Below are 144,179 nucleotides of genomic sequence, written 5' to 3'. Positions count from 1 at the left end.
ATAAATTTCAAAGGAGTGATGGGCAAAGAGCACTATAGTTAGAGCAAGGTACTGCACATGCACACAAATTCTGCTGACCTGCGGAATGGCACAAACCTCACTACCCCCAGAAGAAACGAGGGAGTTCAGAATCATGTGTACTATGTGATGGGATAAAGATGGCATACATGGCAAAGGGCAATTTGATATGGGGAATTTCTACCTCTTGTATAATTGGGAAACCTTAGAGGTGTGATTGAATGAAGGCAAGGGTGACGGATACAAAAATGATGGCTTCTTAAACTAATGTGTAGGGAACCCTGCCAGGAATGGTTCATGTCTAGATCCAGTTAACCAATGATCAGGCAGTAGGAGCAAATTAGAGTTGAGCCCCTGGGGGTCAAGTGACCATAATCTGATTAAATTTATTATAATGCAGAAACCAAAACCAATTAAAACAAGTATAAAAAGTATGACTTCCGACTGGCCTGCTCTGATGCCTCATGGAAGAAAGGGACCTTGGTGGTGCATGTACACTGGGGAAGGCAGAATGCAGCTCTCGGGCAGCTCTGGAGTTCAGAGTGTGCAAGACAAACCTAGGACTGGTTCTGTTTAAAGCCTGACATTTCCAAAGGAGAACAGTTTTATTCCTCCTAGAAAATACCTACCCAATCACCATTTAAAGCAGTGATTTCTTCCTAATTGGAAAAAGTACAATTTAAAGACAGGATTAATATGCATATTATTAGCACTCTAAAGACAAGATGCACTTTTTTAAGAGGTTACAGTTAACATGGATATTGATATTATGATATAATTCATTTGCATCATTAGTATGTCTCCAAGCCAACCACTGCAAACAGCCATATGGCAGGGAACCATGTATCTCATCAGCCTGCACTTCTAAAGCAGACAGTGAAACACAAGCACAATTATTGCCTTGTAAGTGGGATACCCAGTTTTTATTTGGTACCTGTGCTGCATTTTCTAGGGGATGGGCACACATCTACACCATGTGGCAAATAAGCTGCAGCTGGTGAGTACTCAACTGTGGATTCCCAGCTGCCATGCTCCTCAGCTGTTTCCAGGAAGTCTAAAACTTCTTATGAGTGTGTATATGGAGCTATAAGATACCAAAAAGACCACAGGCAGGAAACTGGGCAGTATAGCTCCTCCAGGGTTTGCGTAAGCACTCAAAGTCCAAACTGGTCAACTGTCCACACAGGAGAAAATTTCAGGTTCATGCTGCCTTTTAGTTTGGGTCCAAGCACGTATAAGCCTGAAGTGCATGCAGGTGGCACATGACAGAGGGACCTCCCCTAGAATACCACCTGCTGGATTGGCAACTAGTATTTGTAGGAGGCATCAGCTCAGGTTGCATTCATACAGTGTGGATGCTGGAAACAATGTGGGTGCATAGAATCAGGTTGAGAAACAGCCTGTTCCAGCCTCAGTTAATATAGTGCCATGTGATCAAAGGAGGACTGAATGGTGCTTCGAAAGAAGGATTTTTTAAATGAAAAGTTAAAAAGCCTCTCACACTATAGAACTGCTGATGTGCACTGCTGTGTAATGCACAGCTCAAGTCTCCCTCTCTCCTCCCTACAATCTTCAGTGTTCCTCTTTAAAAGACAATGCTATCTCTCTTACTGTACCAGCTCATGCTCAAAGGCAACACACAAAGCCTACAAAGTCTCATGACTGCATATCTCAGGAGAACTCTTGCCTTCTAGCTCTGCTTTCTGTCCTGGCCTGAAGAACCAGCACTTGGCTCTCTTAATACTTCCAATGGGGAGTCTTGATTTTGATTAAGCCTGCGTAACACATCTCACATCCAAGAGTCAACAATATAGCTTATGAGTTACTGCTTTCTAAGTTTATCAAACTTGATGCTAAACCATGAAAAAACCTGAAACAAATCATGAAATGGCAAATGTAATTTTTCATCCATTAACGCAACAATGTGAGGTGCCTCAAGGCAACTGAGATGGTTTCTGGTAGCCAAATATACGTTATTTGTAAGACACCCACCATAAACAACAGAATTAGTCATCACACTTAAAATATAGATAAATACTTCTATATTTTGTCAGCAAAGACAAAACCTTTGTTAAATAACTACAGCTTCCACATGGCTGAGTCTGCCATTGATATATCTTCTGACTGGTACCATATTACATGAGTAACCCCAGTAATTTCAGTGAAATCAGTCAAGAGGTAAAGTCCTGCGTAATGTAAGTACAAAGAAGACTAGTCTTTACTAAACTGGGAGGGCAGTACTCACCTCCCAGAATGGACAATTTTGACTTTAAACTTCTTCTAAGACAACAAGAGTGAGTCTTGAATGTCTTTTTCTGCACACATAAACTGATACAGATCTTTTACCACAGGAAAAACCCTGATTTAGAAGACAACATCCTGACAACAGAAATAATCTGCCTGGAAATTAAACGAAAGATGCCACAGAAAAAAAAAAAGTAGAGAAAATACATCTTATAGGACTGGAATTTTTTTACAAAGTCTAACTTATTAGTCATAAATTTATCCCTATTTGACATAATACCTGCCCATGATGTGAGAATAAGTATGGGAAGGAACTAAGCTGGAGATAACTCAGCACATTCACTCTTCAAGAAACTATCTGGAGAAAACAGTACAAATCCAATAAAACAAATGGGAAAAAAAAAAAAGGCATCAACTCAAATTTCAAAGCAAAATTCCTGAGATTTTTTTTCACTTTACATTGTTCTAATTTATTTTCTGACTGCTCTTTTGCATTATATTTTTCATGTGTTTTTAAGCCACTGCAGCTGTACACTTAAAATTTTGTGTTTAACCTTTTAAATGCCCAGAGACATCTTTCCATCCAACAAAGGAATGGACCTATGACTCATCTGGACCTATGACTGTACCTTATACATCACCGCTGATTAGGAAGCGTGAGGATCTATCATAGCAGGCATGTCCCTGGCAGCACTGGGTGACTGTACTCAAGGGGTTAACTGATGGCATTTAATATACCTATCTGGGGGTAAAGAGGTTCAAGGCTGGAAAATACTTCCCCTCATATTACCACTTGGTCAGTTTGCAACCTTTAAGCCAGAGCTATGTGTTCATATCCTCTTGTTATCCTGTCAGGACTCCTTACTCATTCACCAGTAATAGAGTCCTGTGACTAAAACCTTTTTTGTCCAGAGTAGCTGAAAGACCAGCTTCTGATTCCTCACAGAAACTCTCCTATAGGCAATAAAACAGCAGTTATATCACAACTGCTCAAATGGCAAATGTGAAGTGACTGCTCGAGTATAAGATGCTGCCTGAAAAAAAGGAGATGGGGGTAGCTCATTTGACAGAGCTGTTCACACTTTTTCTGCACAGCTGAGAGACATTAGCTTGATTTCCCAAGATTGGTGTGTTTTCCAGCACGGCGAGTTAGAAAACCCAGCAGCCTCAGAGATAAGCTGGGTCTGATCATACATGTTTCAAGCTCAGGCACCAAAGCCACCCAAAAAAAAAAAAACCTCATAGAAAGCTGAATATTTTTGCAAGGTCAATAGTTCAAATAAAGTAAACAGAAAAAGAAAAAAGGCTTTCGTGAACTGTCTCTAGATCATCTTTCCCACAATGGTACCCTATCTAGCTCAGAATTGCATAGTTTCTTTTGTAGATACTTGGGCAAAATTCACCTCTTTATGTCAAAAAAGAACAAATTGTCTATGTTCACACAGACTGGAGACAACTGGTAACAACTAATCAGTTCAGTGGGTTTGGGAATTAAGGCAAAGCAGGACACAGTTGGTGATAAAGAAGGAAACACGAGGCCTTTTATTTTTAGTTTTGATTGATGTCTAAAGTTAAACACCTATATTTTATACTGCACTACTCAGTCTGGCAGACTCATAATCAACACTGCTGGTTACCCAGCAGCTTCCATTTACCTTGGCCACAGTAATCATTACTTCTAAAATATCAAATAATTTTTGGATGCCTAAATATGGATTGAGATTTTTATCTTGGGTAGCTATTTTTTTTAACTTGCAGAAAAAATATACTTTACCAACCTCATTCTCTCACAGTCACTGATAATCAACACTCCTGTAGAAAAAGATAATGTAAAACATTATTTTTTTTTTAGTATCAGAACTATTTTAAAATGTGTATTGTATTACAGTGCACTTATTCAGTGTATTATATGGAGTTATATATGGAGCTCAACCTCTGCAAAGAAGGTAGAACCAGCAGAGGATATTTGCCTAGAAAAGATGGAAATCTGTTGATTTTGACAGTTTGATTTTGGGATGTGAAAATTTGTGGGATGATTTTTATTTAATATTCCTGGTAAACCTCCTCTTTTAACTCCTGGTATGTACCTGGTATGTACTGAGGGTCAGTGATTTATTTAGAGTTTAAAATTTTTTCAAGCTCCTATCTCTTTGAACTGAAGCTACTCATACAGTAGCAGTTCAATATGTAGTAAAGGTAATGCGATTGAACAGGCTTTCCAGAAGTATTTTGAGTTGTTGGCTGTGTATCTGATTGTGGATGCTCACTTTTAGTTCTATGTGGGCAGACAGTCCCCTGATCCAGTCTTATGATATGCCACTGTTCGGATTTGGAGGTGGAGGAGTTGTGGGTTTTGTTTTGTTCTTTCCTTTAAAGACCTCTTTACCACTGGCTGCTGTAGAAATATGGATACGTCAGAGGCCTGAGGATATTTTGAAATTATCTGTGGGAGCCTAATTGTGTTTTATTTGTTTAAAACTCTGATTTATCAAGAGAATCTCACAAAGCGTAACAGCACCTTCACCTTCCTTCTCAGATCAACTCTATGTATGGGCTAGAAAGGTATTCTGAAATGTTCTGGATAAGGAAAGGCTCTGATGATTTCATATATACCATACTCTGAATTCAAAGTTATATGTTTCAGCGAGCTTCCCATTTTTGCAACTATTTTTCTTGTGAACAACAACAAAAAAAGATGTAACCCTTTAAACATATATGCATGATCCATTACACTACCTAATACTTGCAAGGAGATCCTTGTAGTCTTTAATTTAAATTCAGATGGACTGTGTCTCAGCACAAGAATACTTGTCATACAGATCTCCACAGACTGATTGTACAAAAAGACATGTAACTGAGAACAGAAAGCAGCTTTCCAAAAAGTTTCTAAATCTAAGCTAAACTTCTGGCCCCACTGAAATAAATGATAGTGGGACATGGATTTCATCATTATAACTTCATTAATATATGGATACAAATAGAGCAACAATATAAATAAATATAATATTTCTAACCACCCTGGGTAGCTTTGATATCAATATATTCCAATTACTGGATTTTTTTTTTTTTTTCAGAATTAATATAAATCATCACAATTTTTTTGATTACAGGGGAGCTTGTAATTTCATTTACCTCAAAGCAGAAGAAGAACAGGGAAAGCAGAAACTAAAGGAAAGAGAATGAAGCGGCAGTAGTTCCCACCTAAGCAGTACCTTCTGACTGCAGATACCCCTCTTCATCTCCATTCAGACTGCAGTTGAAAGGAGCTGCTTCCAGTTTTATGTTGCTTTAACAATAGTTAGTACCATCTCATTATCTAATCTCAAAATGTTACAATAATATAAAGCTGTATTTGTTTTAAAGTATTAGGCCTACTTCTCATTTTAGTTATAATGACAAAACAGAAATTATTAAAAAAAAAAATCAAGTTAATACAAGGCAGAGATAGATCACAGCCAAACAGATTTATGCATCAGCATACTAAATAAAATTAAAGAGATTATGCAGGTATAATCTCCCTCTTTACTATAAAATAAAAGACCATGTAACCAACAGAGAAGTTTTTTCCTAACTCCTCAAGTTGCAGATAGCAATGGAGGAAAAAAATAGACACCATATTTTTCAGAAAAGCATTTTCTCTTTTTTCTGCTGAGATACACTTGATCCCAAATCCTCTGTATATTTGTACAATGATTCACTGCCTCCATCAAAATGCCAAAGTGGGTTAATTCTAATCCAGGATGTCTCACTGTTTTACTCACATTTGTTTCAATCTACATTAAACACAATCAATAATAATTGATCCCTGATTATTTTAGTTTGGACTTTGAAAACCTCACACTTTAGTTCAATTAAAATACATTACCCATTGTGCTCTACATTAGTTTACAAGCAAGATGTATTTTTGAGGCAGACTTACCACAGAAGTCCTCACCAACAAGTCCTCCAAACTTTTTCAGAAGAAAACAGAAGCTGATTAGATGTAAAAACTGGATACCTTACTGGAATGTTCTAAAAGGCAGGTATGCAAGATATGCAACAAAAACCTACAAAGAGTCAATATGAGACCCATACTTTGATACACTTCAGGTGCTTGTTTAAAATCAGCGTTTGTCATGGTGAGAAATTCTGTAGTGAATGTGGAGACAAAAATCAGAATAACAGCAGTGATCACTGCTGGAAGTAAGTTTGAAAAAGAAACAACAATGAAAAATCCACTCTCTAAATCGATACAACTAATAACGTAGACCTAAACTTCTTTCATATTGACTGAAAGCTTGGAGTATGCTGACCTAGGTCTGAACCCACTGCCATGCCATCTATATGTATCATGTGCTCTGAAAACTAATTGGTTGATGGACTAACGCATGGAGGCGTGAAAAACTTTGTAATGCTCAGTCACAGCAGGATAAGACCAGAAGAAGACATTAACAGGGACTGAAGAGGAAGATGACATGGTAACAAGAGTGAAGTAAAGCATGTCCTTGTAGACATAAAAGACTAGGAAGATTAAGTAAGCAAGAGCTGCTTTTCCTTTTTCACTGTCAAGAAACAATCCTCACAGATCTTTTCCTAGCTTTTGTCAAAACTAGGCTCCATTTTTTTATTACATGTAACAGAGGACACAGTAATAGACGGAGATGAATGCAGTATAAATGCCTAAAGTGTAGTTACTTTTTCTTCCATATTTTATTCAAATTTTCTTTTGTTTTATATTGGCTAGAGATGGAGGAGATATTTTGCTGTTGTTTTAAAGAACCAACAGCATGTTTTACCATGATTTTCACTTTTAACAGTAATAACTTTACTAAATTCCATTTGCTGTCAGTTAATTTCAGCATGTGTCCAAATTATCTCAAAAAACATCCTTTTAAGATTTTATAGCTATTGCACAGTTTGCTGCTCTTACTACTACTTCCTCCATTACCACAGTTCCTCTCATTCAGCTGGGGCATTCAGTTAAGGATGAAGTGGAATACTTCTATAGTTAATCCATTTTTTAGAGAAACATTTTATAAACATTTCTATCATAAAGAAACCACTACCTGTACAACCACACAATTCATGACTTGCATTCTACAATTGACAAGCTTGGTATGTAGTTTAGCAAGCCTACACTAACTTTTTGCATAGTAGTTCTTTGAACAAGATCTTCAGTCGGCTAGGTGACTTCTCCATCCTGCTAAACCATGATCTGCTCTCCCAAATTGCATCTGTCATGTGGTTGTTAGACTGCTATAGCAATACTATAAAATATGTATGACCTAACCAATACAAAAATGCTGTGTCTTCTCAGCAATGATGTATCAGGTGCATCAAACCTATCCTCCACCCCTTGTTCTGGTTTGCCACTGAATATCAAAAGTTAGGGCATTCATTTGCTGACACAAAGAATATCAATATGAAAGATGGCCTAATGCACACAGGTGAAGATGATGATTGACAACAATTTTCTGCTTGGCTCAGTGGAGCTTTCAACAATCAGGAAAATCTTGTCTGTGCAGAAGATGCAGATTTTGGAGTACTTGTTCATTTCACCACTTCTTGAGGAACTACAGATCATCACAAACCTCATGTCTGCCTATTCAAGTTAGAATATATGCTTTTGAGCTTCCTAATATAACCCTTTCAAAATAAAGCCACTTTACTGAACACACTGCTGCCTCTCTGGAGTCCAAGAACAAACATGACAGACATTAGTCATCTGCACACTGCTTAACACACTGATGGAAGGCACATGGATACAATGGTAAAAACTGTGAAGAAGAGAACAGAATACTTCAGTATGGATATAACTGAATGGAAGTGCATTACCATTGTAGAACATAGGAACAGAGAAACCTCTGTAAAGGTTAGCTGAGTGTAAAGTACTATCAGTCATTGAAACTAAAAGCACTCATTGTTCCCATAAAGCATGTGGTCTCAGTACTGAATCATTATAAATACCACAGTACAATACACACTACTTTTGCAAAACAAATGTGAAGTACTTTGGAAACTGTTAAAATAATTAAAATCTCCAGCAAACACATCTTTTTTTTTTAAATCTACATCTAAAAACTAATGAGAACTATGAGCTAGAAGATGCTACAAAATCTAAAAAATGTCAATAAGGATGAGATTTATTAGGGTTTTCCTACAAATTTCAAAGCCTCCTACAGGAACAGTGAATAGGGAAGCTCTGGCAGTACTGAATATGGACAGCACAAACCAGAGAAATCCAAACAGGCGCAGCAGTGAAAACAAAACACTGTAAGGCAAGGCATGCAGATGGACACTGATGTTCTAGATGATAGCCACAGTTTGCATGTATTGTAGGAACTGCTATTCCCACCCTAAATTTTTGCTTGCTAAGATAAAGGCTGTTTCTTTTACATTTTGATAAACTGAAATGTTAAATCCATTGAGCATCATATGTACCTAACTCATTTAACCTTGAGATGGGCTGCAGGACTGCAAAATCCTTAACAACAATGTGTATCAGCACAGATGAGGAGGTTTACACAGGCTTAGGATGGATCATCTTGCATTGTGCAACAGTGAGTCCTGAGACTTTGAGGAATTCCCATCCAAATTCCCCTACACTAAAGAAGACAATGGAGATCGTAGCAACGTAAAAGAGGAGGGGAAATATTACATCCTTAAAATATCAGAGGTGCTAGAAGGAAATCTTCTTCAGATACTGTTGATAAAGTGGCTGTTTTAATACTCGTGAAGCTCACACTTCAGGAGGAGGGAGACAGGCACCCAAGTGGGTAGGGTAGGAGGAATGTTAAAAGACTTCCCACTGGCTCAACCATTTCCAGTTTGCAAGATGCTTTTTGTTTTGGTGGGGTTTTTTTTTAACACCACAGTTCTGCTGCCAGCCATTTCAACACTTGTCTTTGGCCGTGGAAAAGACAGCTTCTCTTTCCATGGGATCAAAAGATATAAAAAGAACAACCAAACATACTGTAAAAATACAGCTAATACAGTATTGTAATGACCAACATACTGTAAAATACAGCATTATTAAATTAAAACAATAACTGATCCCCAGAAGGTTGGGGATCCTTCCTTCCCCTATGTGAAGGAAGAAATTCCTTTTGAATTTTGTAGCTAAGTGCACTACTAGAGAAAGATATCCTTCCAAAGAAGGGGAAAAACAAATAAAATATTTACACACAGCATATAAATCCTCAATAAGTTTTTTCCTTATTTTGTTGAATGAGAAGGAGGTTGCTAATCTTTTTTTTGGTTTTGAAATGCATTTCAGTAGTTCTACCATCATTTTTATTAGATGCAGAATAGGTTAAGAGAAGATATTTTATTTATTGTTTCTCTTTGCAGTGATGCTGCAAGATGAGAATTCCATTTCTTTTCACCCAACTACTTCAGTATTGTTATTTTAAAAGAAATGTGGTACTGCTATCTAAAACCAGTGTGCAGAGCTTTAATTTCACAATATCAAACATAGCTTTCCAAACTAGCAAATACATCTAGGCTACCAATATCTGTGTAATTTGATATGCTGACACATTTTTATTTTCTGTCTCAGTAATGTCTCATTTCACTAACTCATTGCCATAGGCTACAAACAACTCTCACTCCCTGAAATGTCATACATAATTAATACATGGTAAATTTTAAAAGAGAAAGTTCTTCAGACCCACTGAACAGGGCATTTCTTTCACTTTATGTCCTACAGTATTGTGTAATGTTGATGCAAATAATTCTATTTTCAAAGTAGCCATATTTGGATGCCAAGATGATGATATTCTCAAACGTTTGGTTGTATAAACATAAGTATAAAAGTTTAGCTAAATATGTTGGCCTAATTTACATGGTGATTCACTGACTGCATGTGCAACTTTCACAGTATATAAATGTACATATACTTTTGGCCCTATAATGTTTGTAAACTTGTGCACTAAACAATTAAAAAAAATCTAACCTATACATTTTGTAAATATTTTTAGTATCTGTAGACAAATGCAGCACTATATACTTGGAAGATACATTTTCATTATGTAGTGCTATACCTAGAATCCATGCCTCCTGGAGTCTTCAAGCCAAATGCCATTCAGAAAAAAGTTTCTGTTCCCGTTGTTTCTGCTTCACTTACTACAAATGCTGTGTAGCTATCCATATGATACCTTTGGTCCAACAGCACGTGTATATGGAAACAGTTTGTTTCCACAAATTATGTTTACTCACACAATTATTTGCAGATTTAGCACCACAGTCAGTTGAAAGAAGTAAAGCAGTCGTAGCTCTGAATACCTCATCCCATCCAACTTTTTTCAGAAGCAGAGACTCAGCCACAATGATGACTAAAACCTTGCAGTACCGGTGGAAAAAGAGCTGCATAGCCTTCCTCTTCATTTCACTTTGCCACCCTCAGTTTTACCTTTGTTCCTTCATTTTTGCATTCCCATTATTTCCTAGTATTTATTGCAGTCCTTTAACACCAACTAAAATGTGAAACTTAGGCCTAAAAATTCTGCTTACATTAGATAAGGATGGTTATCAAACCTGCAGGTGTCTTACCAGATAGATGCTAATGACATTATATAGGCTATACAATTTAGATCATTTTAGTAAGAAAAAAATGAATGAAGCAGACTCATCTCCGAATACAATTTTATAATTGTTAACACACAATATGTTTAGATTTTCTTTATGGCTGGACACAATGAATCTGTTCCAGCGTATGATTGCAAATCTGTTGCACCACCAAGAAAAAGGTGGCTAGTAATCTCACATCTTTTTGGTGCATTTTATGGGCATGTCTGTGTCCTGTTGGTTGCCAGGTTCGAGCTCCCAAAGCCATATGGCTAAAGCCAATTGTGTCCACATTGTCATCCCACATTCATTCACAACTGATGCCTGTTGCATTCAACTCACTTTAACAGGCTTGTTGGGCTCATCTGCTTTTGTACTGGCCTTTCCAGGATTAAACATGAAGTGATTCTTGTGCATTTCACACGTCTTACGATCTCCCAGCACACTCTGTGAGAATCTCCCTGGCACGTCAGTTCTTGATGGGCTCAGTCAGGACTGAACTCCCTGCACAAGCATACTGCATGACGGAGCTGATAAAGTCTGGGATGTGAATAAGGGGCTTCAGGGTGAATTGGCTCCCCTGCCTTGAAGCCGACATCCCTGGAGTTACAGGACCCAGCGTTTCTTTGCTCTTTAATCGTGCTAGGGCTAGGTACAGTCCCAGCAAAGAGGACACTTCCACATTTGTCTAGATCTAGGTAGACTCCTGAGACTTGCATGACAGGCCTCAGAGGGCCTATGACAGATTTACTGAACTGCCTCTTCAAGTTTTAAGTGAACCACAAAGGTCTGAGCAACTACCACATACGCTCCGCATTTCCAGTTGAAGCTTTCTTCTCTGGGAGCTATAATAATATTAGATAATATTAGACCTACCACAAACTGGCATTTATTTTCTTATATGAATACTGTTTTACCCAAATGACTGCCCTATTAAAATATTGTATCTTAATGCTTTATAATAATTCATAAATCATTTAATTGTCAATACTCTAAACATCCAATGACAATGTATCATGATGCTCAATGTTTTGAGTGTCAGTGTTTCACTGTTGACTGTGTGTTACTTATTGAATGGATAAGTCAAAGTGTTTCTTTTTCACATTGTTTTTGAGAGCGGTGTTTGAGACTCTCGGAGAGCATCATCAGTTAGATGCGTGAAGCCTCCTGATAGTCCAAGCCCAGCACGTATTTTTCTCCAGGAAAAGGTTTTTAACAGAATTAACATAGTAAGGTTTTTACAACTGCACTTTAAAAACTTTTTTTTTCTTTTTCTAGGGTGAAACAGGAGATAATTGCCTGATTCTACTAATGTCTGATGATACATTTGTTTCTGGAAGTTAACTATTTTGGGAAATTATTCATTTTCTGTGACCAATTTTTTCACTGCAGACACACATCTGACAAGTTCTACTACGTTTTTAGAGGTCCATTTCCAATTACAGAGCCACTTGGCATTGTAATTAAAAGATATGTTTTTCTGCTTTGAACTAGATAAATTTGCTCTGGTTTTGACCTGGGTAAAGATGATAATTTATAGTCCAGCTTGCTTGTATGAATGGTTAATAAAATGAAAATTGTCCCTCCCCTTCTTATAATAAAATGTTTACTTGTAATAATTTATCTTCTGTCTGGATTGTCTAATCACAGAAGGCCATTTTGTGTCACATAATCAGTATACAGTAGGAAATTCCCTCTGCAGTAGGACACATCCCCTGGTGCCTCCTGAACCAGCTGCCCCATGTTTAATCTAAGCAGAGAAAGATGTCAGAGAGGTTCCAGCACTCGTGATGTGGGCAGGTGTGATAACAAGGCAGCACAGTAACTGGGCTCCTTTACAGAGCAGGAGCTTTTACAGACCTTGCTTTCCCTCTTGGTAGAAACTAGAACTGCTTATGCTAGGTACTACCATTCTACACCAACTCCAGCCGACATTTAGATATAGGGGAGAATGGAGGTCTGTATCACAAGTTTTGACATGTCTCTGTGTGACAAGCATCCAAATACACTGATTGCTGCCACCATGCTCCACATAGATATTATTATTGCATCTAGCCAAATACTTCTTTAAAGACAATTCAATGTATCTTTTCATTAGTTTTTCTGGTTTTCACCTTTTCAGTATTAAACGGTGTGAAAACAAGAATCAACAGAAAGCTTTCCAACCATTACAGAAGTGTTTGTCTTCAGCAAGCAGTAAGGTGAAGCAAAGAGTGTATTATGGCAAAATAATGGATCTCGGGCACACTAAGAAGCACAAATCTGTTTTCTAAAAGTCACGTGCAATGGTAGGATCACACTGTCACTAAGATATATTCATAATTCAACTGGAAACACAAGCAGATCTTTTCACTTACAAAAAGTTCAGAGCTGAGAATAATTCATTTAATATTTGTATGTTATTTATTGAAAGTAATTTGTCAGTGTTTCTTTTTCTCAGATATCCCCAATGCACCCTTCAGCTCACTAAAGTATGATATCCAGTGCATTCACTGTGTTCATATCTGCTATATACAGTTTCCAATTAAGTGAGGTATTTTACTGACCTGGGCCTTTATCTAAGAAAACATAGTCAAATGTGCATAAGCTTGTCAGTATTTCTGAGGAAACTGCTCCTACTAATCTTAGAGGCTTAAAGTCTGAGATGATTTGGCATTATTTTTCCTCAACTAGAGACTGAAAGATAGTTTCACCTGAGCATACAAAAAAATTGTGTAATTTGTGCAGGTGAAGAAAATTACTCAGAGTGCCAAAGATTTGAAATATAATGAAAGCAACATAGCTGAGACAGGGAAGCGTTAGCTTCCCAAAATACCAAAGTAAAAGCTTAGTGTTCCAAAATATATGCAAGGGAAGGTAAAGCCTAATATAGAATCCAGAACAGCTTCATTATTTTGCACAAAATCACACCAACAGACCCTAAATAGAGCTATTTCAAGAGGCCCAAATAAGGAAGCATTATCAAAATCACAAAGATTAATAAACAAAAGCATATGCAATGCAATCCCATCTCCTCCTACATTTTCTTCTGTACAGAGAAACAGAAATCATAATCCAAGACATCCTTTTTTTTCCTTGTTTGGGTGAAATTCCAAACAAGCACACAATGGAAACCCAAGGGAGAAGTCCTTTCAAAAAATATAGGCACTGAGTTGTAGCAATTCGAACACGGATGACACTGCTTTACTGAGGTAGGAGGGCTGCTGAGAGTACAGTCTCTTAAGGTGAACCTGGGAAGGGTTTTGCTGAGATGAGTAGAAATGACTATAGCTATATTTGGCACTTTTAAGAAAATAAATATGAATATGAGGAAGAAGCCCCACATTTCAAAATCAGAGATTAGTAATTCATTATATGGAGTTTTTCCAGCCAAAGTTTGTATAATGCCTAAGTCGAAAGAAAACTACTATTGCTACCACAAGGAGTCATTTTTGTTTATTTTTAGACAGCCAAGTGATTACGGCTAGGAAAATAAGATTAAAAAATTAACAATTTTTTTTTTCCTTTTTAACTTACATTGGAAGCCATCAGAAAGTAAGTTGAGTAGTTTTCCATATAAACTGAATAGTTTTGAATATTAAGTAGATAATACAATTCCAGTTGCTGCCTCTCCTTTAATGACGGCAGCCATCTAAGCGAAACTGCTATGTGTTTTTACCTATTTGACATGTGCTGATATCCTGATTTATACTAGGTACTAGGAATTTGTTCGCATGAAGGAAGTGAATGAAACATGGTACGAGGCAATACGTGTAAACATGTAAGACAACATACACCACAGTGGATAGATCACAATTATCAGCAGGCGCAGCTTCTGAAAAAGCCCATTTAAAGTTGACTGAGAAATGCTCAGGTAATTGACTATATATGTATTTCAGAATGTCTTTATTGCACAACTCACAGCTCCATTTCCACACTTCAGAAAATTCACATTACTAATATTCTAAAAGAAAGTCTTATTGAGGAAAAACAATAAGCACTGGCAGAAAGATAGGGATAAAATTTTTTTTATTCCATTACCTTAGAAAGAAAGGGTACAAAATAATAACTGATCTCAGTCCAACCTTCTGTAATCCCTTTAGTCAAGAAATACAACAACACAGTATTTCAACCAAAGAGGAATTTAACACAATTTGCACAAAAAACCAAATTGGGCCCACACAAATTATAAATGGAAAAGAAATGAGCAACTAAATTACTTAGTTTATTATCAACATGCCTTTTTGTCCCTTTCTTAATTCAATTACATTTAACAGAGGTACAACATTTAACAGTCTCCCCATTTAATTATTCCCCAACATCAACCAGCATCATCCACTCAATCCACATTTTTCCTTTTTGTCTCAGACAAACAGCATTCACCTAGGGCTTCTACTGTCTACAACACAACATGCATATAGATTGTTGAGGTGGGATTCAATCTCACTACATGACTTCTATAACACTGGATGAGAAAAAGCCAAGAGAGGGTTTCCCCCCTCCCCCCCATGGAAAACATAAATAATTCTTATTTCTCAGTAGCTCCATTGATTAGCTTTGGTCAAACTCATGTAGGTTACAAGGAATAAGAGAAATAGCTCTGCATATACAATTTTCATAGTTCAAAAGCATCTTATGTTTAAGACACTGAGTCTACAAAGTCTGCAGTTTCTGGGAATTGTAGTTATTTAGCTAATTGAACTCAAAGATATGTGAGAAAAATGTGCAAAATGTCAATAAGAGAGCATTTGTACATATTTCCTCTGCTACAGTCAGTAAATATTTTTTTTTAAATGTGATAAAGAAAATTCAAGTGTTCTCTGAAGAGTTACTGTGTTATTCAGAGACTGAAGTCAATCTTTAATGTGTGAAACAGAAGAATTATAATTTTGCTTTAAAAGCAAGTATTAACAGAATTTAATTATGGAATTACTTCTGATGCTTCACTGATACTGTGTGCCACATAAAGCAAAACAAAAGCCTGTCTCACAGGTAAAGAACATTATTAATCTCTCTAGCTTGAATCTAGCACAAAAATACTCTTACCATCTTTTATGCAGCTGTTGCTGGTTTATTAATCTTTATGCAGAAGGTATTATCTATCATAATATCTGTGCTCTCAAAAACTCATAAAACGTAAGTTTTATGAGTGATGGTTCAGGAAAAAACCTGATACAAGGAAAATCACTGAGACAAAGAAAACCACCCAACATCCATATTAATTCAGCTCCACTATTTAGTAAAATCAAACTGTAAGCTATAATAAATAAACCTGAATTATTGCAGGAGATCTATCAAACCATTTGGTATTATCCTGCTATATTTGTTCATCATTGACCCAGAATTTGGGAAATGCTGCAGAGAGTCACATAAAAGGGCCAATGGCTATCAGCCACACAGGTAGCCTGCTGTGAAAAGTTAGTGCCAAAAGATTACTCTCCCGTGTGTAGGACACCTGTGGGTGAATCCTCTATCACACCAAAAGCTGCTAGCTGGCAATCAAGTTCAAACACCTGATCACTAGATACATGTGTATTTTGCTGGTCCATCTGCAGCACAGAACATGTGCCAGAAGTTTCAATAAAGGTGAATAAGAAAGGAGCAGTGTAAAGTATATTATATGTTTAGGAAACACTTTGTTCATAAAGTGCACTAAGTATTTTATTACTTTTCTTATTCACAATCAGATTGCACCACAGGCAGTGAAAACATCAGATTTTCAGTTATGGCCAGAGGGATTTACAAGCTGTTATTATATTTTGGGAACTACTGTTGTTGTACTGTAATCTTTTCTCAAAGCCCTTAAAATTTCACATTAAGAGAAACTTCTGAAAAAACAAAGTTATAGTACATAATTCCCTGTCTGGTTCATAAATACCAAATCTGTCAGAACCTGTTAAAAAATCGAATCGCTGGTACTAAATGCAAACTTCCTGGTACACATGGGTGAAAGGAGATCTAATGCATGATGGGATAAAAAACTGCCAGTCTTGTTAAAAACGGGGATTAATCTAAACCTCACTGAAGCTAATGGGACTTCCCATTAACTTCTACAGTCTTTGGATCAGGTCCTATATTTTATTTTTCTCTGTCCTTTTATCTTCTCTCCCTTTCAGATTTGTTTTTCTCCTTTATGTGTTACAAGAGCAGTACTGAGAGCTGAAATGGACAATGCTTAGCTGGCAGTCATTCTCTGGTAATTAGACTGAGTCTCAAACACCTGACCTGCACATCTATGGATATCAAGCACATCTGAGTGCCCAATTACCCAGGAGTATTAAGAAATAGGTTTGGAGGATGGGCAAATGATTTGATTCTTAAACTCTTCTCTAGTTGAGGCTGTACATGCTTCTTCTTTAGCACAGCCTAGAAGACCCAAAGAGAGATTGGAGGTCAAATCCTGTCTGAACCATCATATACTGTGAACAATTTCTTCATACTGTTTAGGATCTTTGACCTTTAGAAAGTCTACAGCATTCATAATTATATCTAAAGCAGCTTTGATGGTGTCTTCCTCTATAATGGATTCACAGACATGAATAATACTCCTTAATTTTCAAGTATTTCTTTTTCAAATTAATATTTCAAAGAGAAAAACCCTTATCTTGTTAAGAAGAAGAGTTTTTAGGGTTGTAGCTCTTGCATAGGATGATACAGTTTGGTGGCCTCTCTTGTTAAAAATGTTCTAGTACCCATCTAATGCCCACTTATTTATGGATTTTAGACTAAAAGCCCTTTTTTTGCCAGTTTTCTTCACAAGCACTTATCTCAACATCCTCATTAGATGGTTTTTCTCTTTTCTTTTTTTCAAGGCCTATCCATGCCCTTGATACTTTCTTTTGTTCCATTCTGCAAAAGGAATGGCTTTAAAGGATCTCTCTCCACCAGTTTCAACTTTTTTCCTTTGTAATTAGCCTTATTTGAGGAGCAGAAAAGTAGAAGACCAGAGAGAAATAATAATAATAAAAAACCCTGGTGAACAAAGGAGATGATGTTCTTTACTTCAATCATATGCTGTATAGCCTGAGTCAAAGAACTTGCACATCTTTCTTTTTTTGTTTTTTTTTTTTTTTACAACTGACTCATACAGTACATGTAAGCCAGCTGAGAGAAAATTTCAAAGCTAAAGAAGAGGAATGTTTTATTCAGCTGGTTATTGTTATTACCAAGAACTTATTTAAAAGTTATAATTAAAGAAATATTTTGCAGACTAATTTGGAAAGGAAATATATGTTTGCCATCGTCTGCTGAGAAGGAATATATTGATAGTATTAACACACAAGTGCGTGAATAAGAAAGAATATATTTATGATGTTAATGGGTTATATGCATATTTGAAAAATAAGCAGTGAAATAAGACATCTGAACTAAAATGGAACTTGAATATGAATTACTGTAGAATAAAGTCTAGAACTACTCGTCTCATAGCTAAATCCGGTGTCATCTTTATTCAAAAAATCAGGGAAAATAATTTCTTTGGTACTCTCTTTCAAACTGAAAGAAATACCCAATACATATTGGCAGGCCTGATAAATCTTAAAACTCTAGAAGGTATTTCAGCATACACAACACCTGAAATACAGAAATTGTATTGAATTTGTAGTGGTTCTGAAACTCACTTGTGAATGGTTCAGAAGAGCTATGAACAAGGAAAAAAAAGGTTGCCTTTACTTATAAAGAAAGTGAATGGATTTGTATTCTAACTTTTTTCAAACTCTTCTTTAAAAAACAAAGAACATTTGTACCTTGAATATCAGGTCTTGACTTCCTAGGTTTTGTTTGCTCTTTTTGTCTTTTTCCCTTCTTGGTACACAGTTCTGGCAAGACTAAATATGTAAATTAAGGAACATTCACCCCCTGGAACAGAAGGGTATTTGAAACTTTAAAAGATAGAACTCTCCTCCAAAAAAATTTCCAAGCATTTCAATTAAGAAGATGTATAGAACATCTTTTACTATTGGAGGTCTACTGCTGTGAAATTCTTATTCTTTTTTTTAATATTTGTGAATTACATAAGTATTTTTATTATTAACATCACTCTGAATACATACATGAAATTTACTTTGCCACCAAAAAGTAGATTAGCTAACTTTTGTATACTTGAAGATGACTAAATTTGTGTCTTGTGTTGACTGTCTTCATTTTATGTTCACTCTAAAATAAGTTCAGCTAAAGCTAGTAGTAATTTCCACAGATGTTATAAGATTATCTAATATTTCCTATAAAAGAAGCAACATACATGTAAAGCCTTGATTATTTAATTTTTGTTTATATGGCTAACTTCTAATAATTTTAGAGTTATCCAAGTTAAACTAATTTTGATGGGTACACAGTTCAGTTAAACATTTATACAATTGGGATACTTCTGTGAATTTTACTCACACTACAAGATCTTTTTGAATCTGTAAAACTGAACAGAAAGAGACATTCCAGCAAGACGATAGGTCATTTGTTCTGCTGCTTACGTCAGAACAACCACCTTTTTTGCCACTTACTCTTTTTAGTTCTAGACAGAATTCTAGTGAAAATAAAACAGTATGTATCATTTGAGAATGACACTATATGCCTTTGAACCTTAAAAAATTATTTAAGTTTAGTCTGAATTTTGGACAAAGCGTTCAGGTATTCGTAATATAAATAGGATCACACTTCCTCATTTTGCATATCATGAACCCAATCAATCTACTGACATTCTATATATCAAGATGTGTATGTTCACACTTGCAAAATGGGGGACAATTCATCAGTTTGCATACTGCTACAAACTGCAAGTCTGAAGTGGTTAAATCTCTCATTATTTTATCTCTGTACCTAATTAGATAACTTCCTGTGGTCTCTCCTCATTTACAAAATTGTCTCAGCTAATGCTAATGCATTATGTAATCCATGCTCACGACGGAACTATCAGATTTAGAGTTTGTGGCCTGCATTGTTTAAAGAATTACGTCTGTTTCTGTTAGTAATTTACCATACTGCATGCTTAAAACATCTAGATGCGCCGCATTTTATCAAGTACACTACTTTCTTTTTTGTAAAAGGAAGCGTACTTCTACTTTTTATTTCATACTTTGTATGCTTGCTGTTATATTTCCAGTTACAAGTTGACATTTTCAATCAATCCTCTAGTTGAACCCAGCTATAGCCTAGATATGCATAGCAAAGGCAGACAAGGATCACAGACTTTCCAAAATCTATAAATGTGCAAATACCTGTGGAGCTTCACCTGCATGAAGTTTGGCACCAAAAACATCTGTGGGAAAATTAGAAACTGATTCTTGCTCAGGCTAAGGGCAAGTGAAAAGATTTATAGAAGGAATTTTTATCTCCTTCTTTCCTTAATAATCTCAACCTAATGTGCCAAGAAGAACATACCACGAATGAAGTTATTTTAACTACATCCTGACAGAATAAGCATAATTGGATGCAAATTATTCTTTCAAAATCCATTCAGTTACACTGCACAACTATATTTCATTTAGCAGTACGTTGCATAGATTAAATATGTTGAATACAAAGTATTTTTAATTTTTTCCTTTTCATTGGTAGGTAACTTACCTATCTATTAGTGGTAACTTACTCTGTCTGGCAGTAGGCGTTTTAAGGGCAAGTGATCATTTTCACACTCCTTCCTACTTTTTAAAGCAATCAGACAGAAACAAAAAGCCTGAGAGGCTGTTTTCTCAATCTTAAATTGTACCTATGAATGTATTATTTAAAATGCTAATGACAGACATTAGGAAAGACTTCTTTACTAGCAGGGCAGTGTATCTCTGGAACAGGTTACTCAGAGAAGCTATGCATCTCCATCCTTGCATGTTTTCAAGACTTAACTTGACAACACCACAGCTGACCTGCTCTAGCATTGACAATCATCCCACTTCGAGCAGGATGCTGGACTAGGTGACCTCCACAGCTTCCTTCCAAACAACATTTCTATCACCCTGTGATTAAACTGAGTGCGTCCATGCCTTCATACAGCACAATCAACTTCTGACTTCATTACTCATTCACAACGGAGAGATCAATATTAAATTGTTACTTAAAACCCATACTTGTCATTAAATCTTTCTTCAAATACCAGAAGCAAAAGCATGTCTGATGGTTCTGAATGTTGTTTAAACAGAATGACTATGTTTCTGTTGCCTGGCCAAATAGCCTTAATCAGCAGCCTACCCCCTTGATTATGGGTTTTCATATTAACCAGAAAAGGAAACCTGCTCTGTGCTGACAGAGCTGAGGACAGTAGAATTGCTCTGATCCTGCTGTGCAGAGTTTGTTCCTTTGTGAAAATGTATTTATATAGGCATCACAAATGTTGTGGGTCTACCATTTAGTTAGATGAGCTGAAATGGGATCTCCAAAACAGAAGATCTGGAAGAAAACAGATGGGGCAGAATCAGAACTATAATGACTGGTAACACACATATCTCAAAGGTGTCTTCCTATGTTACTCATGACTCATGTCAGACTCCTGCTGTTGAAGGCAGCTGGGCCCTGTAATCATGTTCATGAACTGATGAAATGTCATCTTTAAATCAACCCAATTTGCTCCCTCCATTAATATTTTAAAGAGGTTGTTCCACAGCTGACTTGTCTTAAAGTTAAAATCCTTCTAATTTCCAATGGTATGCATGCCCAGATTCAATCCCATTTCTTGTGCCAAGTCAGGTAGCTTTTGCCACACTCTTCCTCACAGAGATCTTCTATCTGCTACCAAGGATTGGACACTGGTAAGACAATTTGCTTCTTGATACAAAATGAAAGCAAGTTTACTTTTGTTTGCAAATAAACAAGAAGTGCTTTGCCACAAGTTCTGTCTGTCCTGTGAAATATCAAAAAGACAAAACCAAACTATATTCATGGCACCTCTTCAAACAAGTAGTACTACAGTAAGGCTTTGCCCAGCACCTCTTTGTTTGGATTTAGTATATAAAACAAGATTGTTGGGAACCATAGAGCAGCAGGAAAGAAAGAAACCTACCTCTGAGTTTTGGGTGGATGAGCATCTACAGGACTCTGCCTCAGCTATGCATACTAGCTCCCAAGTCATCAACACTAATGTTACAAAGGCACTCTTAATGCTCATAGTATTGCCAGTACCCTGCAACCATACACGGTAAACCTTATGCAGTAAAGTCTGAGATGAAGGCATCCACTGCCAATCTGTTCTCACCATACTTTACAAATCTTGCAGATGCCTAAAAGGGTTATCTCAAGTCCTCCTCACAGTAAATAAAATGTTCTTTAAAAGGCTTTTGGGGATCCTCAGGGCATTCCAGTATTGCTAGGAAGATGCTTTATCCTACCTAGTAGAGAAATACATAACAATGTGCTTTAAAAATTAAAAATTTAGAAGAATCTGAATAATTGCTTCCTGTCAATTTTCTAGGTTGGCATCATGTAATTCAAGAGTGAACCATCGCAACAAATTCATTTGGAAATGTCTGTCTAGCCTGTGGAAAAGCTATGTAAAACTGTGTACAGAGAACAATACATAATGAAGTTTACACTTGCTTTGGGTTTGTCCTGAGAAACATACAGCAATTCTGACATGGTATCTGTCAGTGTTACTAGTTACAAGATGCAGCCTAGTAGCAGAGGAGTCTATTTCCTGTTAAAAGGCAAAAACAAAAACTTAAATAAATATTTACAAGTCAATTGCCTCAAAATATTAGCATTTGGTTCTCCTGAAAAATAAATAAGTAACTGCATTACCAGAATAAATGAAAAACAAAGTTGTTATGTAGATATTCAAACTACAGGTCAGGACAAAAAATCCATAATGAAATCAGTATTTTTCAATCTGCTTTTTTAGGTGTGCATATGCTATAGTCTCAGACCACTCCCTTTTGACATGATCATAAGAATCAATCAAAGCTAAATTGATGAGGGTCTTGTACTCTGATTTGCTCAAATAATTGCATTGTGTTTTCTGACATGCACCAAATGGAGCTGTGTGCATAACCAGGGGTGAATATATCCCACAGGCAGAAAGATTCCAGTTTATTTCAGTACCTTTCCAGTTCTTGGAAACAGAACATACAGGAAAAGTTAAAGTAAAGTTAAAATGTTAAGACATATTTGTTTAAAGTATACATTCCCTAGACATATGCACCAACTAAAATGCCATCAATCTTGAACAGATTTGCATACAGTAAAATCTCTGAAAATTGTGGAGTGCTGTTTGAAAACATTAAGGCAACAGAATTTCTCAGCAAAGCAGCAGTTAAGCAAGCAAATACACAGTGAAAACAACATATTTTTCCCTAGTTTTCTTCCAGAAAACAGATGGATTTTATTTGTTTTGCTGCTTTTTTAAAAAAGTTGGCCTCAAAGCAGACTCCAACCAGGAAGAATTTCAAACTGTATGGCTTTCTATATCTCAAAGCTAAAGGCATATCAGGCCATCCTAACTGTAAGCAATTTACACTGTGACAAGAACAGTGCACACAGCACAATGGAACTTCTGCTATGACTGTAATATAAATAACTTTTGTATTAACCTGGATATATGTTAAAGACTAAAGAAAGAATATTTTGCCCAAATACAATGTAGAAAATTGAAAAATTACATATTTGAGATAGGAGTACAAGTAGATATTCTCCAGTTAGGCATTCTTGCAGATCCACTGCTGCTTCCAACAGTGTTGTCAAGGTCTCTTGATTTAGATGGGTAATGAGTCTATTACAGATTATACACACATTCCACCAGTTTCAAGTATTTATATATATATTTTGAAGGAATCATTCTGACTACTGTGGCTGACTTCCTGAGCAAAGAAGACTATAGTTTCTGTTTGAGCTACAGGATATACAGCAAGAGAATAAACATTTTGATTGGAAAAGTGACTGATACTGAATCTATTACTTAGCTTGTTAAAAACTGGACTATGCTGCTCATTTTCATTTGTCTTGCTTTCATTTCTAGCCTCTGAATCTTGTAATGTATTTCTCTAACGGGTGCATACAGCATGAATCATACATTTTCTCCCAATATTCTCCTGCGTGCTGGTGAGGACCAATCCTCATCTTAGTTTTCTTTTTCTGATAAACTAAATACATCAAAGCGTTTATAACTATCACTAGAAAACAGGCATTGTTAATGTAAAATATGTATATGACTTTTAAAATTCCTTTACAATTCTTAACATTAAAAAAATACTGACAACTAAAATGGACACAAACTATTTTGATTCTCCATCACACTTCCTCTTTGCTCCCTTCCTATCTTCGACCTGGCTTCCTGTTTTTTTCAGCAACGCCACGAGCAATGCCATGAACAAAAATGATGCTACCCCAGTAATAATTCAGTATTTCTCTGTGTATGTACATTATCCAGCTACTAGAATGGCCAATAGTGTTGCACGGAATAGTTATATTCAAGAATTGTGGCAGATATCCAGCTAATATATTTTAAAATTCATAATTAGGACTAGAGGGTTTAACCAAATGCACTTCAAAATACTTGGCAGATCTTGGCCTTAGCTATTAATCTTATTTTCAGTGAAACCAGGGAAATACAACTAAAGAAAATCCTTCCATCCTATATCCCTGATAATAAGTTAATATATTAAATCTATTGATTTTGATCTTTCATTTTGTTTAATTTCTGCCTGGCAATACTTTTACCAGACAACGAGCAGGAGGAGATTTCCCAGAAGTCAGCTCAAGTCTGACTAGAGGTCAAAATTTCCCCACAGATATTCATGCACAATCTGGCTGTACAATGTATGCCTCATTCAGAAACAAAACTTTTTAGAAGATATTCTACCTCTTAATATGCTTTGACCTAAAAATTCAGAAACAACACTTCTGAATCAGTATGAGTATTATGAAGAGTTTAAAAATGGGTATAAAAATTCTTAACATTGTAAGGGTAAAAGGTTTTGAATAAGCCATATTTTTAAAGCAATATTCAACTCTTAACTTTGGTATCTTGGATAACACTATTTACATGACACAGATCAGTTTCAGGTAAGGAAAAGTTCAAAGGAAAAGAAAGAAAACAAAGAGGAAGAGCAAACTACTCTTTGCTGACCAAACCACTTTCTCTTAATTTGCAGGAAGAGGGTAGTGAAAGTTTGAGTGCTGCCTTTAGGGGACCAGACAGGCAAAACATTGTTTTCATCTTTTCCCATTGCTCTCCCAGGGCACAGTGCTCCTGGCTTCAAGGCAACATCATGGGCATTCAATCGCAAGCCTAGCAAGAACACCCATTAGCTATACTCAAGGCAGTATTCTTGAGCCCTTTCTCTAAGTTCTATGTACTACCTCAGTTTAAAATTATAGTTCCGATTATTGAGCAAACGAAAATTTCCACTCGAGCAGTCCTGCCAGAAAGCCAGGAGATTTCCTGCACAGAAGCACAGTCCTTCCGTATGAGTAGCGCATACACTGAGGCTCCCTCTTCAGTTTTGTATCCTGACAGCTATGCCCCTGGGGCACCTTGAGATTTGCCTGAAGCACTTCTCTACCATCTATCTACCCTGTATTGGCTCTTCAACCCAACACTAGACAACAGCCTCACACTGATCCTCTTCAGCTTGCTACAGAGCATTCCCCAGCTGCAAGGTGCCATGAACAGGTCTTGGGATAATGGTCCATCTTTACACATTTGCAGAAAATGCTTCAGAGAAATCATGAGCCCTAAATTTATAATTTTCCCCTGATCTACCTGAACCCCAACTTTAGCCAAGTTTAACAACAAAAAGCCCCCCCCAAATTATTAAGCAAGTATTAAATTTAGAGTTTTAGTTCAAGAACGGAAACCCTGAACTCCCACTTATATCCTAAACCTGGTTGCTCAGCCAGTAAGACTGCAATCTTTATATCTGTAACCTCTTTTTTATATTTTGCTGTTAGTTTTGGGACACAAAAGCAAATATCCGAAGTGCTCCAGCACAGTATGGATAATTGTATCAGCAGGAACTACAGTCATACTCGTATAGTGAAGACCATCTCTTACAAGGGATGCTTTTTAAACTGGAGACTACATCCACCACCAGCAAGGCCAGAAACTGATGAACTGAAATAAAGTAACATGTAAATTTATACAAAATTTGCTTTTATGGAATACAATATGAAACATAGGCTTAAGTATCCTCTGAATAACTGAGACCTGTTACTTTAATTTATTAGGCATTTGGAATTGCACAGAGCAAAAAAAGAAAAAAAAGGAGGTGATACTTCTTCCTGAGCTAACATGAAGTTGTTAACGTCTAATTTTGAACTCTACCTTTGTGCTTTAGCAGATCTGAAGACAGAGCTTGACAAACTGGAGTATTTATCCAGACAAAAATAGCCACTCAGCTGTGCTTTAGTGCCATTTTCTGTCACACCAGCATGACAACACTAAGTGTTTAGTTCAAATAAGTGGTTCCACGTCCTCTGATAATACAACATGGTTCCAGCATTCTGTTCACTACAATTTCAGCTCCATCAGGGGTGGCACAAGACAGCTCAGTATTCCCAGAGATTTTCAAACTGTGGTGCATGTGTTCTATTATGCACTCAACCCGTCTGGTCCATTTGGACTGGATTCACCAGGGAATACAATTAGCTGGCCATTTTATTTACACAACCTAGCTTGCCATTTGTCTGGAGCTTCAGTTATTTTTATTTTTCTCTATCTTGCAGTTTTGAATTATTTCTGATGTGATAGCTATCTGTAGCACAGATTCTTCTTCCACTGGGCATTAGTGTGTAAGGCAACCAACTGTTGGGGACTCATCTTGGGACAGCTAGGATCTTCAGATAAGAAGTAGTTATTTCCTCAACAAACTCAAGTACATTGTTCTCATAAACGAACCCTAGATAAGACTTCTTCCTAACATGCTGCCAAACAAATCATGGAGAACATGAAGGAACAGCAACAGAAAGGCAAACACACAGCAACAAATTCTGCTCCCTACTGCATGACTAATCGGTGGTCCCAAAGCAGGACGCTATTGTTGCACTGAAGACCAGAATTTGACACAGGCTATTCAGTATTTTAGGAAAACAGGTAAATATTCAAAAAATGAGATGAGAAATTATCTTATCAAAAGGGGGCAGAGCTTATGTAATTTCAGCAAGCCTCACAGAACCACTATTGTCACTGTGTTTTGGGTATACTTTCCAAAGTTCAGATAACACATACAACACAAATATGTCATGTCAAAAAATGAGACCAGATGTAACCAGATAAATATAAAAAGTCACTCTCATTCAAATGCAAACATTTGAAATGGCAAACCTATGAAAATATTGCATGTTTATTCAAACTAGGAGGTTCATATATTACTGATTTTATGATGCCAAATATTATTTTCTGCCAATATCTTCACTATTCTTTTCTTCCTCTTTCTCTGCCTCTCTCCTCCTGTACCAAAGAAAAATCTCTCAGCCTCCTACGCAACACAAACCCAAAATGTTTCATACAATTAAAAGGAAACTTAGTAAGAATTGTGCCACCTTTCATCAGACACCGTTTTTTCCTGTGCTGCTACTCAACACAAATAGCCTGTCTTACTTACAATTTTCCTGATTACCCTGATTATATTTTTTCCAAAACCATGCTACCTCTGGACAAGCCCACAAAATATTGCCTAAGCTACCCTCTTGCCAAAAGCTTTTTCCACAAGCTTTGCTAATCAGCTTCGTGTAACTTACTCATTTTTGTAACAATTTATAATTAAACTTGGATAGGAAGTCCAGATACTTTGGCCATTTAACTATAAAGAATTCAAATTACTAAAAATTAAAGTTATAGCATACATTGCAAACACAAAATTACTGAGATTACATAACATTTCTCATAACTCTGAAGGTTTCCATCACTTTAAGTCTTTCAGTGAGCAATACTGAGTCAAACTGAAACTGTCACCAAAATAGGGTTAAACTAGAAAAAATTATCAGTGCATTTATGCTGACAGACAGCCACTGTCTGAACTTGATAGACTGCATTAAATGTTCACTCTCCTTACCAATACAGCATGTTCTTATTTACATTAAGAGGCTTGAGAGCAAAAACCAGAACCTTTATCTGAGTACTTATCTCAAGAGTCCCTTATTCCTCAGGCCAGCCCACTGTCTCCTGGAATGTTTTCCCAAAGCACTGCAAGTTACTAGCCCTCCTCTCAGGGAAGTAGAAAGTCCTAAAATTACTACTCTCCATTCTGTAACTTCACATTGCATATTTGTTTGGTGGACTGACATAGCAGTTAGAACAAATACTCCTGTTGTTCTTGATGCATGTTGAGTTTAGAGCATCTGTGAAGCTACAGGAGGAGAGGGGGACACATTGTCAGGACAAACGGAGTGCTTGCCTGGTCATTCTGGCAGAGCACACTGAGGTGCTGAACTGTGAAAGGGAGGTCTTAAAAGCACTGACAACATGCAATAGTCAAGCAACACATCACTTAATACTAGTTTTTGCAACTTCATCAATGCACTGGCCTTGGCATGTTCCAGAGTTTCAATGAATTGCTGGTAAATTTTACAAATCTAGTAGGGGATACTAGACTGTGGGTTTCAGAGGGTTTTTTTGCAAAACAAACTAAACATATCATTGCTTTCACAAAATAAGACACCTCAGTAATAAATAGGAACACTTCCAGGAGACATTTAACAGCCTATGGAAACAACTGAATGCTAATGCTTGGATCAGGACAGCAATTGTCTTTGTTCTCCCCTCCAGCTGAGCAGAAGGCCTTGCTGGAGTGGGATGGGTGGAAAAATCTGTGCTCCCATACCAAAAAACAGAGCTGTCTGGCCACTGTAATTACTGCTGGGGTATAGGTTCCACATGATTGCTTCAAAGTGATGGGTAGTAGCCCTTTTAGTTATCTCAAGAGCTGTGTGATAACCTGGTGAACTTATAAGTCATTTATTGCTCTCCTTTGTTCCTCTCTTTCTTGTCCTCTGGACTCACAACTTTAAGAAGATTACAGAACCCATCTTCATAGGGCCATTTTTATTTCCTGCTGAAGAAGGACAATCCCTTGGCAAATATGGAACAGCTGCATCAGAAAGATGACATTAAAAAAATGGGCAGCTATTGTTAAAAGACAATATAGCATAAAAGCAAACTATGTTAAAAAATGCCTGGAATGTTCCAATTCAGATTTTCAGAAAACTCTGAAATAATTGCATCTGCCCTTAAGCCACTTGCCTCAGGACAGCTGCACAGATCAAGCACAGTGAGTATTTAGGGATACTTTTCAAAGCCTGTGACTGTGAAGAATAGACCACTGGGTACTGTAGGTCACAGGCATGAGACAAATAAAGTCTCACCCTGCTTAAGAGGGAATGAAAGAATCTAAAGAAGACAGCTGCTAAAGGTAGGCAGAGTTTACCCTTCTGTTGGACTTTTTAAAGCAATGATGTTGTCAGAGCTCCTTCCCAAGCAGTCCAGAAAGGTGCCCTAAGATAACAAAATTCAACCACAATAAAGATGGCTTACAGAGTACCTGATTGGTAACTTTATCCCATTTCTACCGGAAAAAGGGAACTCTGGGCCAAAGTAAACTGATATGGCACAAGTGGAGAAAGTTTGCTCCTATAGCCCCAAAATAGTCAATTCAAAGCCAAGCTCAGTAAGTCAGTACGAATATGTCCATTTCTCTCTCCATACCTGAATGTAATTGTTGGAAGTAGTTTCTCTTCTGTCTGAACTTCAAACTGGAAATTCAACACACTGCACCTCATATGCAGACTTCAGACAAAAACCTTGTCAGCTGAATGACCAGTTCCTAGACTGCTTACAAGGATTTCTTTTTTCATTTATACATACAAGTATTAGGTTTACTTTTTCCTTTTTGCAATACACTAATTCATGCTCAGAAGAAATAGTACGTGCCTGTCCCACCAAATGGATGCGCACATTGGGAAATGTTTGGGCTTGCTTAAGGTATCCTTAGTTTTGGTTATGTTTTCAAGGACAGAAGGTTAATTTGAGAACTTATTTGGAAGGCAATTATCTGGTCACATGGTTTCTGCTGCAGTCTCCAGGCAGTGGAAGTGAAGAGGGGAAAAAAAAAAAAGTGTCATTAATAAACATACCCACTTTATGCTGTGGTTTGTATCCCTAAGTTTCATGGGAAGGTTTGAGCAGTTTTAAGGGACCTGAATCTTCTGAGATCCTCTCCTCAAAGAGACAGCTGTTGGTCTGCACTTCTGGATGTTGCAAAATATCCAGTGCTACTTGCCAGGGAGAAGATAGTTTTCCCAGCCAAAAGTTTTGCTAAAAGATAGTTTTCCCATGGCATTCAGTTTTATAACCTTTATCAAGACATTTTCCTGGTAATATTAAAATATCAACAATTTTAATGTGAAAAATATCAGATCTTTCCTTTCAAATGTGGGTCATAATTACTTTTAACATTTACGATAACATCTGGACAGAAATTAATACATTTCTAACTAAAAGTTTGGCAACATTCTTTAACGTCTTCTGTATTTCAGACATTATACAAATCTTAAATAAAACACCATTTAATTCCTACACGCCTTAATAGTTTTACATATTTCCCCATGGACATTTTTGTCATCATTCATCATCATTTTTGCAAGAAAATAACTCACCCTCTCTTAATCTCAATTTTTTTCTCTAAGATGGTAACACTAATATTAACATTCCAGGAATGAGCCTAGTTCTTATAAAACAGTAAAAGAAAAAAAGAAGTCCTTTGTTGAGTTTTTGATGGAAATGCCAAAATAAAAAAACAAACAAAATAATTATACAAATGAACTTTCTCAATATATTTGAACAACGTGGAGATTTGTTAGTTGAAAACAGGAGAGCATTTCTGGTTCTCTGGTAATTTTAATGGTAAAATGACCTAGGTGTGCCCCCATACAACCCAAATACTGGATTCTTCATCACCAATACCAATACAAGAGGAGACCTAAAACTTGACATTGACACATACAATATCTGGTAGTCCAGAAATCAATAAGAGCAGTGACCTGCTTTCAAATGAAAAGCAGGAAGAATCTCTCCCAAAGGCCCAAATGTCTATATGACCTTCTGACTAACCACCAAAATACAAGAAAAACGTAGAAGCTTCATATATGACTACGGAATGGACAGAAGTAAAAAAACCCACTTGTTTTAAGCAAGTATCATGCATGTTTATATACACTACAAGTTGTTTTTTTTTACTGCAGAAGTCACAAGTGGTCTGAAGTAAATGACAGAGAAGAGAGAAACTGAATGAAAAAGTGCTAAGAAGAGTTTATGGCAAAACCACCTTGCCAGAACAGCACAGCACTTACAGAATTACAGTAGCCTTCTGACTGATAGTGTGTGAAAGGCTAGGAGCATATTTCTGATGTACATCAAACACTGTAAAAGCTGAAGTGAGACCACAAAGCCCTTTGTCTTTTCTGAAACAGGATATGAATTTAATTCTGCAGAAATGGAACTGGTGCGTACACGTCTTCTTCTGAGGGTCTTGTAGATGCTCCCTAGAAAAACTGTTGTTTTACAGTAGCACAGCTTCTAACTCCAATGAGTTAGAAGTATGTTAGTGCTTGCTACTCTCGCTTCACTGCAGACTCCAGCTCCTCCCCAAGTCAGACTGAACACAACTCTTTAAGAAAACCAACTATTCTGACAATATGTTCATCCTTTCTCAGGGTTTATTGCCAATTTCCAGAGCCTAATTGCTGTTGTGAACTGTGAGGAACATACTATATCCAAACTGTGCCTGGAATGAAAAACTACCTTTTCCTCCCCTCTGTTCTCTCCCTATTTCAGCAGCAGATTTTCTCCCTTGTTAATGCAATGGAGATGTTATGCAATGCAATGTTAATGTTGTGGAGGATTTTTCCTTCACAATAAAACCAAAAGCATCTCTTGTTTTCCAGCATGATTGCTACAAATCAACACCGATTCTGACTTCATATTTGACATTAGCATTGCTCTTTAAAACAAATTTGATAGTTTCTCAGCAGTAGCATCACATTTCTTTAATGCTTATTGACAGGTAGGTCAGTAGCCAGTGACTTTTTTTTTTAATGACTGTATTCTTTTGTTCTCTTTGCAGTACCCACAAGGACTTGAATGACAGAAAGTTCATTTTTCTCCGAATGAACATCTGATTAGAGTAGCCCATGCTTTACCCCCCTTTGGGAGACATGCTGTCAGCCAGCAAAGCCATGGTGGTCGTGGTAACTGTCACTGCATATCCAACAGCTGCTCCATTACACATTCCCTAACCTGTCAGAACCGCGCTGCTGAGATTCTGCCGCTTTCCCCCAACCTGGCTCTGTGCTGCCATAGCCCCGTACCTCCTGGCGAGCAGCTCTTGCTGCAGCTGCTTCTCACCCTCCCCGTGTTGGTTCACCACTAGCAGGAGGTTTCCCTAAGGTGCCTTCTATGGCATCGACCCTGGAGACTGAGTGTCACCCGTGTCAAGGAACCAGAGCTCCTCAGCTAGAAGCCTGCAGAGGCCTAACCTGGTTGGTACTCAGACTTTGCAGATGGTGGTACACTGTGGGGTTTTTGCTATACCAATGGAATGAAATTATGAGGAAAAAATTATGCTGAAGTGGACATTTTTAATTCTTTGGGTTCAAAGCAGAACACAGCTTGCTGAATAGAAAGTCAATAAAATGGCCAACATATGTTCCCCCGGTATCAAGAGAATTATGTCTGTGCAGTTGTCATGTTCTAGCTGAGCTTTAGCTCAGGCAGAACTTGGGCTACGCAAGACAGAATTCAATACAAATTGTGTTCAATAGATGGATGTCCTAATCATCATCTGGACAGTCATTTTAGCTTAATGCTAAATTGTTCAAAATGACCTTTTAATTATATAAAGCTAGGTACCATAATATTTTCTTTGGAACAATCCTTTATCTTTGTTGAAGACGCAATAAGAACACGAATGGAGCTTAAGCTGCCACCACAACTGGTTACACCTTCCTAGAGGTCCTCTGCTTGCACTTATGCTGGATGGTCCTAGTTCGGATTATATTCTAAGTCTCGTACATGTGAGTAGCTCTGCCTTCCACAATAAAATCTACAACTGAAATCAATGTGAGACATTCTTAAATAGCATACTATTCTAGAAGCTTAAAGATATAGCAAACTGCTTCAATTTTTTTTAATTAACATATATTCCTGCTTGTGTAAACCATACGTGAACTTAAAAAAATTAAATTCAAAATTTCCCCTGATTTTTTCACTAACAAGACTTAATTTCAAGTCAATTCAAAGAATATGAGAGCTGAATTACAAAGGTATTTATTTACTTTCAGTTACAGTATTAATAGCTACCATCACTGTTGTAGAAGTGCAAATGCATTTCAAAACTTCAAAATTATAGCATCCATGCATATGCAGTATTTTTAATGACTTGACATTCCAGGTTAGGGATTGCTTTTTATGGTAAAAAGCAAGTTAATGTGTAAATGGCTGAGCAAGAAGCAGATGAATATGAAGGGACTGTAAAAGTGCATCTGCAGAAACTCCAGCCACACACCTGATCTGCATTAGAACATCTGTCAATACTGGTACAGATCAGGTGCCACTCACCAACCAAACCTTTACATTTAAAAAAGTAAACAAAAACTTTCATGGACAACAAAGGATGGCAAGAAAGACAATTAATAAATTTGGAGATGAACTGTGGTAAAAACTGAATGATATTAATGAACTGGAGGATACTGGATGACAGCGTAACTGGCATACCAATGGGTTCGAAATTGGAACCATAACAAGAATACCATTTGCCAGAGATGGTAGATAAAGTTTTGCTACATACTGGTTCTTCTCCCGCTAAAATTGACAAAAAGTGATCCTTATGCAAGGCCAAGCTGTCACACTTGTAATAGAGAGCAAAAGAATAACAAATATTTTTCTATGCATGACATTGCGATGGAAGAAAAGATGCAACATTAAGATACTATACTTACAGTATATATTTCTGGAATGAAAAATCAAGCAGCATAACAAGAAGGTGCAAGAAGCACTTGTTAAGAACCCAATGAAAACATACTAAAAAAACCCCCAACATTGTGATTCTTTAAAGGTGCTATGGTTTCTCCAGCTAAGGTGGCTGCCTCCATTTTGCTAAGATTTCCTAGCTGAGGAAATAAATACCAAGCTATGCAAATTTCCACATCTTAAAACCTTATTTTCTAAACAGGGAGCAAGGACCTTCAGAACAAACAGAACTTTTATTTCTATAGATGCTAGCAACAGTATATACCATAGCCAAGTGAAAAAGAGTTACTCTGAAATTCCAAATGCAATGTTTTTTCAGAACACAGGGGTTAAAATCTTGCTGTTATTCATAATCTGCTGTTCCATATCAGACAACGATGAAATTCAAACTTCAGCTTCCCCTTTCTACAGCTTATCCCAGCATGGGAATTGATTCATCACACTCTGCAATCAACTTTTTGGTACTTAACTGAATACAAATTATGATACTGAGGGAGATTTACATGTTTGTGTCGTAGAACACAATGCTCAGGAAAAAAAGTTGATTTATCCTCTGCAGTGAATTTAGTTACATTTCCAAGTTCCCATTCAAAGTAAAACACAGAAAGATTGAGAGGATGGGTGTTTTAATTGTTTTCTATGCTTTTCTACTTCTCTATGTTAATTTCTGTAATTGTTAATTTTTAAAAGAGTAATTTTCTGTTTGTTTCAAGCCTTTGACTTACCAGAAGTATCAAATTTGCTCTCCCATAATTTTGTGGTAGATGTTCTGGGAAATCTCAGAGATGTTATGAACTTTACTGAAAGTTTAGAGCACTGACTATTGTTTTCTTTAAAATGTGAATTAGTCACTGAAATTAAATAAAAGGTGTTATAAAAAGTGGCGTAAAAATCCTCCAAGAAACAATGAATTCGAAATAGCCTGACCAAAAATCCCTGCTTTTCTGAGTTGATTAACACTTAGCCCTAGTTATGTAAAAACATGACAGAAAGTTAAACCTTAGTTACACTTTCTTTTACACATCACCGTTCAATCATGTCTTCTTTGGTGCTATGCTCCTTCCTAATTCTATAGGATAGGTAGGAAAGAGAATTAAATACATGTATATGTAATACATATACTACTTTCCACATATATCACATATGTATAATGGTAACAGATATGCAGTTGTCCTGGTTTCAGCTGAGATAATTTTCTTTATAGTAGCTGGTGTGGGGCTATGTTTTGGATTTGTGCTGAAAACAGTGTTGATAATACAGAGGTGTTTTAGTTGTTGCTGCACTGGTCAAGGACTTTTCAGCTTCCCGTGCTCTGCCAGGTGCAGAAGAAGTTGGGAGGGGACACAGCCAGGATAGATAGTTTATTGAAACTGACCAAAGGGCTATTCCATACCATATGACATCATGCTCAGTATATAAAGCTGGGGAAGAAGAAGGAAGGAGGGGATGTTCGGACTGATGGTGTTTGTCTTCCCAAGTAACCGTTACGTGTGATGGAGCCCTGCTTTCCTGGAGATGGCTGAACACCTGCCTGCCGATGTGAAGGAGTGACTGAATTCCTTACTTTGCTTTGCTTGTGTGTGCGGCTTTTGCTTTCCCTATTAAACTGTTTTTATCTCAACCCATGAGTTTTCTCACTTTTACTCTTCTGATTCTCTGCCCCATCCCACCCGGGGGGAGTGAGCGAGTGGCTGTGTGGTGCTTAGTTGCCGGCTGGGGTTAAACCACAACAGCAGTAGATGTGTTCATACCAAATATGACATTTGTAATGTCTTTTTGTTCTCTTTGCCCTTACTCAATTCTGCCCATTATGGCGTTTCAATTGTTTATATTATGAGATTTTTGGAACAGCTATGCAGATAATGCCTGAAGAAACAAACCCCAATCCCTGATGCTGATGTTAATAACGCACAATGATCAGACTAATGCTGGAGATACGTAAATAATATAAATATTTATGTAAAATCTGTAATCCCAAATTGCAGCTTGTTAGGAAAAGTCTAGAAATACAGGCCACACCTTAAACACTTATTTAACTGGAGAGCAGAGATTGATTATGAAATCCTGAATCTGTATACAGATATCCTGATCCAGATACAGATCCATATCCTGAATCCTGATACAGATACCTGAATCCATGGTATCTGTATTCAACTCCCAGTTTCAGTTTGCCCTAACTTAAAATTGTTACCATTGTTACTGAAATTTCAGAACTGTCTAGCACTTCCAATATCTTATAAGATTTGTTTTACTAACTTTGCCAAGGGTTCCCATTGAATATCCATTTTTGTATCCAGCTTCATTACATTGCATATCCTCATATACTTTTCAGTTGTGAATAAAGGTTGAACATTGGTTGTAAAGCAAAGGAGATGGTTAATTAAATGCTTTACAGCGAAGAATTTGAATGAAGAAGTCGTCAGGCTTTTATGACCGTCTAAACACAACTGGAATCAATGGGATAAATCTTCTGAGTTTTCATTTGGATTCTATGTATTACAACATGTCACATTAATCAGCCCAAAAAATATCTTGGGATTCTCCAGACGGTACTATGGTTTGCCACGTTAACAGCAACTAACCCTTGCTGCACCCCCACCAACCAGCCATCAGAACTGGAGTTGCACAAGAACTGTGTTACTTAAGGATGTAAATATCCCAGTAAGGTAGATAATTAGGAACATACCAGAATCATATTGCTGGAAATACATGTCAAGAGCTGAGTTTTCAAATCAGATCTCCCTTCCCTGCATTCAGTGCTCCCTTAACACTGAAATGAATGTCAGTAGATGAAAGTACAGCACCTATAAAACCATACTCAGCAACATAAAAATGATGAGAAAGGGAGACGGGGATAGAAATCACATTTGTTTGCAGCTACAATGAGAATTTATTTCTCAGCTCAAAAATATCTGACATGATAATTTCACTGTCTTCAACAATAAGACTCCTGTACTTACCAACAGGCAAGTGTTTAACTGCACAACATAGATAAGGTGCTAGGAACTAAGAAGTTGATTTCCAAAGCAACAGATGAACACAAAGAAGTACGTAAGACTTTCTTCCCCTTACTGAACTTCAGGTTATGGAGTTTTATGACTGCCAATAAGACCTCTTGATAACATCCACATCTCAGTAAGTAAAATCACAGAATCAGTGCTGGTCAGTTGAGGCTCCTTAGAAGAGTAGTGTTAAATTTAAAGTCAGATTGAATTTTCCAGACTGGTGAATATGAAGAAGCTAAGTGTTTAGCATTATTACTGTTGCATCACTCTTATACACCTAAAAACTAAAGGGAGGGGGAAAGCTTTTATAAAAAAAACATGTTTTGATCATATCTGTCATGGTAGGAAAACAAAAAAATTATGGTAGTCACCCTGATCGGACGCTTCCAACTCCCCTGAATCATGAGTGGAAAGGCCTGGCCCATGAAAGGAAAGGTTTCGATCTTGGTGAAGTGGTAAGAGACAGGCCACAGGACTCAACGTAGGCACTGCCACCACAGAGCTTGCCACCTAGCAACATGCCAGCTGCAGTTCTAGAGCAAGACAGAGGCCAAGGCAACACAGCGCTAGTGCTTGCACTGTGAAGATACTGCAAAAGTCTCACGTCAGTTATGTGAGACTTGACTGGCTGCAGGTTCAGAGGTCTGCAAGCTACTAGTATCCACTTGTTAGAACAAGTAGAATTATAGATTAATAACGCAGGATGAAAATAGTTCAACATGCCTAGTGCTTCCTCTTCCTACAATAGCAGATTCTGCTGTGAAGACCTCCGATCGTTAAACCTTTAGAAAACAGACATATGGATGGGTTTAATTCTATATGGTGGAATAAATATAAAATGTTGCAACTTGCACAACAAAAAGACACTACAAACCCCTCCTTCATCTTTTCCCTCTTCTGGAAGACATGTCTCCAGTTAGTGAAAATCTCAGATGCCAATTGCAAATAAGGCCCTGAACAACTTTACACTGGATTCAGTAAAAGTATGCTCCCTTAAGAAGAGAAGGAAATGTTTCTTTGATTCTAAATGTTAATTCTCATTTAAAGCTCCCTCACATCTCTCACCTATGAGTGAATGTATTTCACATGGGTAAGCTCAGCAAAGAATCACAGCCTTTTAGTGGAAGTTACATTTCATGAAACAAGATGAAAAATGTCAACAGTGAACATACTGAAGCAGTGCCATTTGAAAATATTCCTTTGAACTCATTTGACCAAGGCTATTGTTTGGAGTTTAAAAGAAAAAAAATCACACCTGTGTGCAGACAAATAGGCTGTCTTTATCTGGTAAGAACAAGGTGCGGAGATTTGTGCAACAGATAATTAATCTCTATTGCTATCTATAGTTTCATTGTTAACACTGTCTTGGTTGAAGTGTGAAAATATGTTCACACTTTTGAAAATGGGCGATTAACTAATCAAATGACAATATGAATCTTAGATACACAGAAATGACTGCAATCCAACACTACTTATGACTATATTTTTATTTTTAGTTTTATAAAAAAAACATTATCTCAAGCATCCTTCAAGACTGTAAAGGAAATTACCAGATTTTCCCCAGTGTAATAATCAGTGCAGAAAACTGTGACCACCATCACCAGTCTGTTTTCACTAGAGCACCCAACATTTTACCCTCAGGGAATTAACTGCAGGGAAAATTTTCCTTGTATAGACAAGTTCCAAGAGACGGTAACAGACAGATGACATAAGCAGCACTGAATAACCAGTAGCCACTGTCCCATTAAGGCCAGTTAGGTAACAGTTGTGTGTATTAAATATGACTGGTCTTACATCAATGCCCTGGGAGATGTCCCAATTAAGCAAGTTTTCTGGATAAGTATGCCAGTTAAATGAAGCATACGGTACTAACTTGTATTGAGGTGCTACACAGCAAAAGCCCCACACGTTGCAGCATAACTTCACAGGGCTGCAGAACTTGTGCAAGATTCATATTAAAAAAGATTTGACTAAACACAAATTACATACTCCACATGTCCTCCTGGGATAAAAAACTCTTCCCTGGGATAAGATGCAAGTTAGACCTCATGTTTAATGGACACCCACTTTGACTTCTTTTTTTTTTTTCTTTTGTTAATGAAACCATCCCTTTATACCCTTGGATACTCCTACAGGTGGAGTTCACATAACAGGCATTTCCACAGGAATGAAGTAAGTAAATCTATCATTTCTCTCTTTATAGGTTTGTCCTGGTTTTGGCTGGGATAGAGTTAATTTTCTTCCTAGTAGCTGGTATAGTGCTGTGTTTTGGATTTAGTATGAGAATAATGTTGATAACACACTGATGTTTTAGTTGTTGCTAAGTAATGTTTACACTAGTCAAGGACTTTTCAACTTCCCATGCTCTGCTGGGTACACAAGAAACTGGGAGGGAGCACAGCCAAGATAGTTGATCCAAACTGGCCAAAGGGCTATTCCATACCGTATGACGTCATGCTCAGTATATAAACTGGGGTGAGTTGGCCAGGGGGTAGCGATTGCTGCTCGGGGACTGGCTGGGCATCAGTCGGCGGGTGGTGAGCAATTGTATCACTTGGGTTTTTGTCTGGGTTTTGTTCCTCGCTTGCTCTCGTTGTTTTCCTTTTCGTTACAATTTATTATTATAATAATATATTTTTATTTCCAATTATTAAACTGTTCTTATTTCAACCCACGAGCTTTCTTACTTTTGCTCTTCCAATTCTCTCCCCCATCCCACTGGGGGGGGGGAGGGTGAGCTTAGTTGCCAACTGAAGCTAAACCATGACAAGGCTGATGATCTAATTTACATCTAGACTGCATATAAAAGCATGCAGAACATGTATTTACAAAGTGTTTAGCTTTTTAATCTATGCTACTAAAATTCTTGATACAGCTCTTAACACTTCACATCTCTAACACAGTAGTCCCCTCCTTTCTGATCGTGAAAATTGTCCTGCTTATATTCATTCAAACTGCTATAAGAAAATAATTTCCTTGCGTCACTGAGTCAGGCACTGTACTGCCTCCTGGGATCATTGCATTGACTCCCAAGTCAGACACAAGCTATTTATCTTAATTTAAAGCCCTTTGTGGACAGTTTCTGTGTTACTTATGCCATTCCTGCTCTACATAATGCCAGTCTCATTTACTTACTTGTCAAGATAATACTTTCTCTGATACTTTCTCATTTCCAATACTTTCTAATAGCCCGAAATAGCAAGGCTATTATCAGACCCACATCTGCATATTCTCTCACTCAAAAACTATTTCTGCCCCTCAAATCTCCAGAACAAAGTTGTTCTATCCATTTTTCCCTTTGCATTTGTTTTTATTTCCCCAAGATGTCTCTTACTCCCTTGCACTTCTTAGCATTCTTCATTCTTTCAGGCCACACATGAAAATAAGATTTGCAAAGAAACACTGTTTCTGCTTTCCTGGCCTGTTACTGGAAGAAGCAGCAGGAAAGGACAACTTCCCCGAGTTAAAGTTGTTGGACTTCTTGTATTTGGTGACTTCATCAAAGAACAGACATACTACTTCAAAGCAAAGTTCTGTCTAGCCTAGTATCCTGTCCCTGAAAACGATCAAATTAACACAACAATACACAGAGCTGACATTTAAGTTCAAAGATCTCCATCTTAAATAAATCTTCACAGTTCTGATTCTGCAGGGCATATAAAAAGACCAGTAGCCAAGAGCTTAAGAGCAGCAAAAATGACCAACCTTTTTTTTTTTTTTAATTCAACTTACTGTTGTAAGTGTACATTCTCCCTTTTGGTTCTCATGCTGAAAGCTCCTTTTTCTATCATTTGTTTTCTTGTATTTTCTCAATGCATATATATAACAACTCTTCACAGATTGGCTGGTATCTTTTTTTTTTTTAAACACTCTCTTACATTCATTGTAGAAGTGGCACAGTCCAAAACCCCTTAATAAAACAAACACAAATAAATTGATAGATTGCATTTTCACAGCCCAGTTCAATTAAAATTCCCAAATCAGTGTATAAACATTTACTGAAGTGGTATAGTTTAAAGTTACAGAAAACAACTGTAATATCCACATTTTACCCCAAGGAATGAGATCAAACTTGTGGATTAAAAAAAAAAAGCATAAATACACTTAATGCTCTATAACAGAAATGCTCAACATCAGTAAGGCCAAAAGCATTCGTGTGGAAGATTTTGCCTACATCACGCTCTACTAATTTCTGTGAACGTATCAGCACGAAGAACTTGGCTCGTAGTGTGGCCTCAAGTTGAAACAATCCATTTTCAAATAAAGGGACTGAATTTTCATATGGGGAAAATAACATAAATCTGGGAAAAAACTGTGGACTTGAAACTCATACCTTTACTTTAATGAAAATTCATTTTAAGAATAAAATAGCATTGTAATTGTGATCAAAATTCTTCCTACTGATTTTTTTCTAGACTGCTTGTTGTTATCTTCCAGAGGCATATAAGGTCTATATGGTGTTTGGGGAAGACTCCCAGATTTCTCACTTCCTTGAAAATGTAATGTTTAAAGCTCAGTCCCTTTCCACTGAACAGGATGTAACAATGCAGGGTAACAGAGGAAATACTGTATTTAGAGGAATTTTTGCAGTCTCATTTAAGAGGTTACTGCATAAACCGACTAATTCTCCGTATCACCTGTCAGTCTAAAACGTTGAAGAGGCTGGTAGGAAAAGACAGCAGGCTCTTTGAAAACTCCGGATTGTATTTGTCAAAACAAGTCCTGACTTTCAGCTCTTACTACGTCTCCTTGTTTTTCATTTCTCTCAATTTCTAGGGACTCATGTTCTGAGGTTTTTGAGTATGAAACTATGGTACTTTCTCACAGGCTTTTTTATTCCATGTTTGGTTTCTGGAAGTGGTCAGCCTTGCCTCATGCCACTAAAGAAAGACTAGTCAGTTAAATACACTAGAGACTCATAAATAAAAGATATCAGAATTAATCCTCTGCCGTTAAAGTATACTTCATATATGTCTCAATGCTTACTTACACAGGCATACCAAAAGGACACACAGATAAATTAGTCATTTTTAACAGTATCAAACTTTTAGTGACGCTATAAAAAAAAAACATTCTGTATTCTTTCTGTAGACGTCCTCATTTGTATAAAAGTTTTTCATGAGCAACCGCACTGTTCTTCAAATTTTCTCTTAAAACCCAAATCTTTTTAATAACCAGGCAGCTGATAGCCCATATTCAATCCTCTATAGCACATCAAAGGTATCTGTCTGACCTTTTGATTGCTAACATTTATTATGCAATGTTTTACACGGCAAGGTCCTTTTCTTATGTATACAATGCTTGAAAAGAATGACAGGACGTTGACACAACAAAATTGAGATACTTTATGCTGACTGCATAAATAGAGGTTAAAAAAATGAGAGCTGTAAGTGTGTGCAGTATGGAGTAACCCAACTGCCGCATTTTGCTAGGCTGACCACGATGCCAACGGGAATTTCCGTAACAGTATTTTGCCCGAGTTTCTGGCGGGACACTGAATTTCCCAATTCCTCCGTCAGCTGAACACCTGTCACATGAACGTGGTCCCAGAGACTGTTTACAGAGAGAGGAAAGAGGGTCTCTTGCCCATACACCGCAAACCTTTCCAAAGGGCACAAACTCATCGATAGAAATGGCCACCATTGTAATTCTCATTCTCCACTTCAAGCCCTTGCAGCAGAAACCTCAGACACCCCAAGGGCTCCCTCGGTCGGAGGCTGCGACACCGCGGCCTGCAGTCCTGTCAGGGGCCGCACCCACACGGAAGTTCGCATGGGGCTCCCGGGGAAGCTGGTGTCCTCTGTACCCGGACCCGAGGGGACCCCTCAGTGACTCCCAGAGACCGAGCCCACCCACGCTCCCTCTGCCCCGTTCACCACACCTTGCCCCGGCGCCGGGAGCACGACGCGGAAAGGGGGGCGGGCAGCGCTCGCCAGCTGTGCCCTCCTGCCTCACCGCCGCCCACCTGCCCATCCCATCACAGGGCGCATGCGCCCAGACTCCCGCACTCCCTCCCGCGGCGCAGCTGGCGCATGCGCCTCACCCTCCTCCCGCGCCTTCGCCTGCTTTCAATGCCCTTCACCTTGCGCGCGCCCGCCCCCGGTCTCTGCCCGGTGCGGGGAAGAGGGGGTGGGGCTTGGCTGCGCCGCGCCTGCGCGGCAGGGGCAGGGGCTGGCTGCGCCGTGTGCGCAGCTGCCGCCGTAACGTGGAGCCGCAGATGGAGCCTCCCCCTGGCGCCGCAGGTAGGGGCGGCCGCCGCACGCGCTGGCTGGGTGACTGGCGGGCGGGCGGCGCGCGGCGGTTCGCACGTGCAGCGAGGGGGAGGGGGGCGCCGGCGGCGGCGCGCCCACTCTCCCCCCCCTCCTCCCCCCCCCCCCCCCGCTGCCGCCTCGGCCCGCCGCCGCGCGCCTCCGCCGCCCGCCTCGCCAGGGCTTCCTGTGGGAAATCCCCGGGGCTTTCTGCTGCGCCCTCACACACGCCGGCGAGGAGGGCGGGCCGGGCTGCACCGCCGGCGGGTGCTGGGAAGGGTCAGCCTGAGGGACTCGGGCCGCCCTCCGCGAGCCTCGGCGGGCTGGGGCTGCCCCGCCGCCCGCAGCGGGTTCCAGGCGCCCTCCGGGCAGCGCTTTCTCCGCCGCGTCCTCCCGCCCTCCCTCCAGCCGCGGCCGTGACCTCCAGCGGAAAGACGCGGAGCGCCCGGCTTCGCCCCAGCGGCGGCGCAGGCTGCTCCGGGGCGTCGAGGTGCCCGCGGGGCCTTGCTGCCACCCGGCCTGCTGTAGTCTCCCTGCCTGGGAAACAAATGTAAAGGTATAAAATACCGAGGTTACCTGGTCCTCGGCTTTGTGTTACCAAGATCTTGTCTGACCAGTTACAGCCACGTATCCCCAGAAGTGAATTTAAGCCCATGTCCTTACACCCACATAATGTTCACTCCTGGCCTGTTCCTGAGGCAGGTGCCTTCAGCTGGGTATGTTGCTGTTCAAAGGCCAATCCCCCGGCAGAATGAACCCAGCGAGGCATTGGTATGCTTCAGCTAACACAAGGTGTTGAGACACCTGTAGTTGGTGGTGAACTGCAGCGGGCGTGACTGTGCAACCTCGGTCTGTGTGGCCTGTGGCCACCTTCAAGAGCTGAAGGATGCCAGCCAAGGCCAAGCTCTCGATTTCGGTTGGAAACCTGTCCTCTCCAAGCAAGGCATCCATAGAGTCATCAAGTTCTGTTTTGTTGATTGTATAATCTAAGCATTGATGTGTTATTAAATTAAGGAAATGTTATAAAACTTACCACTGCATTTCAGGTGGTGGGTGTTCATTTACAGCATAATTTTGCTCCCAGTTGTCCTTTGGAAAAAGCCTAGTTATTACACTAGCTCAGTTCAAGCTGTTGTGCATTCAGTGCATGGCAAAAAGGATGTCTCCAAACACTGAAGTTCATCAGTGATCTGCTTCCCTAATTGTGTCTATAATTACATTATATGTCCCTCCTAATCCATGTTGTAGTTGTGTGTTGGCTGTGGTAGGACTACTGAGAATGTACTTTGGGTACATGCTGTGTGACACCAATACTGAGATTCATCTGCTGAGCGGTGGCATTGCTTGCTGACACCTCTCTAAATTTGTTATCCAGTATCTTTTGCTTACCTCCCCCCCACCATCACTCCCTGGCTGTTATGGCTCGGTTGAAAACCTCAGAATGTGAACTAAAAGCAGTGATGTCTAAGCGAGGTTGTAGAGAAACTGGAACAATAGCTGCAAGAGGTGTGAGCTGTCCTGTTCGTATCAGTAAGGTGTTAACTCAGATACTGCGCTGCGGTGGTTTTTAATGTCATCATTGTTAACTGCTTCTTGGCTCACATACGAGAAAAAAGAGGGAGAATCACAGTTTAGTAAATTGTTAACCATGACTGATGCTTCGTTTTATGGTCACAAAAGACGCAAATATTCTCATGGCTTTGCCAGGCAGTAGGGAGTGAATATCAAGGAGTCCTCCGAAGCTCAGAACGTAGAACCTGTGAATTATGTCATGATTTGTATGGGAGGAGTTTTTTGACAGCCACAGTTTGGGAATGAACTGTGGCTGTGTCATTAGGTGATTGCATCCAGTAAATAAATTGGTAGATAAATCCGTTGACAAAATTATATGTTACACTATTTTGTTTTATCCTTCTTCACAATGAATGTGCTGCAGCTCAGCATTGAAGTTGATTTTTGTATGCAGCACTTCCAAAACTCTATAGGTTGCTGTTTTCAGTAGTAGAGGTCATGGGTTATTAGAAAGCTCATTTTCTTTTTAATGTGCATTTGGTTATAGCTATCATTTTCAGATGGTGATGTCTGGATCCCTAGTTGAAGATTCAGAAATGTGTAAAGAGAAAAGTAGGGTTATTGACAGTAGCTTAGATACACAGTACAGGTTTTGGTACCTATCCTGGATGTTTTTGGGGTCTTAAGAACAGCAGGGTTGAGGACTGATTTCATAATTTTCCTAAGCTACTTAAATTGTCTGTTTCTTACTGTCATGTGGAAATCTAGGTTGTTAAATATAGTGGAAGGAGAGAATTGGGCTTGCAGAATGGTTGTGACTTGTTTCAAAGTGATGTGGGCAGTAAGACAGAGCTAGAAGAATATACGGAAAGGAATTAAATTATAGCTTCCAAAGATGGAAAGGAAAAAGTAATGGAAGATAAAGCAATGTTGAATTTAAAGGGCAAAAATTTATAAATAAAAGCTTTTAATTAAAGTTCTTTTAGATAGTATTTGTGATTAAGAGCATAAGTTGCCACCATCAAGAAGGGAGTTGAATGAGAATGACCTTTTTGATGCTCCTAGTGTCTTTGACCTGTGTTGGGAACATGAAGGAAAAAGATAATTGTGATTTCCTGAAGTTGTTTGACACCACATTTTAGAGAATTGTTCTGGGAGAAGAAATAAAAACTGAAAGATGTATTGGGACGCTCCAATGAGTTTTATAATACTGAGTGGTTTGAAAGGATTCTTCAGCGTTTAAAATCCTTGTATTAATGTGACCAAAAGGCTTTCAGTCTTCTCTTTGTGTCAGAACACCTCATGCTCTGCAACTTTTGAAAACACTGGTGTGTTTTGATCATATGATCATAGCCATGATGTTAGTTTCTAAGGTCTTCATGCATTTGTATTGTATGTACTGATTGTTCATTAAATACATAGGTACAGAAATCAAAGGTAGGTATTGTTTTTTCTAATCTGTTAATTCTTACTTCCAGTTAAAAAAATAAAACAGGAAGAATGGTATTTGGTCCTGTTATTCAAAAGCCTGGCTTTTAATTTGTGTGTGGTGTTCGTTATTTGGAATGAAAGGTGTAAATTGTATCTCGAAAGGTGTGGTTAAAGAGCTAAATATTCAAGTCCTCAAGGAGTTTGGGCAGATTTTTTTTAAATGAAACTTTTATTTGTGATTTACTTTATTTTTCTTTACACCTTATCACACAATTCTGAAAATTAGCAAAGAGGAGTATGTAGTGCTGTAGCCACCGATTAGCGTTATTGGGCATGGTGGGAAATCTTAGGTGGTTAGCATCTCCTCTCATAATAATTGGGGGGTTTCATTGGTTGTTTAGATTTTCCTGCATCCCTTCATCCAGATGCTGGGTACTTTGCTCTTTTTATGTAGGTTTTACCTGTTACTCATCTGTTGTTTCTGATGCAAATTATTGTACAGTTCTTGAGGTCACTGCTTAACTCTGTTTTATGTGGTCTGTTTGGTTTATATGCTTCAGATAGTTTGTGATTTTTGCATGACCTTTCTCAATTTCTTAAACCTGGTGGAAGTAAGCAGTAAATTCTTGGACAACATCCACTGTTAGTTACAAAGGGCATAGAAGAAATAGGGATTGTAACTTGGGACTGGTTTCAGACAAGAGGTGCTCAAAAGTTTGGGCTTTGCTTAAAAAGTGTGGAACCCTATGTGTAGGAATCCAATTGTATCTGTGCTTTTACTATATTTTTGCTGTCCTAGAAAAAAAACCCAAACTGTGTATTTGGTTGCTGAAATATTGCTGCATTGTGTCTTTGTTTAAGTGACAGAAAGTTGTGTTGAGGATTTTAAATCAGTTACCAGGTGAAGCATTCAGAAGCTTTACAATGGCGGAATTAAGGCTGTCTGTGCTACTTCAGTCCTTGGCGAGTCCACGGCCCTAGTCGTTCCTGACTTTGTGTTTTGTGCCTTTTGCTGGAATCCTCATCTGCAGTTCTCAGAAGGGATTTGAGGTGGGGTGGGGTGTTCCCCTTATAGGTAGCTCACACCCTCCATTTTCCTAAGTGGCAGGTCTGTCATACTTGAACAATAGTTCAGTCGAGGTGTAAATGAACCGGCATTATTTTCAGTAGGAAATATTAAGCCCTGATCTGTAATTAATTCTTCGGGCCCTGTAACTGGCTTTGCTGTGTGATCAAGAGTGTAAAAAAATCTCCTGGTGTCAAAAATCTTCACAAGCAACTTCAGGCTTGGCTTTACTTATTACTCACGAGATGTATGGGCATTTGCAATCTGCATGTAATTAACAAATAAGTGTGCTTTGTCAGGTCTGCTTTTCCTTTTCTTTCTAGATATTACAGACTTGCTGTAATATAGCCATTGTTCATTTTTAGCAAACAGGCTTGTCAGTATTCTCATAATCCAGTACTGCCATATTGCAAGAATACGAGCCCCAAAGCAAAACGTAAGATAACAAATTCAGCCAGTGAAAAAGGTGAAAATTGACTTTGAGGTGATGATAGAATGGTGAGAAGTTAAAGCTTTGGAAATTTTCCCTGGTGGTGTCATCCCTGCACTCCATCTTTATTTAAAATTATGTCAGTATTAGATAGAAAGATCTCAAAATCTGTAACTTTTTAAATACAAAGAAATTTATTCATATGCATTAAAAGAAAAAAAAAGGTTGCTGTGTAGAGAAGCTGCACTGATCAGCCTCTTTTGCTTTTAAATCAGGGTTTCAGGATATCATATATGTTTTTTCACTTGGATTATAACACTTCTGTCACTTCATGTTGTCCTTCTATACTTAAAAACCTTAGTAGAAAGCAAAGTACTTAAGCCTGTAGTTCATATGCAAACACCTATGTGCAAATGAAATTACCAAACTCAGTAGGATTTCACGTATGCATAAAGATATTTGGTCCTGGTCCTTCATTGGTCAGTTCACACTGGATGTTTTTGACTGATAAAATCCATTACCTTTAACAGGATCCTGAATGTTTTTGTGGGACCGAGGTTACAAAGCAGTATGCTGAAACTATTGGCCGCTTTGACCATGAACCAAGACCAATAGTCACTTTGGCCCCATGAACCTCTTGGCAGTAAGGGCACGGGAGCCCCCTCACAGGCTACAGGACTGGATACTTAAAGTATTAATTACATTGATACATAAAATTACAATTGTAGAAAAAAAACTTAGATTTTAGAAACATACTTTTTTTTTACCTCCTATGACTTTAATGGGTCTATCGCTAAATGAATTTGTTCTGATGTGTGACTTAGTGTTTTAGAATAGAAGTTTTAAGTAGTTGATAATATATTCAATTATACAGACTTTTTTGATAACTATTTTTGATACACATATGTGCAAATGAATTTGCATGAATTAACCTAAGATTGGTAACTTTTATTTAATACAAAATGAATAAGCTAGGCAGAATAAAGGAGATGGAAATTTTGAGTTTAAAGCATTCTTTTCCTGGAGGAGTAGTAAGCTATAATTATCTTTGCCCATTGAAAACACTGTTACAAGTACACTAAAAGAAATCTGAAATGGTTTTTGAAAAAAATGAACCTCTAGAGCCAATAGTCTGATTGATGAAAGGAATGTTTGCCAATAAGCATGCAGTTAACACTGTGCTGCTACTTCTGTTATTAATAAAAGTGTACTTTTTCAGTGTAGTTTTACAACTAGCTCATAGGCAATTGTTTTAAAACAAAGTTTTGGGATGAAACAGAGTATTTACAGCACAGAAATAATTTTTACCAAGTGATACAAAAAATAACTGAATCCCTAAAATTAATGCACTTACGTAACTTAGCTATAAACTTGTTATTCATTCTCCAGCCCATCTTAAGTGTTGTTTATACTATAGATCTGCATATGGAAAAAATGAGAGAATGGCTGGTAAACTCAAGTTTAGTAGGCTCATCACAGATGAAGATAAGACCTTCCCTTCCAGGAAGAGAACTGTATTACACTTCTTTAGAGTGGAGATTTTCTTTAAATGTGGTGTAAGTTAAAAAATGGGAATTCTGCATGTATGTTCTTGTTTTTCCTCACTGTAATAAGTCTATTATTTCTGCTGCTGAAGTTTTCATTAACACTTTTTCAAGTTCTATTTCTTAGCTTAAAAAAGAAAGGCATCTTAGAAATCTATTCACTGACAACTACTTGTCTTTGATGGCAGCTGGTAGGAAAAAAAATAGTAAGGTGTATTTAAAAAAAAAAAAAGTCCCTTTTATGGCTCCACATTTCTGAACCAACGCTCCAAAATACTGAAAGCAATTGTTTTAAAATGTTTATATTTTGAAGAGTGTTATATTTTTTAACTTGGGTTCTTGAACCTTGACTGAACTTTCTACAGCATTTTTGCTAGTAAATAACATAAGTGATGTCTAAAAGTTGATATAACTGGGACTTCAAGAAAAATGTGAGGTATAACAGTTGCTAATGAAAATGTTAAAAACTTACTAAAACTTTCTCTGTTCTTCATATATACTGTGATTCTTACTGAAGTAGCTGTAATATTTAAAGTACTACTTTGAGCTTTTTTTTTAAAATGTGCATGGATAAACTGAACCAAGAAAATCCAAATTACAGGTTGTGTAATGAGAAATTCATGTTTCAGAAACTGTTACTGGAATCGCTTGACTCGCTTCCTCTTGGATGCAGAAGGTATGAGGCTTCTGTAAATATCTGGGTAGACAAGTTTTCAACTTTTTCTAAACTTTTTCTGAGTAATCTGTGTCCCTGCTACCTGAAGTCATGAGAGAGATGAAAGGAGAGCTGTGAACTACCAGCAGGACATAGTGACAAAAGGGTGAATAAGTCAGTTACCAGCTGTGTTGAATGAAGAGGGGAGATGATACGACTTTTCTCAGGACACTCTTCTAGGAAAGCTTTTGTCTTGGAATCCCCTTTTTGTAATAGTCTTCTAATTAATATGACAAGCCGCAACAGTCCCTTTCGTTATTAGGACTGTAAAGCAGCTTTGTGTTTCATTCTCCTCTTGTCCTTTTAAAGGTCTCCTGCCTACAGCACAGGTCTACGCTGTGGTCCTCTTTTTCTCAAGGCCTTCCTGGATCCTGTGGTCAGGGGCTGGGAAGCCGAAGAGTATTCATCATCTGTTTTCCCAGCTTCCATACGGAGTGAATTTGATGTGTGTTCTGTGCGGTTCTAGTGGTTGTGATGCTCTTGTTCCTATTGATGCATTTGTTTCATGATTATTTTTTTTTGGTCATTTTTACAAAAATAATGAAAACAGTTAAACTGAATGGCTGTGGTCCTTGGCCTTCCATGGCAATAAATAGCTTTTGCAGCTGAGGGTTTTGATCAACGACAGAAAACTATTACAATTGTAGTCTTGTGCCCTACATATTGTATGCAACCAGAGAACCGTTTCAAGCATTGAGATTTGCCAAAACCCACAGATTTTATTTGTTAAAAAAACCCCAAAGTCTTAAATGTGTTCTTAGTGTTTTGCTGAACAGGGGTACCTCCCAGTTTAGTAATCTCTCTCTCCTTCCTTTAATTCTTTACAGTGGGCGGAGGTGGTACAGAAAACAATTTCTCTTTCGCAGAGAGATTCCCTTTTCTGTAGTTTTCTTCCCTTCCCTTCTCTTATTTTACCTGTCTTATTTCCTTGGCTGTAGCCTTATTCACATTTTCAAGCAGCTAGTGACTTAGATGCTGTAACACTGCAAGCCTGCATTTGGTTTTAATTCTGGGTTAACTTCTGTGTATATTTTTACAAAATACTTAGTTTTTACTGTTAATTGTATTTAGTCTGCTCTTTGTAACCTTTACTTAGTTAGCTTGTGCTCATCCATCTGTCCCTTGTAATGTTTGATGGTACTAGCAAATTTCAACAGAATGTAAGGTTAAGGTAAAGGTAGAATCTCAGAGTATTAAGTTGCTCTAACAAACGTGCCTGAGTTTTGCCTGGCAGAGGGAGAAGGAAAAGGTACTGCTAACATTTATCTGGCCCTCTGGAAGCTGAGAGGTAGCGTGTTCTTGTCGGTTCTCTTTGCGGCCAAAGGCCACGATCATCTCAAACAGCCTACCCAGAAGACCAGGCAAAGTGTGTGGAGGATGTGTGTGGGAAACAAAGGTATAAGCTTTCCAATGCAGAAGGCAAACTGTAGGAAAACATATTTCTTGCTTGTCTGGGGATAATTTTATTGATGTTTTGAAGATAAAATAAACCAGTAGTAGGTCTGTTGTAATGCAGATTCTTCTGTAGGGACTAGTCTGCAGCAAATCTGGTATTAGAATAAGAATTACCTTTCTTAGTGCAGAATAGTGAACTTTCCAAAGGGGCAAAATGTACTTATTCTAGAAACTGTAATATAGTTGAAAAAAGGCAGAAGGAATTGATGGTTTCACATCATGGCTGTCTCATGTTTTTTGATGAAGTCTTGCTTCTGAGGTGTTGTTTCTTTGAGAGTTCTTGCCATATATGTTACTGCAGAGCTGATTAGGTTAGACTGATGATGATCTCCTTGCAAGTGCTTATACATTGGTATCAGAAATGCAGTTACTCTGCACGTAAACGTATTTTTCCAGCTGGTATCTGGTATTGTTAATATTTGTGCCTTATTTTTCTTTACTATTTTGTATAAATGCTAGGGATACCAACTTCAGTAAAGTGTTTTAAGATCCTTGAAGAAAAAAATCACTGTAATTGTAATGCAATGGATAGTTTAGAATCAAGGAAGAATATTAAAATACTTAAGATGTTACAGTTGAAACTCATTAATAGATACAGTACTGCCCAAACTGAACATCTGCATTTGAGCTGTTCGGAGAGACGGTTGCACCCAGATGCATAAAACTACCTCCTAGACATTATAAGATGATTTGAATTGCTTGAGCTTTTCTTTTCATGGTTTAAAAACTGATACTTACCAACAAACTTTATTTTAAGAACTGTAGATGAGATTATAAGTAGTCTTTACTCCTGTTTCCTTTATACCTTTGAATGATCACCTTTGAATTACTGTTGTAGCTCTCTTCTGATTCTTCGTACTGGACACTGCCCTGTGTCCTGATGTGCCCTCTCCTTCCTGCATTTTCAGCCTCTGCAGGTTTGGCAACATGGGACTAAAATGAGGGAGTTTGCCTGGAGCACAGCTCTGTCATGGTTCTGGTTGAGCTGGTGTTAACACCAGCACAGCTACTTATTGCTATCAGTCTTATGCTCCTTTTCTTTTGAATAGTCAAATGGAAAATGGGGTGCTTAAGCTAAGATAAAACCCAAAAATCCTTTTTGACTGTTCTGGGCTAACAGGGAGGCCTTCTCTCTTTTTTTTTTTTTTTTCCTCGGGGATGCCCTTGTCCCGTTTTCCTTCTAGCCTTCAGTTGCATTCCTATCTGTGTCTCCTCTTTGTCAGTAGTGGGTGGCTGATCCTTGTGTTGGAGCCCTGTGGTTTGTTGTTGTGGGAACCGTGGATGCTTCTAGCCACCTCTGCCAGCTGGGAGAGCCCAGATGCCCTTCCCAGGCCCTAAAGGCTTCTGTGCTATCTGCTACATTTCCATGTATGCTGGGGTAGATACTGATGTATAAAAGTTAAACGAAGTAATTATTCGAACTCTGATAAGTAGGTCTAGTTACTCAAAAGTGTAAAGCAGCTGAGAAGCACTTTTTTGTCTGTATTTGAGTTAGTTTTCTGTATTGAATTGGTCACTCACTGTGTGGTTAAGTGCGTAATAGTGCTCATGTGATGGAGGTGAATGAGGGCAATGGGGGACTATTAAAACTTCCCTTTTGGTGGCAGCTAGCAACCCAGTTGCTTATCTGTATCCACATTCATAGATCAGCTTAGTTTCTGCCTACTCTAAGTACCAGTATAAGCAAATTAAAGAAAAGGGGGGGAAACTTAGGCTATAATTTGAGCCAGTGGTGCTCATGACAGTTCAGTCTTCCTTCTTGTCCTAGTCTCATGCAGTTCCTTCTCATGGGCCATTTATGCAGTTATATAGTGAACTGGATCAGAGAATTTATCTAGCTGAAAAATTGCCTGACAAGAAATTTATTTACCTTTAAACCAAATTAACTTCCCCTTTCAGTTCCCCACAGGGCTGCAGAGCACATCTGTATGGGCAGAGGGGAAAGAGCGTTGTAGGGACCGGGAGAGGCAGGACTGCAGTAGTGCCAGCTTACTTTGACTGAAGTTGTTCAAAGTAGCTCTGAGGCACGTAGCTTGGTGGTGCTGTTTCCTGCCATGTCATTCAGCTGAACTGATTTGTCCCGCTTTTTAAAAAACACGTGTAAAATTTTGTGACAGCTTTGCGTTGTCTGTAACATCATAAATGCTCGGTACACTAATTGTACTGATATTCTGCAGAAAGTTAAAATGAAGGATATTTAATTGTAATTATTCTATCTCAGTCATGAAAATCAGAGCACAGAAGCAAATCTGAGTCATGAGCTATTTGTGTTTGGCATTTTTGTTATATTTACAGAAGACACTTTGTTTTCTTTCTTTTGCTATAGAAATTCCAAGTAAGAAATTTTTGAGGAGAAATATAAGTCTTCAGTTCCGATTCTGTGTATTGCTCATTGTAATCTTGTTTCGTTACCTGATTTCCCTAGTAGTATCACAGATTCAATACTGTGTAACCTCATCATGTAACCTCATAGCATTAGTAAACTTTAAAACGTGATGAGTTAGAAATGACTAGAGAAATGTTAGTCTCTGTTGCCTTTTGATCTAGAAGTAACTGCAGATGCTCTGAAAAACATAGTGTTTGAAAATGGTAGGTAACTTAAATTCTGCTGCTTTCCTTAATTTCAATACATCACTTTTAAAATTTATTTCATCTAAATTTTTTTATAAGCAATTTTAAAATGAAATGATTGTCACTCAAAATAACAGTGTATCTGACAGTACAGTTTTCATAATGTCAGCATCACAGCTGATGCTATTCTGAAGCGTAATATCAGCATCAAAGGGTGAATAAATAGTGTGTTTGAGGAGGAAAACCAGGTATTTGGTATAACTGTTGGACTATACGATATTCTGAACAAATATCCTTTAAAGGGTTTTTAATTCAGAAGCTAAGGAGTAAAAAGCTGTGCTTGATAAATTCTCATCCCTTTGTTTTGAAGAAAGTGGATTTGGAAATTGAGTATTTTTTTTCCTAAGTGGGCTGTGTTGTTTAACCATTCAAAATCAGTAGTTGTACTCAAGAGTACTGAATTCTGTTTTGAAACAACTGAAAGCAAACTGCAACTGTACTTTTAAGAGCAGAATTCAGACAGCAGTATTTGTTCTTGTTAAGTTGAATTTCTCAGTGAAAAAACTCCTAGATCCTCCATTTAAGAGGCTGCTTAGGTTTTTTTTAAAGAACTGAAGTCTTCCACGTAGTAATACAAATTTCAAGTTGTGCTCTAATATGTGCTATATTTCTCAGCTTTATGACAGTGAGTAAAAAAGCCAGTTTGTGCAGATAATGTACATAGAAAAATACTAGTATCCTGAAAGAAAAGTAATTCTCAACCTTTGTGCAGTCTGTATGTACACCTTCTATTTAGTAAGGCAGAAATTAGAATGTGCTGCCAGAATTTTCTCCATTATTTTTAGTTCATTGTGCACATTGAGCAGAACAGAAATATTCAGGATAATGCTCATATTTGTATCTGAGCAGTTTTAAACCTTGGATTTTCCTGCCTTTTGGTCTGTGTGGTACTTCCATGGTACTTTCTGCTGCTAGTTTGTGACAGTTGTAGTATTCTAGTGTATGTTATATAAACAATGCTGCATTATTTCTGTACATTGACTTTCTTTGATGTATAGATAAAAAAAATCTTTTTTTCTCCTTTTTTTTTTCCCCCTCTCTTGCAGAAAATTCTAAGCTGAGACATGTAGAAAAAGATGTTTTGATTCCACAAATAATGAGAGAGCGAGCCAAGGAGCTGTGTTCAGATAAAGTGCAAGGTAAGAGTCAAATATTCATTGGGAGATTGGATGTATTCACTTTTGTGCCCTGAATATAATACTTGTTTTTGAAGTCAAGTAGTCAAAGAATTAATATCTATGATTTGCATCTTATCTGTTCACTGTGAAACCAGTAGTAAACTGTGTAAATCTCCCATGTTGGCTTTGGCTGCTTGGTGATGTGGACTATTTTCCAAAATGACTTGTTCTCGAGGGCTGTGGAATTCAGTGTGATTGATAGAAAACTTTCCACATCTCGGTCTAGACTATGTGATGACAGAGCAATACAAGAGTTACTATATTCCTGTACATAATATTTCATGCTTATATAAATGGAATTGCCTCATGTGAGCCTTCAGTTAGGGCCTCCTTCATTATGATAAATGTATTTAAATATTCTCAACTAACTGCATCCTTTCCGTGCCCCAATATTTTAATGATACGTGCACATAAACCACATGTGTTATTAGGCAGATGTTGAAATAGGATGATGCAGTCCACTTTTGCACGTTTTCATTTTCTTTTGAAAGAGGACCGGATGGTAACTCTTTAAAGGTGGGTGTCACCACTTCTTGTGACACCCAACTGTTCATATATTCCTGGAAGAAATGTGGAACTTTTTGAAGTACCAGAAGGATAGAGCTACTTAAGCACAGGTTAGCTGAGAATGTTGCTGTAAGAAGGATGTAAGAATGGAAAAAAAGAATTAGTCCACAGAATTACTCTGTGTAAGTGGTGTGCTTTCAGTAGAGGGCACTTGCCTCTTGTCATCTAGATCTGTGCTCTCTAAACTTTTTTGATCGCGCACCCCATCAGTAAAAAATTTCTGAGCATGCAATCCCAATATATGTATATTTATTTATAAATTGTATACATGTACCACTGTACTAGTATATTAAGTACATTATAAAACACAAAAATAGAAATTAAAAAAGAATGAGCTAAAGATGAAATAAACAGTACTTTAAAATAATTTTTGTTATTTATCAATGGTACAAAAACATTTTTGCTCAAAAATATTGCTATTAATAATAATATTCTTATCGAGAGCTATATGATTGAATATGCTTCACTATTTTTTAAAATCTGGTTTAACACTTTGTGATACAGCAATTCAAAGGTCTGGTTCCACGTTCAGTTTATTTCAGTACTTGGTTTTAATGGGTGTCATAGCTGAAAAAGATACCTCACAAAGATGTGTAGATCTCAATGGAAGAAGCGCATCGTTGCCTGCACTTCCTAAATTATCATATTCATTTTTCAGTCCCATCCACCAATTCTGCAAAGATTTTGCTTGAAATTGGGCTAGTAAACGACCATCTTCCCTGATGTCAATCAGTTGTTCTTCCAAACTAATTGGAAGGTGTTGCATGTTTACATATTTAACAAGCAGGTTCAAAACCCACTGAAACTCTCAGTTGGAAGATTTTTAAATACGTTAGAAAATTCTGTTTCCACATTTTTAAAGTGTACAGATAGGAGAGGCTTTATAGGTGACACACTAGGTTGTGTTCAGCAACAAAACCAAACCAAAACCAAAATCACATAACGGTGGAAACATTTCCAAACATCCGTTTTCAAAATGCTCTCTCCATAGCACAAGTTTCTTTTGAAAAGCAGTTACTTTCCCACTCATTGTTAAAACGTCGCCTTCACTTTGAAGGGACACATTAAGTGTGTTTATTTTTTGGAAATATCTGCTAGGTAGCAAACTACTCACAGCCACCTGTCATCGCTGAAAAGGTCAGCAAATTTGGAACGCTTCTCTTTTTGTAAAAGAAAAACGCGTAAAGTTTGACAACTCTTTCAAGCACTTTGCCACAAGATAACCAGCGAACCTCTGTGTGGTGCAAGAGATTTTCACGGTCCGTCCCCATCTCATTACAAAGTCTGGTAAAGATGCCACTATTTGAAGGGCTTGTTTTTATAAAGTTAACCACATCGATGTCATCCTGTAGCACTTTGTGCACTCCTGGCTCCTTGCTGCAATAGCTCGCCTATGAGTGATGCAGTGACGGAGTTCCATGTGCGGTGCTAGCTCTGTAACCTTACCCTGGAATCCCTTTTTTATTCCAGTCAAAGCAGCCACTCCATCAGTGGTTACTTGCACAGTTTTTCCACAAAATATTGGTGTTTATTGAAGAAGCCATTTCCAATTGAGAATATATCTTCTCCGGCACATCTCTCCTTTAGCGGCTCACAAAAAAAAAAAAAAAAAAAAGTTCTTCATGCGTTTCATTATTGAAATGCAAATACCATAAGCTGAGAGAAGTTAGAAACATCTGTAGTTTCATCCAAGTGTATAGCAAACCTCCCACGCTGCGTAACTTGTTCTAATACTTGTTTCTTCAAATCTTCAGCAGTGTCTTTTATGCATCTTCCAACAGTATTTACTGACAAAGGAGTGCATTTTAGTTTGTTGCCGTATTGTTTTGAGTGTATTATTTCAGCAATTTTTACCATGGCAGGAAGAACAGTTGTTTCTCCAATGGTACATGGCTTTTTGTCTTTCGCTATTACCTATTTCTATTACTATAGAAACTTCAAAGGAGGCTTCTAGACATTTATCACTAGTTTAGAGTCAAGTCTATTTAAAGTGGACCAGCATATTTTCAAGCAGCTGCTTTTAGGGGTTCCCCAAAAGACATAAAGGAGTAGTGTTACAACAATTTTGAGACGAGTAAGTGGGAAAACAGCTGGGAATATCTGCCAAAGGAAAGTGGCATCACATGACAGATTTACTGCCAGTGCTGCCAGAAGGACTTAATACACCTTTTTTTTCATTTTAATGATAATTGAATAATTTTTACTTACAACTCTATACCTGTTGGGGAAAAAAATGAAGAGGAAGAGCAATTACAGTAATGTGGGTCACTGAAAGAGGATGTCAGTTGAGAGATATTTTGAGAGCATGCTATTTGTGTAATTTTCTTTGGGGGTAGTCCAAAGGGAGAGAGTGTGTGTGTGTGTGTGTTTGTTTTTCTCTTCTGAACTTTCTCTATGTAAGATGAGGACTTTTGTTGCAGCATCTTAATTTTCTGTGGCGGCAACCAATATTGGAGATGCCTAAGCTGTGAGTTGTGGACCATTACCTTGCAGCTTCTCCATGTTTTTGCCTCTATGAATTTTAAAGCAAAATGCTATCTTTTTTTTTTTTTATGTTAGGCAAAGCTATAATTTTTTTCTTCTTTCTCCTGAATAGCGTTCAGCTGTGTATCTTCAGGAAAATGAGGTTTGTGGATGCATGTCTCCCCCTCATTCCTCTGTCACCTGTAAGCAAACTTTGATCAAATTGTCTGGAAGTTAGAGGTGGAAACTGAATATTTCTGATGCAATTTTTATGGTCAAATAGACAAACAAACCCCACATTCATATCCCTGTTCAAAAAAAGGTGATAGCATCAGTTCAGCTATTTGAGACACCAAACCATGGGAAATGAAGCTTAAGCAGTTTTGTGAACAGGAGAATTTATCATCTCTTAAATCCATTGTGAAATTATTCCTGGAATAAATTTGTCTTGTTAGTACAGAGGGATAGGTGTTAATCAGAGTAAATAGGCTATGGTTTTTATGCTGTAAACAATTATAAGCTATGAACATAAGCTGTGTAATTAAGTAATCAAAACTCCTGCAATCCAGTTTGTGTGCTACAGAGTGCACACATGTGCATGAAATTGTGCTGTTTACATTAAGTGGCATACCTACTCATTTAACTTGCTCTCAGTATAGGATTTTTCTGCTTTATGTTAATTTTATTTGAACAACTCCTATTAATATACCTTTGTTTCATTTAGTCTTTAGGAAATTGTGGTAAATGCATTGGTAATATAGGAAACAAAGCTATTCTACAAGTATGGGCCTTTTACAATTTACTTGATCATGCTAGGTTCATATCTGTCCCTATGGGGAGCCCCTATACATTCAATAGTGCTCTGCGTGAGCACGGGGGTCCATCTGTATACAGTCCGTTACCTTAGCCTGCAGCTATACCACCTAGAGCTGTGTGCTTATCAGAGCTAATAATGCAAGTAGTGACAGCCTGTCCAGCACGTGTTCAAGAGTCATCCAGGGAAAAGAAACCCTAAGGGTTAAAAAATAAATAAAAAATAAAGGTTTTGTTAACTCAAGAGGTGGTCCTGCTACCCTAGCATGGTTACATGGGTGACCCAGTGCTGTGCTCGGGTGTTAGTGTACCAGAGTAGCTTAAGGATGAAATAGCCATGAAAATGTGTCCATCTGGTAATTTTTAAGAACCAGTAAGTATTCTGTCTGGTCATACTTCATTTTACTTAGATTATTTAAATTTACTTTTAACGTTTTTCAGATTGTTCCGGTATAGTTCTTGTGTGTGCTGTATGTTTCTCAAGAATTTAGTACATCTTAGTTGCAGAATAATTCCTGTGTGTGTAAGATTTTCAAGTACTTTTTCAGTGAAAATGGATATATTTGTAATTTTGTTAAGAGGGTAAACATGCTTTCTGCAAAACACTAGTCAGTTTTCCATTAACATTATGTAAATATGCTTTACTGTGTTAATATCCATGCACTGTATGTATGTGAAATTGTGAGCTATCATAGGAGTATCAAAAGTGTTGTAAAAACCAAGCAAACAAAAAAACCCAACAACATTATCATACAGGAACTTTTCACTGTATTTGTACAAACTGTACCATGAGTTTGTCCGAAATTATATTAAATCTATGTATTTCTACATCAATGTGTCCTTGGCATATAAAAATATGTGCTTCCAAACTGAAGTAGCTAAAAGGAGCGTTTATTTGCTGTTGCCTCATCCATTGCTTTTATGAAATAATTTCTTAAGTGAACTGTTTTCCTTTAAAATTGTGAAGTTTTTGGCTTTAACTTCCAGTTAAAAAATTTGCACTTGAGTAAAGTTCTTTAAAGCAAAATCCTAGCAAATTTCAGGAACCTGAAGTTAGCATTTTTCATCAGAAGGGTTATCTTTAGCTTATCAAAACTTCTGTAGTTTCATCTGGTCATGCTGTGCTTTCCATGACTCCTCTGTGCTCTTGAACAAGGGACATGCACTAAAAAACCTGCAAGAGCTTTTGTTGATCTTGATCATATCTACAGGAATGTTTGTTCCATTTCTTAAAAGCACTTATTCTGCTGTTCAGAGTTACCGATTCTGAAATTTTTAACTTGATGGGTTTAGGTGGAGAAGAACCATTGAGGACAGAAATACACAAACAGTAGTACTTTAAGGATTGTACACTCAGTTCAGTTTGATTTGGGGTTACTTGGCTTGGAAAATAAAAACAGAAACAGCTGACTAACTTTGACAGGTTGTGGACTCTGAAGAAGTTCTCTTAAGTTGAGATCCCCACAAAAAAAAGTACTTTTGGGGTCATTAAGTCAGTCATGAGACCATAATTTTGTATTATAGTTGTTGTATATGTTTTGTCTATTTGTTGTATTATAAAGCAATTCTCCCCACTTTCCAAAATGCTACAATCCTTTTTTGCTGTGAGAAAAGCAATCTTGCTCCAGAGACAAGGGGGTTTAGTTCTAAACTTTTTTCTTCTGAATTTTGTTGTCTACTACTGATACATGGTCTGGGTTTGGGCCTTTAAAGGTCACCAAGAGTGACGTGCAGATGTCTTGTGTTATTGTGACTCATTTGTAAGGCTCCAGGGTTTATGTAGGAAACTGAGCTACACAGTTTTCAGGGTGAATACAGGGATAGATAGTTCAAGTCAGCCTGGTTCTGCCATTAGGAAGGCAGTGAAGTAAGGGAAGCAATTTGGATGATTGAAGACCTGATCCTGCCTGTCACTCTGCAAATAAGAATGTGCCCATTGCTCATTTGAAGCTTGCTGTGCGAGATATCCATTTGGCCAAGACAACAGGTTGTTCTGTTGCCTTTTTTTTAATGGGAGGGAGACCAAAGCGGGGGGATGTTTCCACCTGTGCTGAGTTGAGGACCTTCCCTGGAGCAAACTGTTATGTTGGTTCTCTTGTCTGTAGGAAGTGTGTAATGAGGGCAACTGGATTTACATTGCTGAAAAAACTCTTAAGATACTTGGCCAGGCTTTAAAAAATGGTTTGGAAAGTGTGGCTGGAAAAGGACATTTCCAAGCAGCCACCCTCCTCCCGTTCTCCAGTTTCCCCATTAGCCCTCTCCTCCTCAGGGCTCATGTTGATACTTAGTGAAAATGATGGGATGCAACACTACTGCAGGCTTCTCTACAGTAAAGCATGACCAGTGTCAACCAGAGTTTTGATAATGTGCAGTTACTCAACAGTCCTGTCACTGACATTATCTCTGTCCCCGTAGGGGCCACCTGCTCTAGACCATGACCCTTACACCTGACACATCAAGGCCCATAAAACCAAATAAATTTCTGATTGAACTACACGTGATGCTGCACATTTAAATGGCCAAGCACACCTTTAGATATTCCTTCTTCAAAAAAAAGTCTTGTTATATATAGTTTCTTATCAGAAATGCAGATAATGAAATGTGTGAAATACTTACCAAGTTTCAGCTTGATGTTACTCAGTGGTATTGCTCGCTTTCCTTTGTATTGCAGGCCAAGTTCTGTTAATTGATGCAAACCCTTGCTGAATGCTGGGGGAGGATTAACCTGTTGGTACCTACAGTCATGGTTCTGAGGTTGACAATGGCAGATGCTAGGACTGATAGTGGTGGAAAATTACATGACAGCTCACATGTAAAAATTTTGATGAGTCTTATTTTCTTGAAGCAAATTAGAACTAAAATCACCATTTATAACTGAACTTCGCTCATCTGCTTTGCCTCATTGTGAAAATATAGTCCTTATAATTTTTTTCTAAATTCATGTATTTTAGGAATGTCTGGGAATACAGTGATCTTCTAATTGACCAAAGCAAAAAGATCAAGTAACTGATAAAAAAATCAATGAGTTAACATGACAACTCCTGGTAATTTTTTTTAAATTGAGCTGCTGTGATGAGAAATTGCTTAAGCGTGCTTGTGTACATATTGTTCAGAGTTTGATGGGGAGCCTGAGAGGTTACATGGAAGGAATCATAGATTTTGTGACCAGAATAGCCCTCTTTTATGGGAGTGACAAAAGAATGCTGCCCTATTACCTGCAACTTCATTTTCGTGAGAGGAAGGTTAATATAATTTGAGAACACAGGCTCAATCCAGCAACAAAACTGCAGGTGGAGAAGGGGAGAAGAATGTTATCCTCTGTTGCTGTATTTATTAGCTGAATATTAAAGTACATTATAGTCATATGGTGTGTGACCCCATGACCCTATATGAAGCTATTGAGATTACTGTTGTACATGTTGTGCAGTTGTCAGTTACTTAAATTATTTTAGATGTTTTGATAGTGTACAGCTGTATTTAGTACTGGTAATAAATTACTAGGTGTTTTTCCCTGCTTAGGGTTTCTCAAGAGTAAGATGCTGAATTTTTATATTATGTTCTTGTTTGTGCACAATAGCTTTTCTTTTGGAAAAATGATTCAGCTCTGTATATTTCCAATGAAAATTTGCTCTCATCACATTTAACTATGTGAATTAATACAATCTCTAGAGGGATTATGGTATATTGAGCTTTGCTCCAACAAACTGGGCAGAGAGAACAGCTATATGTAAATTACAATTTGACGAAATGAGATCCTAGATCTCGTGGTCTATTTTTAATGATACTTACAGCATTAACTACTCTCAGCTAATTTAGGGGATTTTATAGAAAAGAAATATGAGAGTATATTGTGTTGCTTGGTGATGGAAATTTAAGTATTCTAACTAGTGTTAAGACTTTGAAGAAAATGTTCGGGGAGGGAACTTACCCTATTTGATTTTTTTATTTTTTTTCTTCCCCCCTCCATGTCATTTCAACCCAGCTGATGACAAGAAATGGGTCAGACTGCTAGCTTTACCACTGCAACTTAGTTGTGTGGGGTTTTTTATTTTTTTATTAGGGAATGGAACAGCTTTTACAGGGACAAAGAGAAATGAAATCACTTTCAATGAAAGAAAGAGGCCTCATTATAGCCACCAACAGCAGTTATTGACAGCTACACTTCCTATTAACAAGGAGCATTTAAGAGTTTGGCTGTTGGATCTTTGGACTTGATCTAATTTGCTAGCATTAATTAGTTTCTTTTGAGCACAGACACTTGGTGCTCACAGCTATAGATTTGGAGGACTAATTAGGACAGAAAATTGAACAGAATGGGGTAAGGCATTAACCTTCAACCATTACCAGCTGGGGCTCTGATAAAGACCACAAGAGTCCAAATGCTCCTATTCATGCAAAGAGTACTCTAATGAATATCAATTTCAGCCAGGTTGCCATATCCTACAAGCACCGTCTTAATTTTGATTCTCTTACCTGGTTGAGATTTTTATGCATAGATATTAAAGTGATATTGGTAGTTCAGAGCTCATAGATGACAACCTCGATAGGTTACCTATGTTTTGTCCAGTCTTGCAATTTGGTTTTCTCAAGAGATTTTATTGGTTTCTGGTTAAGATCCTGAATTTCAAATTGTTTTCCCTGTCTGGCATAAATATATTAAGATAGCATAAATTAATTACATGATGCTAACAAATGCTGGTTTAAATAGAAGAGACCTGCATGGTTTTGGATTATTGTAGTACATGGTAGTTTTGGAATATTGTAGTACATATTGTAGCTCATGACAAGAGCACTGACCACGCTAACTGCTGAAGATTGAACAATAGCATTGCTTCTTTTGCAGCTTTTACGATGAGATACAAGTATTATATTGTGGTGTTGAGTTGGTGACCCAGTTTTAGGATGAAAACTATTCTTTCAGACTGTGGATTGATAGTGTTTTAACATCTGCAGAATGGAAGTACTATACCTGGGTATAAAGAAAGGAGAAAACCAATTGTCTTTGTCTTTATTTCCTGGATCACTGGAAGTGTTGGACTTGCAATTAAGATCCAAATCCTCTTCAGTTCCAAGATCCAGATCCAATCCTCAGTTGTTTCTACCCTTTAGTCATATCACTACTCCCTGACAAACTCCCCATCAAATCTGGATCATTGCTTGTCTCTTCTTGTGACTTCTGCACCTGGAAGTTCCTTACCCAGTGATGAGAAAAGTGTCAAGTCTCTCTGACATCCTTTCTTAAAACTTGTTTCTTTCAGGAAGGACGCTAGCATTAATGTATATCCTGTGACTTTTGAAGAATTGAATCTGTCTGGGTTATGTCTGGTGTTTAGCTCTTTTGAAGCTAAGATTGCCTTTTATGTGCTTTAATTATTTCCAGTTCTCCACTGGTAAACTCTATACTGTTAGATTGAATAGTTGGTTCCATGTCTTAGGGTCCTGGTGAGGTCAGTTTGGTGCAAGTTGTAAAAATAGAGAAATACAAACTTGCCTGTAGCTACTGATCTTGAGGTATTTCGTGGTATTTAGATCAGTCTTTAGAGACTGTCTGTGAGGTGAGTGTCCATAGGGCAGCAGCCAGTGGATAGGGGAGACATAGCCAAGTTCTCCTCCCAACAAAAGGGGGAGGCTAGGGTAGCTGTTATTGCAGCCTCTTACCAAGACTAGGTTTGCATCTTTTCCTAGATGTTATATACACTATTTGCTGATTCTCAGTTTTCCTTCCCAGTTGACATGTTTTGATACTTCTGTGTCAGTCATTCTTACTGCCAGCAATTGAGGGCATAGTTGGGGTTCTGTAGGGTTTTTTGGTATCCATTCATTGATGGTGGTGATAACCTACAGATACTGTAGCTTATGTATTAGAGTATTGCAGTATTACATGACCCATATTATAGTTGCACATAGCAATGCACTGTTAAGGGCAGCGCATGTGACTTATGGTAACTGTTAATTTAACTGCATGTCCTTAAAGATGTATTAAGTAGTTGCTTTGCAGTTTTGGATTATAAACCCCTCTTAGATACTACATTCAACAGTAACAGTTAGCACTTTGTGTAAATAAATCTAATACTTTTAAGAGGTCATGCTATATTCCCTTTGCATGTGTATAAATATTTATATTGTATATGAATTATGAATATTACCCTGGGGTTACTTTCACACAGAAAATAGGTTATTTTTCAAGTGTTGAAGTCAGAATGTGTTGTGTAGATACCATTAGGTTCAGTAGTGGAAAATAGAACTTAGTTTGGTCAAAAAGTAGCTACTGTGTATTCAGAAATACAATAAATAGTGAGGTTTCAGATAGCCTACAAGCAGTGTATTGACCTTGTAAAGAAAGTATGATATTCAGGGCAAGGTAATAGGGGAAAAATTCTGTCCACCATTTTTCTTTAGAAAACGCACGAAGTTGGCACGTGTATTTGCCAAAGAAAGTTGCTCATCCAAATCACAAAAATGGAAATGAAGTATTAATTCCAGCTGAGCTAAACAGGAATCAGAATAATAGTTGCAGGTTCATCTAATATGCTTTGATTTTATGAGGCAGTGCATTATGAGACTTGTAGTTTTGATCTCCATTATTTCCTGTAGACTGGAGTACCTGTTGTACATATCTTTGCGTGGAATATTAGGAGTCAGCAGAGCCAATAAAAAAAAAGGGCTGGAAACACAGGCCTTGTCAGGGAATGCAAGTTAAAGTTGAAATAGTTTGGCAAACAAACACGCTTCCAACAAGATGTGGTGGTCTAAATGTTCTTCTTGCTTTTTGGTGTTCTGGAAACATCAGAGTCTGTTTAATGAAATCTCAAATTTTCATCCTGTTTTGGGATGAAAACATTTTAAACTTCTTTTTCCATCTGGAACAGTAGTTCTAAAGATTGCTTAGCTTAAATTGAGTGAGTTGTCCCTCTGGCACTTATTCTTTGATACAGAAGTTAATGGATCCTGTGGTAACAACACTGACAATGCACAACCTTTTTTTTAAAGTAGAAACAATGTTGTTTGTTGCTGAGTAGAACCACATTCATGTATATTATTGTTCAGGTCCTTTTAATAATGGCAACAAAAAATAACCCCCCTCTTTCCTACCCCCAAATTTAATTTTGTTGCTATTGTAATTGTTTTCCAACAGTTGTCTCTGTGGTGCTGCATAGAAAAGGAGTAGGGAGATCTGTGCTCTGAAGAGTGTTCTACTTACAGGTCTGATGCTTGAGAAGGGAGTAAAGGCTACAGCAATAAAAGGTCATAAAACACTTGTGTTCTATTGTCATCCCTCTGAATTTTATTTTTAACAGTTTATCACCCTCAAAAATCAGAAGAAAGGAACCTTGCAGAAAAGAGCGCCTGGAACAAGTGCTGCCTAAGATCAGGATAGATACCCTTACATGAAGTGTAAGCTTACGACAGAAGGCGAGAAGTATTTTGCATGAGGAATCAAGAGCTGCAGAGCTGGTCAGAGGATGTGAAAGGGAATGGACAAGGAATACTAGAGCTGTACAGATCATTGGAGGTATGGATGAGGCTTTATATTTATGATCAGGGAGCAAGAAAAACAATTTAGCTGCTGTATTCTAGATTCGAGAGGGATACTAGTAAAGGATTTGAAGGGGATCATGTAAGGGATGGAAGGTAATCATTTTGATGGGATAATGAGTAGGAAAGGAACTTACATTAGGAATTTTGAAGAAGATAGTGTAGCAGAGCAGTGGATGAAAATTTCCCTTGGATAGAGTGAACAGATTCTCCTCTTGATATCTACTGTATTGGGAAGGAGTTGAAATAGTTGTAGGGAATTTTGAACTTCAATTATGGTATTAAGGGATCTGCCTTCTTACCTTTTTCCTATAATGAGTTTAAAGAATGGTTTCTTTAAGTCTGAGATGCCTTTTTTAACTTCTAATAGTCAAGTTCAGGTTTTCCTTGTATGCATTTTATCACATACAATGTCTTATGCTTTATAGCCTTCTTTCTTCTTGTGATCCAGAATCTCTCAAGGAAGTATCTAGTCATTCTTCTTTTTCCCCCTCTTCCATATAAACTAAATATGCCCTCCGAGCCTCCAAATCAACAACATATTTTAAAGATATTTAAATAGTCCTTTTCGAAATACTAAATCATATGATCTGCTTATGTGTGTAAAGTCATCATTACACTTGCATACCAGGCTTGATAAAGGTTTTGCTTTATTTCTTGGTGACAGAAATATCCTATACACTTTGCTGTAATGGGATGCTCATGAAGTTGGTGAAAAAGCACTGCAAAGGTGTGGCTTGAGATGTAATCGCACCTGTGGCTGTAGACTGTCAATCTAACCTTTTAAAAGTCATTTTATGGAGACACAGCTTATGTTGGCAAAAAGGACTTCTGAATGCTATTGTTTAATATGTGGGAAATGTACAGGAAGTGTATAATGTGGAAGCATATAGGAGAGAGCTGACAGCAGGACTTCTTGATGCAATCTAGACTGGCCTTTAATAGCATTAGCTTCAATTCTGTAAAGAGATTGTTGAGCCTGAGTGCTCTAGAAAATTACCTCCGCATTGGAGGGCATATTTGTCAAGCGTAAGAGGAATGCAGGGCTGGAACGGACTTTCAGAAGACACTTTGGGCCATCATCTTCTCTTGTGGCCATATCTGGTATGCCTGTGTTTGTCCTGTAATCTGGTTAATGTTGCAGCTTCTATAGACAGGCTGTTCCAATGCTTAGTTATTTTTTACTGTTCAAAGAACGCTTTTTGTTTTCTAAGTTTGGGAGTTTTTTTAATGTCTAAACTAACTTTTCTTTGTATATCAAGCCATTTATGTTCTCAGACATTGGACGGATTCCTGGTAGTGGTCTGAATAAAAGCAGCACTTTGAATGGAAGAAATAGGACAATCTGTTTTATCTAAAAAAAAAAGCAAAAAGAGGAAACAGAAAAGGGAAAATAAAAGGCTTGTTTGGAAAACCATTTCTACCTGAGTCCCTGTCATTGCTTAGGGAAGGCGTTGGGCCCTGAGATTCCAGAGCCATTTTCAGGAGCATGGCGAATTTAAAACAAAAAACCTCCCAAACCTTAATATAACAACGTAAAAAATGACTTTTAAATTTACAGGGAGAACTAGTGCTTTCAGGTTGAAGAAAATTATACCAAGTAAGTAAGAGTGACCACAGTCTGCAACTTCCAGTATTATACTTTGTTGCCCATTACTTTTTTTCCTGCCTTTGGGGTGGTAATTTTCTACAGTGAAGCTGACAGCCCAGTCAAAATAATTCATAAGGCCGATGATGAAAAGTACTCTTTATTTTTTCTGGTGTAAATAATCTTTGTCATTCCTCATCTGTCCTGATTTCCTCCTCTTGTTTCTTTGCTTTGTGTTTTCTGAGTGTTTTTTTTAATGCTCCTTCTTAATGTAAATAAGCTCTCCAACTTACAGAGTGTGCTTTCTGTTCATTGTTTAAGAAGCATAACAAAAGTATAGTGTAAATGTTGCTGAGGAAATTTAGCTCCTAAATATGGAAAACCTATGCGTTACAGGTTTTGCACAAGCATTAATTTGTCCATGATACCCATCCTAGGTATGGCTATAGAATAGTACCCTGGAGAAGCTGGTGCCTGTCTTGTGTGCCATTCCATTTCCTACCCCAACAATGCAGCTTACACAAAGTTTGGGTGTGCAGGAAATGCCCCTTCCATATCTTTCCATATTACAGAGCATCTCAGTGAGGGAAGTGTTTGAAAGCAAAAGTCAACATGGTTGAAGAAACATAGCATGTTGAGTGAGAGCCAGTACAGCAGGGCAAGCACACAAGACTGTGAGGGATTCAAATGGGCATATTCCTTCTGCCAGTGGGGAAGTTCAGGATGAAATTCTGCCAGGCCATAATGTTTACATTCTTATATTACTTTAAGGCGCTGTTCCGCATTATTACCTTAATGTAGGCTTCAACACATATCTGGTTAATGAACAGAAACTTACCATTGCTTTCCATAGAATATGAAAAGAAGAATATAAAAGAACGTATACTGTTTGGGGTTATATAACCAAAGATTTAATTACTAATTAATTAGTAATTAACTAACTAATTCATCTTTAACAGGGTACTAACAGAGCTCAGAGCTTCTGTGGTGTCTTCAATGACGTCTATCCAATGTCGTATGTTTAAAATATTTTATATTACCTACCTAAAATATATTGTATTACCATAATGATGCTTCATTACTGTTGAGTAATAGCACTAATGGTTCTTCAGCTTTCTCTTTGTAATAGAGGTGTCCTCATCTTGTACTTTTGAGAACTATTCCTGATTTAACTAGTTGGAAAATAAAAAACATATACTTGTATAGGTGATGGAATTTTTTTATTTTATACATTTAAAACAGCTTGAGAAAGTTTTAAGTCCTTTGTGGGGGAGTGAGAATGGTGTGGAAAATAATCCTTTTGCTTCAGCAAGGCTATTGTGTAAGTTCATTTTGATATGCTTCATCTGTTGAGCAACTATGAAACTTCATCAGTTTTAAACCAGAATATTGTTTGAAGAATCTGTCCTCTTCACTCTGCTATGAAAATTTACATTTATTCATGTAAATACTAGTTACTGACTGTGCATAAACTTTTGAGAAGCATTCATTGTTGGGCGGAGAATACTTACATAAGTTACAATCCCCAAAAATAATTTTTGCACTTCTGCGAAGGAAGATATTTAACAGAGTTGACAACTGTTGCTTTATCTGCATTCTCCCAACAGACTAGTAATTCAGATGAATAGTTCTGGTCTCATCTTTTCCTCTTCTGCTCTTGCTGTTTAAATATCAATTCAGGAAAACATGGCATGTGATTAAATTTTTTTTTTTGCCTAAGTTAAATATGCTAGTTCCATTCTCTTCTGGATAACTACTTACATATTCAAATATGCGTTTATGTACCTGAATCTAATTAGTGTCTCATTACTGCTATTGTTAATGAAAGGTAGGATTCCATGTTGGATTTTTAAATGCAAAAATATATTATAGTCTCTGTGGAAAACTGCTGGATTGGCATAACTGCAGAATGAAGTTCTCTTCTAAATGATAACTAGTTTCGCTTAGGAAACCGATGCAACATTTCACAGGCAATTCTGTTAGTGCAACCTAACTCTGATCTCATGGTCTTACGCAGGGCTTGTAGTTCATAAAAGTATTTTCACTCTGAGGCATAAGCAGTGGTCTCAGTGCAGTGCTGTTTGTTCTAGACCTGACGTTACTTATCTCTATTGCCCGAGTGTTTGAGTTGCGGTGACGTGACTTGCCTGAAAGCTAATTCAGCCACTCTAATAAGGAGGAGAAAAAACCACCTCTGTGAGTGTGTTAAAAGTACTTAAAGGCAATTTAGTGTTTGCATTACCGTATTTCAGGTCCACCGAGACGCATTTCATTTAAAGGGTAAATTGTAACAGTGACTATAATTGCTTTATGTGAAGCAGGTGGAATTCCCTAGTTTCTAATACAATATAGTCAGTGTCTTAAGTTTGATTACAAGGGTGGTATACTAAAGTTTAGGTTCTACCATGTGCTGTGGGCATCCGTATAAAGAGATACAGTAGTAACCAGTGTTTTGTGTGTCCAAACGCTAACTGATTGCACAATAACGTTTTACTTGGGCAGGTTTTGTACTAACAGTTCTCCAGTGCTCAAGTCTCTAAGCCTTGGCTGAACTTGTGGCAAAAAGTCAGAATGATCATTTAAAGCTTGTTCTATTTCAAGCAATCAGAGGGGATGAATCTGAATAAGAAACAGTGTCTAGCCCTCTTCTTCTCCCTTCTGCAGTCTTTCAAAGCTCCTGTGGGGCAGCAGTTACTTCATACTGTTCTGTGATGTTCAGAGAGGAGACCCTTGTGAGTGGAGCACTAGCCTTGGAGATTTATGTTGGCTCCCTGAACTCCTCCTTTATGATTTTTTGTTAAGTCATGTAGGATGGGAGACATTTTGTCCCAGTTCTAGTCATCTGAAAGTTATGTCTAGTCTAAACCAGTCATCCTGTTTAAATCTCTTAGGTAGGACCGAACTGCATTCTGGAAGTACCTTGCGTGCGCACGCTCTCTCTCTCTCTCTCTTTTCAAGGGAGCAAGGAGAGCAAAGTACTTTGAGAATCAGCTTTAGGTGAGACATGTAAATTTTAGGTGGCGAAAATTAGGTAACGTGAATTCCACTGGTAGTCATTTTTAGTCTCTGTTCACACATGTAAATGAGGATAAGACCATATATGAAAGAGAACTATCATGGTCAAATACATATGTGGCATTGCATTGGTATGCATAAAGCAAGGATGGCTATGCTATGAATTTTTGTTAGGGTATTTGATCTCCTGCAAAAGCCATGTAGAAACCCTTGGGCTTTGTGAGCATTTGCTAAGGATTCCTTTGAGCTGTTTTTTTTCCTCCCTATCTCAGGTTGCTTCCATATTGCGTGGGATTCCCACTGATTTGTTAGTGCCTCCTCTAATGTTAAACATCAGTGTGTCTGCAGGTTCTGTGCAGATGTGGGCTGGCAGGATAGTAAGTGACTTTCAGCTCCCACCGAGATTTGGTGGAAAGCAGGGGAAAGGCAGTTGATGCCTGCTACTTCATTACAAACAAATCTCAGCTGGACACTGGAGTTACCAATTTTAAAATTTGGGGAGAACACTTGGAATCGAACAAACGTTTTTTATTTTTATGGCCCCAATTACTTCCTGTTTTTTTTCTTTCACCACTAGCAGCAGGCCCGGAGTCTAGTTGAAGACTGTAAGAATAAATGAAACTATTTTCCATAACTAATTTGACATCTTATTTCCTGATTCATCACTTTTTTTTTGTCCCCAAATACTTATGATATATAAGGCTGAAATCATAGTATGTCGGGGAGAAGAGGCAAATAATCCCAACAGTATAAACTTAAATTCATAAATCTGAGACTTGCAACCAGCCTGCTGTACAAGAAAACAGATGCCATGCAATAAATTAATACTAAGCTGAATAATAAACAAGATGTATTGTTAAAGGTCTTTAATGCAAAGAAAGTGATTTCAGACTTTCATATGCTTGTTTTCTGTCTTTGTTTAAATGAGGCCCTTGCATGTGTTTTCTTTATTGTTCTCTTTTGCACACATTTGAGCTTTGTTGGGTTGAGAACTCAGTCTCTGGTTGGAGAGTGGTGATTAACTTACACTAAATAGGCAGCAGTAATGTGATTTGAGAATGAAAAGGATTCATTTCTTTTAAATGAGGGGAAAAAACCCAAGGTTGAAGGAAATAGTTTACATAATCTGTAAACTAGTTAAGGAGCTGAATATTTATGCAGGTTGAAATTGAAGCTTAGTTGCCCTCTAGGGGTTTTACATTAATACAGCATATGCTAGCTTTTGGGTGGGTTTTTTTTCTTTCAGAATAAAGGTGAGAGAAGTCTTTGGAAAAACTTACATACTGACAAATCTGTGGTGGTGGAGGCATGTGTACATCTGCATTCAGTGAGTAAAGCTCATTTAATTCAGAACCCAGAAAATGGAGGAAAGATTTTTAGCCAGATTATGTTCTTGTAATTTCAGTCTACCAGTGGAAAAGGTACTCACGGTCATCCAGTCATAGCACTGAGAGGTCCCAACCAGGAATGGTCCTTACATAGAAGTCGGGATACACACCAAAGAGCTTTCAGTCCTAAGTAGACATGAAATACAAAAGGTTACATGGGGATGTAAGGGTGCTGCTGAGAAGGCCACGGTAATGGCAGCATTAAGACCCTCAGTCAGTTTCTGTGTGTGTCCTGGCCACTGAATGCTGCTTTGAATTCTTAGCGTCCTCAGCTGCCACTGGCAAATGTGCAGGGCTCTTCTGTCACATCTTCCCTTACAGCAGCTTGAGCCCTGTTTATGGATACTGTGACTGAGCTTGTTAGAAATGGACTTTGTCTCTTGTTTAGAAACCAGTTGACAAAAACTGAGTAGTTCTTGTTTGTTTGGGTGGCATAGGATATTTCATAAGAAGTATCCTCATGCTATGGGAAGAAGTGTGACTAAAATGGCTTCTAAACTAAAGCCACATATATATTTCTCCTTGTCTAAACTTTTAATGTCTCCTTTGCCAATGGTTTTGTAGCAGAAATAAAGAAATAAATTCTTTAAAGAAATAAATTCTTTAAAGTGCAGTTGTTTTTCTAAATATGGAAACCACATGTATGTGATTATTTTTGCTGTTTCTTTCATAACAGTGTTGAGACTGTATTACTCTCAAGTCTTTTTGCATCAGAAACAAGATACTTGGAGCAGGCAGAACAGATGCGGTTAAACAAGCACCTCCTGCCCAACTTGAGTACATGTGTGCATACAGCTTGAGGAACACAGTGTAGTTGACTGTCAGAAGTTAGAGCGCTGTCCCCGAGGCTTCATTACCAAACTAACTCTGGATTAGTGCCAGTGAAGTCCATGGTATTATACAGATTTTTATGCCATTTGCCCATTAAGCCTTACAGTGAAGAAGAGTTCCTCTTTTTTAGGGACTTTCATAGCTGACAAAGAGTTCCTGGTGCATTTTGTTTTGCTTCGTGGCTTTGTCAAAGGCTTGTTTGTGAATCCTCTGTCTACAAGTATTTCATTTTACTGTCTTAAAAATTACAACCTTTGCTATGGAGAAATGACCACATACCTTAATTTCTCTATATAATCAGGTTTATTAATAGAACCCCTTATACACGTAGAATTCTTTGGCCTGGTACTCTTTGGTTCCAACAGCCAGTAGTGTCACAGAAGCATCTGCTTGGTTGTACCTGCTGTATGCTTGGGCATGACATCACGGCTTCAGCCTGGTGCTTCCTTGTCAAAACAAATGACTTTGTCAGCAGAGCTCTTATGTCATCAGTCTTGCCTTATCCTGCTCCCTGGTGCTTGATGTCCATGCCCAGTCTGCCTGAGTGGTAAATGATTCCTGGAAGCTCTGTTATCGGACCAAAAGACATGGTAGGTTAGAGGGGAGGGTGGGTTGGTTGTTTTGGGGATTTTTTTCCTTCCTTCCATGATCAGTTTCCCTCCGTGACTAGAAGCACCTGAACTGATTGCTGTCTTTATGCAAACCTTTGGTCCAGAATGGAACCACTCTGTAAGTACGGCTGTAGTAAGCTGCCGTTCTTGCATTGTTCTGAATGGCACTGGCCTCATCTGTTCAGTTTAATGTCTCTGAAGAGTTTGAAGAAAGCGTGTATTACTAGCTCAAGGGAGGGTGTGTGGCCTGGGGGAGTTCCTGATCAAGGGGAGAATTGTAATCACCCTGTTTCTGCAGAGCAGCATGCAGTGCTCACAGCTCATGGAGAGTTTTCCAGGACCTGAACAAAATACTGAATTGTAGTGCTTTGTTGTTTGAAAAAGCTTTTGTGCAACAGTTTCAAAGACACAGGAAGAGTGTGGCTGGATTATTTGCTGTCTGGTATTCAGGCCTTTTTAGCTATCTGGTTATCACAGTTGTTTAGTTAAAACAAGTAGTGATTTACAGAAGACGGAAAATAAATGTTACACAGTTACTACCAAATTTCCAGATATTGCTAAGCTTTGGTAGTGTCCTTTCTTGTCACATCGTTAAAACTCATCTCGTCAAAAGCATGAAATGAATAGGGAAGTCCGAAATTCTGACTGCCTACATAGTCAATGATGCACTCTTTTGAAAAAGTAATTGCACATATTTTATCACGCTGTGGCCACCATTGCAAAGTGTCGAGTTACTCTTCAGTATACAGTTCAGAATATAGACACAGCACAAGTTGTTTGGGTTTTTTTTGTTTTGTTTCTGAAAAATTACACTTCTGGTTCTGTCATCCTTACAAACACTGAGTAATACCTCATTCAGCAGGCATTCCTCCCGCACCTCCAGACCGGCATATGCTGAAGGCTAGTAATTTCTGAAAAAAGAGAGAAACTAAACATATACTGCAAACCAAGGTAAGTACATGGCAGCCTGTTTTGGAGATGTTGGAATGATGGTTGGAAAGGAATATAGGATGAATTGTGACCTGGAAGGAAAGTCACTTCCTCTTCTTTTAGAAGAGCATAAGTGTATTAATCTTTAGTTATCAATTATCCTTGTTGGAGTGCCCAGAAGGCCTGAAATTTTGACCCTATTCTGCACGCCCCATCCCACCCTCACCCTCCAGCTGGAACCCTGAAATACATTTCACTTTTGCTTAGAGGATATTTTGTTTCATTCAGAGGAGGGAGAAAGAATAATAATAATAATGATGATAATAATAATTAGTAATAATACCTTCGGTATTGGAACTTTGAGTCAAAATTATACTTTTGGAAATACGGTAAATTGAACTGAGGGGGAAGAAATATCCTCGAAGCAACATGCTGTAAATTAGAGCTGGTGTCATGGTGGAATAGCAGTGCGATTGCTTCTTCAAGAGTTCCCTAAATGACCTGCTCTATCTCCACCGTGTGGTAGAAGGACATTACTGCTATTTCTGCCACTCAGTGAATCTCTTGTCTTTTATAATTTTTTTTTTTTTTTTTAACTTTGGAGTTCAGCTAAGGAGTCAGTCACTATGGGACAGAGGGAGGGGGATGTTGTTTCTTTTAATCATCTGTTATGCTAACTTCTCAGCTGTCCCTGAGCGGCTCAGCAGCTCCCGAAGGAGGTGGGAGGATAAGCAGCAGCGAGGCTGCTCTGCGTAGCTCAAGTTGGATGCGCTTGTTTATATAGAAGGAGGCAGTGACAGACAGTAGCCATGGGGGAACTTGCGTTTGTTCCAGTTCTGCCTCTTCCAGCGCCTGGTATGGTAATGCTTCATGTCAGGGATACTTACTGCAGGGTGGGAGGAAAATTAGATCAAGTCAGTCTTAAAGGAAGCAGTTGTTTAAAACCAGTGCAGTTTAACTAGGTGGCTGTGCTCGTTGGGTGTGTTTTACCTGGAACCTTATATAGAAGGCAGTGCTTGTACTTGACAAGAACATTCCTAAAGCAAGTATCTTTAGTTGACAAATCATGATTTACCCAAGTAAACTGTTTAAAAGCAATGTGTTTACTTTGCTTAAAAGGATTTTTTTTTGTCATTTCAATGGGAAGAAAAGAAGGTCTGCTTTTCTTGACAAATCTGCCTGAATAGCCCAGCAGATTGTCATCTTTGAGCACTTAAATCTGCCTTGCCTGACAAAGTACAGTCACTGCAAAGCCTTATACATAATAGTTGTGCCTTTGCTATTTCTCCCGTCTTCTGAGGACATAACCCTCCTCTTCATACTGCTGTGGTCTGTGTGTCTTGCTTAGTCAGGGGCGGGAGGACTTGTCTCTCAGTTCTTAAATAGCTGGGTTGCTGGAACTTTGTAAATGTGACAGTGTACTATATTTCTGTATGTTTGGGGTAAAATACACACACACATGTATAAATACATGTGTATACACACGCATACAAAAAATGCTGACAAATCTGGAAATCCAGGATGGGAGATCAGATCAGGTCAAGCTTGTGCCCACTACACTAAGGCTAACTAAAGCTAACAAGTAGATGTTTCTCTGCATCATCTGTGCCAAAGCTCCATTTGCTGTTGAAGTCCAAGTTCTGTTGAAATTCTAGTGACTAAAGGCATATTACTAATCAATTGTGACTACCACAGCATTTCATCAGCATTCAGCAATAGTGAGGAAAGTACTATCTGACATTTTAAGGTGCATTTTAAAATGGTGGTTTTTAAGGTGTTTTTTAAAAATCTTCTTTTCTGGCTCTGTGATTACTTAGGAAAACATTTTCCCTAGTCAAGTTTAATGTGTGCATTCAGAATTCTTATCAAACTTAAAACTAACTTTAATCTTTCCACCTCTCGTACCCCAAAAGTAATTTTGATCAGATCTCATGTGTGTAGTACTGATACAGAAAGGTAGAATGAGGAGAGCTGACCTGTCTTTGTCCAAGCGGCAGAACTAAGAGCTGCTGAAAATACCGTGAGATTGCATGTGTATGTTTTTTTCAGAATTCTGGTTTTTAACTCTAATTACTTTAATCTGGCATATTTTTGTTATCTGTTTTAAGTATTTGTCTGGTTTTTTGTTAGTTGTACTGATTGGGCTGGCTTGAATTACTGCGTTTGGCTGCGTTCCTCAGTCTTTTTTTTTTTTTAAACGAAACTGTTTTTCTTAAACTTGCTACTTTTCAGTGTCATTTACTGTCTCTTAGTGTTCATTATGAAATTAGGAAGAAAAGATCCAACAATCTGCTGTAGACAAGTGTGGGTTAATTCGGGCAGACAGAATTACTTTCCTGCTGTTGCTTGGGGTTTCTGGATATACCTCTGACAAACATTCACAATTCTCAGTCCAAATGGGAGCAAATTTTAGACTGCAGAACATGTATAATAAGTCCGGTGAGAGCGGTTCCCCCAGTGTGAGCCTCCGCATCCTATGGGAATGGGACTCAGTCTTCATTGTCCATGGCTTTCTTGGATTTATTTGTCATTCCTTGATGCTAGTTTCTTAAAATCTTCTTTTTTCCCAGAAAATCGGTCTTTAATGATTGTTGGGTTTGAAAACAACGGAAACCCTGTTAATGTTTCTGTAACAAAAAGTAGATCAACAGCTGAGCAATGACTTCTGTTTTGAATTAAATGATGATGGAGAATCCCTACATGCCTTACATGTGTTTTCAGAATTGGTGTGGTATTGTGGTTTCTAAAAAACCCACCAACAACACAAACGAAAAAACCAATAATTTTTTGATAACTTTTGAAACAGAAAGTTTAAATAAGCCATTGATTTCCTATATTCATTTCAAAAGCCCCTTCTAAGCCTTAATTTCAGAAAAGAAATGCTCTTGCCAGATGTGAGCAGTAGACCAAAACCAGAAACTTGTAGTATCTATGCATTTAAGAGATGAAAACTTTGAAGACTGTTGCTTCTAAGTGAAGGTAGATGGCATTTACAGAGCAAGTATAACTGGATTGGTCTGAAAAAAAACCCAAACCAACAAGCCCAACAAAAAACAACCCCCAAACATTTTTGATCTGCGCAGACTGCCTTTCCTGCCTACTGCTTTGGCCTATTCTACATCCAGCCGAGGGGTACTTTGAGGCCAATTAATTTTTGCAGCAGGATTTTGAAAACTTGCTAATGAAAAAGGCATCCATGGTATGACACAAATAACCACAATTGCAATAGTTGGGACTTCAGCAGGACTTAAGCAAGCCGGGGCAGATAGATGTTGAAGGAATTCAGGCTAGTATATGCCTTTTTGGTATTGGGAGTGTTTTTTTTCCTCTTTCTTCTGCCTCTTCTCTGGGAGGCTTGTCAGTTTAGACCCACTGTGCAAGTGATCATAAGGGTTTTGAAAGGCATGTGAGAACTTTATGCTTCAAGGTGTAAGCCAAGCTTACAGTTGATAGGGGTTAGGGAGAAACTTCACTTGAGAAAATGTTTTTCCATAACGTAGACTTTCTGGCACCTTTTTCTGAAGAAGCTATTACTGGCTTCTGAGAAAGATGGTACACAGGACAAATGGGCCCTTTGTCTGATTCAGTATGTTATTTTCTCATCTCTAATTGTAAATGTCCCCTAAAGCATAGTTTTCAGATTTGTTTCTAGGATATTGATAACATGTATTCTTTACCCCAAGGCAATGTGTTCAGAGAAACAGTTTCTAGTTTTTTGGGAAATATTCTTCCTCTGCAGATGCACAGTTGTGCTATCTGCCTTCCTGACAGTTCTCTCCCGCTGTACATTCACCTCTCAATCACGAGACAGGTGGCTTTCCAGCATTTCATACTGGAGTGCAAGAGATGCTGTAGTCTACTGGAGCAATCTCTGTTTGCATTGTATACTTTAAGAAAAAGCTGGTTTTCCGTGCTGAGAGTGCTCTGGAAAAGATTGGGCAGGAGGAGAGATATTTAACATGGGGAATATGCCTTCCCTAAAATCTCTGGATTCCTGGAATCGTCTCTCCTCCCCAGTCCTGTGCTGTATGCTACTACGTATTGATCATCTGCCCCAGGACAGATGCCCCCAGCAATACGTTGGAGTTAGAAAAGCTGAAATGGAGCAGCCTTTTGGGGGGGTGGTGATGGGCAGGAAAATGGAAAGTATATGATTATTTTTATGTTACAGCAGATGAATATTTGTGGAGACAAAGTATTTGATCTGATAACAGAGGTTCACTTGAAAGAATCAAGGTTATTTTATGTCAATTTTCTCTTTGCCCTATATAAGATGCATTTAATTATTTCATGCTATCTCCCTCTATTCAAATTAATCTGTCTTATATATATTGTTGCTCAAATTAGAATAATTCTTTAATCAGCTGTGTTATGCATGCCATAGTAGACTAGAATAGGAAAGCTACTCCTGGCATACTGACGATGCATGTATTTTATTTGTTATTGTAATTTAAAAGTAAAATCAGAAATATTGATTTCTACTTGACTGGAGAGATGATTTAGTTTGAATATCAGACTGATCTTAATCAGGTGAGAATTAATTGAGTTGGAGGTATTAGATATTCAGTGATGTTAACTGAACCATGATCAATCTTACAGAGAAGCTTTCTTTTGTACTGTGTTGGAAATATCAAATAGCTCGTACTCTACAATGTAAAACAATCTTTTCATGTTCATCCTACTACTTCCTTTGGCTCATTAAATGCACCAGTAATCTGTTCTGTGCATACTGAGTAATCTTCAAAGTAACAAGCTAATAAACCACAATTTAATACAAAATTAAAAGCATAATAACTTTGCCATAAAATGTTGCTGATTATGTTTTGTATCATTTTAATCTTTTTGTACACATTTTACAAACATAGATTTTAAAACCTTGTCCTTGTTTACATTTTAAAGGGAACTGTTTCCTCCTCCTTCTACCATTGCCCCGCCAAATCCACATTGTTACTTGGACATCTTTTGTCCACCCAGTGGTAGAGCTCAAGGAATGACCCAAACGTTGAAAAAAACTTTTCCTTTTTTGTGTAAAGAAAAAAACCTACCCCAGGAATAGAACATAAGCCTGGTCTGGATCATGATACAAGCTTTTTTTTATTTTAAGAGTGTGATAGCAGTATCATAAGTGTTGAGAAAATATAAATGGTGAGATAACACCTCTGTAGGACTTTTTCTTAAGTAGTAAAATTGTAAAGTCTTTAAATAAACTAGAGCCAGACCTGAGAGGATCAATTTATCTTGATAATGGGGAATTTCATTTATTTTGTGTACAAGAACACCTGCAAAATAGATACATAACTATGATTGATAAAACTACAGTTCTAATATTACGTGAATTCCCAACACTTTGCAATATGAGTCAGTAGGAAAGGACCAAGTATTGTTACAATCTGAATCTGCACAAAATGAACTTTCAGAAATAGCCGTCATGCTACACACAGTTCATACACTGAAAATAAGAATGATGATCCCTTGGCATTGTTACATCAACACAGGTTCCATGCAGCTGGTTGTCTGGAGATGGGTCCCAAACAATTTTTGTTCTTCGCTTGCTTTGCACATGGAGAGACTTTAATGTTTGCCGAAAGAAATAATTAAGTATCTAATATTTTTAAATATTTAAAGTAAAAAAAAAAATTACTTTAAAAAATCCCCTACAAATATAATCTCCTTGCTGGTTGTTCCCCTTCATTAAATCACAAAAAAATAAAAACTTCCTGATGATTTTTAATGCTTGGGGCAGCGAGTTACAGTTTTTTCCATAAGGTCTTTCCTGTATGTATATGTTAGTGAAACTTTTGCAGTCTGACACAGAGATTCTGCCATTTCGTTTTGAATGCAGCACAGTGAAGAGACCAGCCTACCTCTTTTTGGGGGAGGAGGGGTGTTATAAGCTACATAAACAACAATTGCATCTTAAATATGGTGTTTTGTTTTTGTTGTCCAGTGTTTGTACGTCTGCAGGCACTGAGATTAAGAATGTTAAATTTAACCTTGTGTGGTTTAATGGTGTGGAAGAAAATCATTATCTTTATTGCAGCAGAGCTGTGGCTCTGTGTTATGCCAGATCTTGGTTTGTCCCTTTGAGTCAAAATCCTACAAGTTTTTATTTTCATCATAGAGGAGCAAATATTTCTTTAACCTATGAATATGTTCCAAGGTAAAAATGGGCAGTACCCTGGCTTTTTATTTCCCCCTTTTTTTTTTTAAATTAAGTATATGTACCAGGACATCTGTTGTTGGACCCCCACCAACTGTAACTAACTGTGCTGTAACTAACTTTCTGGTAATGTATCTGATCTTACAAAGTTTGAAAATCAACACTTCAATGTGCTGATTATTGCATATGCCTCTCTGACTGCTTGGATAGACAGGGAAAGAATTTATTTCACAAATCTGAGATAAGAGAACTGTTACCCAGTTTCACTTCGGTTTCCATCTGCTTCCCATATTATCTTGTAGTAAGGTTATAAAACAGAGTTGGGGGAAAAAGCTATTAAAAATACTGAAGAAAAACATTCTTCTTAGATACGGACTATTTTTCAGCAAAGATTTATGTGGACTGTAAAGATCTTTGTAAACAAAGTTCTTTACTGAGTCAACCTTCTACCTAATTATCAAAGAAACCTTAATAAAAAGATGCTCTGTAATTTAAAGCAGTTCCTAATCAACCATCACATATACTCAATAATAGTCAGACATTCAAAAATAATTCTTGATACTTCCAACATTATTTGTATAGTTCTGTATCTGAACAGAATTATACAAAGACTCGGAATATAATTTTTATAAAAAATAAAAACATGCATGTCCAGACAGCTTTAGAAATAATTTTAGAAGGCTTTTAAAAGCTCTTTCTTCCATTGTTCTGCAACCTTACATGTGCTACGATCTACAAAAGCAGCTGTTTTTCCCCTCGTTCTCTGTGTCCTGCTTTCTCAGGTAGGTAAGTTGAGAGAGGGAGACCCAGTGAAATACTGCTCTTGGATCCTGGGCAGTCGGAGATCTGGAGGTGCCGGGGACCAAACTCAGCAGGTTCCCCGAGGTACTCGGGGCCCAAGGTGCTCCCTGCTGAAGAGTCAGTCCGTGGAAGGGCTCATCACTGACCTTGGCCACAAAGCCCTCATGTCTGTCCCTGAAAATCGTAGGAGCTAAGCGGCCTTCCCATCATAGGCAGATCACCTCTGTATGCTAGCGTGCTGTAGTTAGCAGGTGAGAACTGGCAAAACTGAATGGCTCTGTATTCAAATACAGTTATTCAGCTTTTGTTCAGTCGAAAGCAGACCTTCATCTTGGCAAAGATACTGTTTGGCCTTACATACTTGGTTGATTTAGAGAAGGTACTAAATTGTAAGCTTGCTTTAGCAGTTAAAATCTCTCTACATGGCTGTAATGGCCAAAAAGTAATGAGACTTAAAATTCTCAGAACTGTGCCCACAACTTATTTTGGATTTGCCTTACAACAGAAGCACAAAGCTTTCTTCCTGAGAGAGAGGAAGAAGATGAAATCTGTCCTGGAATCAGCGATGAACTGTTCAGTGATCTGTACCCTCGAGAAGAGTTCTTTGCTCAGCATGCGTCCCCTCAGACACAGCCTACGGCACGGAGAGGAGCATGTGGGGCTAACCTATGTCACATATGATGTCATGAACCATAACTGCTGCAGGTGAAAGAGGGGTCTGTAGCCAGTTTCCGTGGTAACTGGTAGGCACCTGCAGCTCTTTGACGCAGTACTGGGATCTGTCCTTACCCATGCATAGAGCATTCAGCGACGGACATATGTAGCTGTCCTGGCAAAGCCTCATCAGGGTTCGTTTTGTGGAGGGCAAGCTTTTTGTCCCTTTCTAACAAGGCATTTTCACTCCTGTTGTGTTGAGCTCCGTCCCCCATTTTATTGAGCTTGTATTTGTAGATATTGGGGATAACCTTTATTGTTTGTTTGAAACATTTCTTCCTGTTTTGTTACAACCTGCACTGAATTTGCAGACTCGCCCAAATTTGCACCTAGTTTTGCTGCTGCCTGAGGTTCCGTTTTGGTAGCTTGCTGCTTGCAAGGAGAAAGAAAACATTATATGAGCTTGTAAAGTCATGGAAAGCCATTTGCTAAAGTCATGAAGATTGGATGATGCGCACGATTTCTAAAAGATCAATTCTGCTCTGAAAGAGCAATTGTTCTTTGTATCATGTGCAGTATCAGGAAGCAGGTTCGTTTGAGTGTGAGACCGGGTTTCCTCACATTCTGATTACCGCTGGTAGCTGTTAAAGTGTTAAACTACAATGGGTTTGTAATCAGATCCTGTGTATCCGCTCCTTTTGTGCTATCTTGCTGTGCACCCTGAAGCTTTGGTCTACAATGCAGATATTGCTTGAGTCAGGAATGAGTGGTGATTGTCAAGATTACAGAGACAGAGATTAATTCTTGGTTTGAGATTGTATCTGGAACTATTGTGCACTACTTGTGAGATTCTCCAGACCAGTAGTTTTAACACTCGTTGTGCTGCTCAACAGTGAGATGTTTTGTTTCATGAAAGAGTTGTGAGCAAGACAGAGCATAATTAAAAATAAAACAACATTCTCCAGACTCCTGTAAGGTTTCTGGTAAACGTTTATAACTAAACCTATCTTGCACCACGCTCCTTAGGTGACTGCCAAAGGGATGTTAGAGGAGAGAGGGATAATAAAATTTTGTGTGCTGATATGAGGATACCCAATATGCTTTTCCCTGCTTCTTTTTCCCTTCTGTTGTTAAGCATCAGCAACGTTAAGGCTAGATAGCTGGAAGCAGTTTTATCACTTTGCAACAGTGCCTGGCCATGTACCACAAGCGGGGCCTTCTGAAGCCAGGGAATGCTTGCGATTGCAGTTCAGGTTTTGTTCACTGGGACATCACGCCTTGAACCAATCAAGATTGGTGAGCTAACAAGTGAGAGGGACCTCCTGTTGTCTTCAGTGGTTTTTTTACTTCACAGTTTCCAGAAGGAATGATTGCTACAAAAAACCACCAGCACAGCACTTAAGGAAGTGCCTGTAGAGAGTAGAAATCAAACTGGTCACTAGACAAACCATAAGCTTTCACAGGCTTCTGATGTTTTTCCCAGAAAAAGCAAAGGACATTTTTAGAAATGTGGTAATAGGTATGATTTTTCTGACATGCTGATGTAGGGGCATTCAGTTAAACAGTCCAGGAAACAAGAGAAGAAACATCAGATTCCCCTTGAAAAGCCAAAGAAACATTTTGATAATCTAATAGCACACTTCTTGTATTGTTCTGAGCTTACACTGCTTCAGAGTAGCTTAAACTTCAGCTGTTCTGAAGTATCCTCAAAGTTGTGCTTGTGTATTTGGATGATTTTAGGTCTAAGCTAAAACACATACCAAACAAGATTGTAGAAATTGAGTATGGTTGTTAGTAGATACCTTTGAGCACAGGTTACAGCGTCTTCTCAACTAGTACTTAACTGGTTAATTCAAACCCACTTTTTGCATACTTTCCTCTGGTACATTTTCAAGCGGCGTACGGGGATGTTACCAGCGTCTAACATTAGGTGCTGTGCTGAAGCACGTTTTAAGTGTTCATCAGTAATATGTTCAAAGTAGATAAGATGTCAGTTCTTTGCAAAGTTTTGCAAAGATGTATGTAAGTTTGGCAGTGTAAGGACAGTTCAGACTGTCATCAACACTTTCAGCAAACAATTTTTTTGGTAAGCTATTTTATCAAAAGCCTAATTAATATAGCCATGGGCAAGCAGATTAGCCTCACCTAGGGGTTGCTTGCAACTGTTGGATCACTTTCTCCTTAAAGTCTTGTTAGTAGTGTACAGGATACTAGAAGGTGGATTTCGTTCCACTGAGGTCCGCAACTGCTGAATGCCCATTTCAGTGGGCGTCTGCTGTGAGCAAAGGATAGGATTCCATCTTGCTGCTTTTATAGGCACAAATGTCTGTTTTCTTGTTTATTTAAGTTTTGATGTAATGGAAGTTACATCATCGTACAGCATCAAGAGTTACTTAGTAGGCAAATCTGAAACTTAGCTAAATGTCTCGAAAACCTACAAGGACAGGTACAGGACTACACTACAGTTGGTATCTGTAGTGCCCGTATTTTCATGTGGTCAGTAACTTGCAGGTGTTTGAGGTGCCTTTTTGATTCCCAGCATGACTTCAGAAGGTATATCTATACAGTAAGCTTAAAGAGTGGAAGTGATACAAAAATTGCTACTTCTATAATATTACATATCTGATCACTGTGTACAAAAAGTGGAAGATTCTGGTGTCAGTACATGAAGGACAAGATTTTGGACAAAACAGAGTAAGAGCAATGCATTGAGCATATATATATAGACATATGATACTCAATGTGCATATACTGAAGGTACATAAACATACTCAATGTACATACACATTGAGTATAGATAATGTGACTTACCCTTTGTATGATGTAGCATCATTAAGTTTTGATGTTACTGGATTAGCTGTAGGTTTTGCTAAAGATGTTCAAGAATGTAATAATTTCTGTATGCCCTAAATTTGTTGGATATTAAATCACTCCCAGGAAAAGCTCCGAAGAGGAGAAATGGAGGGAACTCTGGAAAGGAACACAGCAGGTTTGACTTTGTACTTGACCCGGCTTCTGGTTCATCTTGGACATTTGGCTTTCTCTCTCTCTCTCTTTTCTACCTGTTAAATGCAGATGATTACTAACTCAGACCCCTTATAACAAAACAGGTTGAAATCTCCTGATGGGAATAACAGCTAATTCTTACCTAGTTTATTATTTAGTGAAATATCTATACAGGGTGCTGGTAACAATGAGACATAATTTTAGTTACTCCTAGATAAAAAACACACCCTTAACCATTACTTCACTTCCCCTCCAGCCCTCAAAGCCATTTCTTTTTCAGTATCTCACTGACTTGTTTTTAATTCTCGAGACCCTTAAGACTGACTGGGTACTTCCACTTCATTGAGCAAACGGATGCAAGATCATTTCTCTTGGGAAGAGACAGATCATTGTCTCTCCTCCCTTTTATATTCCTTTGTTCTTAAATGCCAGAGATCATGATCCCAGAAATGTAGATGATCATCAATATTTTTGTAGGCAATGCTCTCTACTAGCCATTTGGACTTTGAAGAAACTCCGTACTGGGGAACAGCTACAGGCCTCTACACAACGCAGAGAAGATACAGAGAAGACAGCAGTCCTTCCTGGAGCACTGTAGTGCCATGGAGTACAACCTGGCACTCCCAGCTGATAAACTACTGGCTTTCTCCTTGCACTCCCAGGAGGGATTTTTGGAAATGCCAGGAAAGAACCATGACCTCGCAGTTTCTTATCTCCTGTCCCAAGGGAACCTTCACAGATGGTCATTGCCAGTGGCATTTCTTTGAGACAGTAGTTGCTGTCAACATTACTGCCCTCTTAATTTGTAGATACAAACATCCTTCAGTAATTTCAAAAGCTTTCATTGTAGAGGAAACGCTGACAACCCTGGCCTACCTAATTTTCCGTGCTTCCTTTTGTTTTGCTGTGATAGCCCCGACTAGTCAGTATGAAAAGCAGGTGCAAGAATCATGGATTTGCTGCAAGAATAACTTCAGAAATTTGTTGGTATTAGCAATAGTAGTATGTGTGTGAACGTGTTTTATGATATGAGGGGAGAATCCCAATTAATGTCTTGTTGCTAAACAAGTGACAAAGACCTTACAAACAGAATGAGACTCCAGGCCAACTATGGTAATATATATTAATAATAATAAAAAATCAGATCTGGTCTGTGGGTTTTTTTATGTGGAATAGTATACACATAGGAGTATATTTTTACCAATTGTCATTCTTCTAACTTTTAATTTAGTTTGTGGGGGTTTTTTTTTCTTTTTTTTCCCCCAGCATTTACTAAATGCTGTCAAGAAACTGGTCTTCTTATGGTGGTGAAGTGTCGACAAGAGAACACAGCACTGAAAGACTGTCTGGTTGGCTAGTAAGTCCCTCATGAGTTTTTGTTCTTTTTTTGCTGCATGGCCTATACTAATCTAGAAATGAGTAGAAATCTTAAATCTTCTAAAAAGGGTTTTGCAAGGTTAGTGACTTTGATGTATTTTCTGGAAAATTGCGTCTTTGCTTTAGAAAAAAACATGCTGGTCCGGGTCCTACCTGCCAAGATTTTATTTCCTTAATAGAGCTGTCTTATGGCTATAAAGACTCTCTTCTTGATTTAAATGGTGACAGATCTAGATTTGCAGCCCAGACCACATGTAGCCCTGTGTTCACTATGCTGAATTACATATGTGGGGAATGGGGGTGAGCAGCAGAAGCACCTTCATACTCTGTTAGTGAGACAGGATAAGTTTGTTTTGATTTTGCTTCTTGAACTGTTTTTTTAAGATTTAGTCTTTGTCCTGAAAGTGTCCTGCTGTTGTGAACAGCAAGAGCAGCAGCAATGGGAAGTTGCTAGATACTCAAGAGGGCAACTTGATGCCATGGTGGATTGAAACATCTCTTTTGGAAGACGTAATTTATCCCCAGTGCCATCAGGCTGAAGTGTTAGATTCTTGAATTTCCCAGGGTGAGGGTTGGGGATTGTTTTGAGTTTGACTGGGGGGAGAATGGGGTTGGTTTGTTTTTTGGTGGAATGTGTGTCCTACCCTGTTAAACCAGAGATCAAGATTAATGCCTTTAAACTAGTGCTAGTTATTCTCAGGTATTTGGGAACTGATGAAAAAACATGTGCAACCAGGCAAGAGTTCAAGCCTAACTGCAGTGAGAACTTGCTGCACACTACTGAAAAAAATGCTTAGTGCTTGAATAATTATACTTAAAATCAAAATTAGGAGAAAAATGAATTGAATGATCAAGAACCTCCATGTTTACTGTTCAAGACATACACTTGAACCTGTTCCCAGTAGTTGCTTGAGTTCGTAAATATAAGTAAGTGTACTCCAGCAGATTGCCATGCTGAGGATGCTAACTGCAAATAATAACCTAGCTGAACTGAAATACCAAAGGTCTTTCCCTTTTTCTACCTTTCCTCTTCATGGCTTCACTGTAGAGGCTTGAAAAGGACTGTGCCTCATGAGAGAATGCAGACCAACTCAGTATTTAGAGTTTATGAAGGTAACTTTAAGTTGCTTATGTACTTTATAAAAAAAGGTATTTTATTATTGAAGGCAGGCAGATTTTCTTGGGTGTGAAAGGAAGATCAGTTATGAGTGTTATTCATGCAATATCTGTTCCATATTCCAAGATGAAAAACAGTATTATGTATTTGTCTGTCTTGTAGCTATTCTGATCCATTATTCTATGAGGAATGCAAAACAGAATATTTGAAGCAAAGAGAAGAATACAGAGCAACTGGAATTAAGAAAAAAAGACAGAAGCTTACTTCAAATGTGTAGTTAAAACTTAAAATGAACTTTTCAAATTTTATATCCAACTTTGATTTGACTTGATGTAAACAGACTTAAATCATCTGTACCCCTCTGTGTTGAATTTAACTGAAATACATCAAATGAGATGAATGGAGAATAAAATAATCTCTGAACTTAAAAGTAATTTTTTTCCCCTGTAATTAAAGATATAAAGCATGCTGTCACAGTTTGGAAGAGAAGTTGCAAAGGTCTGTTCCTCTGTCTGGACTTGAGATTTTGCAACCCATTTACAAATGGCCTTTTTGAATTTAAAGCTTGTGTCTAGTTATGTATGGCAGGCTACATAAAAACTTAAGGGTGAATAATTCAAGTTGTATTACCTGATCACAAATTGGGTATACGTTAAAATGGGTCTATTTGTCATCTGAAGGTGAGGGTGTATGGAGGTGCTCTTGATGCTCTTACTAGAAGAGAAGGGTGGCAAATGCAGAAGAGAAGAGCTGCTTGGACCAATTTGATTTATCCTTTTCATGAAAACATTGAGTCATATGAGAGCCCGATAATACTTTTTGCCTACACTGTGACTCATTTTTAAGTCTACGTTGTCAGAAGAGATGGATGCCCCATGCCTGTGTGTGGCCCAGACTGACCGTTTTGACTCCAGAAGAAAAAGTCATCCGATTGAGACCTTCCCTGAGAATGAGAGAAGGCATGCTGAAGGCAAAATCATTGAGAGCAGTATCCTCCCCTGCTTTCCACTTTCAGAATTAAGATGATTGTATAAGCTTCCACACTTCAGGAGGGAGCAAGTGACCACACTTGCAAAATTAGTACGGATGGAGGTGAGTGAACAACTAAACTAGGTATGTAAGATGCAGGTCACTTCCAAGTGTTCACTAAGTGTAGGCAAGTCCCTGTTATAAAAAGGGACAAACAAAGGATCTTTTGTATACTGATACTTGAAGCTGCTTAATTGTAGAACTCTCAAATGCATAAATGGCTTCACTAGATATAGTCTGTAAAACTATTTTGGGGGATCTTTTGAAGCATTTTGAAAGAAAAAATTTCTTTACAAGGAAAGGCTGCACTTAGAAAACTTGGTAACTTTAATGCCCTGATTTCACAAAAAAAAGAAAGATTTTTTCCTGAGTAAGTAGTAGGATTTGTTACTTTTCCATCACAACATGCAAAATTTGACTTATTTTGATACTGTTTCACCACAAAACTAATACTGCTTTAAAGCTATTCAAGTAGGAAATTCAAATCAGACTTTGAGACACATGCATGTGAAGTACTCACTTAAGGTAACGTTGCAGGTTAGTCCTTGCCTTTATTCTGTGCCTTTTACTGGAATAATTAATAGTCATGTTGCTTCTGCTATTACACAGCAGATTGGCTGGAGGATTAGGGAATGCTTGTGAATGAAAAACTGGAGAGAGGTGTAGCATTCTGCCTTGTTAGGAAACCTTAAGGGCACTCAGCTCTAAAACTAACCCCTGTAAAATAGCTTCTGTGGAATAAAGTTTCCTACATCTGTACTTGCTCTTGGCTCCTCAGTTCAAGCATTTTGGAAAACAAAAATATTCCAAATCAGTGGAAAGTTAGTTGTTCCCCTGTATGTATTAAGGTATATGGTGAAATGTTTTTTAAGGACATCAACTGTTCTGCCATGTTTTCAGCCTCTGGAAAGCGAGCCTGGGTGGTTGTAATTTTTGTCAAAAGCACTTCCAAAGAAGATTTGGGCTGGGGTGAGCACTCTCTTAGAGGCAAGTGCTGTGTGCTGCCAGTGGTATGTGCCTGCACCCAAGGCTCACCTGGGTCTTACTCAGGTTCACACCACAGCTGGTGAAGACAGACAACAGCACCAGCAATGGGTTTCTCCTTTTCTGGCTTAGCAGAAAGTATGTTCAGCAGGCGAGGGCGAACCCCAGTGCACTGACTAGTACTGCTGGGAAGGAATTAATGCCTGTAGTGGAACAAAGCCCGGTTTAACCTGCAGATGTTAGTAACCCCCACCATTCTATACATGCTTTATGTGAAGGACTGTAATAACTCACTTCTGCACCCATAACCAGGCTCTGCTGTCAAGCCTGAAATGTACTGAAATTACATGTACTGAATTATGCTGTCAACCATTCATTTCTCTTTACCTACACTGTTGTCTGTGCAAGGAAGAACTGGGTTATTGCAGCTCCTCCCTTGTTTACTGTTGCACTTAGAGCTGGGCTTTGCCCATGGCTCTGGCATCAACTTCCTCTGTAATACACCCATGGCCTTAATGTGATGTTTCCTAGTTTTGAATTCTTGATTTCACACCTTTTGCTTTCTTAATGTCTTGTGCAGTATCCTGTATTTTAATTGCATTTACATCTTTTATTTAAAGTTTAAATGAAAGAATGAGTACTATGAAGTGACAAACTCATACTAGTAAATAGCTTTGGTTTTGGTTTTGTCTCAGCTGCAACCTCTCCTTCCTACTCAGGTTAACAGGAAGCAGCCCTAGATACTAATCAGTGTAAGAAGACATCAATAGTATCGACAAAGCCTTCAGCTGTGCTTCAGCAGCTAACTGGAAGCTTTTTTGCTATGTGTTGAGTATTTTTAAAAAAGCACTTTTGTTTTGTCAGAAGTTACTCATGAATGATGAGAGGGTATAAATAGCTCTGGAAGCCTGGCTGACTTCCCCTCTCAGCCCCTCCACCTCCCAACAAAACCAAACATGTAGCTGCCTGCGCTTACTGAGAGCAGCCAGCTATAGGTGATTAGGAAGGGAGCTGACATCAGTGCAGACATGCAGTACTTCACCTACCTGTCTCCATCTAAACCAGGGATTGCAACTCTAATTAATGGTCCCTAGATGTTTCTTCATATGTTTTTTCATTTTGCAATCAGTTCTGTAGGATTCTTACACATTATTATTCTGCGTAGGAGTAGGCAATTGGTGGAATTAGTCTAGGTGTGTCTCCAATGTTTTCAAGTTAGCCTATTAAGATAAAAAGATTACTTAAGTGCAGAGGCAGGGACTAGCTCAAGTAGGCCAACCAAAGTCTGAAGCGTGGCAATGCCGCTAGCCCATCACAGCTAGTATTTGCGAAAGTGCCTGATGTTTTCTAACACGTAACCTTCTTAAAAATGAAGGTGGCATTACCAAGTATTTGCTGTTCCAATTTTAAGACTGCCTGTTACAACTAGAAGCTTTCACAAAGTTGCGCAGCTTTCACTGCAGCCGTACAACTAGCCTGCACCCCCTGCTTACCTCCTTTAATGGGAACCATGTGCTCAGCCAGTTTAAAACCATCCACTATGTGGCACTATTGATTGACATTGATGGAATAAGGTCTTAAAGCTAGAAGACTAATGTGCCACCTAGCACCCTCACACAGTGCAGCGAGGTGTCTGTCACAGTTTCTGCAGCAAAGGGGCCTATCTTTTTCTCTCCATAGCACTTGAGAGAACTTGACAAGCACCCAGGACACCCACCTTTTTCAGTTCAGGCTACGCTCTTTCAGTGTATTAAAGCTCTCGTCAAACTCCTGAGAGAAGCCCCCTACAAATGTGAAGTCTAAAAGGAAGGAGGAAAAGGGTCTCATATGCTTAAAAAAGTTTGCCTTCATAGAGTAAAATGAAAACTGAGGAAAGATGAGTGGCATTCTGCAACATGCAGGGTTTTCCAAGAGGAGTGGACCTACCCACCATTGCAGTGTCCGAGTCCTCACCCAGCAATTAATCTGTAAGCCAGAAACCCATTCTGCCTCACATTTAGTACAGCCAAACTCCTCCTCAAGTAATTCCTGCAAGCTCGTGTTCTCTGTTTACTCTGCTGGTCCAAAAATGGTCAGATACAGTTGAAATGGTAAGTGTTCTATCTAGTTAAAAATCAGTTCAGTAACAATAAGCACCTGGTTATTTCTTTCATGCTTCTCCCCTAGATCAAACATCCATACTCAAACACCACCATCTTACCACTTAATTACTGTATCTTGAATTGTCTTGATGTTTGAACCACTTTGGCTCTTCCATCTTAAAATACAACGAAATGAATTCTGCTGGACGCTGATCTCAGTTTACATCACAATACATTTACTACAGAGAACAGATTTTTTTAAAAAAAATGGTTCAACTGCTTATCAGACTTGGGAATTTGCAACTCGATTAAAATTAGGGTTTACCTTTAGTGCTGATAATAATAATAAAAAAATTAAATACTTTTGTCCACTGTCCTACATTCATACAATTGCAAGTAGCATACCATTCCCCCCTACAGAAAGGGGCAAAAGCCTGACCCTTAAAAAACCAAAGCAATACAAAAAAACCCAAAACCCGCATGCCTGTTTGTATTCAAAAAGCACAAAGCAACAGGGAAACACCTTACCACTCTGCGGCCACTGTTCTTCACAGGGCCTGGCTGAAGAGCAGAACAAAATGCAGGCAAGTCAGTCAGGTACCGGAGCTTTTCACTCTTCCTTTACCAGGCCACAGCATCATTAAAAATACAGGTGTCTGCGTGTTAGAGTCTCAAAGTCTACTGCAAGTAGTTTTTGAAATAGAATTAAATCTGTTTTACATCACCAGTATAGTTCATATCATACTTACATGGGCCTGTACTAAATTATTTGGAATTCGTATTGTCTTACTGCAGCTCCACCATGTGTCTAGTACTGCTCTCATCTTTTTCCAGCTGTAAAAATTTGACAGTGCATCACACCTAATTTAGGAGTTTGCTTTCTTCAATATGGCTAGTTCACATAAGAGGAAAACTAATCAGTTGTAAATCCACAAAAGTGCCAGGGAGACTTAAAATGATCAGATTTTAAAAATATTTAAAGTGAACCAAACAGTGGAAGTTTACATGAGTTATTAGAAGTTAGTCCAACTCTCCAAATAACCAAATACATATTCATCGGCTTGCCATATGCTCACTTAAATGTGCAAAGCAACAACCTCCTCCTGCCCCAAAAGCCGTCTTCCGTTTCTGTTGAATGGAATGAGTTCTTTCTTTAATTAAAAATTGTCAAATCAGTGGGTTGGGTGAAGTTTAAAAATATTCAAAGTTTGCATTCAAGTGAAATTTTTTTTGTGTCATTTAACATACTTACTTGAGGACTTTGGTCCTTACTTTATGCAGTTTTACGGTTTTATATAGCAAATGCACGTGTGCACACAAAACACCAGAACCTCTTTACTACAGCTACTTCTCCATGTAATTTGCTGTCACTGTGATGAAAAGCTTTCACTTCTGAAAATGGAAAAAGCACTGTAAGCCACTAGTGGCATGGATTTAAATGACTTTTCCATCCTGGGTCAAAATTTGATTGTATGCTTCAGACCAACAGATGCTTCACAAGCCAGCTAGCTCCCAGGTGACTTCAAATCTGGGTACTTCCTTTTCAAATGTTACGGTTTGGCCACAGCAATGAGTGAGTGGATTGGAAATGCTGCCTACAGCAAGCTCTCCATCATCCTGCCCTCCTCTCTGTTAGCAGCAGGTCTTCTGAAGTCCCTCTTGGCAAACATCAGTGCTCCCTTGTCCAGCATGGGAAGCGGCACGGAAGATAAATGAAGAGTCAAAGGCAAAGCCTGGAAATTCTCAGGCACTGCACAGAGCAGCTTAATTTTATGTTTCCCTGTCACACAGGACAGGCTGACCAGGAACCTTTTGACACAAGTAGTCAAACCCCAGGAACATGCCATAGCTTAAGGTAACAAAGTCCTTCAGGTTTCAACATCTAAGAGAACACTTTTCCCAGAATACATCAAAGCAGTCTATAGAGGCTGTTTGGTTTTTTCCTGAATGGAGGAGGATGAACCTCAAATTAATTGTTTGTATTTGGAATGACCTTTATACACAATCAAGAAATTAAAACCAAGTAAAAAATTTTGTGCCAAATACTGAAAGGAGATTTGTAAGTGAAACAAATTTCAAACAAAAATAAATTTATTTAAAATCTTACACAGTAGAATTCCTTCATTGCACAAATCAAAGTATTAATCATGTTGATGTCGGTTTGATAATACATTACTTAATAAAAAACCTCTGTAATGTTCAGGTGGGGAACCCCAAAAAGTAAGCTACATTAGAACTAGATACCATATAGCTTATGCAGCCACATGAGAAATGTTTTCTGCTGCTTTGTTATTACACAGGTAGTTGGTTCTATCAGCTAAAGCCTAGTGACTTGGATTTGTTTTATGCATATTGGGTTTTGTTCTATTACTTTCCAAGACATCGTACTCCCCTGAGTCAGCTGTGTTCATTGGTCAGAATAAATTCCAGCATCTGACACCATTTCCATTAATCACAGACAAGCCAGCATACGTGAGCAAGATAATAGAAAGATAAAAACAATATCTGGTGAATGGGAAACATTATTTATGTATGCTGTTCACTAATACAGTAGAAGGTATCTGGAAGGCATTTTTTCAACTTTGACAGACAAACTGAAAGAGAAGAAGATGGGTGTCATATGAAGTACTTGCTCCACAGGGGAGAAAGTGTCTGGAACCACACAGGTCATGTAGCACCTTGGTAACACTTTTACAGCCCATCATTACCACGGCTATGCTACAGTCACAGCTTCCTCATGTATTTGCAAGCAATTTTAAGATAATTTGCTACTAAAAAGCTGCGAAATTAATTTTTATCACACCGATCTTAAGCTGGACCTGTGAAGTTGACTACTTCACCCACCCACCTGTAAATAACATATTTAGTATTGTCTTCCCACCCATTACAAGTTAGGTATCATGGAACTAAAACACAAAGCATTTTTCTTCAATGTATTCAGCAAAGGCACTTCACTTAAGCCAGATACGAAGCAGAGCAGTTTTAAAAAAAAAAAGGTATAAATTGTATTTGTCTAAAACCAGTTCTTGGCCTTAAGAGAAAAAAAAAAGTACTTAGACACCCATAACCTATAAAGCAAGTAGTTGCAATTCAAATAACTCTAGTTCTTAGTGGCATACTTAAGATAACACAAAAATACTTCTTACGTATATCAACAATGCTACAACACCTAGTCCAATTAAATTAAGGCTTTGTTTCTTTAATAAAAGAAAAGTTAGTAGCCTTCACCACCACAGAAATACAAAGTCAAGGTTCTGGTGCTGTGCAAAGGAGGCACAATAAGGATAACTGCACTGTGAACAGGATGACTCTGTGGCAGGCACCACTGTGCGCAGAATTAAGTCGGTTTCCTACAGCATGAACTGAGGGAAACAAGCTGAACATCCAGGATTCACAGTGTTCAGCAGCATTACTTATGATCCTTTATAATTCACAATAAGGCCCCAAATGGTGCAATCTAAACAGGATAACCTAATATAAATCAAGATTTTCACCAAAAAAAAAAATCTCACCTACCTTGGTTAAAAATTACATAAAAATGCATTTCTAAACCAGAGGAATCAGAAAGTTAACTGAAAGGAGTAAGAGAGAGATTATCTAATTCTTCATTTTATGTCTTAATCTGAAAAAAACACTGTCAGAAAATAAGCTCCGAGCTGGTACAAGTTTTAACACAGGATACCAAGTTTTTTCTTGATAATGTACAAATAGCAAACAAATAGAGAACTGGATTACTTTGTTTTATTCCAAGAACTCACTTTTCAGTGTAATCTTTTGCAAATGTATGCCATTTGCAGTACCAGACTATCTAGGTCCCATGCTAGATTTCTTTATATTTACATTATACCTGCACAGCCTTAACTTCAGGGAACTTGCTCCTGATTTACAGCAGAGGAAGACTAGGCTTTCTGTTTCAGAACTAGAATTAAAAATAAAGAAAGAACATTTCAGGCAATCTGTTTTCCCTCTTTAAAAGTTCAAGCGTTAAGGTGCCTATTCAGAACCATTCTAAAAAAGCCTCAGTTCATTCTAAAAAGTGTTTAGCTCTTGTGCAGACAGTTTTGATTACACTGATCCAGGTAACCTGCTGGACAGTTTAACAAGGTTGTTTTATTTTTCATTTCCCAAAACACATTCTCATTAGGCTTTGGAGGACTTGGGAATACCCAGGAATTATCTTCCAGAGAGCTCTTTCCATAAGAATGGTGTTCCTGAAACGTTTTCCCATCAACTGGAATGGGTCTCTCATCTGTCCATGCTTGTAGAGTCACCCTTTCAGATGGGATTTTTACATCTCTCGGCAGAGGGGGAGACACAGCATTGCAGGGCACTTTATCATTTTGTGAGAGTTTTTTATAGACTACCCCAGATGTCAAATTCAGCTTTGAAATGTCCAAGTCAACACATTGTACTGGTGCAGCAGAGGCAGCTGAAGAAAGAAGATAAAAAAGATTTTAAAATTACACTATCCAATGCGTTTTTCATATACTCCAAATGTACTACAGTACAGCAGGTATGTTAAACCCAGTGTTTTCAAGCTACAAATTTTCAGACCGTATTTTACTTCAGTAACTACTTAAAAGTTATGAACTGAACATACTAACCTCCTCAGTCTGATTTTGCAAGATGAACCAGAGATCCTGAAATCGCAATGTCTAAAATATACCCGACACCAAGGAAACCTCCCAGTTCCCACTTCAACACAAATAAACAAACTGATGGTCTTTTCAACAAGACTGAAATGAATGCTGAAACAGGATTTTCATGCACTTGGAGAAGTCGACCAGATTCAGAACACTGCTTACACATAGCACTCCTCTCCCTACTCTGCTGATTCTTGTAACAAGTTGTGTTCTCAGGCTGCCAAGAACCTGAATTCTCACTGTCCATGAAGCAGTAAGAGGGAAACACATGGTATTCACGGGTTCTGTGTGCTCCACTGTTGCCTGATTTTTGAAAGCAAAGCGACAGACTGCAATGTTCAGCCATCTGAAATTCCAAGGGAGTTTTAAACTGTGCTAGGAAGGGGAGGATTTTGAAACAGAACAGCATCTACCTGAAATGAAAGAGCTGCACCTTCAATGCACATCTGAACAGATGGCCAAATACAACTGGGTCATTTATTGTAGTGATAATTTACATAAACATGTAATGGGAGTAGATTAATGATTCCTGTAGTTAAAGAAACTCACATCTTACAGGTCGTTTTCTGGAACAGCTATGAATCTTGAGTATGAACTGTGATTTGTAACTTCAGTGCTTAAGGGACAGAAAGAGGAGCCAGTATCTTGGTCAAAGAAGACAACTTCCGTTTGTCACTATAAATTAAAAGGCAGTACCCAATTTGCAAATGTCAGCCAAAAGCACTTTCCCATAGCACAGGCATCATATCTGTAAGACATGCTAAGGAACTGCTGGATCTTTGTGCTGACAGGTGTAAAAAGCAACTTGAGGTCTACAGACCTTTAGAAGTTAAAGAAAAATGGAATCCACTGAAAATGGATTGAAAATGTGAAAGAGACCCCAAAAGTGGACACACGTTTTTTGAAAATGCCTCCATACATAAATGACAGCTAAGTAGAATCCGCGTGTTAACGGATACTGTTACATCATACACACAGCAATGTTGTGTGTTATCAGTAATCAGTTAACTGATGCATCATGCACACAGCAATGAACACATTGTGTTCTGCAGACTTAACGCACCTCTTAGAGCAGCAACTAGTTTGTATATGGTAAAACAGCTAGTATGACAGGTATAGGAAGTGGAAGTTTTAAGTCAATTCTACCCGTATTTTGCATAAGCCAAGATTTTTCTATAAATATAAGCACAGATATATCTGCATTGTGTTCATAAGAGTGGCTGACAAGCAAGGTAAACAAAAACACCCCACCAGTTTTCATTTCTGCTGAACCTGTTCACTTGTACATACTTCTGAAAAATTACTGAAAAAAGCCTACAGAGCAAAAGGCAAAAATCCATTGTTTCCCAGTCAATCAATAATGTCTTTTATAGCTGTGGATGCACAACTGCATTAGCAACCTCAGAAAATCAGACTGTTCACCAGGTAGGAGAAGAGAAAAATCAGTACTTGTGTAGTGTCAAGACAGGTAAATCCAAATTAAATATAAGGACAGAAAGATACTCCATGATCACATCAAACCTCAATAGACTTAAGGATTAAAAAACTCATTCACTTCCCAGTTTCTCTGCTGAAGTTTGACAAATGTGTCTTAGAATTGTAGGAATACAGACTCACCTGGTAACAATACGACCAAGTCTAGAAAATGTGTGGATAATTTATCAGCCAAGTACCAGAGAGTGACCATTAATCACTGCTGGCCACAGACAAAGGCAGTGATTGACCTGGAGGTGAATCCTATCGTTATCTCACCGAGCCAATCAAAGCCGTTTAGAAACAAAACGTCTTGATCTTGTAATGGACAGGGACATCAGAGACTGTCACCAATACACTGTAACCAAGTTCACCATCTTTCACCAGCATCTTCTGTATTGTGAACACAGTAAATACCACAACTGAAGTGAGCAGAAAACAAAGGAAATAAACACTGCGATGAACAGTCATACTGATAGTCTGGCCCCACCAGAGGAAGAACGCTTTCTCGTAAAGCATTTGGCTTGAGAAACGTACGTATGAAATAGAAGAACCACCTGAGGAACTGCTTGCAGAAATTATATGTGCTTTATGTGGAAATTATTTTCCCCTTAATTGTTTGCAACGTAGCAGCAGAAATAAGGCAGTTTTGCAGCCTCAGTATTTGACATTCAGAAAATGTCATCTTGCATAGCATTTTGCTAAAAAAGACAACTTTTCTGAATGCCAACATAAAGAAATATGCAACCATAAGGGAATTTCAGAAAGTCTGACTTTAAAATGTTGCCGAATTAATACTTTATATATTCTATACTGGGAAAATAAGACTGCGTTTGCAAAAAGACTTTTTTCCCCCTAATATGAAGCAGTTGTGGTAAAAGGTCAAATACAAGTAAACTTAACACCTCAGCCTTGTGCACATAAGCAACACTTGACTGAGAAAAAAGCCACAAGGGGAACAGAATACAGTACTGAAGAAAAAAAAAAAACACATCAGCAACACCTTATGTGTGAAGTTGACCAGTATGAGACAGAAGCAAAAGAAGAAAATGGGTAGGCTGGAACCATAATATAGTCTAGCTTATCAACTTCAATTGATGAGATTCTGATAAGATATGATAGCTAGTTTCTTTTTAAAATGGTACAGCTTGAATCAACGGTCTGTGTTTGTAAGGTCTGCTACTGCAAACACTGACTTGCCTTTCTTGGTCGCTGTTGGGTTTGCTTTCAGTTTTCGTAGAACCTCAGCTTGCATGTTGGTCACTAGATGCAAATTAGACATTTCTTTCTTCAGTTCCCAATATGCTTGTTGTGCACTTTTAAAACAAAAATTTTTAAAAAGTTAAATAATTGCCACCTCTAAAGCACCCTCATGCCTATCAACATGCTTATCAAGCATTAACTGTTAATAAATCGGTTTTGCCTGACATACACTGCAAATTTTACTAGAGTACCATAATTAAAAAATGAATTGAGCAGTACTGATAATTATCTTAAACTGATGGACCTTTGTATACTTTGACTCTTGCATATCACAATATACAATGTATTATATATTAACATACTAGATGATACTAATAATTTCAAGTTCCCCAAATGGAAAGAAATATGAAGCATATTCTCCAATTTCATTATTTGAAACTAACTATCTTACCATAAAATTAGTAATCTCAAAGGAAGATGTTTTAAAAAAAATATTAAATGGACACTAGACTGCAAACAAGGTAGAGTATTAACTTAGAATGGCTTCTGATAAGTGACCACATACACCATCTTACGTTATGATCCCAGTAATGTTAATTAATCATAGCTTTAAATAGTCCATCAAAATCAGTATTTGGGTCTTTACACCATTCATTTTGCTACAATGAATTCAGACCAGATACCCAAGATCCAAACTGAGCACCCCCACACAGACCAAACTAAATTATAAAACATACTGTTTCATATTCAAGTAATCTAATTTATGTTACAACACTGCCTTATCAGCCAGTGTAAAAAATAGCAGCCCAATTTGTTCTCTGATAAGACAGCATAATATGGGAAACATATTTAGCAACAGCACCACTGTTCCAACATTGAAGTTTCAGGTTATTAGCTGGTAAGAAAATCAAGAACAACAAAATCAGAAAAGTCAGCATCACCATATGTTTCTTGGTAAAATTCTGAGCAAAGGCTCCCTGAACACCACATTTATGTTGATTAATAATTAACTTAGTGTTCAAAGACATAAGGATGCAGTTACTTCAACTTAAACATGAAATCAATGATTTAATGTTTTTTTAATGCTTAACATTCTACCAAAACACATTCATTGAGGACAAGTATCATGGATGAGAGTTTTCAGAATATTTCTTTCTTCCTCACTATATTCACCTCAAAGATATTTATTTGAAAACAGTTCAGTACCTCAAACTATTGTTGAGATGACTAAGAACCATTAAGCTATATAACAACTGTATTTTCAAACATGTCTATCCCTCTGAAACAGCAATTTAGGATCACTCCTGCTGAAATTTATCAGACATGAATGTGTTCAAAAGCACTATGAGAAACAGCTATTACTCTGTTCTGCAAGTTAATGCTAAAAGAGTCGCCTTAAAACAAAGAAGTTAAACCTTCTTCTTGGTTTAACTTCTCCAGAAATATTTCTCTAGAATACAAAAATTCAGATTCAAAAACTCCGTAAAAGAACAGAGGAAGATGACCGTTTAACAGGTAATGTATTAGGTATCAGCAATTCTGATAGATAAAAAGTTAAAATTTTCAGAACTGATATTTCAAGAAGTTCAGCTAAACCTGTGGCCTTTTTACTGCAGAATCCATTTGGCTCTCTGAACTTTTAAGACATGACAATTCTAAAACTAAGTTGATGTGGCAACCACACTTCATTTATTCATGTGTTTTGGTCTCAAAAATAAGATCAAGCAAACTTTAGTTATATCAAAACAGAACTGTCCAATACTTAATATAAAAGTGGTAAATATAAGAACAGCTCAGTGTCTGCCACCAACCAGAAGGAAAGTCCTTAGATAAATTTTGTAACATGCATTTAAAAGCATCTTGCAAAGGGATGCAGGTACCAGAATTCCACTTAAATCACACATAACTTATTGTAATTGTTTTTGTGGATACTGACCTAGAATCCCATTGCAAAGCCTCATTTCCAAGGAATTTGCAATTGAAAACCAAGGATTCCAGGTGTTTGGAAGTTTATCCTATACTGCCTTCTAACATGTAATATATACCTTGAATATAATAAGCCTATCGAAATCTACAGCAAAGTAGATTTGCAAACCAAGAATTTAAAATCAGATTTGCAGGCTGCTGACAAACGTGAATTACTGACTTTCCAAAGAGTTAACTAACTGCAAATGCCTCCATCTCCCATAAGCAGCAGGATTGCTTGCTACAACAAATGTTTTGCATAGGAGGTTTTTCAAATGTTTTTCCACAGATTTTTGGATGGGCTTACATATTCAGTACATATTACACATTCATTATTTATATCACATTACAATAAACACTATACTGTACATATGCTAATTCACATGGTTGCCACCTGAACGTCACTTTGTGGAATAAATCTGCTCTGGAAGATCAAAGAGATACCTGCTATACCTTGAGCTAACACCTTTTTTCAGGCGTGTAAGACTGACTATGAAGCTCCAGCAGAAACCACAAGAAAAAGTGTTAGCTATCTAGCTATCCAGTCAAGGTGAAAGGTGAAAGTGTAATTTGCGTACAATATCATCATTACACCAGAGAACATATGAAAAGAAATATCTGTACTGTTCTCTTTCAGTGACTAATTTCCTTTCCCATCTCTTCAATAGCCAAGTAAGCAACAAGGTATTACACTAAACAATCTGTCATTATGAAGGACCACTCTTCCCTCTTGTGGAAAATCGTGTAAGTACACGAACAGGCATAACTGGGTATAGGAGATGCAGTTAGTATTTCTTTTCTGCAAGACAGAACATTTGGGAACCTTCATGCATTCATGAATTCTTCTCTTGCATAAAGAATTAAAGGATATATATACACTTTCTAATATGGCACACATACTCAAGACAGGATAATGTAAGAGTTTATATCATAAGCACACTTATTTGAATGGCTGCAAAATGAACACAAATGCTTTCCAATATTTTAGCATTTTTCTGAAAAACTGCTATTTCTTTTTTAATAGGTCACACAATGGCTCCTCAATATTAAAAAAATCCTTTAAAATGTCTTCTAGTAGAAATATTATTGCACTGCACTAAGTAAGACTATGTTCCAACACTAAGCAAGAGATTTGAAGCCATCACCTATGCAAACACAGACACCTCCCCATATGCAGAATTAAGATATTCTATAGCTGGGACGAGACTTGGAAATGTATCTACCACCTCCTCAAGTCAACCAATTATTAAAAAGCTGATTTTTAAATCCTAGATAGTTTAACTTTCATTTTCTGTCCAACAATCTGAAGATGTAAATGTTTTATCATCATCATCATCATGGACTACCAACATAACAAAGAAAAAAAAAAATCACAATGATCTTGCTAAATCAGTATACCTAGACTTTAAATTGGATTATGTAATTTGAAATAACACATTTGAACAGGCTGCAAGAATATTTACTTGTTCAAATAACTGACCCTCAGTAAACTAAAAATAAAACACAAAAGCCACTTGATTTTCATACCTCTGGATGTCTTGCCTTTGAAGGAGGTCTCCATTTAACAGATTTTTGTCTTGAGCCTGGTCCTGCATAACAGAGTGAGGGGAAGACAGAGCAGGAATTAACATGTCATTTCAGATCTTCTACCTGAAAATACTGCAGTGAAACTACAACTTTGCTAATAATGAAATTCAGAAGTAAAGTAGTCTTCATTTCTGTTGGCTGCAGTGGCTTTCAAAATGGACATAAAGACTTCTACTAAGAATTTCCACTTAAAAATGCTTAAACTACCTACCTATACGAAAGCATTGCTCAGCCACCACCCATACTCTCTCTTTTTTTTAAACAGCTGAGCTCTCAGAATTTGTGATTCTTTGAAAAGCAAAAACTGAGCCAGGCTTTTGACTTCCATTAAAAAAAAAAGTAATCATTCTTCTCTTGTTCTTTCCCTGCGCCACTATATAAAGACCTTTAAATTAAAGCAAACTGTTTCAGTATAGATTTACTTCCACAAGTTTGTTTTATGATAGAACATAATTTATCCCTTGAGTCTGAAAGGCTGCTTTAAAATTTCAAAATTAAAATACAAGCAGCCTCACTGAAGTTAACAGGACTGTTTACCACATCAAACACTGGGCTCGCTTTGTTTGTCATGTTTCTATGAGACCCTCACCTGTGATGAGTTCCCATTCGTATCCCTGCTCTTTATGTTCCCTTCCTACTACCATTCCCTCTAGCCAAAGCTGTTATGGATTTGATACCTGTTACTGTGGCTTCATGACAGCCTATATACATTTCAAGCAACTTGTCAGTATAATGTACACACTGCATCAACTACAATGCAAACCCCAAATATCTAAAAATAGAAAAAAATAGAAAGTGTACTTGCCTAAGGTAGAAAACATCTGAAAATGCTAACTAATGTAATTAAAACCAGTAATAATGAAAATACCAGCTGGGTTTGAAACAATGATGACTTGTCATTGCCCATTGATCACATTTCCATGTATTTCACTTGACAATTTTTCCCCCTCCTGCAGACTTTCCCACCACCACCCATCAGAATTTCAATTTCATAGTTAAAAAAAAGTTGCGCTGTATTACCCCACATTTCAAAATTTGTACCTTTTTATTTCCTATATTAAGCAGTTACCAGGATCAAGAAGAAATGGAATTTAAAAAAGAAAAAAAGCTGTTCCTTATATTTGTTCTTTCCAACAAAAGCTGCTGGCATAAGCATTAGACAGTGTCATGTCTAGTATTCCTTACAACTGCTATTTTAGTCTGTTCTTTCTAGCAACATTCACTCTCACAATACAGTTGGCAATCTTCAAATAATTTATGTAGCTGTTACTCTATTCTATAGAGCTACCTGAAGACACCAGAACCGCATAGGAGTTACAAGAATTTACAAGTTATTGAAAACACCCAGAATAATTCCAGATACAAGTGAAAACAACAACCAACAGTAATGGAAGTTAACGAAACACCTCACATGCCTTCCAGGTGACGTGCTTTATCCCCACCTAGTGGAAAAAACACAGACTACACCTGAGACAAGACAACTGATGCACATAAGCCTGTCAGTGTAAGCTAGGAGTGTGTCATGACAGCAGCATATCTGTAGTGACACATTCAGTGCTGACAACCCAACACCCCAACTATATATGCTTTGAGGGCAGCAGGGGGAAAGACTTCACTTCAGGGCAGCTCTAGTCTGGTCCCTGAATGCCCAGGAGAGGTTGAGGTCCTAGTTTCATCTAAAGGAATCCAGTTCCCATACTCCTGACTGCTCTGTAATGCAAGGCACAGTAGGCAGTGGTGACTAGGAGATTTGCTTCAAAAGTACCTTTCTGTAGTAATGTAAATGTACCCATAAGAAAAAGAGCCAAAGAAACATTTCCAAATTAAACCAAATCCCGTTTGAAGGCAGGATGATGGCCATGCAAGGATTCCATCTGCGAGTCTTACATACCCTGAATATTGGCTCACTCAAATATTATGTGACTCAAGATTACATAATCATAATTATTAATGACCATAAGGAACCTAAAATAGTCTCTCTTCAAACAATCACATTTAAATCTTTTAAATGTATTGTGTAACTTCAATGTGACTGCAGAGTTCTAGAGACTGCCAGTGTACCTTTTATCATGTAAAGCAGTAAGCATGCACTAGACATAATCTTTTTTAAACTTAACACATTTTATTACTGTTAAGGTATCTTAATTTCCTTTTTGAGATCCTAAGCACATTTATGTTACACAACGAGTCCCTCACAACAGACACTTGCCCCAGAAATGGCAGGGAAGGGCACTAAAAGAGGTATAGCAAGATTCTGGAAACCTTGTTACAAAAATGCACCTTCCTGACAAGCTTCATGCAACTACCCTGCTATGCTAGAGCTCCTTAAACAAAGTTCACAATATCTTTTTACATGAGCATTCTATTGTTTTAAAAGAAAAACAAACACACAAAAAACCCCAAACAAACGGGGTCTTGCCCAAACTTTCTAAGAAGTCCAGCCCAAGACAAATACCAGCATAGAACACTTCGATCTGACTGGCTACTTGTAAAAAATTGTAAAGCTTTATTTTCTGTTGTTATATGGGCAATGGCTGGGAAATCTCACCTATGTAAGTGTAGTATTTCCAAGAAACAAGCCAGTCTATGAGAATACTTCAGGTTAATTTTACTGGGATGTTCATCTTTCACTCAATTATATACTTTATATACCTTTGTTTACCCTTTATTTTGTTTGAACAAGGGATTCAAAATAATGCTATAACACAGACAAATCTATTGATACAAAAATTCCTTAAAAATAAAGGTACCTTCTGCTTGGATTTTTGCAACTCCTTTCTGAGACTGTTGCACTCTTGCTTGAGCTTTTCTAGATCCTGTTCCAGACTATGCACTTTCAGGTCACTGCTCAGTTTCTCTATTTCCCAGCTAGACTGAGTACAATTCAGATTTTTCATCACTGTGAGAAGACAAGCAAGACAACCAGATTTCAGTCTCAGCTCAAGAAATGTAACTCAATATGTAAGGTTTCACTTTAACCAGCCCATGCCCTACAAAAAATTATCCTGTACATTCTGAAGAAACTGCAGTCTATGACAAGAGAGAAATAGTAACACTGGTAAAGTTGTTGGCAGAGAAGTAGTCTATTTTCTGAGTTTAAAGAACAGAGCCCTATTTTCCAAGAATGCACTGGAGATTTTACATAAACAAAAGAGGAAGTAACAGCATAAAAAGGCACTGAAGTACAAAAATCCATTAACGGCAAACGCGTGATATATACGCCAACTTGCATACTTCTTACGTGCTTTGAAAACACGAGCCTTTTCCTCCCTCAGATTTGTATCATTACATAATTTACCCTAAATTTTTCCCAAGTTTAATATCAAGAAATTCCAAACAGAACTACAAAAGATACAATCAAAACAAAAGGGTGAAGTGTTAAAGTTATGTAAGTCTTCTTATTAGACAGAGCAAATTCACGTGGTGTCTATTAAGAAGAAACCTAAGATGCTCCTAGCATCAAATCAGTAATAGGAGGCCTACACTGATTTTTCTTAAACAACACACTCAGAGCCCACAGAGTAAAATTGATTACTAAATAAGGCTTGAAATCACCACATTTTCAGAGCTCTCTTTATAAACTCTGCACTTCTTACCTCCTTAAACCACGATGTCCTCAACAATGATACTACTACATGCGGTTTGTTCTTATAGGTTTAAAGACTTGTGCAACTGAAGCAGTGCATTACATGCTTGAGGTCCTCTTGGAAAGTAATCCAATTCAAGCACAGCAATATCTACAAGCACCCTTCAAATGACTGCATTTGTACAGAATCTGAAGTCCAGTCCGTATCTCTACATAGATAGCTTTTTCTTCTTCTCTTTTCTTGTAAGAGTACACTAATAAAGATTTTTTTCTTCCTCCATAGTGGTTTATTCTATGTACCTATCATCTACACAGCACTCTTTACAATGGCAGTAACAGAAGCTGGATCTGGGCTTTTAGAATTGCCAGGGTACACTGTTTGTTTCTCTTTCCACCAGGCTCTCTACAACCAGCATCTTTCTACCTTTCCTCACCCCCCAGCCCTTTAGATAGCTGTTGTCGACTGCAGCTATTGCTATACAACATCCTCTTCTATCTGTCATGTCCCAACAGTGAAACAAAGCAATATACCAGATCATCTGCAGGTACCAGAGAAAGTGGTATCAACTGGATAGTGTTTGATACTCGAACAAGTATGCCCCTGCCCTACTCTGAGGAAAAGGTGGTGGGGTCCAGAGATGTACATGACTAGCCTATTAAATTGTCAGGTTGTGCACACTTCTCAAATTATTAAGTAACCTACACTGGAAGAACATGACAGCCTCAGATCTTTACCATGGAGCTCCTCATCTATGATAATAAAACATGCCTGTCACCATTTACAAGAATGAACACGTATACAAGCTCAAGGTATCTCACTGCAGTATACTCCTCTCTTACCTAGCCACTGTATAGGGCTAAACCTCTTCATGCCTGAGACCATAATATAACCACTAAGACTAGTCAACATACATTAAGATGAAGTAACCAAATGCATACCTTGTTGAGTTTCCACTTCAGTTCTTAGTTGTAACAGCTCTACTTCTTTAGACTGCAACTGTTCATTCAAGGTTTTCAAGGATTCTGCACTTTCTTTCATCTATTTTTGGGGGGCAGGGGGGGAAGCCATTTGTGAAGCCTTTTTCTATAATATCTGACAATTCAACTTTTTTTTAATAAAAAAACAAAACAAGAAAACTGTTGCTTTGATTTTTTTTTTTTAGCATTAGCCTAGCCCAGTAAGAAAACTGAGATACTTAAAGTTGTTATTCCTACATAAATATCATAATGTACTTTAAAAACCTAAAGGAGTGATAAAACAAACACCACAGATCTTCAGCAAATAAAATTCATTCTACAGTAAACATTTACTAGCTATACAGTACTTATATAACATGCATTTAAGTCATTACTTAAAAATGCATACCATTTTATCCAGTTTGCTTTTCATATTATCTCGGTCAATGCAGGCCTCTCGATAGGCTTGGTATGCCTTATTTACTTGTTCACGCCCAACTGAACTGCATTCCTCTTCAAGTCGGGAACCAAGCAGCTAAAAGTTTAACAAACATGAGAAATAAGTTTCATATGTTATATTGAGAACTGCAAAATTTAAAAAAATGCAATAGTACAGTCTGCAATATTAAACTAACAGCATTTTTTTTTTTTAGTTTAGAATATAAATTAATCAAATACTTGATACAGACCAAAATTTTTTTACAAAAGTGCAACAAAGGCTGTCTACAAATTCCACAATCTCTAAGCCTACTTAATGCTTGCTTGTTTACTGGTATGAGTATTTAAAAACCATCCACGAGTCATGATTACTCACACTGACAACCCCTTAAATCATAGTTTTTCCAGACTCTGAAGATGTATAAACTGCTTTTTGGAAAAAGAGTTTTAAGCATATGAAGACACAACATATAGAAAGTTAAGAGGAAAATTAACATCATTTTTTAAATGACTCATTTAAACAAAGATTTATTTTCAGTGTATTTGTGAGAAAAGCCAAAGCAGAATTGTTTTACAAATAACTATTAACTTCCAGGTCACCACTATCTCATTGCCTGCTAAGGCAGGAGACAAGCAAGAGGGAATAAACACTACCAACTAGATTGTCAGAAAGAGGGGAGCAGAGTTAAAGTATATTCAGTATTTTTAATAATACAGCAAGAAGAGAAGTCTTACATCAAATTACATCTGTCCACACAGAAAGTTCTTGTTTTGACCAAGTATTGCATTATCCTTTTCATTCTGTTTATCCTGCACACTTGCTTTAAATTGTTGAGGCATTTAAACTCATTCAATGTACCTAATGTAGGTATCTGTGACAGGTTTATCTGTATTTTCTTAAAAATTAAGAGACACACAAAAAAAAGAGGTGACAGAATATCTACCTTAAATACCTCCTCTTTCAGGTGTTCGCTCAAAAGAAAGTTCAGGAAAGCAACCCATAAAAATAGGAAGCTTCTGCCCCTTGCTTTTTGTGTTGACCCTCAAAGTAAGCGTACTACTCATTTTAAGTTTTGTCCCTTACATTCCACACCCACCCCCCACCCCCAATAAAGCCATTCAGAAAGAATGTAACCCTTACCAAGCTTTCTGGAAGCTTCCATACACTTTGAAATTTAAAACTCAAAAGGGGTAACACCCCAATGTATTTTTTTATCACACAGGTATACTAGCCATTAACAAAGATTCAAAGTCAGTTCTGTTACTTAACAGTCTAGGCCTTCCTAGCGGCCCTCTCTCATTGCAACTTTTTAATGGTATTCACATCCTAAACCAGAAGTTTTCTCTACAGAAAACAAAGCATCATCTTGAAGACAATTAAGCTGAACCAGGTCAACCCGAAAGACACAAAACTAAAAGGGACTGTCAAGGTCATCAAGTCCTGTTCATTGTGATTTTGAGTAAGCACATAAAAGATGTCACATGCAGCTTGGTTCAGAGAATATTCAGTCTACAGCTCTATTCCTATCCCCACCCCCCACCCCAGGACCTTATATAAAGAAAGTGCTCAGAAAGTTTTGCCTTTTGACAGAAAGCCAATCCTCTCAAACTAGTCACCAAGAATTCCTGAATAACTGTTTCAAAATTTTACCCAGTGTGACTCAACCTCTTCATTCCAATGCCATGAAATAATACATACTTTGTAAGCTTTTAAGAGTCAGTACTGCATGCTTAGGACTAAGTTCTAATAAATGTCTCAGCTCTTAGATCTGTCTATCTTATATTAATAAAAAAGCAATCTATCAAAGTCAAGACCTTCTACAGTACAAAGACACCACTGAACGATGATATACATTTAGCAATAGCATTCTTTACTTGGGGAGAAAAGCCTGCATCATGGTCAATTTTTAGCCTTAATGAACTTCACCGGACTAAGGCCTTGAGAAACTCCATATAAAACAAGTTCCTAGAGTCCTTTATGTTTTAGAATTACTGCATCAAAAAATAGCCAGCCAACACCTCTATGTTAAGCATTGCAACTTTGTATTTCATGTTTGAGACTGCTATTAGCTAGACCTAGCCAGATACACTTAACCACCAATTTTTCCTTATCATTTCGGTATACTGAACCCAAGAGATTCTTTTGATAGACAATTTGACAGACATTGATTCTGACAGTTTATAGACTTGGCACCTCACTATTCAACAATACTAAGCCACATGTGCCCAAATTAAAAAACACCATAAAGAGGCAGATGAAATAAACTAATGATCCAATGCAACTCCACGTCTTTCTGAATCAAAGCTAGTGTCTTTGCAGGGCACTACTGCATTGCATCACATAGATGCCCAGTAAGAATCAAAAATCCCAGTATGACATAACTAGACTACCAGAGGAACGAACTGTGTTTCACTTAAACAAATAAAACAATTTACCTAAACTTTTTAACTTGGAAATTATTTTAAGTACATATTTTAAATACTTAACCATCTGCTCTGCCATCCAGCCAAGAGCAAAAAAGTAGCTTCTACCAGAAGCTGGTAAATCGACTTTTTTCTTACCTTTTCTTCTAGAATTCTCACTCTTTTTTTTAAGAAGGAGTTCTCTTTCTCTGTCTCCTTTAGTCGTTTCTTGATATCTTCATATGCAGTGACAAGTGCGAAGTGTGAGGCAACAGACTCATCTCCACTGTAAGATGAAACAGGAATCTCCCCGTCTCTCTTATGAGCGTTGTCTGCTTTTTCATGGTTCAAAATACAGATGTCATCCTCTACTAACTCCTCCATGACAGCTGTTAAAAAGACAGATATGAGTGCAAAATTTTCACAAAGACAAATTCATCAAGAGTCTCAAGTCTGAAAACCTTCCAAAATACTACTGCAGGGTGTTTCTGTCTAAGTATGACAAGACTGAATAATCAAGAAATATCTTAATCTTGCAGAAAAATCTTGAAACCCATTTTAATTGAAAATATGCTGGTTAGGAAAGAGGCATCTTTCACTGTCACTTGATAAAAATATTTTGAGTACATATCAGATTTATGAACGCCCAAATTCATTTTTATTAAGGCTTAACACCAGCCTAGAATTCAGCTGGTACCAAATATTTGAACTCCAAAGGAACATCGTACTAGAGTTTTTGCAAGTCAGCACTGAGCAGTAAAAGAGATCAGAGTTGCAAGAAATTGACTAACTGCTGTGGTTCCTGAGCACAAGTGCCAACATTTCCTTAATTCTTGAATGCAAATATTTATACTTTTCCCAAACTTTAAAATGGAATCTTAAGGTACACTTGCACTAGTCCTTAAACTGGCTGCATGAGTAGCTATTCTTTACTTGGTCACAATAGAAAACATCCTGCTGAAAAACCATTACAGTAATTCTTGAGTGCAAATAAGGTGACAATGAAAACATACTCAGTAACATGATCTGCCTCAACATGCATGGAGAAAACTGACAATAATCTGACCGTAAGAAAAGTATCACCCTAAAATACTAGGCAAATCCACCTGCATGACAAAGGCAAAGTAACCATTAGATGGAGGTTTTGTTACAACACACATCATTTAGGCACAGCAAAACATTCAGTAAGAAAATAGCGCCTTTAAAAAACTCCACATACTTTCTTAAACTCCAGGTCTTAAGGGAAAAGCCCCAACAGCATTTTCCTTAATGATACTAGATATCAGGAACAAGTTCAGGGGTTTGATTTAAAAACAACCAACCAACCAAACCCCTACTGTGTATTTGCTATTTAAATTCAAACTAGACTTTCCTTTGTTTAGCAGAGGTAAAGGGATCAACTGCGCTGGAGCTTATCTATGTGGTCAAATTTCTCTCACTGTGCTAGCAATGGAAAAGCTACATGGACTGCAGCATTATGAAGAGCTGTAGTACAGCTATAGCTGAACAACTGCTGTTATCACATTTGTCTCAATTTGCTCCAAGCCAGTTAGACAACATGATAAAAAAAACTGTGACAGCTCGTTTATACTAAATAGACAGCAATGGAGTTGCAACAGTGAAAGAGGACAAGAAAACTACAAACCAAAACTGAAGTCCCTTTAATGGTTATCTTCAGGAGGCAAACAGATGCCTTGCATACTGTTTGATGTATTCTAACGAAACAGGTAGCCTAAGCTTCCCTTGCCTGTTGCTCTGCTTCATACTTAAGTAGAAAGAGCCTTGCAAAAAAGGCTTGCTTCCTTTTCATTGCAAGAATAATATCACTCCATGCACAAGGTGACCTTGACTAAAAGCACTACATCATTCAAGCTGCATTAACTGACTGAAGGAATTGCTCATTTTGCCTTCTAAGATGAGCATAACACTAGCTTTTCCTCCCCCGTTTTACCAAGGGCCCTGCAAGTCTTCTCACCCATCTCATCAAATTCCAAGAGCTTGCCTTCAAGGCAACACATCTCCTTTTCTCTAAACACTAGACTCAAACATCATTAAAGAAGTGTCACAGCTTATCATCACCTCTTGAAGAAAGCAGCAGATTGTGTGACCTTGTACATCAAATACATCTTTATCCCCACACCTTCCTATAGCTCCTAAACTTGAGCATCATACATTCCATATTTCTTGCACACATCAGTTCCACCAGGAGATGGCAATAAGGGAAAACAGGAGACAACATCAGAAGACAAAACCATATTTATTCTGTACTTTGCCAACTAAAACTTACTGCCTTTATGGGCCGCCAAAAGAGCAAGACCTTCCAAATAAGACTCAGCATACACAAATACTATTTTATAAATTCAGGTACACACTTAACCCACACCTGCTAAGAGGGCTAGTTACACTAACATTTTTTTACTTGAAAGATCTCATTTAGTTTACAGGATTATTCAGCTCTGGTTTTCTGATGCTGCTCTCTAAGCCAGCACTGGATGCTATTTAGAAGACAAGCATATAATTCCGCATAATTCAAAGGGGCTTGTAATACACGTTTTTCTACATTTCTACACATAATTGTTCAGGAAGATCTGATATACACATTTTTGACTAATCTTATTGCAACTAAGTGACAACAAACTGCCTACAAAAGAACAGTCTACTTCTCCTGAGAGACAGGTACCCAAATAAGACACCTTCCTCTCGGCTCATCCCTTTAAAGAAAAGATCTGATGATGTAACACTTTGGAGGGGAAAGCGGCAACACACCTTACACAGGCTTAAATGAAGTAAGTGGGATATTCAGAAGGAACTGTGCAATTTTTTTTTTTTATTTTTTTTTTTTTTTACACTTTTTGCTTCAATTATTAAAAATAAATAAAATTATCATGAAGCATGCTTCTCTGTACTGGAAGCTCAACAGCCTGTCAAGAATGGAAAATCACCACAATATTCACATTGTATATACTTTATTTTTATCTTTCATTATCTCTATTAACATAAAGAATTAATAATATCCACACACCATATCACACTGCTACGACCACAAAAATGTGCAGTTGTTTCAGCTTTACAAAAAACATGATTCAAATCACCATTGTGATCACGCCCAACACCACGGAAACAAAACTGAGACTTCAGACAGACATCTCTTTCAAATAAATGGACAGATTTACATAAATTTAAATTTAAATACCACTGAACACCAATTTGCCCAGCATGTTAGAGCATCACATGAAGGAAATATAATAATATTTGCCTTACTCTAAGTTTAGCATAAGATCCCTTCAAAAAGCTGCAGCGTACACACTCAAAAACCAAAAAGCTGTTGGTATTTTGAGATGTCCTCCTACTCCTTTTAAAGGATATTTCTGCTTTTGGAAAGGAGCACTACTCTTGAAACTGAAAGCACCTTTTCTTCACAGAATAAACAAGCCACTATGATTTCTCAGAGATTTCATGATGCTATTGTCAGTCAATCTGAAAGGAAAACTCTTTACATATTTTATTCTAAATAGCTCCTCATTTTCTCCCATAATAGTTATTCTACAAAACCACACAGTTGAACTTTTGACAAACTGCAAAAATTGTAAAAAATTTATAGAAGAGGAAAAAAGTGAAGAAAAAAATACATTTATCAAATCTCAGGTATGAGTTGATACAAAATAATTTTAACAGTTAACTATTAGTAAACATCAGTCTGTTGCCCATGCTTACTGAATATTCCTTTTATTGCATATTTCAAAAAGTTTCAAATCTCACAGTCTACAGAACTATATGATAGAAATTTCCTAAGGAAAAAAAAAAGTGCTATGACCTCTGTATTGGATAGGTGCATGATGACTCAAAAGTAAGTTATATAATATACGCACCACTAACCTCAGTATGCATTAGATGAGCATGAGGAAAAAGTCACATTAGAAAAATTAGAGCGGCATTGCTAAATATATCTAAACAAATTGACACAACCTAAAAAAGAAAAGAAAACAAAGAACCCTGAACAGTTTCTCTCTACAATGTAGAGATACTTTCTGAAGTATTTCCAAAGGAAAAAAAATGCAAAGTTACTTCTCCAGCACCTGCTAAGCCCGTATTAAAAGGCCAATAAAAGATATAAGCTCATACAAGAATAAAACCTGGCCGTTAAACAGTGTAAGATCAGCAGCTCTATAAAGGTCACGGTGAAACGCACAGTTCACCCAGCTCTTTGTTGTGCTGTCAGGAAAAGCAAAAAAAAAAAAGAAAGCATGCTCACAAATACTACTTTATCCATAAGAAGCTCTTTCATGATATTAAAGCGACTGACAGAAACCCTTAGAAGACAAAACCTTAGAAAATGGGGCTATATCTGTAAGAAATCCCCGACTACAGCAGTAGCCTTTAATTTTACTCTTTAAGGACAGGAATCAAAATTTAGTTTCTCCAGTATTATATTACATCATTTAAAAAATATGAACTGTCAGCAACAATCAAAGAAGTGCTTTCTGACACAATACATGCATTAAATTATTCCACAAGTTATGACTCCTCAAATCTGGCAGTCCCAGAAGGGCTTGCAGGACAGCAGTAATTACTGAGTCCAACCACAGACCTCTGCCCACGATTTATTCTGTTTGGCTTCTCCAATTCAAAGCTACACTTGTATGCACTGCTGCAAATGCCCCAGAGCTGTCACACTGAAGCACGTGAGTTTTGATCTCTCTGAAGTTGCAATTCATGAGATTAACTGGTTACTCTAGTACAGATGAAGTGAAAGATTTCCCACTAAAATATTTAAAGTAATATACAGACAAGTTAATGTCTATGAATACACTTGATGTCCATCTCAGCCTACTTAAAGTAAACTTTACAATGTCACTTATCACACAACCCATCCCAAGAAAGGTCTCCCTAATACTTTCGCCTCTAACAAAGAAACATGTTACATTTGTATTTTTTTTAGAATGATCTGCACATGAAACAGCCTATTTAAAAGGACTTTAATCTTTACTTCCAAAAATAAATACATTAAATGAAGTATTACTGTCTGTATTAAATAACTAATGTTTTTTTAAGAAAAAAAAAACAAAACACAACAGAAACCCAAAGCAAAACAACAACCCAAATACACTGCTGATGGGACGCAGTATTAAGTTCTAGCAGGAGTAATTATGACCAGTTTATAAGCATATGAGTTTGAAGAGATGGCACCACTTAAGTTTTCTTTCACATACTGTAGAAAAGAATGGTTTCCAGAAACCACTTCTGTTGTTCATTGATGCTTAATGTAGGTTATAGAACAGCTTTGATTTAATATATTGAGAGTAAGAATGTTTTCCCTTTCTTACAAATGCTTGGCAGAAATATAGCTTTTCTCTACATAGAGCTTTACAAATATTAGTCATTAACACCATGAGAGGTAGTTAAATCTAAAACACATTTTACATGAGGAACACAGGATGCAGAGGCTCTAATAGCAAACAGACCACCACACAAACAGATTTCTGTAGTTTGAAATGCTAATCTTATTCTCGGATCAGGAGGAGAGATAGTAAAAGCAGGATTACATTACATTTTTCCCAGTATCGAGCAGATTCCCATTTTGCCCCATCTTTTGATTTGAAAGAGAATAGAATGGTTTTCAAAATATTTCCAAATGCCAAATGCAAATAATTTCAAGATGCTATGTTCCTGATTTTTTTCAAGGCTACTGAGAGTCTGAACCATTTTACTTTGTTTACCTTCCAGACTTGAGGGGTTTGACTTCATAACGGCAGTATGAACAGTCTCCAGCTGTTATAATAATCAGAGTATAATTTTTGTACTGGTTTACCTTGCCTTGCATAGAAGGGTGTATAGATGCATGTAGACATAAAAATAACACATTACATTCAAGAAATGCCTTTGATCCACAGGAACCCTGAATAAGTGTGTTGCAGCCCTCACCTTTATTTTAGAAAAGTTGTACTGCTTTTTTTTTTCCTTTTTTAAAAGACCCTCCAGCACAGCAACAAAAAAAATACAGAATTCCTGCAGTCAGCATCAAAAACTCCACACAGTATATGGAGTATATGACACATGGTGCTAAAACAAGCAAGACTTCCAGTCTCTTTAAGCCTCTATCATTTTCTGTCTCTCCCTCAGAAATCTTAGGTTCTCTTTGATTCCAGTCGTGAACAGTCTGTTCTACAGAGAGAGACAACGCTTTTTACAGATAATTGCTCCATTTTTAGAGCAAAAAATCTGCATACATGCATCTCAGTAGCTGCTAGCTTTGGCCACTGCTTATCCTTCCATGTGGACAAAGTCCACAGCCCCAAAGCACTCCCTAAGAGTCCATGCATACAAGGGCACAGCTGTGCAGCCTCAGCATACTTGGTGCTCTTTCAGAACACATCAGCACATCAGCTAAATCAGACCTCCAAATCGCTTTCATTTTGCTGCCTCCAGGAAATGGAAACTTACTGTCTCTAAGCTCACAAACCAGATCACTGTAGTTCATCTATTGTGAACATCTGGGTAAGCTAGAGGAGCTAAGCAAAATCTCCTTAGGTACAACAGGCAATTTTTTTCCAATCTCAAGCTTTTTACAGTAAATAATCTACTCTCACAAGAACCAGAAAAGTAATAAAAGCCCATTTTATGACAACGGTACTTGATAAATTTTACTTTCTCTGAACAGTTTCATACTCCAGTATCTTCATTGCCAATCTGCAAACCCTATGCATCCCCAACATAATATATTCAATTTGCCTTTCTGTGGATGCTGTCACAAAAAACACTTTCCCTGACAACCATCAGAAAAGGAGAGGGGGAAAAAAAAAATGTTGGAGTCAACTAAATATTGTCCTCTCAGCATTATATAATCCTGTCTATTAAACTATTAAATTTAATCTTGAAGCTAATTAGAAGCAATACTGCCAAAGAAACACAAGGAGGAACAAGATGGCTTCTGGCTGTTAAACCTTTCTAGCACCAAATATAAGAATATTCAAAGGTTACTGAAAAACCCATATGTTCTCATGCTAACACTGAATATTATTTCAATAGACACTTTTTTGGTGTTCATTCCTTCCCATTTCAAAATGTTTATAAAGAACAACTATTTACAAAAGCTAAGAGGGTTTGTTTTGGGGTTTTTTAAATCTTCTTTTGTAAAATGAACAGTAGGCCCTACCTCCCAGTCTAAGTTTCCTCCCACTCAATTCAACTGTCAGATTAACTCATGTTCAATAGGTTCACAAGTTCAGTGATAAGGTATTATGAAAGCTTTGTATAAGTACATTAACTTTTAATTCAAGTGGAAACACACCTCACCTGTTACAGCTATTAAAAGGCAAGTTAAACCGAGTCACACTGATGGCCCTTGGTTGTTCTGCAATTCGCTAACATAGCGTGTGGAGGTTTTCAAGCCACAACTGGACAGAGTGCTAGATAATCTCATCTAGGTTCCCTTTTCCACAAAAGGCTGGACCAGATGATCTTTTCAGGTCCTTTCCAACCTGGGCTGTCCTGTGATTCTGTATTCAGGTTTACATCTCATTACTTCAGTCAAACCGGGTCATTTGAACACAAGTTCCTGTTAGGAGCTTGCAAGTGGATGACTTTGAATGTTCAAGTAACTTATGCTTCACTTCCCTTCTCAAACTTCGTTTCTTCTCCCCAAATGTAAAATTTTAGTGGCATCTACCATTTTATACACTAAGAACCCCACATAAAAATATTATACAATCATGAAAATAATAGTTATTTAATGCAATTATAGTATAAACATAACAAAAACGTAAGACTGATTGCAAAGTTGATTGTGCATAAACCACATACGTATGGAGTTTCTAAAGTCCCCCTCAGCAGAACCCACCATTGACTTCTACGAAGCTAGTTACTAGCCTGACTCTTTTATTAATCCTATCATTGCCATTTTAACGAACCAGATCTCGTTGTCACTGTAACACTTTTATTGAATATGGACTCTCTATCTAGACTTCCTCTGTTGAGGAAATACCTGTGAAAGAATGAAAACATATATCAAAAGGTAAATCCACACTGCATTTTATCCCATCTACTTCTACTTTTTCACTTATTTTCTTCAAAATCTATTCTAAAAGAATCAGATATCAATAGCATGTGCAGTTACAGGTCCGCACTTTTGCCAGGGTAGTTTTTACTTCCCTAAGTAGACAGCCCTCATTTCACGTTTTCCAGTCATAATGTACAATCTCCAATTCAGTGCTTCCATTGGTATCATACGTACAAATGTTACTAGATTTGCAACTTCGTGTACAGTTTTTTCAACATTGTGAGATTAATTTATTCTATTTCTCCACCCTGAGTACCTGAATACAGTTTGTTCATGTGTTTGACCTGGTAATTTCACACTTTCTCCACCTTTTAACTATCACATAGAAAACAGACATACTGAAAACCAAATCAGAATATTTGCTGAAATTTAGGCAATCTTAAAATTATCGCTAATTTATTACCCACTTTTGCTGCACAAAGATGTCACTTCATCCCCTTTGCTCTTTTAAAGAGCTTTTCACTATTTAATTTTCATTGTAAAGCATAACCAGCTTGTATCCTGGCAATGGACACTTTATCCTTTTCTGAACTGCAAACTGTAGCATACAAGGACTGGAGGGGAAAAAAAAAAAAAGTAGTTTTAGAAAAAAAGGGGGAGGGGAGGCAGTGGCTAAAACCTTCATATAATCTGATCTAGAGTTCACTCAACCAGTGTTTTCTGCCTTCTGACTTCACTCAGAGTTGTTGGCTCAAAAATTATGCTTAGAATTTGGGGTAATAGTCTCCTACTTGTTACAGTGCCATCATCTGATCAACACTTAACTTCTATCACAAGTTCTTTTATAAAATACCAATTATTCAAAGAACAAAACGTAGTAGTAATCTTAGATTTGTTTTGGTTTCTATGATAAAAATTCCAGGATACACGTGCTAACAGATAACTGGTATTACTAGCAGCAGTAGCATTTGGTCACACACCAATATCCAGGAAATTAAATGTTTCCCATAGTCCGTAATAACACGCCTCAGAAAACGCTGTCTCAGAAGAGCGTCTGACCTTTGGAGCCCAGAGGAGACTTGACTGTTATGACAATAATCCTCCCCTCACTCTGCTTTTTCCAGAGCTGGCTTCCAATATGCTGATTTTACCGCATACACACAGTGTAAGACAGCAGGGGAATTAAGGGATTCCCTGAGAAACGCAAAAGCTCCTAAAACCACTCACTGGAACAGCTGACAGCCCAATCCACTCTCACTTGTAAGTTGCTGGGTGACAGATTTATTTAAGGAGATCAGAGTAATTTCCCTATCAGGTGAAACACCAGGATTTAAAGCTGTAATTTCTTAAAAGTTGAAAGCATCACTAGCATATAAGACTATCTCAACACTCATCTGTACTCCCTTCTTCCAAACCAACACAGCCTGCAACACCCGTATTCCAGTCTCCTCCAGTAGTTCACCATGTTTCTGTTTTCACATCCTGTGCCAATAATCCTACTTTGTTAATTTCCTTTGCCAGACTCCCCTATACTAACGCACAAATTGCTGCTCTAAGAACTCACCCAGTTTTCCCAGCTTAATTAAGTGCAGCTTTTTGGCTAGTTTTATCGCCGACCTGAGGCTCACTCCCAACGCGTTAGAAGTACCTTTATAAACCATGCTCACCGTCCCTCAACGGGGATGCCCCTCTCGACCCAGTTACACTTCGCCTGTAAAGCAACGGCAGGCAGGGGCATCACACCAGACTCCACCAACCTGCTGCCTCCACGAGAAGGGCTGGATTTTAAGAAGAGAAACTAAAGATCGGCCAGAACCGCCTCCGTCCCCAGGCGGAACCGCTCCTATTCCACCGGGCAACGAGGCACGAAGCCCCTCAGCACCCCCGGGGACCTCTTGCGAGAGGCAGGCTGCGGGGCCGGGGCCGCCCACAGCCGACGTGCCGCCGGCAGCCCCCACCGGCAGCCCCCGCCGGCCCCCTGCGCCCGCCCGGGGCCCGTCCCCCGCGCCAGGACCAACCTCTCCGGGCCTTGCACGGGCCAGGCGGGTCAGTACCGGGCGGTCACCTCGGCGGTGAGGCAGCGCCGGCCGTCGCGGCCTCCACCCCGCCGGCCCGGCCGCGGTGTCAGCCTCCGCCACCGCGGGAAATTCCCGGGGCACCAGTCCCGCCCCCCGCCTCTCGAGGAAGTCAACAAACGCCTCACGTAACGCGGACCTCCGTCCTTCTCCCCTCCAACGGGCGCTCGCCGCTCCCGGAAGGAGAGAGGCGGCTCCGCCTCCTGGCCGGGGAGGGCGGGTGGACGGACTACAAATCCCGGCATGCAAGCGGGCGGGCTCTGACGGGAAGCCCGGCTCCTCCGCCAGGGCGCAGGCCGAGGCCTGGCTCCGCCCGGCGGGGGTGACTGCCGCCCCCGCCCCCGCGCGCCCTCCACCCGCCTCCTACCCGGGAGGCGAAGCGGCGGCGGCGGCGCCCGGGCTCGGCAGGGCGGCGTTTACGCCTCTGAGCCGCCCCTCTGAGAAGGGTACGGGTCTGCGGCCCCTCAGCGCCGCTGGGAGACAGCGGTGCAACACCACGTCTCCCCTTGCAGAGGTACACCGAATTCCTCACCCCGCTTCAAAGAAGACCATAATAAAGCAGTAGAGATCGGTGCTTTACCGGGAGCTGCCCCCAGCCAACAAGCACGTCCGGTGGGAAAAGCGTTTCCCAGCGGACAGAGCGCACAGCTCGGTCCGAGCGCTCCTGAACAGAATGGTTTCTTTTTTTTTTTTTTTTCTTCCCTTTTACATTCTTTAAACTATTCCCAGCTTCTTGAGGAGTTTACACCTGTGCACAACTGAAGGGCTACTGAGCCACAGCGTAACATTTTACATCCACACTTTTTTTTTTTTGCAGCAAGCGCAGGCAGGTAAGCGCAAAGGCAGAGGGGAAGGGCAGGAGATGGTCGCTGCTGCAGCGGGCTGACAACATCACCGCCCGTGAGATCTGACGAAAACGCCGCTGGGTTGGTTTTTTTTTCCCTCAGCCAAGTTCAAAGCGAAGCAAGAAAAAAAATCTAGATCACAGTTCAGGACCTCGGTTTTAGGGATAAAAACAAGCCGATTCGACAAGTCCAATGTAGATCTACAAGGGAGAGCAGCTGTACTGTTCAAGACTAATTGAAAGCTAACAGGAGTTTCCTTTCGTGCTAAAAAACCAAGCAGTTTGCTTTTATGTTACGAGCGCTCTCCAGCCGAGTCCCAAAGGGCCTTTTGCAACTGTGCCACAAAGTCAGCTGGAGCAAGGGAAGCGTGTTAGCATGTCAAATTGATCTACATATGGAAGAATACTGCAATATTGTGTACTCCTTAAATAAAGACCAAATGGAAACAGGAGCTCATGATCTGCTGTGGGTAGGGCATTGTTATTTGCACAAGAATGTCATTAAACCAACAACACAAAAACCCCAAAACCCCAAACACAAGATCTCCATTAATCATGTTTATAGACCTCAAAAAAACTTAAAGTTTTCAGCATACTACCATTATTAAGATTTTCATCAGAAGTTCAGGTGAGATATCAACTTTGCTTTTCTATGAGCCAAAGTAGTACAGTGCTCTGTTTTCAGCTGTATTTAAAATCCTTACCAAAAGCAGTGTCATTCTTTTAAAGTCCAAAACCCACCATTTCCAAGTTAACACCTCTTCATAATAATTAATATGGCACAGATACAAATGTGTTTGTATGTTGTTAAGTTACAGAACAGAGGTTTTATTACATAAATTAGCATTGATTTGAAATAGTGCCATTATGAAATCCAGAAGAAAAGCATATAAGGATTTGGGCTATCAAATATGTCCACTATTTTTGTGAATAGCATTAATAGATCAATGATCACATTTATTTTTATCTATGTATTTAATTTGTAGTCTTTTTCCACATTAAAAATTACAGTTGGGATCATATATGCACAGCAGTTAAAAATAAATAGCCCCAAGCAATGGCCAATGTTGTAAAACCTGGTGGTACACATCTAAAAACAGCTTAAAGACAGTAATATTAGAATTAATGTCAGAATTTACTACCATAATACAGAGCCTGTTTTTTTTCTTTGAAATGTGGAATATTTAAGTGGTCAACAGTTTGTGGTGTCAGTTATCTTTTCTGAAAAAACAGATACTTTAATTTCTGAAGAGAGGAAAGCTAGCTTATTTATACAGAAAGTACTAGAACAGGGTATGGATTAAAAGCTAATTATAAAGTGTAAAAACATACATAGTTCAGCTGCACGTGGGCATACAATGATTCTGTTGAACAATTACGCAATTAAAAAAAAGAGTGAAATGTACCATTAGATTGACAGATTTTTCTTAAAACACCATCATGTTGCTACATAGCCCTTTGTAAGCTGTCCAGCCTAGATCTTCCAAGCTACCAAACATTATTATCTAACTAGCAAGACATTTCTCTGTACTTCAGTTTGACATCCTAATTCCAACACATGTTAAGCACATATAGTGAAATACATTGCCAGGCACAAACATAAGCCTGCAGAACCAGAATACTGGACTTTTAAAACAAAACAAGAAAACTCCACCAAAACCAAATCCCAAATCTTTTCAAACTGTTGGATATAATTCAACACAACAAATGGCCACAGGGATGTGGGCCGGAACATCCAGTGTCAAAAGGTGTATCTTTAACTGAGACAAGTAACTTTTCAGTACTAAATACATTCCACTCTGATGACCCACCAGAGAGGTATGTCCCTTAAAGAAACCAATTCCATAGCTTGTGTTTCAGATTTACAGAAAGACTATGTGTTTTATTACAAAACAGAAAAGCTAAAAATTCCATCATGGAAAAAACACTGATGAGCAATAAAATATGGTTGTTTAGTATAAGCTATATTAAACCAAACCACACTGGATTTTCCTCTAGAAAATTGTAAACAGAAGATACAAGATTCAGAAATGTTAAGGCCCCAGACGACAACTAAATAACTCTCATGCATTTAGAAGTATGCGCCTAGAACAGCTTACTCCCTGTACTCTGTAGAATTCTCTTGACTATTCCTATTATGTGTGATTTAAATAATGTATCATTAGAATGATACAAAATTTTTATTGTATATAATTAGAATAAAATGAACATGATATAAAAATCAGCACGCTATAAAACATATTAAGTTAGATTCGCTTTGGCAGATGCAAAAGCTGTTTTAAAACACTCCCATCTATTAATTCAGATTAGCTTAGCCTGCAAAATAAATGTGAGTAATCATAAGTTTTACTCTCTCCTCATACAGTGCAAATCCTTGCAAATACAAAAATAAGTCATAGTTGGTCTCCTCAGATCCTTTTCTGTACTTGACATTGTACAGAAGCAGCACAAAGATCATAAAACATGTTCTGCACAAAGGTAATGCCTTAGTAGTCTTTATACTCTCTTTGCAATCCTTCTGTACCAGCCAAGGTAGGACACAAAGCTGCGTTACAATAAAAACTTGGAAGTACTAAATACTAATACATGCAGTTAAAATCCTTGGCATGAATTTCTCTAGACTGTTGATAAAGCACAAGTAACATTTAAATACAAAGGGCATTTGCTGTGTTTTAGTTATAGGTTAACCCTTCTGTATTATATTAAGCATAAATTATTCTACAAGAGTCACTCATTTCTTTTTCAAGATACATCACTCAAACTGAAGTACTGAATATAGTTTTCAAAGTTACACTATACTTTTTCTTCAAACACGCATTAGCTTGAAGCTGTTTCTACAATATTAAGTTTCATCAACTCATGAAGGATCTTCAGGCTACTCACAAAAGAAATTCATAACAAATGAACTAAAGTCCTTCAGAGAGAAACAGCATATACACGGACCTATGCAAAACAGGAGACCACTCCATTAGTCCTTCAAACACCGTAAGAGTGGAAGTGCAGAATTTTCCTGTCTGCTCTGCAGAGTATGTCTTACGGAGAGATAGATCAGAACACAGCTCTACACTCATGAAGTGTGGTAAGCAGAACCAGGACTTCAACCACTATGGGTTTGTTCAAGGTCAGTAGCTAGCTGTAGAGGTAGAAAAAGAAAAAAGAAAAAAAAACAAACCCAAAACACTTTACAGCATGATTTCTGCTGTCCATTGTTTATGGATTTCTAACAAAACCAAGGCCTTTATTAGACGTGACAAAAAAGTCCAAGCAGTAACACTCCCTGGAAAACTGTGGGCTATGCAAAAACATAAGAACAATGTATCCCTTGCCAAAATTGCTAAACTTTGTAAGATGACTAGGCTGCTGTTTTTTACCTGGCTATCTTGGCAGACAGCAGAACATGCTGGAAGGTAAATCTCCGTGGTTTTGGTGACTCAAGTCAGGCAGGTGGAACTTGTTCTGTCCTGGCTATTGTTACAGGGCCTCTTTATGAAGGATATGAAAGGAAGGATTTGATAACACAAAAATATATATTAAAAAGATAGGTGTCTCTAAGGGAAATAATTTAGGATATGTTTATACATCATTATTACGATTTTTGTTAAGAATTAAAATGCAGAAGCATAACTGGGTAATTTTATGACTAGGAAAAAGTGAAGATTAAGAACGAAAGAAAAGCAAAGCCCATCTTTATTTTCTTATCAAAGGTGGAACATTTCCCACAGTTAATTCCGAGGTATTTGCAGTCCCTTGAGAAAACCATGCCTGAAAAAAACCCCATACAAGTTCAGTACTGCATGAGGGACAGATGTGATGCTTTTAACAAACCAAGCTGTGACTAAAAACGAACATTTTATAGACACTGTAGCAAAGGAGAGCATCTTTCTTTTAACCTTACAGTATGTATTAGTAAATTTATTCCTATTGCAGTAGCAAAAGAACTGGGAGAATAATTTCTGAAGGTTGAAGAAAAAAGGATTTGAGAAAGAGGTGTAAAACTAGTTTTTACTAGGCGGGGCTTGCTGACTTGGGGGCCAGCGGATCCTGTGGTGGAAGAGGTTATGAAGACCTGTTTCTGTCTAATAACTGTCTTACCCAGCTGCCAGCGAAGACGATGAAGCTCGAAGTTAAACAGCTGACAAGCCCTGAGACTGCCGACCGGATCAACAGCTGGACCGAGGCGCCGCGTTTTCCCTCACAACCCGCCGCCACCGAAGGACGGGCGCTGCCTGACGGCAGCGGCGAGCCCGTTAACGGCTTAAGAAATCCCCGCAAAGCTCGGGGGAAAGCTGGAGGGCTCGGGTCCGTGAGGCGGACAGGGCGGGCGAGCAGAGCGGTCCAGCCGAGCGCCGCTGGCGCCGGTGAGGCGGCCGCCCCGCCGAGCACGCGCCTGCCGCGGCACTTGGCGGGAAATCCCGTCGGGAGCGCGAGGCCCGGGCGGGCGGGGGGCGCCGCTGCGCCTCTTTCCCTCAGCCCGGGCTGCGCTCAGCTGAGGCGCTTGTGAAGGGCGGTTCGCTGAGACGGCGGCGGCGGGACCGGCTTGTTCAAAGGTTCGGTTGGCCGGCTACGGGGGGGGGAGAGTTGGCGATGCAGGTTACCGGTGCTCAGTTTGTCTGTGAGCTGGGCGGCTCGAGGGCGTCGGCCGCGGAAGGGGAGGGTCGCAACGCCGCGGCTCACCCACCTCCCTTCCCTTCAAATGCCTGTGGCCGCGTCTACACCCCTTTGCTGCTCGGGTGCAGTTTTCTCGAGGTGATGGGTGCTGCTGAAATACCGCGGGTACCGCGCCGGCTTCGGTTCCCCTCTGAAACTAGCAGCTTGCCCAGTGCGGGGCAGCCCCTAGCCGGGCAGGCAGAAAGGGCCCTGTGCGGGCAGCCCCAGCGCGGGCTCCGCCGGTCGCGCACCTCGCCGGGCTCCCTCCCGGCCCTGAGGGGAGCGGGCGCGCCAGCAGTTCGTGAAGGCTCTGGTTTCGTCGCAAAAACGTCCCTTCTTTTCCCTCATCCAGAACGGTAACAGGTTGAAGGAAGAAGTGGTTGCAGATAGGAGGTTAGTGTTTGGTTTGGGTTTTTTTTTAATTTTCTTTGGTTCCCCCCCCCCCCCCCCCTTTTTTTCTGCCTAAAAAGCCCTTCTGGAAGTTTACTCGCGTGATAGCAAGCTCCTCAGAGGATCTCAGAGCTGAAGACTATTTTTAATCACAATAGATCCATATATCTTGCTTAGTTCTAATGCTGCTGCCTTGGAACCCATGTTAGTTGAAATGGTGAATCCCTGCAGTGAAGAGATGCTTTGGCAGATGAAAAATTAATTCCTATTAGGAAGAAAGTACTTTAAAGAGGCTAAAAATATGAAGTATTGAAGTTTGAGCCTTCATTGTCATCTATAGCTTAAGTAGTTGGGGTTTTTGTTGAAAAATCAATGGCAAACCTTCCACTGAATTCAGCTGAGCTAAATTTATTTTGCTGTCCCCTTAATGCCTATAGATTTTGAAATGCTAAATTGTTTTGTACGTTAAAATTAAACATTTCTTGTTTGTGCTTAGACAAATATTATTTGTAGATATTTCTACTTTGTCCCTTCTCTGTTTTGAGATTTAAAGCACAAATTAGCCCCTATTTGAGTTCAGGAAATTTCACCAACTTTTCTTTCTGTGTAGCTAAAATACTTAGGTCTATCAGGCTTGTTCTATGTATCAATGTAGGCTAGAAAGAACCGTCTGTTTGAAGCTTTGTATAATTTTACAAATGCCTTGCAAAGATTCTTAGAAGTCATACTTTTACTTGATGTTGCCAGGAGGTAAATATAAGTGTGAATGAGAAGAGAAAGGAAATGGAAAGAGGTCTGTCCAGAACTAATTTGGTGGTAAACACTGTACTTTAGAATGGTCAGTCATTTTTATGAAGGAAACACTGTTCTGAAAGAGAATATAGTCAGCAAAATGCATGAACTTCAAGGCACTACAGCATTGCCACTCCAAATACAGCAATTTACAAACTTCTATTACAGTTTTTAGAGAAACAGGTTTTGGATTATAAAGGAATCGGGGATGGGGGGAGGAACCTTGGAGTATCACTTGAGTTATGCCACTGTCTTAGTAAGTATGGAATCAAGCTAATTAAATGTTTCTTCTTTTAATTGACACTTATCTATTTTTACTTTTTTCTTACCTGTTTCATGTATGCGTTCAGTTTTCTTCTGCAGTACAATTAGCATATGGTGCAAATGGGCGAGAGGAAACCCAGTCAGATATTTTCAGTATGATAAAGAAACACATCTAATTATTAGTATTATGAAATTAATAAGCTGAGTAAGTAATATTTTTATTATCAAGGTAGTAGTTAGCTCTGGCTTAATTTGTCTCTCAGATGTCTCCTCAGTTAAAGCCATGGTTTGTCTACTGTTACCTTCAAGGATTACCGCAGAAGAAGTGGTAAGAGCTAACGATACCCCCAGAAAATTCCAGTGTGCTATGACAGCTTCCTACAGCAAATTGTTCTTGTTCACTTGACTCAACAGTCAGAATTCTTATGGCTAATTATGTTTTCTTTCCTTGTGAAATACTTCTACTGTCTTATATAACTTAATTTAAATTATAGGTTAATGACTTATGGATAAGTAGCCTAGCATCTTTTGTCATCTTATTCATAAGCCTTCTTATAGAACGTCTTTGCGCTGTGTAAGTATTATTGTTTCTAGTAACAAACTGTTACTGTGTTGTCGTGATTTAACCCCAGCCGGCAACTAAGCACCGCACAGCTGCTCACTCACTCCCACTGCAGTGGGATGGGGGAGAGAATCGGAAGAGTAAAAGTGAAAAAAACCCTCGAGGGTTGAGATAAGAACAGTTTAATAATTGAAATAAAATAAAATGAAATAGTAATAATAATAATGATGATAAAAGAATATACAAAGCAAGTGATGCACGGTACAGTTGCTCACCACCCACCGACCAATGCCCAGCCAGTCCCTGAGCAGCGGCCCCCTGGCCAGCTTTTCCCTAGTTTATCTACTGAGCATGACATCATATGGTATGGAATATCCCTTTGGCCAGTTTGGGTAAGCTGTCCTGGCTGTGCCCCCTCCCAGCTTCTTGTGCATCTCCAGCCTCCTCAGTTGGTAGAGCACGAGAAGCTGAAAAGTCCTTGACTTAGCGTAAGTGCTACTTAGCAACAACTAAAACATCAGTGTGTTACCAACATTATTCTCATCCTAAATCAAAAACACAGCACTATACCAGCTACTAGGAAGAAAATTAACTCTATCCCAGCCAAAACCAGGATATCTTTTAAAATGTAAAAATACAAGGTAGAAATGTTCAGAACTTGTAGCTCTCTGAAAACATTAAATTACCTGAATTCAAAAACTACCATACCCTGAGCCATAAGCACTGTCTTCACTTGTGGAATGCTCTGAACTAGTTGGTGTCTAGTATTTTGTTACTCTTTAGCAATATATAATCAAGGTATATGAGCCAGAGAGATCTGTTGATTGTCAGGACAATGTATTCTGGTAGCCTTCCAGCTAAGGGAAGAGAACAGGGTCTGGTCCTGAGCTTGTATCATGGTTTAACCTCAGCCGGCATCTAAGCACCACACAGCTGCTCACTCACTCACCCCTGGTGGGAAGGGGGAGAGAATCGTAAGGGTAAAAGTCAGAAAACTCGTGGGTTGAGATAAAGACAGTTTAATAGGTAAAGCAAAAGCTGTGCACACAAGCAAAGCAAAACAAGGAATTCATTCACTCCTTCCTGTCAGCAGGCAGGTGTTCAGCCATCTCCAGGAAACCAGGGCTGCATCATGTGCAATGGTTACCTGGGAAGACAAAATGCCATCGCTCCAAACATTCCCCCTTCCTTCTTCTTCCCCCAGCTTTATATGCTGAGCATGATGTCATATGGTATAGAATATCCCTTTGGTCAGATGGGGTCAGCTGTCCCAGCCGTGTCCCCTCCCAACTTCTTGTGCACCCCCAGCCTACTCTGTGTAAGCACTGCTCAGCAGTAACAAAAACATCCCTGTGTTATCAACACTGTTTCCAGCACAAATCCAAAGCATAGCCCCATACTAGCTGCTATGAAGAAAATTAACTCTATCCCAGCCAAAACCAGCACAGGACACTCATTCTCATTAGTTGCAACCAGTTTGAACTTCCATATGCTAATATGATAAAAGCAGTTAAAATTCCATTACCCTTTTCTGACTCAGCTTTTTAATTTTATTTCAGTGTTAATCCCAAACTGCTCATCTTTTACTTACGAGTATTTAGAATTGGAAATTTAGCTACTTTTGTAGCTAAAGGTCTTCAGAACTTGCTCAAATATAGGGTTTCCCACTGTCTGGCTGTTTCTTTATTGATTTTTTGTACAAGATTTAGTGAAATATATTAAGAAATGATAGGGAAAGAAGAATTCGTGCTTTTTTGTGTGTGTTAGGGATTTTTTTGGGGGTGGGGGAAGAGGTGTTTTGTGGGGAGGAAGACTATAGAAAGGAAATGTTTGTACTTATTCCCAGAAGTTAGTAAGTGGTACTGTGATAAACGGCTGATTTGGTACTATAAGAAAAATGAATCATTTTCTGCTGAGATACTTACGTTAATTAGAGACTGGCTTAATAGGTCTCCAGTTCAGCGATACACACTGTAAATGCTTTGTATTCTCCAGTCTTCCCTAACCAATGGAACTCTTTTTCAATGGCTTCAATGTTTTAAATATCATAGCTGATTCAAGAAAACTGTTATTTCTCAGCTCAGGAAAACTCAATTACTTTATTTGGTCCTTCTGTTGATAACATAAGCATCGTCCTACTGCTAAGGGATAGATCTCTTTCATGAACCAGGAAGGTCCTTTGGCACAATTTTCCACCTCTGTTTTATACCATTAAATACTGCTGAACCACTCAAGATCTAAACCGACAGTTTCAAAGCCATAAGTTGGTAAGTGTGAAAAGAAATGTATAGAGATGTCCGTGTCTGCTCTTTGATAGATCTCCAGTATGTTCCAGGAGGCCAAGAAAGAGAATTAATTTTGTTAATTTTGGGAGAGTAATCACAGTTCAGGATAGATTGATATACTCCCCAGGAAAGCAGCATTTTCCTGGGGGCTCTTTCTTCCTTCTTTTTTGAACCATGAGAAGAGAGAGAGGTATAGATAGGTGTACTGTAGTGAAGGTAGGCTCCATGTTCTTTGTGTTTCTTATTTTTCCTCTCTTTTCTTCTACTGGGCTCTCGTACAAGAATACATTTTTTGCTATCTTTCCTGATAGTCTTGAAAGTAGCTGACAGAAAAAGAATAGTCTGGACCAGGCACTTCATCCTGATACCTATATACATTGTTTGTTTGTTTGTTTTCTTTTTCTTTTTCTTGCATACGTGTACCAACAATGTCATATTCTGCAGTTAAACCACTTAAAACAGTCCTGGGTTTAAGTTCTGCCTAACATGCTCTCTAATCACTGCACTGACTTGGTAATGTGCACAAGGGTCTTTGCTGTCATACTTGATCTCATTTTCAAGCATCAAAGCAATTAATTTTTAAGAGGACTCCCTTCTTCCCTTTGTGCAATATTCTGATTTAGCAAAATTAAAAGCAAAAAATGTCTTAAGGTGTAGTCATGCTTCTGTGATAAAAGAAAACAGCTGGTTTTGTAAATTACAAAATGAGTGAAAACAGGAGGTTATGTTATGATTTTGTTGTTGAAATGTGCATATAATTTATTATGCATCTTAAATATCTGATATTCTTTTGGATGTAAGAATTATGGAGAAATGGAGGTCTCGAGACTGTACTGACAAGTATGTTTTACATGATCTTACTTTTTCTCCACAACATTTATTTGCCTTTTTTTCTTCTATCTTCTTCATTAGTTGGTAGAGAAGTAAGTAGTTGAAGTAATCTGTTACATATCCACTGATTGACAGTTTCTTGGTATCCTTATTGAGTGTTAAGATAAAATGCTTTTGTTACAAGATGTTTCTTTTAGATCACAAGAAGAATTAAAAATAACTTTACTGATAAGTAAAACTTACTTGAAAAAAAAAAATCTGTTGTACTCGTTGTTATAACTTTGGGGTTTTTTCAATTTAGAATAAATACAGTTTGACACTTTTTTTTGAAGGATTAGCAAAAATTTAACTTTTCTATAGCTGAAAGAAATGAAAGTTTCATCTAGATAAAGTGTGGGTTCAGAGTGAAAATGGCAAATATTTAAAACAGACTGTTTTCAAGTGATGATGCTATATAAGTTTAGAAAAATTAGCCATGGTATTGCGATGTGGATACTCATCCATTATTTAATAAGTGTTTGATTTCTGACAAGTATTTTCCTGAAGAGTCTGAGCTCCATAAAAGTGGAAGGAAGTATATCTGTCCAGAGCTTCCTCTAGGAATTAGTTCTGGGAAAAGTGTGCAGATGGCCAAGATAAGATTACAGGTGTTATTTTGGTAGTCTTAATTTTTTGGTTGTCTTCTTTTTTCTTGCGACATGCACATACTTACTTTGTATTATGTGCAGAAATATTTTAGATGTGCTCATTTTCTCAAGCGTGCTTTAGAATGAAAAATAAGAATGAGTTGTAAAAAACCACTTAATATTATCTCAGTCACTGTTGAATCTGTGCTCAGTTATTGGGGTAAGATGATTTATATCTAATTTTCAGCACCAGTGATATATTTTTATTAGGTTGTACTTCATGTTGTCTCTATTGATACCTATTTAACTTTACTGCCTAATGTTTTGTAAGAAGTCTTTGTTATCCAGTTTCTAGTACCAGTTGCCTTTGAGCAAAGATGACTTTTCTGATAATCTAAGACTTGTTTTTAGGTATACAGAAACAATAGAAACATGCAAGCCAATCTTATCCTTTCAACAGACCAAAATATGACCTGACCTCCCCACCCCACCCCTGCATTTTTCAAAGCTTTCTATTCCTTGGGGCTTTCTATTCATTTTACTTCCTTAGAAACCACACCATTATCTTGCCCACAAATGAATATGTTGAACTCTTCCAGCCCTTTATCTGATGCTCTCTAACAGACAACTGTTCTGTCCATTTCTCTGGAGAACCTCACACCAAGTACTACCCTCTCTTAAGCAGTGCCTACAGCACAGCTTTTTATAGTGCTCACAGTCATATGCCCTGGCTTACAGTTTCCAAGCCTGTTTGCATTGATTCTAAACAGCTGCGGCACTTCTGGGACCAAAGGTTAGCTCTTGCTTGCCAATTGTAGCACTGACAGAATGCATAGACCTTTGCTGTGGAACAGGAAAGCTTTCTAATTCCTTTTGTGAATTTTGCTTTTATAACAATGTTAAGAACGTAGAAATTACAAAACATGCATCTTGCATGCTATTCCAGTGGAAGTTCTTTCCACTGAAGTTTTGCAACCGTTACTTATTTTGGGGTCAGCTGATTCTAAGGTGATCCCTAATTGAGCAAAATTGCACAACTGTGATATTTGTATCATAGTACTGTCGAATTTTAGTATCAACAGGTCTTTCAAATCCATGGTAAGAATTTCTGAATGTCTATAAAGACAATCATGATTGGAAATTTGATCACTGAAGGATCTTCTAAGCTTTATGTCTGTATTTTCTGTATTTTTAAATGATAATAAGCAAATCCATGAAGTAAAAAAATGAACTGCTAGTGTGTCCTGCCACTGCAGGAATATCAATGAAATGGGAGACTAAATTTGTTAAATGTATCAGATTGGACTTGCTCTCTGTTGATACAGAGGTTTATCACCCAAAATTCAGATGAAGGCACTATGGATGTTGTAATTGTTCATCTTTAGAGAGCTTTCAAAGTACTAGAAGTACTTTATTTCCTCCTCCTAATGCGTTCCATGCAGTAGTTGATGGTAACACAGATGTGGATACATCTCCCGAATAGACTACCTGTGAAGGTGTATTTTCTTTCAGTTACTTTTTAGGGTGGCCTGACACACTTTGTTCCAATCCTGTTAACAGACAGTGCATGATGTATGATTTAGATGGCTTTGTTTAAAGCTATCACATTGAATTCCTGGTTAGTCATTGTTCCAGAGCTTGCGTTGCAGCAAAACATAGTAACAGTTATTCCAAACTGCTTTAAGGTTGGGAAAATAACTACATTACACACAAATGACTGATATAATATTTTCAGATATGAGTTACTGTATACATTCGTGCTTAAAGGTAGTTGGAAATTGATTTTGCATATTATATAGGTATTAACAGACATAAGAACAATGTGCTAATTATTTAGAGACTTTGGATTTTTTTTGACTAACTTTTGAAAAGTTAAACCATATTTTAGAAGTGGATTAAAGGATTCTATTCAAAAGTAAAATTTAAATACAAAGTAAATTTAAAAATGAAAGTTATATATACTTTCAGATAGACCATGTGTGTATCTACAGCAGTTGTATGAAAAACAAGTAGTGTAACCAAAGCTGTAGGTTCAATTGGGAAAAAAGAAGGTCCGGAAGTATGATTGGAGTTTCTATGATCATGAAGGCAGAGGATAAAAGGAATGTGAAACTGTTACTTGCTAAATCTCACAGTACTAAAACTAGATGGCACTCAATTAAGGTAGGAGGTGAATTTAAAACAGATAAGGTGCTGCTTTATGCAGTGGGCATTGACCTTTTGGAATTTACCTGGAAGACTCAGGTAGTGTAAGTAGGTTCAAAAAAGAATTGTTGTCATAAACAAAATGATGACTTAGTAAGAAAAGGAGTAGGCAAGTAAGTGCCTTCTAGCATCCCTAACCCAACATTTGTAGGTGCTGTGGGATTGTGCTGGGAGAAACTGGCTGGACATGTATGTTCTCCCTAAATAGCATTTCCTTTTGCTATTCTGAAGTACTGTGCTAGGTGGACCTTTTGTCTGACTTAGCAGGACAAAGTTCTTACATATAAAACCTTCCATTTTTCTCCCAAAAATATTTTTCTACTAGCACTTGCTGGCAACCTCATAGGAGCTTACAAGTGATGTGAAAAAGGAAGAGCACTTTGTAACTTACTTGTAATTTTTTGTGTGTGCGTTCATCTTTGCTTTTTATAAGCATTCGGAACATCAGTATGCATTTCTTGCCAGTGTATACTAATGAAAATGTCCGATATTTACCATAAAATAAAACTATCTCATGACTGTTGCTTTGACTGCTTTTGAGTGCTCGCCAGAGATTAGACTGTGGTTATAACTTTCTTTTAATAACTTCATGTTGGGTAGCCCTGCACTCTAGTTTACCCAGATTTGTGCCAGAACAAATCAAATATGAAATCTATGTCTTATTTATTTTGGAATTCTGAATGAAAAATAGCTTATGGGTATTTTAAGAGAGTATGTTCTGTGTGCTGTCATCAACTATAATCCTCTCTTCCTCCAGTTATTCAGTGTATTAGCACTTGTTCCTCAGTGGCATGCATGTTATCCTAGAAGGTGTTACTACTTACATCCCACTTACAGAAATACAAAATAGATAGCTCAAAAGTGCCTTTTTTTTGTTTAATATTATCTGAACCATTTTTCAAGTGTCCTTTATTTTCAATAAATCAGTAATGCATTGCATGCTACTTGCTATATTACCCATAGCCAGGGCTTATTTTATACTGATAGAAATAGCAGTATGTTAATATACTTACATAGGAACCTGTAACTCTCAATATCACTTATTTGGACCAGAAACTGTTGAAGTACTGTCATTTTTGAGTGTTCAGGCACAGCACAGCTTTGTATCTGTGGATATGTACCCGTGCATACATGCATACCAGTAAATCGGAATTTTGAATGTTGAAATTAAAAATAAATTGCTTTTGAATAAATAAAAATTGTCCTTAGAGATGTAATATTTTGTGCAGAAAGGAGTCTTGGATCATTTTTTAAAAACATTCTCTACCATTACCATGAACTTTTCTTATTTATGTGTAACTTTACCAACCTAAGTATGAATGTCCTTTTTTATTGTTTTCATTTAGCTATTAGACTACCATTCTTAGAGGAAAAATCTGAAAAGGTGTATTGGATTTGCGGGGCAAGGTTTTGGTAGTGGGGGGGCTACAGGGGTGGCTTCTGTGAGAAGCTGCTAGAAGCTTCCCCCATGTCCAATACAGCCAATGCCAGCTGGCTCCAAGATGGACCCGCCGCTGGCCAAGGCTGAGCCCATCAGCGATGGTGGTAGCGCTTCTGGGATAACACATTTAAGAAGGGGAAGAAACTGCTGTGAAAAAGCAGCCAGAGAGAGGAGTGAGAATATGTGAGAAAAATAACTCTGCAGACACCAAGGTCAGCGAAGAAGGAGAGGGAGGAGGTGCTCCAGGCGCCAGAGCAGAGATTCCCCTGCAGCCTGTGGTGAAGACCACGGTGAGGCAGGCTGTCTCCCTGCAGCCCACGGCGGTCCATGGTGGAGCAGATATCCACCTGCAGCCCATGAGGACCCCACGCCGGAGCAGGTGGATGCGCGCAAAGGAGGCTGTGACCCCTTGGGAAGCCCATGCTGGAGCAGGCTCCTGGCAGGACCTGTGGACCTGTGAAGAGAGGAGTCCATGCTGGAGCAGGTTTGTTGGTAGGGCTTGTGACCCCATGGAGGACCCATGCTGGAGCAGTCTGTTCCTGAAGGATTGCACCCTGTGGAAGGGACCCATGCTGGAGCAGTTTGTGAAGAACTGTAGCCCATGGGAAGAACTCACGTTGGAGAAGTTCATTGGAGTAGTTTGTGGAGGACTGTCTCCCGTGGGAGGGACCCCACGCTGGAGCAGGGGAAGAGAGTGAGGGGTAAGGAGCAGCAGAGACAACGTGTGATGACCTGATTGCAACTGCCATTCCCCGTCTCCCTCTGCCAACTCGGGGGGAGGAGGTAGAGAAATCAGGAGTGAAGTTGAGCCCAGGAAGAAGGGAGGGGTGGGGGGAAGGTGTTTTAAGATTTGGTTTTATTTCTCACTGTGCTACTCTGATTTGATTGGTAATAAACTGAATTAATTTCCCCGAGTTGAGTGTTTTGCCCATGACAGTAATTCCTGAGTGATCTCCCTGTCCTTATCTCGACCCATGAGCCTTTTGTCATATTTTTCTCCTCCTGTCCAGTTGAGGAGGGGAGTGATAGAATGGCTTGGTGGGCACCTGATGTCCAGCCAAGGTCAACCCACTGCAAAAGGCCATCTGTCCTTTTATGTCTCTGAGAAGTGTTTGAGTGGTTTCTTAAGGAAAGATAGCATGTTGTCACTGATCTTTAGAACCTCCAACAGATTATTAAAAAGTTAAGGTGTAGAGTGTGGACAGACATGCCTTCAAGCAGAGCTGCCAATTTAAATGGTTTTCAGTTTGTCTTGGACTGGCTGAAAGAATTTTTTAATGTGTATAGAGACAAGCTGAACCTTTGGCCTTTATGCTGGACCAAAAGTATTTGCCAGGTGCCTGATACGACTTCTGCTTAATTCACCCAACTCATTCATGTATTTCCTAATACACCCATTTCTGTTATTTTCAGACACTTCAGTTCTTTTTCTCAATAAAGATGTGCCCATTCTTGTAAAGAAAAAAAATCTTTCTTAAAGGAATTACTGTGTTCTTGCCTTTGGCTGAAGTGTATCTCACCGTTAAGATTGTGAGGAAGCTTGCTATGCCACCCTGCAAGAGAAGCAAGATTGCACCTGAGATTAATAGTCCTGTTGACTTCTTTCATAGACTTTTTCCTATTACCTGTCTGAGAAGGTGATTACCTACAGCACTCTGGCAGCAAAATTAACTCCAAATGGGTACTATACATGAGGTCTGTGGAGCATTCCTCCAAAAGTCCTCACAACCATCTGCTAGTGAGAACTCCAAGATAATATGCTTCAGGACTTTATTTCAATTTTCATATCCATCTGTTCTGATCATTAGACACATCTGATCTCCCTGTTGGAGAGGCTGTCTCTGACCGAGAGTGGGGCGGGGTGGGCGATGCAGCTTTATGTAAGTGTTCCAGAACTCTGACCCCTCTCCTTCTGTCCTCCCTCAAAACTGAGCAAGAGGTGCGTCTTTCAGCAGCTAACATAAGTAAGAAAGCTGTATTTTAATGAACTTAAAGGAGGATATTTATTTTCATTCTAGTAGCGCTTTGAGACCAGTATCTAGCTTTTCAAGTATATCTGATGCTAGCCTTGCCAAGCGGATGTAAAATTCTACCAGCAGGGCTCAACTGCAAGTTTCAAGATTTCACGAGTGCTGGTTAGATTATGGTATTGCGCTAGGCTTGCTTTTCAGGAGGTGCAATGATCTACCTGTAGGTAAATTGTGACCTAAGGGATAAGAAGTCTTCTCAGTTTTTGCTGTCAAATATGAGTGGATGGAAATTTGATCATGAATGGTTTTGTGTTGGATTTGTTTTTGTGAGTTTCTGTCAATTCCAGTAGTAATCAGGCAGATACACTGTGAATTGCATTGTATCATAATGACTTCTATACAGATCTGACAGTAGTGGTATAGACATTTTCTCACCTCTCTTACCAAGATCTCCTTTCCATATGGTTAATTCAGAAAAGCTTGTCTGATCCTTATCTTTAAGTCATGGCTTAGTTCATATAACACTGAATATAACTGACTTTGTATGTGAGTCAAGATGCTATCTGGAAATGTGTATACTATACAACATTATGCTTGGGAGAAAATACTTATTTGTAGCAGAGCAATGTAGTCCCTCTCATCCTGTATCTATCTAGTCACATTGTTTATTTATCGTGTTGGATATTTCTAGTTTCTCTGGGCCTCTTATTCGGATACTTCTGCCTTCCCTCTGAACTTACCTTATGCCTTGACGAGGAGTCTTCTGAAAGGTCTTAGTAATACTTCAATCCTTGTCATAAAAGTCATTCTGTTACACGACCTCATCCTATTGCTGAGAATTAGATTTTTTTCTTCTGAAATGTTCAGAATGCTCTTTGCTTATGTTGCTGAAGACAGCATTTTTATTACTTTTATTAAAAAAAGGAATGGGAGACTTTAATCCTCACGTTGCCATATTCCACAAGAGTATTCCACAGGAATATATTTCTGATTTAATATTTCTGTAAACTAGAGTGATTTTTTTTTTTTTAGATTCATTAGAAATTTGCATTTGAACAGGTATCTCAGTGAATGTGTTATCCAACTTATTTACACTTCAATGTTAACTATATGATAATATTTACCTTTAAAATGAAATATTCAATCACTTCACAAACTTAAAAGTAGGTAAATGAAAGTGTCTGTAATAATTGAAAGCTTGTACTATAGTTGTGACAAATTCTATATACCCCTTTCTTTTAACGATCTCAAAATAAAATTATTAGTATTCCTTTTGCTGTGCTGACCTGAATGGCTCCTAAAAGGTGCACAGAGCCAAAACAAGGGATAGGAGGCAGTTGTGTTCCGGAAGGGTTTCCAAATGAACAGATATGTTTTGTTTCCTGCACATGGGTCTTCAAGATTCCATGTGTCCTTGTGTCTGCTCAAACCATACCATATGTATGCGCTGTGCTGTAACTCAAATCCAATTCCATTCACAGCTGAGGGAGCATTATTCAGGTGGTCTATGATTTTGGGGTTCAGATTAGGCTCAAAATTTAGTCAATTTTCCTCAATAATTGAAGTACTATTTAACAGTGTTAATGAAAGCATGTCTGTTTTAATGGTAGAACAGCAGTTAAGTCAACTATTTTTTTCTGTCATATATCACTCTAGAACTTGACACTTTAAAACTTGAGACCTAACAGGCCCTCCTAATAAGCCCTCTTCTTAAGTTTTAGAAAAATAACCATATATATATATAAGTAGTGTACATTCCTGATTTCATTCCGCTGCCCTCCCCCATCATAAGTTCAGGGTCTCTGCTTTTAATATCGAAAGCAAAACTAAAGGTGCTCTACATTGTATTTTTTAATGCACTTACACTGTCTGACCACTAGATGTCACACACCTATCTGTGATTGTGTAATATAGCTTAACACCATTGATTGCTTTTTTTTATAACCTATTTGTAAAGATTTTTTTTTCTTTCCTTTTTTCCCCTCAGAGCTCTAATGTCTTTGGAGAAGTGTTTGTTTCTTAATAGCAAGTATTTCTGTCTTCAGCTGCCTTTATCATTTGCTCTCCATTTGCTAACTTGGTAGTCAAAATACTTCTGTGACAAACATTCATTCGGACTTTCTTCACAGCTTTACTATTTTGCTTTCTCTTCTAAGTAATGGCTTTTCCCTTTTGTTGTTGTTGCAGAGGGTTATTTTTGTGAGGACATAGTAAAATAGGAACTATAAATTAAAAAAACATAGGAATTCTGGAAGTCTCCTGATTGTTTTTTGGAAGTGGCAAATCTCTGAAAGTGCTGTCACCTTACTAATATTCCTGCCAGTAGGTGAGTTCTTCAGAGGCCTTTCACTAGTCTTCAGGTGAGAATTCTCTTGCTGGACACAGAATTCTATTTCTAAACCTTTACTGTTGTAAAAAAATCTGATCCACCTCCCCCAGTGGTTCTTTTCTACTGTCAGTTTATTTTGTCACGTCTTGAAAAGTACTCTAATATATTACTCTTTTGTGTTTTTGTTTTTGTTTTTCTTTCCTAATCTTGCATAATATATGAACTTTTTATTTCCATATTCCAAAATCTTCATTTTTTCTGTCTTCATATTCTTCCTGCAAATAACTTGACGTATTCTGTTTCTGAAAGAAAACTAGGCTGTGCATACAAAACTACCAGAAAGTGTGGGCTTGGGGAAGTGGTGAAAATGAATGTACATAACACAAAATTATAAGAATAGTTCTAGCAAGTCAGACTGTCGGTCCATCTAGCCCACCATCCCTTCTCTGATCACTCAATACAGAATGTCCAGCAAAGAGTATATAAACAATGCCAACATGTAATAGTACTTCTCTAAGATGCTCTCCCAGCCTCCAGAAGTTTGTAGCTGTAGGGCCTTCCTTTACAAGAAAAGGTCCTGGTGGTTTGTTTTTTTCTTTTCCAGAAATTGTTCAGTTGCTTTTGGACCCATATAAACTTTTATGTGATGTGGCAAGGAGTTCTTCAGGGTAACTACATATTGTATGAAGTATCTTCTTTTGTTAGTTTAGAGCCTAAAGTGCACAAAAGTTGCTTGATGCCACTTAGTTCTCATGCTAAAAAAGACAGTGGAAATCATTCCCTATTCACTTTCTCTGTGCTAGTCAAGATTTAGTGGATCTCCATTTTACCACCTTGTCAGACATCCCTTTTCTAAGCTAAAGCATTTTACCTTATGTAGTGGTACTTGAAAGTCATTCTATACCTTGATTCCCTGTTGCCTCTCTCTGTCTTTTTTTGTTCTATGTTGTTCTTACGATTGTGGAACCAAAATGCACACAGCCTGTACGATTTGGGAGCATTGTGGAATCACATACTGGCATGGTGATATTTTCCTCTGTTCCATCTTTAATAATTCCTAATACTCGATTTACTTTTTTGATTGCTACTGGGCATTGAACCAATGTTTTCATAGAGCTATCATAACTTCAAGGTCACATTTAAGTGTCAATTTTCAATTCGGAGCCTGTCATGTTCGTAAAATTAAGATTTTTTTCACATATTTGTCACTTCTTGGTTTTAATTTATGCTGGATTTCATCTGCCATTTTATTGCCCAGTCAGGACTAGAAAGTTGTGTGGGGTTTTTTTGTTTGGATTTTTGTTTGTTTGTTTGTTTCAGTTCCTTGTCCCTATGCCTTTCATCTTTCTGGAACAAGTTAGTAATCATCATTGGAGGATACTTCATCGGATCATCGGAGATTCATCTCAGTGTTTACTCCCTTTTCAAGATAATTTATGGACATGTTGCACAGCAAAGGCCAAGCACAGACCATTTTGGGATTCCATTAGTTAAATGCCACTACTGAGAAAACAGACCAAATATCCTTTTACCCATTTTCTTTTTCTTGTCATTGGCTTAGTCATTTGAGGACCCATATTCCATGGCATTCAAACTTGTTTTAAGAGCTTATGGTAAAGGAACTAAGTGCCTTTTGGAAATCCAAAAAGATCGTATTAAACTGATTTCTTTGTCCAGATACTTGCAGGCTTCTTCAGGGAGTTCGAGTGGAAGTAATAATCTTTCTGTCTATATTCATTCTCTGCAGTAAGCTGTGATTCAATATTCCCACCAGCTGAAGGATCTTTGAAGAACAGTGGTTTCTTTGAAGAACAGTGGTTCTTCAAAGCAGTGATTCAGCAGTACTGCATACATCTGTTTTCTCCATACTAGCACCATACATTCCAGCACTGTATCCTAAAACTCATCTGGTACAGCCTTCACACTATTGTTATGGATGTTTCCTCAGCCGTGGCATTATTTATCCCAGTTACACAACTTTAGTGTTAAGAAAAAGCAAGGGAATAGAAAGATTATTCTTTAGTCCAAGTTCTTTTGAAAGGAAAAATGGCACTACTTGCACTATGATGATATGTTGTGTGCTGCCACCCTGTGGTCTTAAAATTTCAGTCTTCCGCACAGCGGAAAATGTGCAATCAGAAAATAATCTGAGTAAAAAAGAAAGTCCTTTGTCTTGTAAATAGATAATTAGGTACGGGTTTTGTTGTTGGTGGTTGTTTTTTGTTGTTGTTTTTTTTCTTTTTCTTTTCCTTCCTTTTTTTTTTTTTAAGAGGCCTTGTTTGAAGCCAAAGACTTACAGACATTCACTTTCTTTTCTTGTCAGAAGGTGGAAAGCATGATCCCAAAAACCATCTGCTCTGATCCTTCATAGAAGCTTTTTTGATCAAGTAACTAAGATTCAGTTCAGTGCTCTTCTATCACTACAGAGAATTTCATATAGGCTTCTTTAAAGCTGCTAAACCAGAAATCTCCAAAGGACGTGAGGTTTGAACAGAAGCCATAAAGTAGATTTTGAAACTAGATGTCTTTTATTTCTGTATGTCTGTTCAAGCAGATTACAGGTATAGATTTTATTATTGTTTTATTAATGCAACATGTTATATCGCAGACTTTATGCTTAATAAACAATAGTATTGGTACTTGGAAATTTAGAAATAGTTACTAAACAGCTTAATTTTTAATTAAGTTCTGTTTTGCCCTTAAAACTTTTCAGATTCAAAATCACCAGTTTTCCTAAGTAACATCTTATTAATTCAGAAATTGTAGGAACATAATCTGCATTTTAGCTTAGGTAATGTCATAGCATGCAAGTCACCCTGCCTGCTGAAACTTTATAGTTAGTCAGAGGCCTAATGCTCCCCGAATGATTACATTATGTGAGTTGAACAGCATTGGTAGTAGAAGATAGAGAACTACACTGAATTTTGTACAGATGCCCAGAGAGTATTCACATTTCGTTAGCTATATAGAAAGTTACAGCAGTGTTCAATTCAATTTGTTTTGATGATGTTTTCAAGTAACAGCTTCTAAACATGTTCAGTATTTGTGAAAGTTTCACTTCTTGATTTATACTGTCAACTTCCACACAATATCAAACAACTGTCATCTGGAATTAGATACTATAAATAGGCAGCTGCGCTCAGTGATTGCTGCTAGACTAGAATCAAGGCTGGAAACAAAGTGAAGGTGAGCCAGAGTTGAAACAGAAATTAGGAGTAGGACAGAGAATCTTAAAAAACAAAACCAAACATACTCAGGAATCAGACTTGGAATAAGAAGGCCACAGAATCAAACTGTATACTAAACTGAAGGACAGGATAAGAGTTTATTTCAAGAAGCAGTAAGCTGGCAGACAGACTAGTCAGGAGTGGGAAGCAGAATTAAGCACATATTAACTGGGTCTGAGAAACCAGCCATAGGAATGTAGTTGCAACCGATCACAAATAACTGAGAGCTCACCCTGATGGCATCTCAGGGTTTGATGAAGCCAACATTCAGACACACAAGCCAGTCCTTAACTGTTCAAACTGTTCAGACTTATTAGGCCTCACTGGGAAAATTCCTCTCCCTTCAGTAGAACTCCAGATTAAAAGGTGCCACCAGCAACATGAACTCTATTGCTGTTGTTTATTCTCCTTGTGGTCGCTTTGCTCATACTTGCTTCGGCGGTAGCCTCTCCAACTTGTCTGCCTTTGAAGGGGGGGCGAACCAAAAACAAAACTGGAAGTTTCAACCTCTTTGTAGAGCAAGATAATGCAGTTACCTTCCTGTTCTCTGCCTTTCTTCCAGCAATTCCTGGTCCTGTTATTTAAAAAAAAAAATAAATAGCAATACCCCTTTGACACTGCACCTGATAGCTTTGTTGAGAAACTGGTACTACTGGAAGACTCTTTTACTTGAAGCAGGGCCTGCAGGATAGTGATAGAAACATTTTCTTTTTTAACAGTAGCTGTCAGAAAACAATGTGAAGAATTTGAATTTTATATGAATATAATCATTTAGTTAGTGATCATCTAGACCAGTGGTCTCTAATGTGGGGTGCGCACACACAAGGAGGTACACAAGGTGATCCACTGGCATGTGGGGAAAACAATATTATAACTTGTAGTTATTGTCTATAAAAAAAAAATAAATTAAGTTTTACTAATATTTAATATACAAATTGATGCTGGTGCCCTCACTCAGTCTGTATCAGATGCTCACATTAGGTATGGTACACGAGGTATCCTGGGGGAGGAGTGTTCCACAACGCGGAGGGGTTGACAGTGATGTACTCGCTTGTTTTCAGTATATTGTGATGTATTGCAGTTTACATGTGCCTGCTCAAGTGGATTTACAGATTATACTGTCTAGTTTTAACTACATTAACCCTCACAAAATGGACAAGTGGCTTAAGGTTTCTGCAAAGAAACCATAATTGAAGATAATACTGAGCACAAGCAATCAACAAGAAAATGGCAGAGCTGACACTTCTGTTCCTAGTACAAGCTCTTTGTCAGCCACATGAGATCAAAAACAATGGTCCTCTGATCGGATCTGACAATAAGTTGATCAAAACCATTAAAAATTATCAAGACTGTTTGAAATATGGATTGACATCCACTGTTGTTAATGATGAACTTTGCTCTAAGTTTGCATTGTGTCTTGAGATATTAGCTAAAGGTAGTATGAAGCCAGTATGATTAGCAAGATGTTTAGAAACTAAGCATTCAGAACATGAAGACAAACCTTCACAATTTTTTTTAGCGATGTTTCAAGTCATGATGCTCAATCCAGTACTTTG

The 144,179-nt window shown here is 38.2% G+C and overlaps 2 protein-coding genes and 1 long non-coding RNA gene across 5 annotated transcripts; 2 read left to right on the top strand and 1 right to left on the bottom strand.

Moving 5' to 3' along the window:
• The first annotated feature begins 42,786 nt into the window (after positions 1 to 42,786).
• Positions 42,787 to 92,537, top strand: CMC1 (C-X9-C motif containing 1). Its single transcript, XM_072853940.1, has 4 exons — positions 42,787 to 42,965; positions 54,802 to 54,894; positions 86,563 to 86,653; positions 87,953 to 92,537. Exons 1-4 carry the CDS (start codon positions 42,941 to 42,943, stop codon positions 88,065 to 88,067), a joined length of 324 nt encoding a protein of 107 aa, XP_072710041.1. The 5' UTR covers positions 42,787 to 42,940; the 3' UTR covers positions 88,068 to 92,537.
• On the top strand, positions 66,156 to 75,524 carry LOC140648242 (uncharacterized). The gene is made up of 3 exons (XR_012041153.1): positions 66,156 to 66,289; positions 74,605 to 74,696; positions 75,361 to 75,524. It is a non-coding gene; the product is annotated as an uncharacterized lncRNA (long non-coding RNA).
• Positions 92,538 to 93,952: 1,415 nt separating the features above from the next.
• Positions 93,953 to 120,377, bottom strand: AZI2 (5-azacytidine induced 2). Of its 3 annotated transcripts, XM_072853937.1 has the most exons (9): positions 120,154 to 120,343; positions 119,803 to 119,913; positions 110,299 to 110,528; positions 107,708 to 107,833; positions 107,281 to 107,380; positions 105,506 to 105,654; positions 102,696 to 102,757; positions 99,201 to 99,316; positions 93,953 to 96,313 (listed from the first exon to the last, which is right to left on the bottom strand). In XM_072853937.1, the coding sequence occupies exons 3-9, from the start codon at positions 110,521 to 110,523 to the stop codon at positions 95,925 to 95,927; spliced, it is 1,167 nt and encodes a 388-aa protein (XP_072710038.1). In that variant the 5' UTR covers positions 110,524 to 110,528; positions 119,803 to 119,913; positions 120,154 to 120,343; the 3' UTR covers positions 93,953 to 95,924. The 3 variants fall into 3 exon arrangements, with proteins under 3 accessions (XP_072710038.1, XP_072710039.1, XP_072710037.1); XM_072853938.1 differs by lacking the exons at positions 119,803 to 119,913; positions 120,154 to 120,343 and adding an exon at positions 120,350 to 120,377; XM_072853936.1 differs by lacking the exon at positions 119,803 to 119,913 and having other exon boundaries at positions 93,954 to 96,313.
• Between the last annotated feature and the right edge of the window lie 23,802 nt (positions 120,378 to 144,179).

Source organism: Ciconia boyciana, chromosome 2 (assembly GCF_034638445.1).
Source record: "Ciconia boyciana chromosome 2, ASM3463844v1, whole genome shotgun sequence".
NCBI classification, from domain to species: domain Eukaryota; kingdom Metazoa; phylum Chordata; class Aves; order Ciconiiformes; family Ciconiidae; genus Ciconia; species Ciconia boyciana.
Note: the sequence above shows the minus strand (reverse complement) of the source record. Positions and strands in the feature narration are given on the sequence as shown.

What these genes read in the sequence shown, in the direction of transcription:
- CMC1 (XM_072853940.1), top strand. Translation starts at nt 42,941, where the DNA reads ATGGAGCCTCCCCCTGGCGCCGCAG. An exon ending in GCCTCCCCCTGGCGCCGCAG is followed by an intron (nt 42,966 to 54,801) that starts GTAGGGGCGGCC and finishes CCTCTCTTGCAG; the next exon opens with AAAATTCTAAGCTGAGACAT. An exon ending in AAAGACTGTCTGGTTGGCTA is followed by an intron (nt 86,654 to 87,952) that starts GTAAGTCCCTCA and finishes TCTGTCTTGTAG; the next exon opens with CTATTCTGATCCATTATTCT.
- AZI2 (XM_072853938.1), bottom strand. Translation starts at nt 110,523, where the DNA reads ATGGAGGAGTTAGTAGAGGATGACATCTGTATTTTGAACCATGAAAAA. An exon ending in TGCAAAAATCCAAGCAGAAG is followed by an intron (nt 102,758 to 105,505) that starts GTACCTTTATTT and finishes TCTGTTATGCAG; the next exon opens with GACCAGGCTCAAGACAAAAA. An exon ending in CAAAGGCAAGACATCCAGAG is followed by an intron (nt 99,317 to 102,695) that starts GTATGAAAATCA and finishes TTGTTTTAAAAG; the next exon opens with TGCACAACAAGCATATTGGG.